Source organism: Nelumbo nucifera, chromosome 1 (genome assembly GCF_055504915.1).
Source record: "Nelumbo nucifera cultivar China Antique chromosome 1, China Antique-T2T, whole genome shotgun sequence".
Lineage (NCBI taxonomy): Eukaryota > Viridiplantae > Streptophyta > Magnoliopsida > Proteales > Nelumbonaceae > Nelumbo > Nelumbo nucifera.
In genome coordinates, this window is record NC_142649.1 from 214,596,983 (window position 1) to 214,741,161 (window position 144,179).

Here is a 144,179-nt window from a genome sequence, read left to right on the forward strand (position 1 = left end):
CCTAGCTCGGTTATAAAAGCTGTTTTTTCTTCGTTGGCAGGGTTCATTCTTATCTGGTTATAGCCCCAGTAGGCATCCAAGAAACTTAGCAACTCATGCCTTGATGTCGCGTCCACCAGGCGGTCAATCTTGGGGAGTGGGAAGCAATCCTTCGGACAAGCTCGATTCAGGTCGGTATAATCGACGTACATGCACCATTTACCATTGGCCTTCTTTACCAGGACTGGGTTGGTTACCCAGCTCGGGTAATGGACTTCTCTGATGAAGTCAGCTGCGAGGAGCTTCCTGATCTCCTCGTCAACTACTCTCCAGCGCTCCGGGGCTAAGTTGCGTTTCTTTTGTCTAACGGGCCTAACTACAGGATCAGTATTTAGCCTGTGAGTGATGATGCTTGGGTTTATGCCGGGCATCTCTGCCGCGGACCATGTAAAAAACATCTAAATTTTGAAGTAAAAAACTTACTAGTTGAGGTTGCAGGGGTTTCTGGACTGAGGCGCCGATCTGGAGTGTCCAAGCTAGGTCCTCCGCCGAAGTGGGCACGAAAACATTCTCTTCGGTAGGTGCAGCTCGCTCTTCGCGTTGCTCCGTAGGTCGCTCTAGCTCGAGGTCATCGGCCACCTTGGTTTTCCCTTTGAGGGCGGCGACGTAGCACTTGCGAGACTCGAGCTGATCGCCTCGCACTACCCCAACTCCGAAGTCCGTGGGGAACTTCATCGCCAAATAATAGGTGAAGACCACTGCACGAAGAGCATGGGTGATGGGCCGACCTATTATGGCATTATACGGGGAGGGAGTTGCGACCACCAAGAAGTCGTGGTTGAGCCGCACTATGCTAGGCCTGGTGCCGACTTCCACAGGTATTGTGATTCTCCCCAGGGGCCTGACTTCCTCTCTGCTGAAGCCTACCAAGGGAGTACTTGTGGGCTTGAGATCGCTCTCTTGGAGCTGAAGCTTGTCAAATGCTGCCTTGAAAAGAATGTCTGTCAAGCTGCCAGAGTCAACGAGAACACGCTTGACTTTGAAGTCATTGATCCTCATCTTTACGATGAGCGCGTCATCGTGGGGGTAGTGGACCCCGCACGCGTAATCCTCAGTGAAGAAGATTGGGTCTTCTGTCTTTGGCCGCTTTGGGGGGTTCTGCTCCTCCCTTCCGACCTCTCGAGCTGATATCCGAGCTGCGACTGAGGTGCAGCCTGCGAGGATCGAGCCTCCGACGATCACATGAATAGTCCCTTGAACTGGTCTCTCTTCAGGGGGCTGCCTCTACGGCTGCTCTGCTTGCCTACTGCTGGATTCGGGAGCATCTCTACCTTGCTCCCACTACCAACCTGCTTTATTATTATTATTATTTTGTACAAAACTTCTTAAGTATCCGCGACGGATGAGCTCTTCTATCTCGTCGTAGAGGTTCTTACAACTTTCAGTACTATGACCGTGATCTTTATGAAAACTAAAATACAAGTTCTTATTTCTTACATTGGGGTCCCCTTTCAGCCGGGGTGGCCACTTCACATACGGGGCGTCATTGATCGCCATAAGGATCTCGGCCCGCTTCGCGTTCAGGGGTGTGTAGTCAGTCCTTTCTACTGGAGGAGCTCGAAAAGGTTGACTCGGCCTTGCCCCCCGAGCTGGGTCTTTCTTCTTCTTACTGTCCCCGTGGGTTGAGGACTCAGCTTCTCTTTTCCTTTTCTCAAGCACACTCTCATTCTTTTGGTTGATCTCTTCCTCCGTCCCTATGAACTAGTATGTGAGCTTGAGGAGCTCGGTTACAGTCTTCGGCCAGTTGACAACCACGTGTCACTTGAATTCTTTGTGCATGATGCCTCTCTTGGCTGCTGTGAGCCGAACTGTGGGGTCCAGGTCGGGTATCTGTAAACAAGCGCCATTGAACCGCTTGATGTAACTCCGAATGAACTCCCATTCCCTTTGGACTATGCCAAGGAGGCTCTCTTGGGTTCTCGGGCAACGCTTGCTGGTGACAAAATGAGAGGTGAAAACTTGCACGAACTGTGCCCAGCTCTTTATTGACCCGGATGCGAGGTTTCTGTACCAAGTGCGGGCCACTCCTTTGAAGGTTCTTGAGAAGGCTACGCACATGCAGGATTCGCTCGCTCTTGCCAGGTGCATCTGCGACTGGAAGGCGTCGACGTGGTCATTTGGGTCGAACGACCCGTCGTACTTGTCCAAGGGAGGGACCTTGAAGTCCTCTGGCATAGGGACGACAAGAAGTTATGGAGATAGGGGGACGAAACTGAGAGGAGCGGAGTGGCTTTTACCTCATCCGAGCTCACCTCTTCCTTACCCTTGAGCTCGGTCAGGTTATGAGTGGCAGTTCGGCGAGCTCAGCGGCGTCTCCGCTGCTTTGTTGGCTCGACATTAGTACTGCTTGCTTCCGTGTTGCTGAGCTCGATGGGTCCAAGAAGGGGCTCAGATTGCTACTGATGGCTATGAACCGAAGGGCCCTGCCTATAACCCGTAGCCAGGACTTCGAACTGGTTCTCAATGAGCGGGATCTCAAACTGTGAGGGCCGAGGTGATGTGGGTCTGACCGGCTGAGAGTCCCCCAACCTGACTATAGGTTGCGAGGTGGGGGGAGTAACTTGCCTTTCTTTCCTGCCGCGGGATGAGACCTGACTCCCAAGAGGGTTCTAACTCCGAGAGGTCTCTCCCCGACGGGGGGGTTGCTCGCTGCGACGACGAGACTTGGCCTACTGCGCAGTGGGGTGTCGAGGAGGGACTTGTTGCTGGTTCTGGGGCAGTGCTGGAAACTGCTGTTGATACTGGTGCTGATAGACTTGGTGCAACACTTACTGCTGATATAGTTGAAACTCTTGAAATTGTTGGATTTGGGCCTGCATAGATCGCATTCTGTGTACCAGGTCTTCAAGCTGGTTTTGGCCGGTCACCGAAGGGATATAAGGTTCGGCGAAGGTTGCTCCTACCGTGGAGGGTAGTGGAGCGTTCACAGGTGCCATTATCTGAGGCACGTTCAGAGTAGGGACTCCGTTTGCAGAGAGGGGGATGGTGAACTATCCAATGCAGACGATGGGGAGCTGAGGTCGTTCCCCGGAGGTGTAGTGTTTGGTGTAGGAAGGCCCTTTGAAGCGGTTCCCACAGACGGCGCCAAATGATGTAGCGCGATCTGGTCACTCCTAGATGGTAGGGGCCTCACTCCTAGCTGGCAACAGACAACACTTGAGAAGGAGAAGATGAAGGATTCCCGTGGAGCTCGCCCAGCGGGAACACTCCGATGCTTAAGTTAGAACTCAGTGGAAAGCTTAGAGAGTAGTAAAGGAAAACGAGCTAAGAGTGGAGATGCGCACTACTCAATTACAAAAATCCAATTACCTTCTTCCTTGGGGGTTGGAGCCCTTATATATTAATGCTCTGTCAAATCGGGTTTAACCACCTCTGATTCTCTACTACAGTCGTTATTCGTCAGGCTGATTTGATTGGTGTAGGTATTCGTCGCAGGGTATGGTCCTGTCAGCTAAGAGACGTTATGCAGAGCTGGCGTGCACGACACCTCCTGACGTTGAGACTTGGGCGCAGTCCTCTGGAGTAGCAGGTGCTATGCCGCCGGACAAGAGACGTAGGAGCAGTTTGACAAGCACGGTCTTGTCGAATAAGAAGTTTCCCAAAGACTCCGGGTTACTCAATAGTGAGCTCCTTTGTAGCGAGCTCCTTTGTAGCGAACTCCTTCGTAGCGAGCTCCAATAGCGAGCTGCCTTGCAACAAGCCGTTCTGCAGCGGGCTGTAGTGAGCTGTCTTGTGGCGAGCTGTTCTGTTGGGGTTTCAGCGAGCTCATTACGCCGAGTTGTGGCCAAGCTGTCACTTGCGTCGAGTCATATCCATGTGTCCCTTAGTTAGGAGGTTGGGTCAAATCACCCTCCATCAGCTTCTCTTTCGTCATTAGCAAAATAGAACAACTGTGAGGACTTGGATCCTGAGAACAAGCCATGGTTAGAAGAATAGCAGAATAACTTCTCTTTCGTCAACTGTCTGCTTACATTGTGGTGCCTTTATGAGGCGCGGGAGACTGAGACCGAGCAATCGAAGTCGTGGATTACTAAGTTGGAAGCTGAGCTATCCGAGCTGAGGCGCGACATAGAGGAGTGGAATGACACTGTCCGCAAGTTGAAGGGTTGTGTCATCAAGCTGAAGGAGGCGTGGAACGCACTGTGGAGAGAGCTTGGGGAGGTTGAGGCGAAGATAGTTCGGGCGGAGGAGGATGGAGTTGCCAAGTATAAGGCCTCGAAGGCCTACTAGAACGACTTGGATGACTTTGCCACTTGTTCCTGGGAGAAGGGGTTTGCCTTCTATTAGTAGAGGACCATTTTCCGCTTCCCTGATGTGTTTGAAGTCATGTAGGGTTTGGGCCTGTTCGATCCACGCCCAGTGAGGACGCTACTGCCGAGGTCAAGGAACGAGCTGAGGAGCCCCCGGTCGAAGATTGAAGCCCTCTACCTTTTGCTATTGGCTTTTCTTCCCTTTTTTTTGTTGTGACCAGTGAGGACGCTACTACCGAGGTCAAGGAACGAGCTGAGGAGCCCCCGGTCGAAGATTGAAGCCCTCTACCTTTTGCTATTGGCTTTTCTTCCCTTTTTTTTGTTGTGATGTACATGGCTCGGTATGCCGAGCCTTTTTACATGTAATTATTTTGATGATTAATGAAAAAACAACTTTTTGGGTCCGAGCTTTGTGTCTCTCTCTTCCCTTTTTTTATTGAACTTAAGTGAGTGAGTTGATCGTGGGCCAAGGTCTTTAGTAGCCAAGATCTTGGGTTCTGAGTCTTCAGCTTCATGCTGGCCGAGGCGCTTCCGAGCTCTTGTCGTCTTGGGGATGCTTGGGGGCGCTTGGTCTTGAGGAGCCTCACGCTCTTTTTGGGCTAGTCGTGTTCCTTGGTTAGTTCTGCTCTGACATTTTGTTAGCTGGGTGCACAGAGTTCGATGGCTTCCCTCTTGCCTTAGAGGCGGGGGTGTCGTTCCTGTTTCGGGCTTTAGCCGTTAGAGACCAGTCATGTCTATTGCACGGAGTTCGATGTGCAGTGACAGGTGCGTGCGGTGTGTTGGCACCTTAGCCGTTAGAGCTCGGCTTGGTGGTGTGTACTGACCAATTGGATGCAAAATAGAACTTTCGTCAAGTCTGTTGGTCGTCCTAGGTCGGCTATGCATTGCCGAAGTGCGAAGGTGTGTGCAGTGATGGGTGCGTGTGGTGTGTTGGCACCTTAGCCGTTAGAGTTCGGCTTGGCGGTGTGTACTGACCAATTGGATGCAAAATAGAACTTTATTGATTTGAGCTATTGATAATACATTCATAAGTTCCTTGTGCTCCTACTCCTTGGAACGGGCTTCCCGTCGAGGTCTTCAAGCATGTAGGTACTCGGTCCTAGGACTTTGGTCACTCTGTATGGGCCTTCCCCGTTTGGCCTGAGCTTTCCTTCTCTTGGTGTGGGTACTATGACTTTGTAGAGGACGAGGTCACATGTCTTGAACTCTCTTCTTTGGAATTTGGAGTTATAGTACTTAGCCATCCGGTGATGCTGTGCTGCCATTTTGAGGTATGCTCGGTCACGGGCTTCTTCCACTAGGTCAAGCTCTGCACGAAGATCTTCATTGTTTTGTTTGTCATCATAGAGCTCGGTCCAGAGAGTTGGGGAGCTGATTTTTACGAGGATCATTGCTTCGACCTCGTATGCTAGACTGAATGGTGTCTCTTTAGTAGCTGTCCACGGTGTGGTCCTATACACCCATAGAATACTCGGAAGCTCTTTGACCCACCTTCCCTTGGCCTTGTCAAGTTTGGTTTTAGGCCGCGGAGTAGGGTTTGATTGGTCACTTTGGTCTACCCATTACTCTGTGGTCGGTGAACGACTGTAGTCTGATGATTTATCTTCAGCTCGGTGTAGAAGGCTTCATACTTTTGATTGGTGAACTGGGAGCCATTGTCGGTGATGAGGACTCGAGAGATGTCATATCGACAAATTATGCTCTGCCAGAAGAAATTCTGGGCATTCTGTGCGGTGATGCATGCCAAGGCATTGGCCTCCATCCATTTGGTAAAGTAATTCACTACAATGAAAAGGAACTTCTTTTGCTCAACCGCGGTAGGGAAAGGTTTGAGGATGTTCATTCCCCACTAGGTGAAGGGCCACGGACTTGTGACGGGCGTTAGAGGAGCTATTGGCTAATGCTGAAGGTTGGAATGCCTCTGACAGCGGTCACACTTTTTGACGAGTTGGGCTGCATCCTGTTTCATGGTCGGCCATAAGTAACCTTGCCGAAGTGCCTTGTGGGCCAAGGTTCGGGCGCCGGGGTGATCTCTACAAATACCTTTGTGTATCTCCCTAACGGCATAATCGGCCTCGGTTGGGGGAGACACCTTAGGTAGGGGAGAGTGTGCAACCAACGGTAAAGTTGTCCTTGGATGAGGCGCATAGTTGATGTCGAACTCGCTTAGCTCCACACTCCATTTGGCTAGGCGAACAGATGGTTCTGGCCTCTACAGAACATGTTTAAGAGGCTAGTTGGTAAGCACTCAGACGTTATGGGCTTGGAAGTACAGCCCGAGCTTTTCTTGCCAAGGTGACTAGGGCCATGGCAACCATCTTCAAGTTTGAGTACCGAGTTTCCACACTGGTGAGGACTTTGCTGGTGTAGTAGATTGGTCTTTGTGTTCGTTTTTCCTTTACTAGGACTGAGCTGACCACCTCGTCTCCAGGGCTTGGCTTTGTGAGCCGAGGTGACGAACTCAAGTACCTTTTCAACTCTTGGAAGGACCATTCACACTCCTCAGTCCATTGGAAGTCCTTTAGCTTTTTCAGCGCCTTGAAGAAGGGTAGGCACCGGTTCGCGGACTTTGACATGAACCTGCTGAGGGTGGCTACTCGTCCGGTGAGATGCTACACTTCTTTGTACTTTCGAGGTGACTGCATGTTGAGAATGGCCTTGATCTTTTTTGGATTGGTTTTGGTCCCCCTTTGCGTGACCATGAATGAAACCTAGGAATTTTCTGGAGCTGACCCTGAAGGCACATTATGTTGGGTTCAGCTTCATTCGTTATTTCCTGAGGGTGCCGAAGACTTCCTCGAGATCGGCTAGGTGCTGCTCGGCCTTCTTGCTTTTCACTAGCATATCGTCCACATATGCTTCTACATTGCAGCTAAGCTGATCCTTGAGTACTTGGTTCACTAGCCACTGATAGGTAGCTCTAGCATTCTTTAGACCGAAGGGCATCACTTTGTAGCAGTGTAATCCTTGGTTGGTGATGAAAGTAGTCTTCTCCCGATCGTTTGGATGCATCTAGATCTGGTTGTAGCCAGAGAACGTGTCCATGAAGCTCAAGAGTTTATGCCCTGCCGTTGCGTCGATGAGCTAGTCGATCCTCGATAGGGGAAAGCTATCCTTTATACAAGCCCTGTTCAGATCGGTGAAGTCGGTGCGGATTTGCCATTTCCCGTTGTTTTTTTTTTGCCATTACAATGTTCGCCGACTAATCCAAATATTCCACTTCTTGGATGAAACCGGTGTCGAGCAGTTTCTACACCTCTTCATTGATCACCTGCAACCGTTTAGAGGTGAAGCTCCTCTTCTTCTACTTGATGGGTCGGTGTTGCGGTGGTGATGACCTTGGGGTCAATCCCCGACATGTCTCCTGCTGACCAAGCAAACACATCAGCGTTGTCCTTCAGCAACCAAATGATATCTTCCCGAAGACAATGTTTTTGGGGTCTTTGTCAGAGAGTGGTAACTGGATGAGGTCTTTGACGACCTGGCCGTGCTGTGTCAACTCGTCCCTTAGATCCATATTCTCCATGCTAAGGGTCTTGGTAGCGTGAGGCCTTCCTCAATAGACCGTTAGGTAACATTGCCATGTAGTTCTCTGGTTTCCGCAGACTACACCTATCTTGTATTGGGTTGGAAATTTGACGACCAGATGGTACGTGAAAACCGAGGCCCACAGAGCATTCAAGGTCAGTTGGCCCAGGATGGCGTTGTATGGAGAGAGGACTCGAACAATGATGAAGTCAACCATCGCTGTTGTGGTGATGTCGCCGTCTCCGGTTAGTAGGGGCAGGGTGATCTTTCTTTGCGGCATAAGAGAGTCTCTAGAAAAGTCGACCAAGGGAGTGTTGACTAGGGTGAGGCGGTCCCTACTGATGCCGAGTTGTTCGAAGGCTTCCTTGAAGAGTATGTCAGCGGAGCTTCTTGTGTCCACCAAGATGCACTGAACTTCGAAGTTAACTATCTTGGCGGTTATCACAAGGGCATCGTCGTGCGGGGTCCGAACCCCCCTATGGTCATCCTCGGTGAAGGTGATCGAATCATCCTACTGCCATCTCTTCTGCTCCCTGTCCTCAACTTGGTGTAGTGCGTATGCCTTGCGGACCAAGCTGCTTTCCCCACCAGATGCCATTCTGCCGGAAATCACTACAATGACTCTAGCTGAGGGAGCTCAAGTTGGAGGTCTGTTAGGCCGACGTGCTTCCTCCTTTGGCTTATGCTCCTTGATGTCCACAAACCCGCCGAGGTACTTGCATCTGATGAGGTCTTGTTACCGTGGTCTCAGTGGAAGTCATAATACTAGTCTCGACTTCTTTTGTTGTTCTGGGATTTCATTTTCTCGGGCCATCTGGCGCAGCTTTGGTCATGGATCTGCATCAATATCTCGTATGAGGTGCATTCAGGGGTGTGAAGTTCTTGTACGTTGGGGGTGGGGTCCTCGGCTTTTAGTTGGATCTCCGGTCCGGTCTCTTGCTTTCTCGTTTTGGCTTGCGCTCGTCGTGGTCTCTTCTCTTTCGATCATGCTACTCCTCATTCTTCTACTGCGTTTGGTCCTCCTCGGCATTCATGTACTTCTGAGCATGCTTCATCAACGCAACCAAATTTGGAGGGGGTTATTCGATAGTGAGAAGCTGAACGTAGAGGAATGCAAGCCTTGCATGATGGCCGTGACTGCTACGAACTAGTTCAGGGCGCAGACTTATAGGGCTTCGACGTTAAACCTCGCCAAGTACTTTCTGAGGGATTCTCCCTTCCTCTGCCGCACTTGCATGAGGCTGGTCGAAGTTTTCTAATGTCGCTGTTTGGCTATGAATTGTGCAAAGAATTGGCTCTCCAGCTACTCCCAATAAGAGATGGAGCACGGGGGAAGGGAAGCATAATAGGTCCGGGCAACTCCTTTGAGGGTGGCGACGGAGGCTTTGCACATCAACCACTTGGACGATCCGTGTAGCATCATAAGGGCTTTGAAAACTTTTCACGTGGTCGTTGGGGTTTGTAGCTCCGTCGTATTTCTTGAACTGCAGAGGTCGCCAACTGGTCAGAGGGAATTTGTCTTATTCTTTGGCTAACTGGTTATGAGGTTCCGAGGGCTGGGCCGTTGGAGAAGCCATGCTTCTATCAGCTTGCCTGTGTTCCAATTCGGCCAAGCGTTCTTTGAGTTCCTTGATCTTCGCATCTTTGTCGACCGGGGCTATGCTCGTAGGCTTCTCTCCTTTCGGTATCGCAGGATAGTCCCTAACCGAACTGGATTTAGCAATTGAGATCGGTTGCTGTTGTGGGCGGTGGCTGAGCCTTTCTTTCGCTAGAACTCGAGCAGAGTGGTGTGATTTGCTGCAGTAATCGCGTGCACGAGATCGGATTGGGGAGTCTGACCTTTTCGATGATTGTTGATTTTCTTGATCTGACTGACCCCTGTACCTGTTAGCGTGGTGCTTTTTGGGGTCCTTGGGGCGAGAATCAACCATTGTACGATAGGGGGAACGGTTTGGGGTGCCTGTGCTAGTTGTCCTAGTGTTTGCATCATGGCAAGAATCTGATCGACCTTTTGCTGCATCGCCTGGAACTGCGCAAGGTCGACAGTGGCTTGCTATTGTGGCTCCCGAGGTGGAGAGTTGCGATGGGAATGAGATCCCCGAGATGGGTATCGGGCTGCGGAGTGATTGGATGTGTTTCTTGGCATGGTTCTTGATTGCTCGGAGAGAGTTTTGGGAATGACCTTTCATACGCTTCCCATAGACGGTGCCAATCTAATGTTGTCCCATCCGAGGTGTCACGAACCAAGATTGCAGTCAGATAGTCTTGCCAACTAGCGAAGCCAAGGTAAAGGACAAAGTCACACAACAAGATTTGAAACCAAGAAAGAGATTAGAGGCCAGAGGAGTTGTTCCCCAGGTAGGTACACCGACGCTCAAGTCAGTAATGGAAGAGATGGGTGGTCGGGCCAAGTAGAAGCAGAATAATAGTACGGGGTCTGAAGAGTCAAAAGTCCCTTACCTTGAGCAGGGTTACCTATTTATAACCAAAGATCCATTTCCGATTCTGATGAGGCTCCCGGGGTTGTTGGGATGAGGTTGTCCACTGAGGTCTTCGGGATAAATCATAATTCCTAGCGGAGCTGTCCTCCTTATTCGTATGAGGCTCCTCTTCTTGATTGCACTTATCCGTCCTATGTGGTGCTGACATAGCCGAAGAGATAAGATGGCCAAGAAGGCACCACGTGGCACTCGGGGCTAGCTTGACCATAACCCAAATAGTTATTAAACTCTTTACGACAATGAAATTGTTTAAAACTCTCGAGTGTAATACATTTGAATATACAACTGCCTAATACATGGAATGTGCAAAGCAAGAATGCTTGAAATTGCCGAAACAGTTGGTTAATGCCAGATTGAAGAGAAAGGGGAATAGGGTAAAAAGAAAGGAAAAAGGTAAAATGGTCTGAATATTATCATAAGGGTTAGTTTTGGCATTATAAAATTATTTAAACAGCTCCTGATCTCACATGATGGCCCTAACTGACGGTGATTTAATGCTAGGTACCACAAATTGAAAGTTCGGATATTGGATTGTTGCATTTTAAAGTTTGGGGACCATTGTCATTCGAGCCAAAGTACATGGTACTGATTGAGAAATTTCTCTATTTTTTATCACATGTTAAATTAATTCAAATTACTGATTTGCATTTTGCTTAAAAACACCAAAAAAATATTGTTCTTGATCGACGACATAGATTACCTCACATTGTGTATATGAGATACACGTAATCAAAAAATAGGGTGTGGCCCGAACCACACAACACCTTTATGTAGTAGGTGTGGTGTGGTTCAGGCTACCAAATTTTAATCATAGTGCATAACACCTATTCTGCAACACACCAAGTTAGGTTCTTCTGCCAACAAAACACGTTCCAACCCTCTACCAATATGATCTCACACTTCACATCTTACCATGAGATGGGGACCCACCATATATAAGATGTATGGTTTGAGATGATGCTGGTAGAGAGTTGGAACGTGTTTTATTGTTAGGTGATCTGGACACATCATCCAATTTCTCAACCACATTATAGAAAACCCAGTAAAAGGAAGGGAATAAGGAAACAAAACAGGTTGCGAGTATGGTGAGATTCTAGTGACTGGAATCGACCAGCGACAACCAACTTCTGCACAAGCTAAAAGATCATACCATTTTTGGGTTCTGACTCCCATGTCGCTCTGCCATCGGTGTCCCACAAAGTTCCCATAACACATCCCAACCATTTAGTGAGATCATCATCTCCCATGATAAGTACGGGAAATGTTTTCAATGCATATTAAAATATGCATGTGGGGCATACACTGGGGGTGCCAATCTGAACTCATTTGGGGCGGCAAATAAGTTGAATTAGACCTTATTCGAATCCAATTCGATCATTTAGAATTAAATTTGGATTCCTCCCTTTATCTTAACAAATCGGATTGAATTGGAAAAGTTATTAACAAATCGAATATAAATTTTATATATTATCATTTATATAATTATATATAATATATTATGTAAATAATATAATATATTATTTATATTAACATCGTAAATTTTTTTACTGCAATCCAATTCCAAACATTATGTTATTATACCTCTAATATGAACCCAATCCAAACATTTAAATCTGCCCATTTTCTACCCGGTGGATTCGGGTGTGGATGGGTTGGGTGAGAAACTAAGGCCACAACTAAACCATGTGTGTAGGTACAACTAATAAAAACACTTGGCTGTATTGTGTCCTCAGTCATTTCTCGCACCACGGAATGGAAATATGGAATTTCTCTTATGTTTCTCTCGTGGGTTGTATACTTGTATCTTTTCAGTGACCGCCAAAGTGATATACATCAAGCCAATATGTAGGGACGGGGACGGGGCTGGTCACGACTCACGACTCGGTCCAGGGAAGCCGAAAGAAAACCAAGTCCAGATTATCCCACAGCTTTAGATGATGAGATCTCTCTCCGCCTATCAAAGAAAAACCTACACCTCTCTCTTATCTTTTATTTCCTCGCCATCTCTTCTTCCAGTCCCACCTTCCTCACCTATTCTACGCTGTCAAGGCGACACAACAGGGGATCATGGCGACTACGCTCTGTCTTCTCAATTTCCCCGCTCTCTCCCATAGATCTCTCCAAAACCTCCAAAATCACTCCAAACCAACTAAGATCCTTCTCTCCAAACACTCTGACCACCTCCCACAACTTCTCAAACCGCTTCAACATACTATCCACCAATTGAAATCATCTTCTCTCTCACTTACAGCTTTAGCATTGCCATTCTTCCTACATCCAGAGGTAAGTCAACTCAACCTTTCCATTCTTTGGCTCTCTCTCTCTCTCTCTCTCTCTAATGGGCATTTTTCAGGAGTATAGCTTCGAATTTCTTTAATTACTTTAAGCAATTAAACTAATCTGCTTTCATAAACCTGCGTTATTTGGACGATCAAACAGGATGCACTGGCTGCTGGTGGGGAGTTCGGGTTGTTGGAAGGTCGAACATTTGCGCTCATCCATCCCATCGTGATGGGTGGATTGTTCTTCTACACCCTGTGGGCTGGGTATCTGGGTTGGCAATGGCGACGCGTACGGACGATCCAGAATGAGATCAACGAACTTAAGAAGCAGGTTAAGCCTGCCCCCGCCGCGGCAGCAGAAGGGACCCCATCAGCGGAGGCGACGGCGTCGATGTCGCCAGTAGAGGTTAAGATTAAACAGCTCACTGAGGTACGAAACGGGCAATTCTTGGGAAGATCTGACAATGTCAATTGTTTGTAGAAATGGAGTACTGGGACATTGATTAATTCCTCATCCTCCTTGATACATACCACGCAAGGAGTCTGATCCGTCCGGATCTGGTACCAACAGCCATAGCAGCTGTACATCGGAAACACCTGGCCATGAAGGACAGGGGAGATGTTTATGGCTGCAAATGGCTATTGTTGGGGGCAAGATTTTGGGACTAGAGAACATTGCCTGAAATCTGAATCATTTTCATCGGAAGGGTCTTCACATTTGGACAAACAACAATACAGCATGTTTTATTTTTCTTACTGTTACAAACAAGATACTAGTTTGTCCTTACAACAATGCTTGCTGAAGTGTTGGGAGGACCAATTTTATAAATATTGACGTCCCAGAGGGTCAATGCAGGAAAGGAAGGAGTTGCTGAAAGGGTCGTTTAGGGATCGGCACTTCAATGCAGGTTCAATACTGTTAGGATTTGGAGTGTTGGAATCCGTTGGTGGAGGATTAAACACCTGGTTCCGAACGGGAAAGCTATTTCCAGGGCCTCATTTATTTGCTGGAGCAGGTAAAAACGGAACGAAACGGAATTGCACTACTTTTTCTTTTTAATCATTCTTGGTCTTGCCCTGCCCAACCTCTATTTTTTTTTTGGCTACGACACCGATCAAAAGATATGAGGCCATAATAACCAATCAAAAACTTTGATTTAGTTGTTTCAGCCCCGGGTAACGCAAAACTAATGAGCTTATTGGAAGTACTGAACAACTCTTTCTTGCATTTTCTATTTATATATTCAATTGCTCGTTTTCTCACTGTATTCGGCTTTTTTTTTTGGTTGGTACTGTGATGTTGGAACAGGAATTACTGTGTTATGGGCAGTAGCAGCTGCGCTTGTTCCTGCAATGCAAAAAGGGAATGAAACAGCAAGGAATCTCCATATTGCCCTGAATGCTCTGAATGTTTTGCTCTTCATTTGGCAGATTCCAACTGGGATCGATATCGTCTTTAAGGTATTTGAGTTCACAAAATGGCCTTGAGCCATGTAAAGCTACAACCTGAACTCGTTCCCATTGTAACATATCATATACTTCCTTCCCCCCTTCCCCCCATGGAAAAAAAGGGAAAAAATATGGCAAAGACTTGCCACAAAGAACATTTTTGAAAATGTTGTTTGAATTTCAAAAGTTGGAGCTTTGCACCAAAGAGAAAATGTTGCGGAAAATAAACATATGTATAGTTCTAACCATTTCAAGCAAACGTAAACGTAATTTTCCTCCTCTTATCTGTTGTTCTGTTTCTAGATACAACTATGAGAAAATCTCACTGTAAAATTCAGCGCAAGTGGTTAATTCTTTGGCAACAACAAATTGTCTTTGTATTTTCTCCTTTTGTATCCACCTTGCTAAAAGACTAGGGTTTGTGAGTTTGTACCCTGTTGCCCAATTCTTCTTGCTACCTTCCAGGCTTTCCATACAGGTTAAATTCTGAAAAAAATCCATGCATCAATTGCTGTCCTTTCAGTATATCAGTTTTAGAAAACGTACTCTAATGTTCGACCAAATATCAACATGCAATGAAACCAAAGATAGAATACCCCTCATCCCACCCAAATAAGAACAGGAAAGAAAAACAAAGGATAGATAAAGTAAATAACCATATCAAGAACATATTCAGTGTTAATCCTTGAGCTTAGCTTACAATGGCATGGTCTTAGAGAGAACCTACTTTTAGGTCTGTGTATACATTCCAATGAAAAATCCAATAGAATACCCATGGTGTCCTGGGTTCAGAAAATCTGTGTCATGCAATTAAATTCGAGTTTAGTTTCCTTTTTTCTTTATGCAATTTATATTCATTACCCAATTTTGTCTCTGGGTTACCAATATGAACTTTCAAAGACAAATAATTGGCTTGATTTCTTCTACAAACAAGGTGTTGGCTGGGAATTTAATGCGGAAAATGGTAAATTCCTAGAAAGCCATCAAGTTGAAAATGCATTGTGTATCGGAAAGAAGGTTCCAGGAACATAATTTTGGAACTCAAAAAGTATACATATGGTCCTATATGTCAGAGAATGAAAATTAGGAGTTTGTCCATGTTTTCGATCACATACTTACAATATATATATTTGCTTCATACTTACAATCTGTCTGACTCTGATGAAAATCAACGTGTGGGAATAAAGACATGAGGTAGGGCAGGACATGTAAGCGGAAGATACTTGGCTCCAAATTAAATGGTTAACATTTTGAACCCTAACCAAGGTGAGATAAAACTCAAAGACGTCAATGGAGACTCCCTAACTGCTTTTCCTGTTTTCCCATGAAAGCATGTGGTCAGAGTCATCTGAAACCTTGGAATTGTTCATTACATTGTTTTCAACTTGAAAACATGAAACCATTCTCAATGTTCAAACATGTAAGCTAGAAAGTGGAGAGGGTTGGCAACTGATGGGTATAAAGAAGAATGGGTCCAACTCCAACCTCTTGTCTAGTGTAACTAACAAAGGAAATGCCAGGTCAAATGAACTTGAATCTACTTCATGCTAGACAGAAGAAAGGATTAGAAAGAAGACTGGTGACGAAATATCTTACCTTGATGCAAGTATATTGAGCACCCTGCATCTAAGCTTGGGATCTCATTCTTCAGCTTATACATCTTACTCTAGCTATGGTAGCCATGTTTTTATGGTCTAGAATAGATAGACTGTACCAACTAGAACTAGAAGAAAGAGCAGGACTTGAAGTTAATGAGTATATTGAACTGCACAGGAATATCAAATATGCGAACTGCAAAGACATATAGTATAGTCAAAATAAAAGGGCAACTGCATATTTTAAACTGCTCATCATGTGCTTCCCATTAAAATTTAAAAGATGAATTTCAAAAGGATCTCTGGGGGAAGTACTATTGAAAATGTTGCTTTGCTTTTCCTAGCCTAACAATTCCATCATAAATATCAGATATACAAAAAAAAAAAAAAAATGAAACTACAACACCATCAGCAAGAGACCATATTGATTCGCTTCTTGTTTTGTTCGGAAGGAGTTAAACCAATTTATCTTCAAATTTCTGGTTCAATAATACAAGCTAAGATCAAATAAAAATCATGGTTTATGGTTGTCTAGTAGCCATAACTGAGCTGATTAGCTGATATAGTCAAGGCAAATGACGACAAAGACTGCAAGCTATGAAATAAAAGAAAGAGAGAAAGACAGACAAACAGAGAGAGTAGAATATTACAGTTTCATGTTGGCGAGGACTGAGGAGAGTACAATTATGGCAGGAAATATGAATAAAACAAATAAACAAATAAAAGGAGTAGAAAACGAGTTACTGAGATTTCAGTCTAGAAAACCTGTCCTCTGCCAAACGTCATTTCGGACACGGCGCAGATCCCTCCCCTTAAGCGTCCGTCCGGCACCCTCAAACACCGAGAAGGTCGTGCGATGCGACCTGGCAACGATCTCATGTGGCGGGAGCATCTCGTCCTCCTTGTCTTCGTCGTCCTCCTCGAAATACCCCAATTTAGCAGATCCATGGGAGCCACTTCCCTTGGGCCAGACCGGCACATTGACTGGGGCCGACTGATGGAATTTCCCAGAAGACGACCCGGCCAACACCTCGGAGCTGGAACCTGACCTGGGAATCGACACGGGTGGGATTGTACGTGCCGCACTGGCCGCGGATAGCGAAGGGTCCAACGCTGGTTTTCGCTGAATGAGAGGGCGGTGATCATCGGATAATGCGGCGGAGAGACCGAATCTCCGTGGACGGAAAGGGTTACGCTGATTGTTGGGAGAATTCGATACCGTCGACGGAACCGGAGAAGTGGAACCAAGGGATTCGTCCTTGGGAGAGGGAGAATCAGAGAGTTGGGAGGACCAAACCACGTCACTCTCGTCCAACTCGAAGGGGTTAGAATTGGAATCTGGTTGTTTTAGCAAGCCGAGGAATCGGATCGTGGAGGAAGATGAGATGTTCTTGCGAAGTGAAGAAGACATGTAAGACAGTATCTCTTCTTCCATGGCGGGAGGGGGTTATCTTCTGTGGGCTACTTTCTCAACTTGGCAGAGCACGTTTCTCTGAGAGAGAAGGTATAGTAGAGAGGAATGGATGTCGCCAGAGTCCGGAGCGAGAGGATCCCCTTCTCTCTGCTTCTCGTGTGCTCTGCCTGTTTGTATGTATGCGTAGGAGAGAGAGGGAGAGAGAGAGATGACGGTGTGCTAAAACTTGGCGATAATCCGAGCCGTGCACCCACGTCACTTTTCCTTGGCGTTGATTGAATCCTCTGAAAATGCAATATATGACGACACGTAGCAAATTGATGATGTGGAGATTCCTTGTGTGAAGTGACATCGGGATTGGTTTCATTGGTTTGATTAGAGGGAGATGGATAATGGGACAGTTTCAGAAACATATGGTGGTGGTGGAGTCTATTCTATTGGCTGGCTGGCTGGCTGGCTGGCTTGGGAGTAATGAGAATGGAATTGTGATTAGAATAAAAGCTCTTCGAAATTAGACTAATGTAATATAATTAACACTTGACACAGATTTCACTCCAGTCCAGTTATTGTATATATTTATTTATTAATAACACCAGGACGGACTGTCTGGGCGTGGGTCTGCCGTCTGCGTCAATTGCCACCTATTTTTTCTAATTCTTGGTGAATTTTTCACTTCTTAGATAACCATCAACCATGGTCCATGCAGGACAAATTAATGAATTGTAGATAGACATCAAAGGCTTATAACGCCTTTTCTTAGAGAGACCCACGAGCTGTCTTCGGCATGGATGATGGATCCCCCACCTTCCTTGTAAATCTGGCTTGATGTGTGGTCCAAAAGAGGTCGGCCCAATTTTTATCCAACAAAAACTAATCAACCGTACGTCCGTCCACACTCCACACTCCACACTAGTGAGAAGTAAAAGGTAAAAGCTCAATGGTTAGGGAGTTGCAATCGACGCAATGGATGATAAGTCGATAATAAAGAGAATGGTAAAGATAGGTTGGAATATGTGTGGGATGAATAATTTAGTAGTGAGTAATGACTTCTTTGGTTGGTTACTTGGTTCATAGAAATGCTTTTAAGTAAAAAAAAAAAAAGAAAAACGTTACATCCCACTAGTCAAGTGGCAGTTAACAAATGGCAACATAAATAAATCAACTTTGAGCTGAGCGCTATCTTTCAACAAATTAATGGTTCGCAAAACGCAACGCATTATTTTCTTATGTTGCATGCGTAATAATTAATTTTTTATTGATATTATTATAATTTATAAGCAATAATCATTATTAGTAGGTTTTCATTTCTGTACAAGTCGATTCATGAATTATATTATTTTATTCAGGTAGATGGAAGTTAATTAAGGGTTCAGGGCTTGTCCATCCTTTATGACGCAACCCAACCACATTTACACAATTACACATTATATCAATTCTAATACCCACGTAACCTTTTGTCCATATTGAATCATGACTCGGAGCCCATGCCCATATAAGTTGTTAGCAAACTACTTGATGTTTTGGAGACCCACATCAAAGCTTTCTCATGCATGATTGCATGGTAGGCCTTAGGATCAAAAGCTTTCTCATTCACTTCTCTGTCACCGCCGGACCCACAACATCGACTTCATCTCATTCCAATGAAAACTTCTCATAGTGGGTTTTCCATGTGGTCTCAAAACTACAAAGGGAAACCAAACATACACTAAAAGGATTAAATGGACTCACATTACTAAATTAAAAAAAAAAAAAACTCGATAATTTGCAGAAGTTGTTACAAAAATGACATCATCTATGAGCGGATTTCGCAGAGTCAAGGAGTCTACAACTACAAAGTAGATAATATGAGAACTTGTGGAGGTGAGGCGTTCACATGGCAATACATGGACAAACATGCAGATGTAACAAAGTAGTTGGTACCTTTGTAGACTAGCGTAGTGGAGCATTTAAGTAACTTCATTGATTGGCAGCAAGCCCCAAGTGTGGAACCCACCTCGTACCTCGTGACAATATTACTTTTATGGGAAGTTGTTTAAAATTCATTATCATGACTTAATTGTTTCTCTTAAATTTACCATAACTTTTCCAAACGCTTAAAACTAACAGTTGTTAATATCTTACCATTTTATCTTTCATACAAAATTATAAAATATATGATAAAAACAGAAATTACACCTAAAACTTTGAATACCTAGAGAATTTAGATTGCTCAAGCAGCAATTGCTGCTTATCCAAATCAGAGAACTTTCCTTGCTCAAGCGGCAATTGCGCAGGTTAAGCAGCGGCCTCTCAAGGTCTGGGTGCAATGCAGATGCAGATGCTGACACCATTGCTTATCCATCACCTTCCCCACAACCCACCACCACCACCACTACTATTGTTCCGTTGCTTTTTTGCTTGCTCAAATTTGAATTCTAGGGCTTCTGGTTTCATGGGGGGTGTTATTGATCTCATCTCCGTCACCGACGACGAGGACGCCGCTTCGACGGTGGTGGTCGAGAGCGGACTTGCTTCACTCTCGTCGCCTTCTTCTTCATCGTTGGTGTTTTCCACATCAGCGGCAGGTGTCTGTTTGGAGCTCCGGCATGCTTGTGCGGGGCTGGTTATATCGTTGCGAAAGAAAGGAAGTGCTGTTGTTTACTTTCCGCAGGGGCACTTGGAGCATATTTCGGAATTTCCAGCGACGGTTTATAATCTTCTGCCTCGTGTTCTTCCGCGTCATCGACGTCAAGCTTCATGCGGAAGTTGCCATGGATGAAGTTTACGTACAGGTCTCCCTGCTTCCTGAAACTGAGATTGAGCAGAAATTGCTGAGAGGAGATATGAAAGCTGATGGTGAACACGAGGAAATTGAAGCTTCAGCCAAGCTGACAACACCTTACATGTTCTGAAAAACCCTCACTGCTTCTGATACGAGCACTCATGGAGGGTTCTCCGTTCCTCGACGAGCCGCCGAAGACTGCTTCGCCCCTCTGGATTATAAGCAACAAAGATCATACCAAGAGCTTGTAGCAAAAGATTTACATGGTGTAGAGTGGAAGTTTCGGCACATTTACAGGGGTCAGCCACGGAGACATTTGCTTGCAACTGGATGGAGTGCATTTGTCAATAACAAGAAGCTAGTCTCTGGGGATGTTGTCCCCTTTCTTAGAGGTTTGAAATGAAGTTCAAAATGAGGTCTGGTAACTGGGATGCAACAGAGCGAAGATATAACATTTGTTAATCAACCATTTTCTATTGGAATGAAGTTCAAAATGAGGTTTGAAACTGAAGATGCAGCAGAGCGAAGATACACTTGTCTGGTAACTGGGATTAATGATATGGATCCTGTTAGATGGCTTGGCTCAAAATGGAGATGCCTATTGGTGAGGTGGAATGATGATCTTGAGACAAAACGGCATAATAAGGTTTCTCCATGGGAGATTGAGCCAACCAGATTTGCCAGTTCCTAATGGAACGGGATTTTCAGACTTTGGGGAATCTTTAAGGTTCCAGATGGTCTTGCAAGGTCTAGAAATTTTGGGTTTCAGTACTCCTGAGCCATTCGAACGCTTCTTGTTCTTTGAAGAAAAAACACTGAAATCCTTTGCCGAGATATATTACCAGAGCTACTGATCGGCCAGTTCCCGCGATTATTACAGTCGATGCCTGCTGGAGAGAGAAACCCTAAATAAACCTTTTTTTCTCTAATTCGCTAGTTAAGGGTAATTTGATCATGATAATTGTATTTATGCTGACGTAAACAACTTTTGTTAGTAAATATCAACAGTAATTTAATGAAAGATGAACTTTGGAAAATAAAAACTCATTGATATGATTTTGAAAAGTTATGATGAATTTAAGAAAAATAGTGAAAAGTTATGATCAATTTTAGATAAGCGTCTGCCGTCTAGCTGACTTGAAAGAAGCAGAATCTCATGCTGTAAATACTTAAATACCGAAAGCCAATTAGCATTTGGCATGTCCATGAAAACTGAAAACCATCAGTAGTGCTGTTTATTAATATTTTTAACGGACAAATAGGATATACGATGCAGAATTCTGAATTCCAGCACCCCCCCTACTAGTACCCTCTCCCCCCTATAAACCACATCCTGATCGTGAATTCGTTCCCCCTGTACTTTGGGGCTATAAAATTCTCATCTGGGCTGATTGGTCATTCTCCCTATTTTTAGTCAGTTCTATAGTATTCGGAATCGGACCTGGAAGTCTGTGACACCAGGAAAGAATTCTTCACCAAATGTCGAATTAGTTTGTGTCACACGCTTGCTACATCGTCATTTGAGCCAATCAAGGATAAAAATAGTACAAAGCAAAGATCAACACCTAGTAGTAGACGTGAGGTTCGATTTCCTATGCATGACGGTGTAGAAACTGAACAATATACACTTGTCCATGGACCTCAGCCAACAGCATGTACACATTATGATTGCATCCATGTGTGCACATGTTCAAATATACAAGGTCAAACAAAACCACTGTTCTGCTTGATGGTTAGCTCATTTTATCCATACCAATACCATATCAAAAACTCTGCAAGAAAATCTAGCTTAAATACCATTCTGCTTCCCCGGTATAGTGGTTATATTTTCATTTTCTTCTGGCTTTGGAGTTCAGTAACTTCTGTTTCATACAAAAATTTTATTTGCACAAACCACTGCCGTTGGCATCTAATTAAATGGATAGATAATCAGCCAGTTATGATGCCTGCTAACACATCGCTCTTCCCTCGCGCATAGATTGTGTAAACAAGACGAATAGCATCAAGCCACCCATCCAGTGACTCCCATGTGTCGGAGACCTGAGGAAATAAAGTAGAGATTACTAAAAAGAGGAACAAAAATGGATAGATGTGTGTGTGTGCAAGAAAATTTCCACATTGTGCACCAAATGAGATAGGTCTAGCTGTTCAGCGTGCTGTGGAACCAACAATAACGCTCCACACCAGTCATAAAATACATGGGGCTCACACCATTCGACCTTTCACTATGGGCCCATGTAATTGATCACTGCTCACTGGCATGGGGCATTATCCTTGGTTCCACAGCCCGCTACACAGGAGATCTGTGCCCCACAAGGGGGCGCCTCACAAGGGGGCGCCTCACAAGGGGGCGCCCCACATCTCCCAATGATGATATCATCGAGACTGGTACTATCATTGGGAGATGTTCCCAATGCACGGCGGGGATGTGCTGTGGGACGTTGTGGGGCACCCCCTTGTGGGGCGCAGATGTGAACTCGCTACACAGTTAATGCGTCCAGCTAATCCGAATTCGCAATGAATAAACCTCAGAATTAATAGAACTAATGCACCATTCATTCTATTTTACTGAAGTCTCATGAATAACTTTATTGGAAAAGATTATTTTACTTCCCAACTACAAACCCAACACTAATTACCTCATTGGCAAAACCTGTCAATACCAAGTATTTAGGCTTTTACTAACTAATAGTGGTGGACAAACAAATAAAGCGCGGAAATATACTACTATAAATCACACATGGATTGATTAGGTTCAAGTATATCCTCGTTTCACCAAAGTAGCATCCTCAAAACTACACAATAAGTTTTGACATCGCCATTCAACTTCCATAATAGTATGCTGCATCTTAATTCTCAGTGACAGAAAAATCAGATGCTTTTTCCTTTGATTTTTAATCTGAAGAAAAACAATGTGTGCATTTCTCCTCTATGATTATCCTGTAATTAGCTAACAAGCCGAACCAGTACTGAGTTAAGCATAATGAGATATTTATACAGTATCTACATGGCTAAGAACAATTTCTACATACCCATACATATAAAGGGAGTTCCCCAATGGTTTGGCAGGAGATGCTTACCAAATATACCGGTCCATGAATTGTATCAATACAGAGTCCAGCACCAGGTGGTAATGTAAGATCTGCACATGCTGATACAGAGATGATATCTGCAACATCAACTTTGGTAGTTGATTTATTGTTCACTGCACCTCCAGACCTGTCAGAGAGGTTTGGTGGTGATTGTTTTTGATCAAGTTTGTCAAGCTGCATAAACAGAAATAAAGTTTCATTAATAGAACATAAATTTTGCAACTACAATGCAGTCATACAAGGGCCTAATTAAATCTTGCAATTACTTTTTTTTTTTTTTGATCAATAAAATCTTGCAATTACTTATGAGGTCTAATTGTTTGCAAAAGGTAAAACGGGTGGAACAGTATCATAAAGTATACTATTGTTGTGCAATCACTCAGATACCAAGGCAATTCAAAAGGCTTTGTATAGTCCAGGTATCTAAATGACACCAAAACAATATAGTCTGTCACTGCAAGATACTGCTTGTAAAAAACGTCGACATAAGCAAATTTTTCCTGAGTTATTGTGCACGTAACGGTACTCGTAACTCGTAAGATAACCTACAAACATCAGTATCTAGATGTTTTGACAATACCAATTTGATTCTTTATAAGCCTAATACATAAAATATACAACATTTCTAAATTTCATATCTCCCTCAACTCACCCACCCTCCGCTACTTCCTTATAGTCTCCTACTTCCAGGTAAACTCAACTCAATAGCATGTTCTCTGTCAAGAGCATGTCCTCAATCAAATCGCACATCTTTAGGTCATTGATAAAACTTTGGGATGACAAACATATGAATGCGGGTTGAAGACTGAGGGTGGTCACTTCATGCTAAAAATGCTACAAATACCAATGATAACCAGGACAAACATTGGGTCAGTTTCCTAGTCCAAGTTGGAGTTTATATAGGGATGTCGGAGTTCATAAGATGAGTCTATTAATAGATCCCTTGCCAGTGAATTTTCTTTTTTCTTTTTGATCAATAACAGTGAATTTTATTAAAGATTGAGAAAGTACATAAATAAGGAGCTAAAAAAACTACACTCCCTAATACATCAATGTACACCCAACCGTAAACAATTACAAAACAGCCCAAAAAATAGAGTTTCTGTTCACCCCTTGCCTAGCTAAGCCATCTGCCAATGAGTTTGCACTTCTCTTTACCCATGTACAACTAACTTCCATGTCCTTACTCAGCCACTTAAATTTCCTCTTTTCATTGTTGTAGTTCCAGAGCTTGGATTTGTCCTCTTTTAACCAGTTCACTACAATTTCAGAATCACCTTCTATGATCAATTTCTTAACATGCATGTCTTTGACCCTTTGTACGCCTTCAAGAGCTCCTAATATCTCAGCCCTCAAGGAGTCTCCCACCCCAATTGGGCCAGAATACATAGCTAACAGATTCCCTTTTTCATCTCTTATCGCTCCCCCTATTCCAGAGGGCCCTGGATTGCCCAAACTACTGCCATCAAAGTTCAGTTTGATAAACCCGCTTGGTGGAGGGGTCCAATAAGAACTTGAAGCTTTCTTAACTGAAGTTGATTCTGCAATTTCCTTCCAATTCCTTAGCATCTCATCAACTGAGAACTCAGCAAACAATTCCAAAGTTTTTAACCAATGTATCACCCTAATGTGAATAATCTCCAATATTACTTCCAAGATTCTCTCTTTGTCTAGAAAAATCCGCGAATTTCTCTCCTCCCAAACAGTCCAACAAACTGCAGCCCTTACACATCTCCACATAACCTTTGCCCTTTTTGTTGAGCTGGGCATGGAAGTGAATAAGCTTTGCACTTTCAAAGGGGGAGTCCACCCTGCACCCAAACAAATAAGTAAACCATTCCCAAATAGCTTTAGCAAACTGACAAGAAATTAGTAAATGGTATCTAGACTCACCATCAAATTTACAGAGAACACATCAATGAGGAGACAAACAGCTATTGGGTCTTTTTCTTTGAAGTAAATCTCCTTTATTAACTCTTTCCAGAAAGGCTTCCCAACAAAAACTCCCAACCTTCGAAGGTATAGGTTGACACCACATTTCTTTAACAGGGAATGACAGTCCAACAGAAGAAGGCTGTATCAGGGCTTTGAAGAAAGAGGCACAGGTGTAGGAGCCCAAGGGAGTGAGTGTCCAAATTCTATTGTCTTCCTTTGTTGGCTCTAGGAAGATCCCTTCAAGGATGGATAATAAAGCTGAAATACAACCTAATTCTGTGACCCTCATATCTCTTCTCAACCCCAGGTTCCAACCGAATCCAGAAGGTGATTTAGAAGGTACAAGGAAGGAGGAAACTAGTTCATTTTTAAGGGTAGAGATAGCAAAAATAGTTGGAAATTGATCTTTCAAAGGGAAATCCCCAACCCAAACATGTTCCCGGAATTTAATTAGGTTGCCTGAGTGCAAGTCATACCTGATCCAGGGAGAGAACACAGGCAAAGTAGCTTGAATAGCTTTCCAAGGAGATGCTCTTGTAGTCCTTGCTAGAATCCCAAAGTCCCATCCATTGTCTGCCACTCCATGAATACTTCGCACTATCTTTACCCAAAGCTTTTCTTTCTCCAATGAAAATCTCCATAGCCATTTCCCTAATAATGCTAAGTTCCTATTCCTTATGTTCCCAATTCCCAAACCACCCTCCTTCTTACTCCTACACACCATCTCCCACCTAACCCTATGGCCCTTCTTCTCCTCCCCTGGCTCCCATAGAAAATCTCTCATAAGTTTTTTCAACCTACTAGCCACCCTTATCGGAATCTTAAAGACTGACAAAAAATAGACAGGAAGGTTAGCTAATGTAGACCTAATTAAGATGATTCTCCCTCCAAGAGACAAATAATTTTTCTTCCACTTCGTAAGTCTCTTTTCAAACCTTTCCATAACCAGAACCTAAAATTCATCTCTCTGAGGATTATCTCCCAATGGCAAACCAAGGTAGTTTAAGGGCCAGTTACATACTACACACCCCAAAATGTCTGCACAGTCACCAACTTCCCCTTCCCCCATATTTGATGAAATAAAGTTCGGTTTAGTAAATTCTTATTCTTGCTAGGAATTTTTCTTCATTTTTTCCACATCTCCCACCTAGTAAGTGAACAAGTGATAATATCTCTTTGTTGTTTACCATAACAGCAAGAGTTCCATGGTTTTCACGGTGCCGAGGTGATGCTAAGCAATGGAGGGGGGGGGGGGGGGCACCTTGTTGCCTAGTCACCTAGGCATGGGATTTATTTTGAATGCGAACCATATATCCTAGGGTAATTCCCTAGGTTTAGCAAGCAGCAACCATCTTTCACTATTAGATGTCTATGATCTTCATAAAAAATGCATAAACTTCATTTAAAGCATAAAAATCAACATATTCATTAAAAAACGGAAGAAAGAGAAGATTTCAGAAAATTGAGGGCTGAGCATCTATTTTTGTCCTAAGAAAAGAAGAGAAGAAAGAAAGGATGAAAAAACTCACAATTTTGAGTTTTTCCATGCATATTAGCTCAGGTTTTGAAGTCTTCAAGGGTTCAAGACAATATCTATCTTGATTGAACCCTAACAAATAAGAAAAATAACAAAAGTAAACTAATATTTTAACTCAGTGAATAATTTAGTTTAATAATGTCTGTTTTATTATTATAACCTCAGAAAGTACTGTGAGAAAAAAATATCTTAGTGATTGAGGTGATCCTCCATGAGTGCCTTATCGCCTAGGCATGTCATCACTCTACACCTGGGGCATATGCCAGAGACGTTAATACCTCTGAGGCATATGCCTCAGGTGCAAGGCCCCCCTTTCTTGATTGTCATAATAAGGTAGTAGGCCTAGACCTTAGAGATGGTCTTTATTTTTTCGTACGTCAGTGGGTAATTTTTGTATCATTTGGGGTAGGAAAAAGGCACACTCATTGGCTGATTTGATTTTTCATTTGATTATTAACATGTCTGTGTTTTATTGTAGGGTTGCAAGAAAGTGTTGTGACCATGCAAACTCATCGAAACCAAGTCACTTGGGCATGAATTCACTTGGGTGATTTAGTTAATAGCATGTTTGTGTTTTATTGGAGGGTTGCATGAAAGTGTCAAGGTTGTTCAAACTAATCACTCAACATGTTAGGCAGTTAGGCTACCTTGATATTTCTAAATTCTCATGGTAAGGTAGTAGACCCTAAAAGCAATCTCTATTTTTTCATATGCTAGCAGATTGTTAGTGTGTCATTTCGAGTAGCAACAGCAGGATCCACTCAATATATAAAAGTATAGTGAAATGAAAAATATTAGTGAAAAGGGCACTCTTGGAGCTCCGGTATGCTCACACAAGGGGCTTGGTCAAGGGTTTGGGGGAGGAGCCCCCAGCCCAACCGCCATGCTTAAAAAACTATAAGAAGTGCAAAGTTTTACAAAGGTGCCCACCTAGGCTGAGGCACAAGAAGCATGCCAGGCATACACCTTTCTAAAGGGACTACACCTGGGCCTAGGTGAGATGCAAGCCTTGAAATACACCTCACCTATACGCCTAGGCACACCTTTTCAATTACAGGTGGAAATACATCCCTGTAAAGCATAAAAGGATAAAAGAGTAGTCGTCCAAATTTCTACACATTAGTATATACACCTTGTTTTTAGTATTCTGAGGTTTTGTGCTTTATGGGATTGCGTCTGTCACTACTGATTGTTTCACTAGCATGGCACAATTTTGGATAAGGAAATGGATGTTTTCGTAAGGGATAGGGAAAATACTTCATTTACAGATAAATGCAATGTCCAAGAAGTCTCAATAATGATGAGGCTTCCAATTTTTTTCCTTCTCACAAATACAACGTCATTTCTAGTCTTCTTCCTTTTTTTTTACAAGGGTGCTTTATATTTAGACTTGAATTAGTTTAATCAAGACGGTTATAAAACCTACCAAAAATACTTGAATGTGAGGTGGGAGCCCTAAGTTAGAAAATGGTGCCACATTAGGATAAGATTTGTGTTTTTAAGAGTTTAATTTGTCTAGGAATGTCCTTAAGTAGGTATTTGGTCTACAAAATGAAGATGGGGTGGTGTAATGAAGTTACTCTGAATAAAGGATTTTCTTCATTATTTGTGTGTGTATGCATGTACACCTATGATACCAATATATCTGTACAAGAGTGTCATATCATGTAGGATACTTCATTTTAAGTGTAAATTTCATGTCTGACACCTTCTCCAGCCATGTCCTTGGTATATCTGAGTAACATAGGTGTTAAAACCACTCATACAGTCCACGGCCATCACACCAACCAGAACTTGGGGTTCAAGAATTTCCTACTCTTATTTTCCAATGTTTTCCCAAATTTCCTTGTTTTTAATCAATTATGACATCAGCTGATTCCACAACCAATCAATTTGAATGGGACAGTCAAACCAATGAACTATGTACTGCCGAGAAAATGGTTCAATATCTTGTGCAGTTTTAAATACATTTTGTAATTAAAAAAGATGAATCCTACCTGCAGGAGTCCTTCATGGTTCAGTACAAACTGTGATTCCTTCCAATCACTATGAGGTGCAAGTGGGTTCCCTGCAGGTGGTGCTGTCAGATATCCGACCTTAAGATAGGGCAGAGGTAGCTGTCAAGAAAGAAATTGTCATAATAAAATATATAAAGAAAAATAACTGCATCAACCAACCAACAACCAACTAAATGGCATCATAATTCTTGAAAGAAAAAAGAACACAATCATTTTTCATGTGGGTTGCCAAATTATCTATGCTCTCATCAGGTCAGATTTTCACTTCAAAAACTAGTCAACAACTGACTAAATCAATAAGTTGCAAAACAAATTTTTCTTGCAACACCTCAACTCGTTGTAGAGTATTACCCAAGAACATCCATACTCTAACATCATCCATCTTAACTGGCTATTCTGGTAATAGATTCAGTTTAAAGCAGCTTTATGAGCTGTAAAACCTATAACTTTTAATGCAAAGGAAAAAACTATCAGGCAAGCTCAAACAGAAAACAAATTTTTCTTGCAACACCTCCACTCGTTGTAGAGTATTACCCAAGAACATCCATACTCTACATCATCCATCTTAACTGGCTATTCTGGTAATAGATTCAGTTTAAAGCAGCTTTATGAGCTGTAAAACCTGTAACTTAATGCAAAGGAAAAAACTATCAGGCAAGCTGAAATAGAAAACATTATAAACCCAATGAACCTAAAAAAGACATCCTGGACCATATGTTTAGGAATTAGGACACATAAGGACCATTGCTTGGTGCAATACACGTGTGAAAACATAGGCTCAACTCTGAGAGTGGCTACTTTGTGCAAAAAATGACAAAGGTTAGGTTTATATCCAGTGTTCCCCTCCCAAGACCCCATAAAGGATAAATCTACTAAGATGCCAATGGTTTGATTTTCCAAGTTTTTCTTGAAGCCTCAATGTTTTCCTTTTTTTTCTTTCTTTTTATAATTCTTATGCTATGCAATGTTTTATATGGCCATGTTTACAAGCCAGCCTTCCAGAGGTTTACACGCTGGACATCCATAAATACATGAAAAGTTAGTAACTGTGAAGCTGTGATGAATGGAAAAGTGACATTGTTTAAATGTCTGTTGTACATATAATCACATGCTAAGCATTCTACTCTCTTCATATAACATTTCACCATATGGAATATATTTGGACTTCGATGACAAATGAAAAATACATGCAAGTCTATGATGTAATATGAAAGATCAATACTAACCATAGACCTCACAAGTCTCAATGCACTGCGGTATACCTGCATATCAGAAACAATAAAATCAATAATTTGTCATTATCATTAAATGGAAATTGAGAATAGACACCATATTTCTAAACCTAGCTTCTACTTCTTGAATGAGAATACAAGTGACAAAGGGCATATCAATAATCAAACCATTGTATCTAAGAAACAACATGATATCACCAGCTCACAGATGTCTGTCTCACTCTAATCTGAGTGAGCTCTTTGGTTATTCCCCCATCACTAAAGATGACAACTATACTCTATGACAAAGACAAACCCATAGAGGATGAAATCAAAGGAGTTAATCTTCTCCATGGGGGCACTAAAGCGCCTGGACCTGATGGCCTATCTCTTTTACCAATAATTATGGGATTTCATCAGATCCAAATTCATATTGTTCATGCTAGAGTACACAAAACAGGGGTATTTTGGTCATTTGGGTTTATCTATTTGAGAGTGAAAGGTCTATTTTGTTTAAGTTTAAGTTATGTGCCCCATCACTTATGAGGGACAATATGGTCTTTCTTGTAACTATGTTATTGGAGATAAATACAAGTGGGTCGACTAGAGAGGACTGATTTTCCTCTACTGGCCGAACCCTTCTTCTTCTTCTTCTTCTCCTTCTTCTCTACTATAACCTAGGACTAAATAAGGTTTTCACATGGTATCAGAGCGCATGTAACAAGTTCAGATCTTCTCGTCTTGCTCTTTTATTCTGGTTTACCCAGTTTTTTTTTTTTTTTTTTATTGCCCTCCTCTCTAGGGTTTTGCAGATTTCTCAAGAACCACTGGGAGATTAAGGGAAAGGTTGAAAAGGAGTTGTCGTTTTTCTCTGAGGAGGCCTTCATGCCTCCGGTTTGTGTTGCAGTGGCTGTTTGTGGTGATTGGTAGGAAGCTCTCAATTCGATGGTATGAAGAGAGCAGGTTCGGGTGAACAGTGTTCAGCTGTGTATTTGAAGAAGTTGGTGGTGCTGAAAGTGAGATAAATTTTGTGGAAGTGCATGAGGTTATGCTGAATATTTGAAGGTGAATACTCTACATATAGCAGTGATTTCTTTGTGAGGTAAGGTGAATTAGTTAAGATGGCATCGATTGGAGATGGGAATGACAATAAAACAGGCGTTATGATTTCTCCAGATTACTAAATGTTCAAATGACATCTATTAAGTTGAATGGTGAGAATTATGTGCCGTGGGAAAAATCTGTGGAGGTGTTTTTAAAAGCCAAGAAAAAAGTAAAACATGTGAGAGAGGAGAAACCCTCATCTGATTCTCTAGGGTTTAGTGACTGGGAACAGGAAGATGCACAAATAATGACATGGCTGTGGAATAGCATGGAACCAAAAATTAGCATGAACTTTATGTTCCTAGACACAACTAAAGAAATTTGGGATCATGCTAAGAAACTGTATTCCGGGAAAGACAATACAAATAGGGTGTATCAGTTGTACCAAGAGTACTTTAATCTGAAGCAAGGCAGTCAAAGCTTGGAGGAATACTATGCAAGTATGAGGAATATCCAAAATGAGCTCAATGTGTATAATCCTCTGACACAGGATGTTCAGATTCAGCAATAACAGCGTGAGCAACTTGATGTGACAAGGTTTCTGGTGGGTTTGAAAGCTGAATATGAGCCTGTCCGAGCACAAATACTAGGGGGTCTGCTCTTCCCTCACTTGAAGAAGTTTTTGCCCGTCTTAGGAGGACATCTATTGAGTCTATAGAGCATTCTTCTCTCTCAGACAGATCTGGTTTTGTGGTGACTAGAGGGGGAGGCCGTGGAAATAGAGGTGGCAGTGGTGGTCGTGGACTTCCAGGTAACTGTGGTGGTCCCATGTTTAACCGTGCTGGTGGCCGATGTGGAGGTCAGGACTCAAGGGGAGGTCGTGGTAAAGGAAGAAGTAATGCCCCTAGGAATTGTACATACTATGGAATAGAGGGGCACACGGTTAATTTCTGCTATGATTTACATGGTCCACCCAACACTTGCGCTAACCATGCTGTGACTAAGGGTAGTGGTACAGCTACTGAAAGTCAGCAAACTGACCCGATCCCCTCCACATCTACTGGTGTTTCTAGGAAGGAGATGGTGAGTGTACCCCGTGCAGTATATGAGCATTTTCTTCAGACAACTTCTCAGCAGAACAGAGCTACCCTTGCCCATTCAGGTATGGCTTGCTTGGCTTCCAAGCCTTCACACTGGATCATTGACTCCGGAGCCTCGGACCATATGTCTGAGACTCCTAATGTATTTTCTTCTCTTTCTCAGTCCTCCACATCTCAAATAGTTACTCTTGCTAATGGTTCTACATCTCTCATCTGTGGTGTTGGTGATGTTGATCTCTTCTCGTCTTTATCATCTGTTTTATATGTCCCCAAGTTCCCCTTTAACCTTATGTCTATTAGTAGATTAACCAAGTCACTTAATTGTTCCATAACCTTTTATCCCTCTTCTTGTGTGTTTCAGGATCTCAAGACGGGGATGAAGATTGGTGGAGGGCATGAGGCAGGTGGATTGTATTACCTTGGTGGTGGTGGCCCTCCAGTAGCTTTTCAGTCATCTCTTACTCCTCTTCAATGGCACTACAGACTTGGTCATCCTTCTCTCAAGGCTCTGAAGTTGCTGGTTCCTTCCTTGAGTCATCTTTCATCTTTGGATTGTGAGTCATGTCAGCTTGGGAAACATCATAGAGTCTCTTTTAGTCCAAGAGTTGATAGTCGTGTCTTGAGTCCTTTTTCTTTAGTTCATTCTGATGTCTGGGGTCCGATCAAAGTGATGTCATACAATGGCTATAAGTATTTTGTAATTTTTGTTGATGACTTTTCAAGGATGTCATGGATTTATCTTATGAAAGATCGCAGTGAATTGTTCTCTATTTTTCAAAAATTTTATGCTGAAATACATACCCAATTTGGTGTTCATATTAAAATTCTCCGCTCCAATAATGCCAAAGAGTACACCTCAATACCATTTCAGCAATACTTAGTGCACCATGGAATAATTCATCAAACTTCTTGTGCCTACACCCCACAACAGAACGGTGTAGCTGAACGGAAAAATCAACATCTCCTTGAAACTGCTCGGTCTTTGATGCTTAATATCAATGTCCCAAAGCATTTTTGGAGTGATGTTGTCCTCACATCCTGTTTTCTCATCAATCGGATGCCCATGTCCATCCTTGGAAGTCAATCCTCCTTCTCGGTGTTGTTTCCCACCTTGTCTCCGTTTCCTCTCACCCCAAGAGTCTTTGGATGTGTTTGTTTTGTTCAAAACTTGGGGCATGGTTTAGACAAGTTAGATGCACGAGCTACTAAGTGTATCTTCCTTGGCTACTCAAGGACTCAAAAAGGGTATAAGTGCTATAACCCTAACTTACATAAGTCATTTGTGTGCTCCGATGTCACCTTCTTTGAATCGGTTCATTTTTTCTCGGATACTGTGGTTTCTTCTCCTTCCCCCATAGTTCCTCTTCCCGTCGCTGTTGCAGATCCCCTTCCCGTGGTTCCCATTCCAGTTGCAGATTCACCTCCCGTGCCAATTACTACTAAGAGGCCACCAATCAGACAAGTGTATACTCACAGAAGAGCACCGACCCCTCCTCCAATTCAGCCCTCGTCGACAGATCCTGTCATTGCTTCTTCTCCCTTGGACCTTGATCTTCCTATTGCCTTGCGGAAAGGTAAACGCACTTGTACTTCTCATCCTATTTCACACTATGTTTCAGCTGCTCACCTTTCTGCTTCTCATTGCAACTTTATATCATTGCTATCATTTGTTTCCATTCCCAAGACTGTCCAGAAAGCCCTTACCTCCCCAGGGCGGCGGCAAGCCATGGAAGAGGAACTCTCTGCTCTACAACACAATTACACGTGGAAACTCACTGCTCTTCCTCCTGGTAAGCATGCTGTTGGGTGTAAGTGGGTCTACACAGTGAAGTATCTTCCAGATGGCAGTGTGGAGCGACGGAAGGCCAGGTTAGTGGCCAAGCGCTATTCTCAACTGTATGGTGTGGACTATATGGAGACATTTTCTCTTGTGGCTAAAATTGGTTCAGTTCGGGTGTTGATTTCATTAGCTGCTATGTATGATTGGTATGGTGTGGACTATATGGAGACATTTTCTCCTGTGGCTAAAATTGGTTCAGTTCGGGTGTTGATTTCATTAGCTGCTATGTATGATTGGCCTCTTGTGCAACTTGACATAAAAAATGCTTTCCTACATGGTGATCTCATTGAGGAAGTGTATATGGAGCAACCACCAGGGTTTGTTGCTCAGGGGGAGGATGGTAAGGTTTGTAGAGTCAAAAAGGCAATTTATGGACTGAAACAATCTCCACGCGCATGGTTTGGCAGGTTCAATGAAGTAGTGAAAGACTTTGGGATGAAACAATGTCAAGTAGACCGTTCTGTGTTCAGCCATGACTCAAAAGATGGGAAAATCTTGCTAGTGGTGTATGTGGATGATATTGTCGTAACTAGGAGTGACAGTAATGGGATTGATAGGTTGAAGAAATTCCTACAGGACCACTTCAATATGAAAGATTTGGGTAAGCTGAAGTACTTCCTGGGAATAGAAGTTGCAAGGTCAAGGCATGGAATTAACTTATGTCAAAGAAAATATATTCTTGACCTACTTGAAGAAACAAGACTGTTAGGTGCTAAACCAACAGACTCCTATGGAACTTAATGTCAAGTTGAGTGTTGATGCAGGTGAAGAGTTTGATGATCCTTGACGATACAGGAGGTTGGTGGGAAAGTTGAATTATCTGACTATTACCCGACTAGATATATCATTTGTTGTGAGTATGGTGAGTCAATTTATGCAACATCCTCGGATTCCTCATTGGGAAGCAGTTCTAAGGATTGTTAGGTACCTGAAGGGTGCTCCAGGTCGTGGTTTGCTATACCAAAGTGGAGGGACTCTTGAAATAGTAGGGTATACAGATGCTGATTGGGTTGGTTCTATATCAGACAGGAGATCAGCTACAGGGTATTGTACCTTCCTTGGTGGCAATCTTGTAACTTGGAAGAGCAAGAAACAAACAATGGTGGCAAGGAGTAGTGCAGAAGCTGAGTACAGAGCTATGGCTCATACCACATGTGAACTAGTATGGTTGAAGAACTTGCTGCAAGAGATGGGGTTCTCGGTTGACAAATCCATGAGACTATACTGTGATAACCAAGTTGTTGTTCACATCTCTTCCAACCCAGTCTTCCATGAGAGAACCAAGCATATTGAGGTCGATTGTCACTTTGTGAGAAAGTGACAAGTGGAGTGATAACCACATCTCATGTGAGCTCAAGAAATCAGTGGGCATATCTCTTTACAAAGTGATTGTCTTGGGGCAGAGTAGATTATATTTGTGACAAGCTGGGACTATATGACATATACTCTCCAACTTGAGGGGGAGTGTTAGAGTACACAAAACAGGGGTATTTTGGTCATTTGGGTTTATCTATTTGAGAGTGAAAGGTCTGTTTTGTTTAAGTTTAAGTTATGTGTCCCATCACTTATGAGGGACAATATGGTCTTTCTTGTAACTATGTTATTGGAGATAAATACAAGTGGGTCGACTAGAGAGAGGATTGATTTTCCTCTACTGGCTGAACCCTTCTTCTTCTCCTTCTTCTCTACTATAACCTAGGACTAAATAAGGTTTTCACTGTTTATATAAACAATCTTCAGAAATTGGTACTTTCATCCTCCCTGAACACAAGCAATTTAGCCCTTTCCACCAAGAAATACCAGAAAACACAGGCAATTTTTGACTCATTGACTTGTGCATGTTAGCTATAAGATCATAACTAAGTCCTACCTAATGATTTTTTTTTTGATCAATAACAATTTCATTAATTCACCAAAGAGGATACATAAGGAAGACAAGCACACTTATCTTCCAAGTACAATCAAGAAAACAAAAGAATAGGTAGAGACAAAAATTACAACTTAGCCCAAAACATTGAATCTCGTTCTGCCCCTTGTTTGGCTAAACCATCAGCTAGAGAATTGGCTGATCTTTTGACCCAGCACATTTTAACTTCCATCTCCCGCACCAGCCACTTAAATTTCCTCTGATTATTCTACCTCCATAAACCATTGTTGTCTGCATTCAGCCACCCTATCACCACCTCCGAATCCCCTTCAATTAAGAGTTTTCTGATGTTCATCTACTTGGCTTTCTGGACTCCTTCCATAACTACAAAGATCTCAGCTTGAAGGGAGTCACCCACTCCAATTGGGCCTGAGAACAAGGCAAAAATGACCCCATTCTCATCCCTAAAGACACCCCCAATCCCTGATTGTCCAGGGTTCCCCTACTACTCCCATCAAAATTTAATTTCATGAACCCAGCAGGTGGAGGTGTCCAAGACACACTCATTACTGACTTGGTCTGTGTGCACTTTGCTAATTCACCCCACTTCCTCAACATGTCATCCACTGTGTAACCTGTGAATAGTTCCAAAGATTTCAGCCACTGTACAACCCTAAAATGAATGATAGCCTTTAGTTCTTCCACCTCTCTCTCAGCCACTGAGAATATCTTGAAGTTTCTTTCTTCCCATATTGTCCAACATACTGCAGCCCTCAAACCATTCCACATAGTCCTTCCCCTTTTCCTACGCCACCTGAAGACAAAAGGGGACAAGCAAGTATTGGGTTGCTTCTTTTGGAGTAGATCACTAGTGTTGAATCTTTCCAAATAGGCTTACCAACAAAAACTACCAACCCTAGGAGGGATTGCCTTGCACCAAACCTCATCAACAGGGAAAGGGGGGATTACAGGACTGGTAGACTGGCTTAGGACTTTGAAAAAGGAAGCACAAGAAAACAAGCCAGTGGGGGTAGGGGTCCAAATTCTAGAGTCCGCCCTTGTGGGGTCTAAGACAACATTATCAAGAAGTTCAAGAAGGCTCGAAATATTAGCAAAGTCTAAATCCCTCAAGGCCCTTCTGAGACCCAAATTCCTCCCAAGCCCAGAATTTGAAGAGGACGGGGTAATGAAGGATGAAACTGGCTCATTTTTAAGATCAGATAGAGAATACAAAGAAGGAAACTGATCCTTTAGAGGGGCATTCCCCACCCAAGTTTGTTCCCAGAATTTTATGGAGTTAGCGGAATTCAGATCATACCTGATATTGGGGGAGAATACTGGAAGCAGATCGTGAATGGCCTTCCAAGGAGAAAAGCTTGTGGTCCTAGCTTTGATTCCAGCATCCCAACCATTGTGCTCCAGCCCATGTATACTTGCCACAATTCTAGCCCATAGCTTCTCCTTCTCCAAGGGGAACCTCCACAACCACTTCCCTAGAAGAGCCATATTCCTTCTCCTAACATTCCCGAGCCCCAAACCACCACAAATTTTACTCCTGGACACTACCTCCCAGCTGACTCTATGATCCCTCTTCTCCTCTCCCAGCTCCCACAAGAAGTCTCTAATCAACTTCTCCAACCTGTTAGATACCTTCACTAGGATTTTGAACACAGACAGAAAGTAGATGGGTAAATTACCAAGCGTGACCTTAATCAGTGTAACTCTTCCACCAAGAGACCAATCTTTTTTCAAACCTTTCCACCACTGGGTTCCAAAAGCTCTCCCTCGTACAGTTGTCACCTAATGGTAACCCTAAGTAATTCAATGGCCACCTTGACACTTCACACCCCAACACTTCTGTACTCTCCCTGATCTCTCCCTCCTCCATATTCACCCCTGCTACACAACTTTTCCCAAAGTTCACCTTCAAGTTAGACATTCAAATAGTTGTATCACCAACTTCAAGTTCCTGATAAAGCTCACATTGACACCTTCACAGAATAGAATCGTGTCATCAGCAAATTGTAAGTGAGTGAGGGGGGTTTCCGTCCTCCTGACTCTCCAACCTCTAATGAGACCCCTCGAGTCTGCATTGCCACCTTCACAGAATAGAATCATGTCATCAGCAAACTGTAAGTGAGTGAGGGGGGTTTCCGTCCCCCCGTCTCTCCTACCTAATGATGAACTTGGGACTTTCTTCCAAAAATAATAACTCTCTTTCAAAGTACCTTCATTCCTGAGAAACAATTGTTGTAATATTGTTATTACCCAAAAGATCATAAACTTGAAGACAAAAATGAAGATAAGGAATGGACTCTTTTTATTTGGGCATACCCAAAGAATAACATAGGGTCAAATGGGCCTTCCTCCTAATGGTGTTAGAGCAACTTTCTTTATTTTTCTTCCACAATTCAGAGAATTTATCCAGCTGTGCATATCCACCATGAGCATCTCTATGCTAATTAATAACAAGCCTATTACTTCTATAACTCGAAACCAGGTAGAGGCCTCCAACAAGGATGCCCTTTCTCCCTCCACTAATTTATCATTTATGTTGATGATTTCTCCAGGTTGATGACCAGAATACAAATACAACATATCAGAAGGCTAAAACTTGGCAAGACAGCTCCTCAATTGATCCACCTCATGTTTGTGGATGATCTCCATGTATTTGGCCAAGTATATGAAATCTAAAAGATGATCCTCCTAATTAGAGATTGATCCACATAGGGGTGTAATCTGGGCTGGGTTGGGCATTTGTTAAATTTCGAGCTGGCTTGAGCCCATTGTAGTTGAAATTCTTCAACTTAGGTAACCCAATTTGTACCTCAAGGCCTAGACAAGTGATGAACTTCAATAAATCCTTAATTGTGTTAAATGGAAATGTTCACAGAAGGTATGTAAGAGTCATTTGTAGCATGCTTGGTTTTAAACCATTAGCTGGCAAAGAACATTACTTAGGGGGTCTTTGGTTCATAGGAAGATCAAAAAGAGTTACTTTCTTTTATACCATTAAAGGGTCAAGCAAATTGGGTGAATAGAAAGTGGTATTCTCTCTCATACAGGGAGAACAATCCTCACTAAATCAACCCTAACCTCCATCCCTATTTACCACTGTCCTCCATGAAAATACTCATATCTATCTTTGAGGAATTAAATAAAGTTTCTTGAAATTTCTGGTGGCGTTTCATGGCAACCTGGATTAATTTTCATAAGCAAAAATGACTTTGGGTGTCTGAGTACTTGAGAGGCACTTGCTTGAAGTATACGTTCTCCAAATATCTAACCTTAAAATAGATCCAGGAAGTAAAAGTGGTGGCCAAATCTTCCAACAGATGGCATAGAATTATCTCCTGCCATGGTAAACTAGCTATGGAAGTTAATATTAGGACATGGAAGGACTAATGGATTCCTAGACAGCTAGACTACAGATCTTAAGACCCAGCACCATGCAATCCCTAACCCACATGTTTGATTTGGATTACAATAACAGTCCAACATGTTTGATTTGGATCTTACCTGTATCTTTGTACAAGGGCCACTAACCCACCTCTCTAACAACCACTCGAGAATGATTCAAGTTAAAACATGTCCTTAGCAGTTTATACATTAAATCACTCATCAAATCTTAATCTCAAACCCATGAGTTCTAAATATTCTTTTGTATGGAGGTTTAGGGACCCTCTCCCTCCCAAATAATACAGTTTCTTTTCACTTGTCAAAAAAAAAAAACCTTATAACCAACATTCTCCTAACAAGTCAGACAGAAACCACTGGTCCAACCAAGGCCAAGATTTCTGATAAGTTGAGGTCAATGGGTAGCACTCTAATCAGGTTGGATTCGGATTTTGGACCAGATCTAGACACATCTGGATCTGATTCAATTATTGAAACTTAAGATTCAACTCTAATCTGAAATCCAAAATATCAGATTCACAGCTTTTCTATCATTAAAATAAAGCACATTTAAATTTTGTTAAAAATTAATTACTTTTATTTTATATATATAATAAATTAATATAACAGACTCAAATGGGGTCAAATTTGCATCCAAGCCAAATATTAAATGGATGCAGGTTTTAGCATCCAAATCCGAAACTGTTGTTAGGACTGTCAATGGGCTATTAGTGGGCCTATTTTTAAACTGTGTTTCTATTAAGTTGGGGTATTCTTCTAATATCCAATTTGTTTTGAGCACCCTAATATATACGCCGCCCCTAATACTTTTTTGGCAATCCTTTCTCTTTTCTGCTCTCTTCTTCTTCCTTTTCATTCCAGATGGTATCAGAGCAGCTCGGTTTTCTCTGGAAAAGATTGTGGCCTTTCAAATCTGGGTACCTGATTGGGTAAGGTTTTTTCTGTGCTAATTTTCCCTTTTTGGTCATGAGACCGAAAGGGTGATTGTTTGGGTGTTTCACACGTATCATATGATGGATTTTTTGAGTGTTTGGAGAGGTATCTCTCAGTGTTCTTTATGGTTGTGGCCTGAGATCTAGTCGGTTGTGGTGTAAGCCTTATTTTTGGATCTCTAGTATCCAGGCCTGTTTGTTTCTTATTGTGCTGGTTTGTTTGTACTGGAAGTTCCTTACTCTTCTTGCAAGATTCAAGACTGTTGCAGTGTTTATCCTGTGAAGTCCAGCTGCAGGGTTCTTCCTCACTGTTTTGTTTTGACTTGGTAGTGCTTGGAGGTATCTTATACTGCTATTTACTACTTGTGGAAGGTGTTCTGTGTAGTGTGTTTGGTTGCTTGCAGTGGACTGTTAATTTTAGAAGAAAAAAAAAAGACGGTCACTCTCTTGTTAGTGCTGTTATTTGCTTGTTTGGTTCAAGGTATTTGTGGAATTATTATACTTACTGCACTTAGACAATGTCAACTGATGATTCAGCCATATCTGAAGTCTGAAGTCACTGGAGGTCAGAATATGGTCAGTCCAGGGGCTGAAAGCTGGGGTTTCCCTGTTGCTATTACACTCCTTGATGGGGTGAACTATTTGGAGTGGTCCAAAAGTGTTAAACTGTATGTTGGGTCTAGAGGAAAGCTTGGATACTTGTCCAGTGACATTCCTCAACCAAAAGAGGCTGGTGCACAGCCCATGATAAGTGAGTTCAAGAGAATTATTTGATTATGTCTTGGCTTGTTACTTCTATTCATCCAAGTCTGAGAAAGAACTTTATGTGGGCTGAATCCATGAAGGAGATATGGGATCAGGCTAAAGCTACTTTCTCTGAGTAGAGGCACTATGCTTGTATTTATCAACTACAAGTTGAGTACTCCAATTGTAAACAGGGGGAGATAAGTCTGTCAGGTTACTAATCATCTCTCACCTCCATGTGGAAGGAACTTGATCATTATCAAAGAATTGATTGGAAGATTGAATCAGATGCAAGAGAGTACAAAAGGCTTGTAAATCAGCAACGAGTATTTGCCTTCTTAGCAGGATCAAACTCTATACAGATCTCTACAGTATCCAATTGTATGTCCTTCCAACCCACAGTGAGTACAAAAACCTAGTATTGCCATTTCTGCCTTGTCCATGACCACCCCTAAAAAAAACAGATGACCATGACCACCACTACCATGTCCTCCATAAGTCCACGATCCTGTTCATGATTTCTAGATACAACCAGTGCTGCTTGATCAGATGTCTAGGTGGACTCAGATAATTTGGCCCTCTGTAGTCGGGAAAATACATCCTCTATGTCAGGTACCTCTACACTGCCCAAAATTTGAGCTCTCCCTAATTCGTACTCAGGTTTCATTCCTAAAGGAAATGTGGCTACACACAATTCCTTTCTCTGCTTTTCCAATAACAGTTATATCACTGGTAATAGGATGATATATATTAAGCTCCTCACAAATGCTCACAATATCCTAGTAATAATCTTCAAGAGACTTATCTCCCTGTTGTAAGTTAAAAAGGACTGAAATAACTGATATAAACTAGTAATATTATTACTCCACGAGTACATCCTCTTCACATGCTCCCAGATCTGCTTTGATTTGAAGTATCAAGAAATATCAGAGTACTGCTAATTTTTGTCTCCATAGAATTCCACAGCCATGTTTTAATCTGTGCATCTTCTTGTAACCACTTTTGAGTACTTGGAATTATCAATCCTGAGCTTCTTATCAGTGAGATACTTTAACTTCCCAAAAGCTGTGAGTGAAACCTCTACTAATTTTGCCCAAACAGCATAGTTTGCACTACCATTCAACTTAATGGTGATCAACATAAAGGTTGTGGGGGCCATAACACTTAATGGTGGTCAGCATAGTATCTCACTGTTCTCACACAAAATGAAATCACAACCAAATTTCACCAACCTGATCACATTCACAGTTCACAAACACACCTACCACGTCACTGAAAATCTTTCCACAGCCTTAGTTCCACCACAGAATCAGTCCCATCACAAAATCACAAGAAATATTTTTCACTTCACAGTACTAATCAGAACCAACCATCACTTTCCCTCTTGGTTTTGATCCAGACTTCCAGTAGAGGATCACAAATATCACTGAAAACCTATCACGGCACCTGAGATGGTTAGAACCATCACTAATCACCCAAAAACAGTTCAGACACTATGGAGAAGAGAATATGGTATTACAGAAGCACAGAACAGTTCAGACTGAAATAGAAAGGAAGAAAGAAAGAAAAGAGAAGAGAATAGAGGAGAGCAGAAGAGAGAAGAGAATGGAGAGAAACTGCCGAACTGATTAGAGAGAGATTAGAATGTCTTAATCCTCTCTAAGCAGTTGGCCCAGCTTTATATTAAACTATAAATAAAAAACAGAATTTCAGATCACAGTTTTTAAGGCGCCAAGGCAAGGCTCGACAGAGGGGCGCCTAGGCGATGGATTATTTTTTTTTTTAAGTAAAACCATATATACTAGGGTAGTTCCCTAGGTTCCATAACCATCTTTCCTTAATAATTATCCATAATTTTCATAAGAGAAGTATAAATTTCATGTTTTAAGTTTAGAAAATCAACATTTTATGAGAAGAAAAGGAACAAAGGAAAGAAAATTCAAAAAATATAGGGGCTGAACTCCTACTTTTGTTATGGGAAAAGAAGAAAAGGTGGAAGAAGAAGAAGATCTATAAGAAGAAAATGTGTTGATTAGACAAAATTTTTAAGTTCTTCCCTTGCTTATTGGTTCAGGTTCTGAGATCTTTGAGGATTCAATCAATGATCAAAACTTCAACATGATACACCCCGTATTGGGTGTATTTTATTGTATCTTTGGCGCCCCAATACACATGTTTACAGGTGTTTTCGGGAACCCATTTTTTAAAATAATATATATATATATATTAAATGAAATAGAAAACCAAAGAAATAAAAAAATAGGGGGAGTATCATTATAAGTACTGATACACCTCTGCCGATACACAGAGGTGTATCGATACTTTGAACTATGGGTTCAATACAGCAGTTAGCAATGTTTGTGTTGATTAAATCCCAACAACTAAGAAAATAAATAATAAAAAGAAATTAGTACATAAACACATAAAATGAGTATTCTAGTTTAATAATGCCTATTTTATAATTATAATGTCAAAAAATGAAAATATAAAAGTATTTTATAACATAGTGCACAAAACTACTTGGCGATTGGGCAAGGCGAGCCTCCAAGGGCGCCTTGTCACCTAGGCATCGCCTTGACAACTATGTTTCAGATATACCCTTATTTATGAAAAACAGTTGATTGGAGTGTCCTTAATTCAAGATATAATTACTAAACTACCCTGCCACCCAAATAAACCCAAAATAATGTTCTTTAATACTCTCTTTTAACAGTACTTTGAAACATAATTACCATCATAGTTTACCTAAAATTTACTACACAAGGTAAGTGGCATAAACCAATTATGCCAGTTGCTGGACAAGAAAAAGAATATTGATATCTTGAAACCCTAGCTAATCATAATCTAATTCAACAATCTGCTCAGTACCATGCACTATTGTCCTTGATTTCATGAACTATGTAAGTACTCCATTGGATTCTAAAAAAAAAAAAAAAAATCTTGCTGATTCAGTTGTTAAAAGTGGCAGATGGTGGTTAGCACTCTTTACATTGATAAAGGTCAAGCAGGGGTGGCACAAGGGGAGATCATGGGCCAGCCCAGTCTGAGATATGGAACTATGTCACTTAATACACTATATTTAATATAAATACTAATTTATATAAATATAAATTATATATAATATATTATGTGTCATCTCATAATCATAAATAGTATACCAAGGGGCTTGGGACAAAAGTGGCTCCTAGAACTAGGAATGCAAAATGTTTAACATCACAGTATCTATTTGAAGTAATGCAACTGGGAAAAAAATAAAGAGATTGAGAATTTACATGCTTGAATATGTTTCATATGTCATGTATACATATTTTAACCTGAGATAATAGTTTTTTTGATAAATGAATAATGATTTTATTAATAAGAAAGGATGTGTATATTCACCCTACGAGGAGGCATGAGATGTTACCTCCCCTTAGAGGTGAGAGCATAACCAAACTCTTTACAGAATACAGTCATAAAGTAGCGCAAAATAAATTCAACCCTTGAGACCCCCCTTGCTTGGCCAAAAAATCAGCTGTCATTTGCCAATCTGCTAACCCACTGAAAACTGACTGACATATTTCTTTTGAGCCAATTAACTTTCTTAAGAAGATCCCAGTAGCCCTAGAAAACTGTTTCTGGATTCGATAGCCAACCCACTACCACCTTAGAGTCTCCCTCAACTATCAGATTTTCCACTTCTAGTTGGTTGGCAACCAGTATTCCTTGTACTGCAGCCAGTATCTCAGCCCTTGTCAAATCACCAACCCCATTGGTCCTGAAAATAGGGATAGAATGTTGCTATCCTCATCTCTTAAGACCCCTCCTATACCCAAAGGTCCTGGATTACCTTGACTGCTCCCATCAAAGATCAGCTTTATCACGCCCTCTTTAGGAGGTCTCCAAACTACCTGTAGTCTATTTTTTTTAGCAGCTATGGAGGCCACCTCTGCCCAAGCCCAACTTTTCCAAAGATCACCAAAGGAGTAACCTCTAAACAAATCTAAAGTTTTCATCCAATGAATTGTTCTTGTCAAAATACACTTCTCTACTTCATTGATGCTTCTTTCCTTTTCTTGGACTATTCTAGCATTCCTCTCCTCCCAAATAGTCCACAAAATGGTTGCTCTGATGCACTTCCACATTAATTTCACTCTCTTAATAGGCCAACCAAAAGTAGACGGGTCAAAAAGCAAGTTTACTTCAAAGGGCAAGTTCCACCTGCACCCAAACAACATAAAGACCCAATTCCAAATATTAGCAACAAAGGCATAAAATAACAAATGGTGGCAGTCCTCATTATGCACTTTACACAAAATACACCAGTTTGGGGATAAAGAAAGAAAAGGTCTCTTCTTTTGCAGGCTATCCATAGTATTGATCTTACCATAAAAGGCTTCCAACAGAAAACAACTACTTTGGGGAATGGGCCTTGACCAAATTTCTTTGACAGGGAACTCCAAAGAGAGAGGGGTAGAACAGAGGGACTTGAAAAAAGAAACACAAGTAAAGTAACCATTAAGAATTAGAGTCCAAATTCTTCTATCGGATTTAGAGAGGTCCAAACAAGCAAAGTCCAAAAGAATCAAAAGCTAAGAGACACAAGAAGATTCATCATCCCTTAAACCTTTATGAAACCCAAAATTCCAATTTAGAGTGAAGGGGAGAACTGGGGGAGACAGAAATTTTGAAACAGGCTCCTTTTTAAAAAGGGAGATAGAGTAGGAGGGGAAACGATCTTTTAGAGGTTGAGAACCACCTAAATATCTTCCCAAAAAAGAACAGAACTACCAAAGCAGACATCATACCTTACATACCTGAGGAATTTAGGGACGGTGCCAGAAATAGCCTTCCAAGGTGTTGTGAGCAAAGCCCGTCGAGATACCCCCTGCATCCCAACTAGTCTCAGAGCAACCATGAATACTAGCCACCACCTCATGCCATAATCTCTCTCTTTCCAATGACCACCTCCAAAGCCACTTACCTAGAAGAGCTTCATTCTTACTATCTTTCCTAGCCCTACCCCCCTTCTTTTTTAATACTGCTCACTACTTCCCAACTAATCAAATGATATTTTTTTTCTTCCCTTAGCTCCCATAGGAAATCCCTCATCAATTTTTTAATCCTCTTAGCTTCCCTATAAGGTATCCTAAAGACTGACAGAAAGTAGATAATAGTTTTTTTCAAAATTTATTTTAAAATTTAAGTTTATGTTTTTAATTATATTATGTTCAGCATTTTTCATTTTTTTACTTTTTTTTTTTTTATTTTTGGCCTTTTGTTTTGCATTTTTGCACCTTGCTTCAAAAAGGCACATGCCTTACCTTCCACCATGTGCCTTGGGCACAAAATGCCCCTTGCTTGTGCGTGCGTGTGTGTGTGTGTGTGTGTTGCACTTTTAAAACAATGCATTGCAGACAGAGCCAGGAAATAAATTATCACCCCTAAGCAATATCCTCCAGCTATGTTGTGGTGAAAGTCAACTTTGGCACGTTTCATAGGAAATGGAGAACAAGGTACGTCAAATTTTGTAGATTGTGATGGTTTAATCATGATGATCTATACCACACCTATAGGAAAAGGGAATTACATCAAAGTGGAATGTTTTATCCCATCTCCATGGCCTTTATATTGAGTTCCACCATATGAATTGGAAGACTAGAGATAGAGGGGGATTATTCACAGGTCATTACTGATCAGATGCCAAGCCTTGTAGAGAACCTGATAAAGAGAGGTCACACCAAGGAAGATTAGAGATTTCACATTCGGTATGAACTTGAATAGATTGGAGAGAGATGATTTGGGGGACTAGCCCCAAGCTCAGCATGTTCTCTTTTTTGGATATGCTTATGCATGCTATCCTTCAAAAGTGGCATCACATTTCTTTTCATTTGTTATTTTAGTTACTTGCTTTGAAATATTGCACGTATGTCATATGTGATCTTCTACCTTATTCTGATGATTAATGAAACTCTCATTGCTTGTCAAAAGAAATGGGAAATCTTCTAGGCACTAAAAAAAATCCTAAAAAAATACTTTGAGAATTGGATACTAAATTAAACCAACCACTTAAGAAAGTTGTCTCAGAAGCCTATAAATGATAAATGCCAATGAACATATATGCATCATGAGATCAAGGGAAAAATAAAATGTGGAAGAGGTCAATTATCATGGACCTTTTATTATTAGATTATCTTGAGGTTGGCTGTTGTTAACCTGGGTTAATCCAACTCCATTCTGCAGAACCCACATAACAGATTTGACCTGATGTGGGTAGGGATGCAAGCGGATTGGATCGGATTCGAATCAGGGTATATCTGAATCCGATTCGATACTATGAACAGCAGATCCGATCCGACGATTCAGTCGGATCTCACAAACATTGATTTGAATTCAAATCTGAAGAGAAGTCAGATATTTGAATATGATCCGATCCGATTTAATATTTTAAAAAATTAATAAGTTATTAAAAGAAAAATAAAATATAACAATTTAAATAAAGAAAGACAAAAATACAATATAAATAACATATTTATAAATAAATAAATAGCATATATATGTGTTACAGATATTTATATAAATAAATAAATAATAGATATATCGGATTGAATAGGGGGTGATCCAAATTCGATCCAATTTCTAATTGGATCCTATTATCTGATCTGACCAGAAGATCCGAAATGGGATATCTAAATCCGACAAAATAGGATTGAACTTCAGATCAGATCAGATCAGATCATGATCCGATCCATTTGCACCCCTAGATGTGGGGCTTTCAAATGCTGCTGGGAGCAATTATTGCCAGTAAATAAATGAATATGAAGCAAAATAAGCTTCTTGGCTTAGCTGTTACCAATGCCCTTAAGAGCCCACATGAGAAATGTTTTACCGAACCAAAGGTTTTTTACATAACCTTAATGACTGAGCTGCATACACACACACATAGTTCTTCACATGCAGTGTTCAAGGAATGGTGACATCTGCAATGAGCAGCTTACTGAACCACTAGTATCCATTATACATACAAAAAAAAAGTTTCCACTTCAAGAATACAGAGAAAAATATAGCTAAAGCCTGTAGTTTCAGCTTTAAACAAGTGAAGAACAAATTGGCAAGCTATCAAGATGATTTACTCACTGAGTAATTTGGTTTCAAGGCATGAGCAGCTGCAATATAGATAGCTGATTGGCTATAAAGTTCATTAGGGTCTTTTGCATTGACTGGTCTCCCAGTTCTTAATGTGTCTTCTGCTAATCCATACTGCAAAATAACAAGATTAAAGAAAATTTAGGTTATTTTCTACTCAAATGGAATAATATAACTGCATGTGGTATTTCATGTTACCCAATAAGTTATATACCCCCAAAAGGTCCTGCAATCCTAAAATTAAAATCCTAAACTTGGAGGCAAAGGAGTAGCAATAGACTAACCAGAACAGTACCAAGATTATAGATTGCTCGATGGAAATCAAATTGCAATCGTATGGCTGCACGAAACTGCATAAAAATGAAATTAAACAACACAGAAATAACACATTTCTAAAACACATTGGATGCATAAATGCTACACATATTTCTACAGTCACATGTCTCCAAACTATTTTGTACCTTACTGATTGCAGTTCTTACAATTGTTTGCTTTTCCCGAACAGGAACAATTGCACTAAGTTCCTAAATTGAAAACATTTTTGCACAACATCAAGAGAAAGAACTAAAGAAGGCCAAAATGTAAGCCATATGCAAAAGAAACATTCAACATAGTAAGTTCACTATAAACAAAAATAAGTAGTTTGTTTGGAGATCTCAAGACTGTAATGAAGGTACCTGTAGAGCAAGTCCCCAGTTATTAAGTGCCTGTGATCAACAATAAGAAGTCTGGTTAGGAAAAGTGCAACTGTAAGCTTCTTGGCCTACAAATATGACAAATAATAACAATCTACAGAATGCAAACACCATTCATAATCTTTTAGCAAAGTAATAGAGTGATAAAATAAAGTGACCAGAAATGCAAGGAAGAATGGCACAGGAATCCTATGCATAAAATACCAGTACTAAGAATAAACACGAGGAAAACAATAAGTTATTACAAAAAACCTGAGGACTATTCCAGTTCAGATGGACCGCTCTTTCATAGTTTCTTGTTGCCTGCAAAGATGGAGAAAACAATTTAATGTTAAATATTAGAATATGATTTTTAACTGTATAATTTATAAACCAAGTAGACTAAGACCAAAATCATTGAATTTACATCTGCATGCACAAAGTGTAAATAGAAGCATCATCATCATCACCAAAGCCTTATCCTAACAATTATGAGGTTGGCTACATGAATCCTGTTTCACCATTCCATTCAAACCATCTTAGTCTACTTTCTCTCATTTTATCACCTATTGGAGCTACTCCTAGTTTCCTTTGAATAACTTCATTTCTGACCCTATCCTTTCTAGTTCTTTCACTCATCCATCTTAGCATAAGCATTTCTGCCATCCCCATTTTTTGGACATGTTTCTTCACTAGCCTTACAACTGCTTTATAAAATTCATGGTGTCAAAGTTCATTATCGAAGCCTTATCCCAACGCTATGGGTTGGCTACATGAATCCTGTTTCTCCATTCCATTCTGTTTAGTGTCATACTCATTGTTAAATTATGAGCTCTTAAATCATTTCTTACTACTTCAGCCCATGTCCATTTTGGCCTACCTCTAACCCTACTAGCCCCTTCAACTTGCAACAAATCATTTCTTCCTATGGGTGCTGTTGATGATCTTTTATGCACATGACCAAACCATCTTTTTTTTTTACTTTCTCTCATTTTATCACCTATTGTAGCTACTCCTAGGTTCTTTCGTATGACTTCATTTCTGATCCTATCCTTCCGATTTTTTCCACTCATCTATCTCAGCATATGCATCTCTGCCACACTCTTTTTTTGGACATATTTCTTGACTGCCCAACACTTTGTTCCATACAGCATAGCTGGCCTTACAACTGTTCCATATAATTCCCTTTTAATCTAAGTGGCATTCACCTATCGTATAAAACTCCAGATGCATACCTCCATTTTGCCCATATTGCTCTAATTCTATGCCATGGGTGGTGTTAAAACTACTAATTGTTGTATACTAGTGCCACAAGGACACTTAAGTCTTTTTATGTTTTATTATTTTAAGTCGCCGTAATATAAATATATTGGCTGGCACCGCCAGCCTACTTTTGCCCCTCTAATTATTTTTCTCTCTCTTCTCTTCTGACCTTTTCTTTTCTATCCTATCTTCCTTTTATCAAGAAACATGGTATCAGAGCAGTTTTATGGGCCTCAAGACAGATCGAACATGTTTTTTCTTCATCATCCTGCTGTTTTCAGATCGACCTCAGGAGTGGGTGTCCACAGTTCAGTTAACCGAACCAGTCCTACCAGTTTTTCCATTTCTCTGAACCAAAACCAAACTGGTACCACCGGTTAACCGGTTGATCAGTTTCGGTTTTTTATATTTATAATATATCATATAAATATATAATATATACAATATATTTATAAATAGATAATTATAAATATAATATATGTATGTTTATATATATAATGCATATATATTTATATATAATATGTGACATATATTAAAAATATATATAATATATACATATAAATATATATACTGGTCGGTTCGGTTAACCGCCGGTTTTTTCTAGGTTAACCGAAAACTGAACGAGTACTTCGGTTTTTCAGAAATGCCAAACCAAAACCAAACCCCGATCAGTTCGGTTAACTGGATTTTCCGGTTCAGTTTTTTGGTTTTTTATGGACTCCTCTACTCGGGAGAAGTTTTACCATATCGGACTGAGAACAGTTTCGCACCTTTTTTCTCCTTTATTTCTTGGTCGTGTGCCAGATAAGCCATGTGTTTGTGGTGGCTGATGCTGTGAAGTTGTTTAGATCAGTAACGATTGTGTGATCCTTCCTTTGTACCCAGGTATGTGTGGGTCTGTAGATCAAGTATGATCTGTTGTTGCTGGGGTTAAGCTTTTCTCTAGTAACCTTAATGCTTGTGTGGTCCTCTAAGTGGATATACAGTAATCATAGGATTTTCCTGACTTTTAGCAATGTTCACCTATTCTGACATGTGTATGGACTGAGCAAATTAATTCGTACAGTGTTTTCTGGTCTAGAAGTGGTTTTTTTTTGTGGCTGTGAGCTCTGTTTTTCCTGGTTGAATAGTAAATTTTTGGTTGGTACATTATTACCTCTGAGGATACAGCTACTTCGGGTGTGTCTTCTTATCAAAATAGACTGATGGGGTGTGGATATGAGTTCTCGTGGTTGTCATTCCCCTAGATGGCCTTAATTACCTGGAGTGGTTGAAGGGAATCAAACTATATATTACTGCAAGGGGAAAAATAAGATACATCAATGGAAATGTAAAAGAACTGAAGTTTTAGAAGTGCTGAACATGAAAAATGGGACCAAGAAAACAATATGGTGATCTCATGGCTTCTTGTATCTATGTTACACAAGTGAGAAAAATTTTATGTGGGCTGGTACAGCTGTTGAGATCTGGGAGCAAGCAAAGTCTACCTACTCAGAACAGAGGTACTATGCAAAAATTTATCGGTTGCAGGCTGCCTGTTAGATGTAAACAGGGGAGAGGAGCCTCTCAGTCTACTATTTAGATTTGACTTCAATTTGGAAGGAGTTAAATCACTATCAGAATATGAATTGGAAATGTGATGATGATGCAAAAATTTATAAATCTTTGGTTTCCCAGCAGCGGGTATTTGCTTTTCGTTTGGGGCTGAATCCTACATATGAATCTCTTAGGGTCAAGGTTTAAAGTATCGGAAAGACAATTTTAAGAGATGTATCGAGATACGCTTTGGATACACATAGATATGGACGGAAAACCAAGATACACATGGATACGCTATGAAACTCAAATAAATCATAAAAAATATATTAATAATAATAAGCACAAGGCATATATGACCATAAATAAGTTATTTAAACATAAAAAACTTTAATGGTTTACATGAAGTGTAAAAGATCGGGACACAATCGTAACTGTTGAAAAATGACGGAAAAGCTAAAATGTGTACATATATACCTTACCTTGATTTTTAGAAGATCAAAATAATGTCTTAATATTTGTTGATATATACATTTTAATAATCAATTTTAGCATGGGTGATCATTTCAGCCTAGCCCAACTAGGAAATTCAATGTTTGGGCTTGGGTTTTGTGTTCAGGCTTAGCCATAATATATAACATATATATTATAAATGTATCAAAAAAATTATATGCATATTTATATTATTTAATATAAAATATTATATATGCAATATTTTATGTAGAAAAGACTTAGGCCTGACCCAACCCATAATTTTTTGATCAGTAATCAAAGTAGATTTCATTACTTAGAGAAAAAAGATAATACAGAAGCATGGGCAGCCTCGGCTACCAACAATAGAATACATAGACAATTGATGATCAGTCTCACAATTGAGCCCAGAAGCACTCTGCTCTATTTACACCTTGCTTTGCTAGATGGTCAGCTAAGCCATTTGCCGACCTAGGAGCCCATTGAAATATCAGCTGCATATCCCTTGAGAACCTCTTGAAATGTTTGAAATTGTTTCTGAAAAACCAAGGAGTCTTCTCGTTCTGCTTAAACCAACTTATTACTATTTTGGAGTCACCTTCAACTATTAGCTTCCAGAACCCCATTTCCAAAGATTTCTGCATCCCATAAAGTACTGCCTTCAATTCTTCTGTTACAGAGTCACACACCCCAATGGGACCTGAGAACATTCCCAAAATCACTCCGCTTTCATTGCTTAGAACCCCTCCAATTCCAGAGGGCCCTGGGTTCCCAAAACTACTTCCATCGAAATTTAATTTCAGAAAACCTACCTCTGGGGGTTCCCAGTCCTTTAGTGTCCTCCGCTTAGCTGAAGTTGAGGCTGCAATTGTTCTCCAGTTCCTTAATATATCATCAATAGAGACATCTGAGAACAACTCCAAAGTCTTTATCCAGAAGGCCACTTTTGCCATGATCCCTTCAATTAATGCTTCCTTGCTTCTTTTCTTTTCCTCAAATATACGCTTATTTCTTTCCTCCCATAGGGTCCATATTATTGCTGCTCTTGTGCACCTCCACATCAGTCTTCCCCTCCTTTTTGGCCAGCTGAAAGTGGATCTATCGAACAACCTATCCAATCTGTCCAGAGTATTCCACCTGCACCCAAAAAGAGAAGAACCGATCCCAAATACCACAAGCAAAAGGACAGGAAATGAACAAGTGAAGAGCAGATTCACCATTGGATTCACACAGGCAGCACCAATTAGGGGAGAGGCACCATCCAGGTCTCTTCCTCTGTAAAGATAAAAATGGATAAAATTTGAACAAAATGGATTTGGGTGTAGTGGTGGACTCATGGTCATTGTACATGTGTGACCAAGGTTTAAAACTCCTTATACACTACTTTATTTTTTACGCACAAAATTATGCACATTAGGCCTTCGATTGGCGTGCCAAATTTGACATTCAAATTCAAGCTTGCCTTAAAGATTAGAGAGAGAGAGAGAGAGAAAGTAATTAATGAAAAGGATAATGAACAATTCTAAGGGGGAGTTAATTACTTTGGCAGCAAAAGGGCGAGTAAGCATAGCGGGTGGGAATTCTTTTAAGAAAGGTGATTTCCAGAAGAGGGTGGATGACAAGGAAACATTGGTGCACACATTGCTAGAGATCTAGGCACACTCAGGATATATGTTAGCATCTTCATTGGAAGCCGAAGTGGGCTCCGGAGTTGAGTAAGAAGTCAACATCAGATCAAAATAAGAAATCAGACCAATAGGATCAAAAGAAGTACAATTCAGTAAATATGGTTGCTCAAGAGACTTAGACTTCTACCACTACTATGAATCAAGAACGTTCTTTTGGTTCTAATCCTAGGGAGGATATCATTAATTCCTTCCGTGACCATTGGGGTTTGTATGGCAAGGCACTCCGTCAGATGGACTATGCCCCTCCTCCCCCAACTTCTTTTGCATCTAGTCGTCTACATCAAGTAACTACAACTTTCCATGTGTCTTCCCATACCTGAGATTCCCCTTGGATAATTGATTTTGGAGCCTCAAACCGCAAGCGAGTCCAATTAGTTCATTCTCCACCATAGCTGGTCAAGGCACCATCTCTCTACCTATTGGCCTCACTCATTCTAATGTTTTGCATGTTCCTAAGCTACCTACAAACTTGTTTTCTGTTGGTAGTAATGTAGCATTACCAATTCATTAAACTGCTCAATAACCTTTTCCCTTCTTGTGTGCTGCAGGATTTGACCTCGAGGAAGATGATTGGAAGAGGTAGTATGGTAGATGGGCTTTACGTGCTGGAGAATATGGCTGGTCTTTCAGTCACAAAGTCCTAGAGTCGGTCTAGTAAGAGTCAAGTCTATTTGTGACATAGTCGTCTCGGTCATTTATCTATTGAGTCGTTGAAAATTTTATTTCAAGAGTTGTTGAAGTCAGCGTCCATGTTGGAATTCACATGTCAAACTTGTTAGTTAAGCAAACATTGTAGAAATCATTTTCCTTCAAGAAATAATAAATCTAATTTTCCTTTTCACATTGTTTACTCTGATGTTTGGGGCCCTGTTACTTTACCTACCGAGATTGGATACAAATATTTTTATCACACTTACTGATGATTACACCAGAAATACATGGGGACCCCAATGTGATCTCGAGACGAAATACCCAAAAATGTAAAAGATTTTCAATGGATGATATTTACCCAATTTCATACTGAAATCCAAATTTTCCAATCTGACAATGCCAAAGAATACTTCCATAATGATCTTACGGAGTTCTTCACTTCATGTAGCTCCCTTCATCGCAGCTCTTGTGCCAAAACACCCCAGCAGAATGGCATTGTAGAACAAAAAAACATAATCTTATTGAAGTTGCTCATGGATTATTGTTACATATGGATGTTCCCAAACGTTTCTGGATAGATGTTGTATTTTGTGTTGCATATCTCATTAACCACATACACTCTCGGTTGTCAAAGTACAAAGCCCCGCATCAACTTCAATTTTCGAAGGCTCCTTTGTTCTCTATACCCATATGTGTATTTAGTTGTATATGTTTTATTCATGACCTATCTCCCTCTCGGGATAAACTTGACCCTCGTGTTCTTCCTTGTGTCTTCCTAGGGTACCCTTCTTCTTAAAAGGGTTACCAATGTTTTGATCCTATTTCCAAGAAGTGCTTTGTTTCTGTGGATGTGTCTTTCTGTAAGAGTGAGCCTTTCTTCCCTATTTCTCCTCAGGGGATAGTTAGGTTGAGGAGAAACCAGTTCAGGTCCAACTCCCTCCTCCATTCCATGTTTTCTTTTGTCATCATAAGGGCCAACCAAGTTCAAGAGCCGTAGAACAGCTTGAAGTTGTACTACCAATATCACCAGATTCTCTAGGGGCAGATCCTATATAGCCAGGTACCCTTGTTCCCACTGATGTGTCTAATCCCATTGCTATAGGTACCTTTATTGTTAATGACATGGACATCCCCATCGCACAAAGAAAGGGGGTCCGATCCTATACTACTAAACATTCCATTTCCCAGGTGTATGGATTAATGCAAAGGCCTTTGCTCCAATAGCCAAGATGAACTCTATTAGAATCCTCCTATCTTGAGTTCTGCCAACCTTGATTGGGAACTTCACTAGTTGGATATAAAAAATGCATTCTTGAATGGTGATCTCAAAGAAGAGATGTATATGATACAACCCCCCGGTTTCCATGCCCAAGGTAGCGAGTAGAAAGTGTTTAAACTGAAGAAGTCATTGAATGGCCTAAAATAATCTCCAAGAGCTTGGTTTAGTACGTTTCACTTAGTTGTGCAGCAGATAGGCTTCAAGTAGTGCCAATCATACATTGTGAAGAAAGGAGAAGGTAAAATTGCAGCCCTAATAGTATATGTTGATGACATAGTCATAAGTAATTGGAAAGCTGAAATTCAAAAGTTGAAGGAGTTCTTAGCCACTCAATTTGAGGTGAAGGATCTAGGTTCTTTATGGTATTTACTTGAAATTGAAATTGCCCACTCACAAAAGGGGATCTTCATTTCTTAGAGGAAGTATATCCTAGATCTATTGCAAGATTCAAGGAAACTAAGAGTGAAGCAGGCTAACTCTCCCATTGATCCCAATCACAGGTTGGGTGATTGCCATGGTGAAGATGTAATAGATGTGAAGCAATTCCAAAGACTTGTGGGGAGATTTTTATATTAGTCTATTGCCAATTTGACATTGCTTAACTCACTTAGAGGCAACCAAGAGGATCCTTAGGTATCTCAAGAAGTTTCCAGGGGTCGTCTTACTGTTCCAAAAACACAGACATTTGAATGTAAAAGTGTATACAAAGATGCTAACAGGGTTGGATCTGTTGATGACAGAAAATCCACTAGTGGTTACTGTACTTTTGGGGAGGGGGGTATTTAGTGACATGGAGAAGCAAGAAACAAAATCCGGTTGGCTAAGTTCAGTGCTGAACCTGAATGTAGAGCAATGTCCCATGGGGTGGCTGGATAAAGAATTTGTGGGGTGAACTGGAATTTACATTTGATGGTCCTATGTCTCTTTATCGTGACAATAAGGCAGCTACCAACATTGCCACCCAATTCTGCCTTGCATGATAGGACAAAACACACCGAGGTGGACAAACACTTTATTAGGGAGAAACTAATTAGTAGGGAAGTGTGTACTCCCTATGTAAGTTCTAAAGAACAGGCTGTAGATATCTTCACAAAGGGACTACTGACTACACCACTTGCGGCACAATGACTTATGTGACAAATTGGGCATGATTGACATCTATGTCCCAACTTGAGGGAGAGTGTTAAAGATAGTAATCGTTATATACTAGTCTCACAACGGCACTTAAGTCTTTTTATGTTTTGATATTTTAAGTCGCCCTAATATAAATACATTGGCTGGTGCTGCCAGCCTACTTTTTGCCTCTCTAATTAACTTTTTCTCTCTTCTCCTCTTCCTACCTTTTCTTTTCTATTCTTTCTTCCTTTTATCAAGAGAAAGTTGGTTACATCCTTCTCAATATCTCCCTTGTTAAGAATTATTAATCCAAGGTACTAAAAAAGGTCACATTCAATTATCTCTTGGTCTCCAATAAATTTATACATGAAATATCAAGGGTAATTTTTAGGTTTTTATGTATCAAGATTTCAATCCATATATTTTGGAGGGGGGAGAGTTTCATGCACAGATCACAGATATTATAGGTGAACAAATAATTGCATAGATGCCCGACTAGGTGACAAGCTGCTATCTTGTTGCTTTCTCAAACAGTCACACCTGGGTCCCTTAATAACTATGACTAGCAATATCAAAAAACATCCATGGCAATAATGTTTGCCATAGACCATAACACTTGTAACAAGAAGTGACCTATTACAAGTTGAAGGCCTAGTTTAAGCACTCATAATTAAATGATGGATATAGAAGAAAAACAGTTCTGAAATAAACGGACTAATTAAAAAGGTGTGAAAAGGTGTTAGAAATCAGCAGAAAAGAGAAAGTAAGAGGAGTGAAGAAGAAGATGGCGGTAAATAGGGTTTAGTGAGTAATCCTTCAAATGAATCCTCTCTTCCCTAATCCCTTTTCATTAAACATTAAACATAATTTACAGTATTTACAGAGAGGCCCTTAATTGGGCGATTAACTTAAGTAGACATAACATAAGAAAGGCCTATTAGCTGGAGGCCAATTAACAGCATAGAAACATAAACAAATAAATAAATAAATAAAAGCCTATGTAAAAGGATCATATGGGCCATTCGGCCCATTCTCTCTACAGATATGGCTCTAAACAATTGAATGATGAAACACCTGACCCCATATAGTTGGGACAAGGCTTAGATGATAATGATGATCCATGGCAATATGTTTTCCACAATTCTGGCTCCTTCACCTAAGATGCTCCAACATGTACTATTCTTCTAATATTGCTTGTTTAGGGACTTCATATGTCTTGTCCTTAATTTTGTTGATGTGGGCTTTATCCTGTGTATACGTTTCCACACTCGCCTTAGGTCTGATTCATGCCAGGCTACTATCTTAGGCAACATCACTTTATATCCACCCCTCCATTTTGTCTACCCTAGGCAACATCCTTTTCAATCCCATCCAAGCTAGAGAATTATAGATTATCAAAACAATGTAGTGGAAGTGATCACGATAAGTTATCTCTTGGCCCTTCCAATCCTAATTGCACCCTTTATTTTCCATAATTTAACTAAACTGATTGTATCAATGTTGGGCCAGTGTTTTCAATTACAAACTTAAGTACTTTGCATAATAGACTTGTTCTCTATTTGTTAGAGTTTGAGAAACAATATAGACAACCTTTTGCACTTTTCTGGGTTGGTATTCCATAAGTACCACACTTCATAAGTTGGCAGCTTTCTACAGTTTCAGGTACAGATTATCAAGTGTCTCACTTTTCAAAATTTTTTGAAGGATCTTTCAACTATTTATCAATGCAATTTTGCAATTATACATTAAAGAAAATAGATATGATTTATAGAAACCAAAGAGGAAAGTATACAGAAAAAAAAAAACAAAAGCAAACAAACAAACAGGAAAGTTATCAAAAAACAGACTTGAAAGAAAAAGTAGTAACTGTAGAAATCACTGATGTGGTCCCCACCTCTTTCTATTGTACTCGTATACAACTATTAGTTATTTAAGTCAGTCCACAATTAGTTGTTAGTCTTTTATGAGGATTTTATTTTTGCCATGTAAGCAGTCTTATCCTTACTTCAGAATTAATATAAATAGAAAGAAGGGGGCGGCAGATTAAGCATCCTCTTCTTTTCTGAAACCCTTCCTTCGAATTCTTCTCTTCTTCTCTCTTTCTCCTCTCATCTTCTTAATTTCCTGTTGATTATACACCACAGCTTGGGCTGTTAGTAGTCTCATACGACTACATGGTATCAGAGCCAACCTAGGAAATCTTATGATAGTCTAACATGGCCGGCTGCATAAGAATTTCCTAGGGTTGGAAAATTTCCAGCAAAAGGGATCATCGGCTGAGTCTTGGAGATTGTTGGTGAAGCATCAGAAGATGACCAGCAAAGGAAGAGTCAGAAGGAAGAACCCTCAAGATTAGGGTTCAGACTTGATTTTGAAGGTTGTGGCCAGAAAGTCAGAAGGAAGAACCCTCAAGATTAGGGTTCAGACTTATTTTTGAAGGTTGTGGCCAGAGTTTTGCTGAAGTAAGTTAATCTTTGATATTGATCTATTAAAAGATTACCTTTTCTGGTTATTTCAAAGGTTCGACTGAAAGTTTTCTCCTCCTGAACTGTTCTTGATACATTAAAAGAATAGTTTTTTGTTACTTTAAGAGGTGCGGCTGAGAGATCCCCCCCTTTTCTAGCCATTGATTGTGTTCTTGGATTGTTTCTTGACCTTTGACTGGTTCTAGGTTCAAGATTCTAGTTTCTTGACTGTCACCAATTCTAGGGCTGCAGTTAGTTTCAGAACTGCACTCGAAGTTGTTCTTGGAAGGTTACCTTTTTGGGTGAATTGCCGACCTAGAAGGATAAAGTAGGTCCGGCTGTTAACAAATTCTGGGTGAGATTACCCAGTCTTAGTTATAGAAAGGTATTGTTTCTTGACCTTAGGTTTGGCTGATAGCAAGTTCTGGGTGTAATTACCCAGTCTCAGTGATACAAGAGGCATTCTTTAATCTTTTCTTGACAAATAAGGGAGTTTAAGAGCCAAGGGGAAAACCTTTTAGGGGCTGGTGGTGCTGGTAGCATACCTGATAATAGTTTTCAGATTACCACTGTAAAATTTGATGGGTCAAACTACCTAGAGTGGGCCCAATCAGCCATGATGGCTATTGGGGGTAGACGAAAGCTAAGTTATTTACTGGGAGATGTCAAGGAACCAGACAAGGAGGACCAAATATATACCAAATGGGTTCAGGAGAACTATTTGGTTATGACATGGCTGTGTAACTCCATGCAACCACATATCAGCCGAAATTATTTATGAGGAAAAACAGCTAAAGAAATTTGGGATATCATGAAAGAAACCTACTCCCAACCACTCAATGTTGCTAGGGCCTATGAGCTAAAATGCAAGGTAAATAACCTTAAGCAAGGAGAGAAGCCAGTCTCGGTTTATTTTAACACCTTGAAATCCTTGTGGCATGAGATTGATCACTTAGAAACAATTGAGTGGGAAAGCCAGAAGGATGCACAAACCTACAGAAAGCAGGTTGAAACTGAAAGCTGAACCACTGTAGTCGAAGTAGCAGAGAAGAGGAGAAGAAGAAGAGATGCTGAAAATGTCGAACTGTACTAGCCAGTCGACCAGTTCTTTATTTATAGATGAATATAGTACAAGGTACAAGAAATTACTGGGATGCCCCTGATTAGTGATGGGACACCCAGATGACTTAAATCATTAAACAGGATTAGGCCCATTAACACAAGCCCAGTTACAAGATAAGTTAAACATAAGAATGGGCTAATAAGAACTCTTATCAGCCGAACATCACTCTAACATTCTAACACTCCCCCTCAAGCTAAGCATAGATATCAATCATGTTTAGCTTGCCAAGTATGTCCCTGAACTTCGTTGATGCCAGCCCTTTAGTTAATACATCTGCAATCTGCATCTCTGATGGAGTATAAGGCACACAGAGTTCTCCTGAAATAATTCTCTCTCTGACAAAGTGTCGATCAATTTCAATATGTTTTGTCCTGTCATGCTGCACAGGATTGTTGGCAATGTTGATAGCAACTTTATTATCACAATACAGCTTGAGAGGACCCTCTGTCTTGATACCAAGCTCATTAAGGAGAGTCCTGAGCCATAAGAGTTCAGCAACCCCGTGTGCCATAGCCCGATATTCTGCTTCTACACTTGATCTAGCCACAACATTCTGCTTCTTACTACGCCATGTGACTAGGTTTCCTCCCAAGAATGTACAGTAACCTGAGGTTGATTTTCTGTCTCCAACAGACCCAGCCCAATCAGCATCAGTGTAGGCTTCAATTTCAAATCTGCTGTTTTTTTTGAATAAAATTCCTTTCCCTGGGCAAGTCTTCAAGTATCTGAGGATTCTTTCCACTGCTCTCATATGAGGGGTCTTTGGTGAGTGCATGAATTGACTGACAACATGCACTGCATAGGCAATGTCTGGCCGAGTAAGGGATAAGTATATCAGTTTTCCTACCAACTTTTGGTACCTTTCCTTATCACAGTATTCCTCACCCATTGATTCTTGTAATCCATGGCTTGGTTCTATTGGAGTGTCTGCTGGCCTACACCCCATCATGCCTGTTTCCTCTAGGAGATCTAGCACATACTTTCTTTGACATATGTAGATTCCTTCTCTTGATCTAGCAACTTCAATTCCAAGAAAGTATCTCAGATTTCCTAGGTCTTTGATCTCAAACTCTGAAGCTAAGAACTCCTTCAACCTCTTCATCTCTCTCACATCATTTCCAATAATCACCATATCATCCACATACACAATGAGTGCTGTAAGTTTGTCATCCTGTCTCCTTGTAAACAATGTATGATCTGCACTGCTCTGAGAGTACCCTACTTTCTTCATGGCCAAACAAAGTCTCTCAAACCATGCCCGGGGAGATTGCTTCTAACCATATAATGCTTTCCTTAGTTTACATACCTTCTTTCCAACATCATATCCAGGTGGGGGTTCCATGAATACCTCTTCATGAAGATCACCATTTAGGAAGGCATTTTTCACATCCAGCTGATGAAGTTCCCAAGAGAATTTTGCTGCTAGTGACAGTAGAACCCTGATTGTGTTGAGCTTTGCTACTGGGGCAAAGGTTTCCTTGTAGTCAATTCCTTCCTTTTGTGTAAACCCCTTTGCCACGAGTCTGGCCTTGTACCTCTCAACTGACCCATCTTCCCTGTGCTTTACTGTGAATACCCACTTGCACCCAACAGTGCCTTTCCCTTCTGGCAGGTCCACCAATTCCCATGTCCTTGCTTTCATTAGGGCTTTCATCTCCTCATTCATGGCTTCTTTCCACCTTGGATCAGATGCCGCCTTTGAATACCTGGAAGGGACACATACAGAGGAAAGAGCAGACACAAAGGAATGATAAGCAGGGGATAAGTGTGAGTAAAAAACATAATCGGCTATGGGATGCCGAGTGGTACAAGAACGAACAGGCTTACGGAGAGCAATAGGAAGATCCAAATCTGAATTGAGTGAATCAGAATTACCTTGGATTGCAGAGACAGATTGATCTGAGTTCAACTGGTTGCAATCATGAGGTTGAGGGGCCTTCTTCCTTCTACTGTATGTAAGTATCTCTTTCTCTTGTTTACTGGAACCTTCAGAAGTATCAGCCGAATCTGGAGAAGCAACTGGCACAGTGGAAGTCTCACTAGGTTGACCCGGAATGTTATAGCTAGTAGTAGTGGAAGGTGCTGAAATGGGAACAAAAAGGAAGGGAGAATGAGAATCCTCTTCCAACCCACTACTCTCCCCCTGAAGAGGATTCTGAGAAGACTCGAAATAGGGTTGAAACTCAAAAAAAACTACATCCCTGGTGACATATTTTTTCTTGGAGACAGGATCATAACACTTATACCCCTTCTGCGTAGGAGAGTACCCCAAAAATATTCCCTTTGTAGCCTTAGGATCCAGCTTGGTCTTCTTTGGATCTTTCACATGTATGAAGCATGTACAACCAAAAACCCGCGGGGGAAGAGGAAATTCTGGAAGAGTGGGACACAAAACAGAGAAAGGGGTCTTCATACCCAGTACCTTAGATGGCATCCGATTTATCAGGTATGATGCAGTGAGAACAGCTTGAGACCAATATTGCTTGGGCACATTGTGCTGGAAAAGAAGGGCCCGAGCTGTCTCCAATAGATGTCTGTTCTTGCGCTCAGCGACCCCATTTTGCTGAGGGGTGTAAGCACACGATGATTGATGTAACATGCCTGCATCTTCCATGAATGAGTTCAGGGATCTTTCAAAGTATTCAGCTGCATTGTCTGAACGGAATTGCTTGATCTTTTTATCAAATTGTGTTTCAACCATCTTGCAAAACATCATAGTTATCCGGGGAACTTCTTCACGTCCTTTCAATAGATAAATCCAAGTGCACCGAGAATAATGGTCAATAAAACTGATGAAGTAACGGAAGCCATCAATGGAAACAATGGGTGAAGGACCCCAAACATCAGAATGAACCAAGTCAAAAGGGGCTTGAATTTCATTACTAGAAATTGGATACATTGATCTACATTGTTTTGACATTTGACACACATCACAAATTAAACTTTGACTCGAAATGCCCTTACATAATTCGGGAAACAACATTGCTAAGGAAGAAAAGGACAAATGACCTAGCCTAGCATGCCACAAGTGCAGCCTAGCTATTGACTCCACACTCTCCGGACTAGTAGTAGAAGCTTGCATGGCTGAGCTGACATCTTCATCAAAGTAGTAGAGGCCCCCATACTCATGACCACTCCCAATCGTTCTCCTCGTCAATCTGTTCTGGAAGACACAATGAGAAGGAAAGAAAGTTATACTGCAGTTCAAGTTTTTTGTAAGCTTTGAAACAGACAACAGATTTGAGGTAAGACTAGGAACATGTAAGACTGATTTAAGAGAGAGATCCTTGCTTAGGTCAACCACCCCCTTTCCAGAGATGGTGGAGAGGGACCCATCAGCTACTCTCATCTTATCCTGGTCAGACAACAAATGATATGTGGAGAATAAGGAGGACATATGTGTCATATGGTCAGTGGCTCCGGAATCAATCACCCAAGAGGTAGAATTAATGGAACTAGATGCACTAAATGCAGAGGCTGTACTTGATTTGGCAAGAGAGGTGGAAGCTAAAGAATTGTTCTTCAGACGGGCTAATGCCCGACTGAGAATCTCTACCTCACTAGCTGTGAAGCCCAAAGTACTTGGTTCAGAGGAGTCGGTAGCCTGCCTTGCGGTGGAAGATGACACTGTCTGAATACTCTGTGAGTTGACACTACTGTTGTTGGTGGCAAGATTCCCACTTGCTGTGTGGCCCTTCTGATGCCTTTTGTCCTTTCTCAGAGCAGCTGGCTTCAAATGAGGGTACAGGACCCAACATTTCTCCTTTGTGTGTTTCTCACCACCACAATGTGTACACTTGAGGGACTTCTTGTCTGAAAATCTATTCCCCTTAGTGGAGACTAAGGCTGAATGCTCTCCAGGTTGTTCTGTTGACTATGTCTGGGAGTCAACTTGCATCTCCTTTCTCCTTACTTCTTCATTCCTCACCAGGTAGTAGACATGGTGAAGCTCAGGTAATTCATCTCTCCCTAGAATCTGTGACCTTATACCTTCATATACAGGGTCAAGACCCGCCAGAAACTTGAAGGCTCTGCCCTCCTCAATCTGCTTATCATGCCTCCCCTTATCATTAGCATTTTCCCAATCCAAAATCAAATGGTGGTCAAGCTCTTCCCAGAGGCCTTCCAGTGTTGCAAAGTAGGTTGCCACGGACATGTCTCCTTGCCTTAGGGCTGCAATGTCTTGGTTCAGCCTGTAGATTCTAGCATTGTTCTTTTTCTGGCCATATGTCTTAGATACTTTCTCCCAAATTTTAGCAGCTGTGGGGAAGTGATGAACAGTTCTGGCCACCCTAGGAGTCATAGAGGCCAGCAACCAAGACATGACTGTGGCATTTTCCTTACGCCACACGGTGTATTAAGGACTGCCAATTTCTGGTTGTTTCTTGTCTCCATCCAAATAGCCAGTGAGGTCACGAGAAGTAATAAACAGTCTTGCTGAGACAGACCACTCTCTAAAGTTATACTCATCCAATAGCACACTTGTAATCTGCAAGCTATGCAGATTAGGGTTCTCTAGGTTTGAAGACCTTATAAGAGGTCTGTTATCTTTAGAAGAAACTTCACTGGATAGTGATGACATCCTAACTTCGGTCAAGGAGTTGTTTACAGTACTGTTGGTGGTTCTGGTTAGGGCTGGCCGAAGTAGTCACAGAGTTCACAGTGCTGATAGCACACAGATAGGCTTCACCTCAGAGTTCACAGTGCTGGTAGCACACCGGATAGGCTTCACTTGGACTAAACCAGTTCGGGTACAGCAGCAAGAAAATATTCTGTAACTGAACCAGTTCACAGAGCTGGAGTAGGGCTGGTAACCGACCTGGAAATGATCAGTAACTGAAGTCGCCACAGTCTTGTAAAGGTTTTTCTGAACCAGTTCTGATGCAGGTTCTGATTAGCTGAAGTAATCTCAACAGGTCCTGACAGCTCGCAACACAGTTTCAGACTTGCCGAGACTCTCACAGTTCTAAAGCAGCTCTATTACATCAGCAAAAAGTGTTCTGGGCTGGTAACCGACCTGTGCTATGTAGACTCCACTTTGCACTTCGAGTACTGCTACTGTAAAGGGAGTTTCCCTCCTTACAGACAACACTAGGACTGCTGAAATCAGTCCTCAACTAGGCCTGTCCTATACAGACCTCTTCTTAGCAGCTGAATAGCTGCTAACTACTAGAAACTAGTAGGACTCCAGCTTCAGGGTCTTACCTCCCTTGCGCCCTACAACCAAGGGAAACCCTAGGTCGAACCTTGTGTTGTTCTCCTGCAACCCTAGGGTTTCACAGCAGCAACCCAGATAAAAAAAAAAGGTGAACTACAGCAAGAAAGATGAGATGGCGTCGGCAGTAACCAGGAAAGTGCTCAATGCTCTGATACCATGAAAGCTGAAGCACTGTAGTCGAAGTAGCAGAGAAGAGGAGAAGAAGAAGAGATGCTGAAAATGTCAAACTGTACTAGCCAGTCGACCAGTTCTTTATTTATAGATGAATATAGTACAAGGTACAAGAAATTACTGGGATGCCCCTAATTAGTGATGGGACACCCAGATGACTTAAATCATTAAACAGGATTAGGCCCATTAACACAAGCCCAGTTACAAGATAAGTTAAACATAAGAATGGGCTAATAAGAACTCTTATCAGCCGAACATCACTCTAACATTCTAACAGAAACCAATAGGGTATTTGAGTTTCTAGCTGGTCTGAATTCTGAGTATGACATTCTGAGACAACAGCTTCTAACAAGAGACAGTGTGACCCTATCACAAGCTTACTCTCTAGTGCACAGTGAAGAAAGTAGAAGGAAAGTTATGTTACAGCATTCGCCACTTGAATCAGCCTTTGCAGCAACTAAACCCAAGTTTGGGGGGATAAGGAGAGAGATATGAAGAAGGAAGACAAGAAGGACCTAATATGTGAACATTGCAAGAAACCTAATCATACCAAGGGGCAGCTCACATTGCTCAAGCTCCATGATATGCACAAGTCTATGCCAGAAGAGCCAAGCATGTTCACCTGGTGCATGACATGCGTGTGAAGTTAGACATGATTTCCTTAGATTTCCCAATTGTAAGCCTATATAGCAGCTATACCTAGAATAAGACAGGAAATCACTTGACTTTTCTTATCCTCTACTCATCTTCTCTTCTCTCAGGAGGGTGGACTCCTCAAAACATTCCCTGTGTTAGGCAGAACCCTAACACTCTCATTTCAGATTCCCCAAGTCCTCTTCTTAGACTCAAATCCCAAGAGTCCCCATTACCATGAATTGATGACATGGATTTTTGTTTATGCAAAGAAAGAGAATATAGAGAAGGAAATCTAACCATGAGGGAGGTATCCCCAATCCAAGTATCTTCCTAAAAAAGGCACTTTATTGTCAAAACATGCATCACACCATAAGAAGGGAAGGAAAGTGGGTAGCACTTTATTGTCAACTCCAGGTCTCCAGCAACCCAACCGTTTGCCACCAATCCATGGATGCTAATTATCACCTTGTGCCACAACCTGTCCTGCTTAAGGGGCAATCTCCAAAGCCACTTACGTAAAAGTGCTAATTTCTTTTCCTAATGTTTCCAATCCCTAATCCTCTTTGCTCCTTAACCTCCTCTTTATTCGTTCTAACCTTGATCTTGATTTGAAGAGTCTCCTCCAACCTCCTCTTTCCTCTCTGTTCATTCTAACCTTGGTTTTCATCCTCTTTCTATTGTACATCCTCTTGAATTTGCTACTTGGACATGCTCCAATTAGACCATCTTTCAATCTAGAAAAGACCTTAGACCAGTAAACTCTATAGAAGATGGTGAAAGAAGGTGTTCTGAGGAAGAAGTTCTCTTAGGTATTTCATTACCAAATTTTAAATTCTGTTTACAGGGATACGGATTCAATGGGTAGAGAATAACCCTGTCTTTTGTTTACATTGAAGTTTGAACCTTCTGGATTTGTATTTCCATTTAGTATAGTTTACTTAATAAATTACATTTATAATTATTGGTCAAGGAAATAAGCACTCATTTACACTTATTATTACCGTTTATATGTACTTATGTCAGTTTAAGAGTACATGTTAGATAGAATTCATAATATACATTATTCATATTTGCAAAAACTAACTGTATGACAATAATTAACAATGATAAGGAGATTCTAAATGGGATCCCGTGCAACTGGAGCCACATATTTTGGTGTCATTGAATCCACCAAAAAGTGGGTTGAGGAATTGCATCCTAACCTTAATGATATGATGAAGGAGTTCTCACCGGCAAGAAGGTGGAGGAAAATGTTGAAAGTTGAAGCAAAAACCTTTGTGATAGAGGAGGTGTGGACTAGGGGAGCCCAAGCACTGAAGATAGTTGAACTAAGAAGAGCTTCCCTTGTCCTTCCAGAAAAAGCTGTTTTTTGGTTCAGGGGTGTGCTAGAAGGTGCAATGAACTCATCACAGGCGAAAGCACAAAAAGACTACCATACTGAAGCAGGAAGAAGATATGTTGCAGAAAGGAGAGAAAACAAAAAGGGAAGGTATGTTGGGATATACGAGTACTTTGGTGAAGGTTTGAAATAATATACCTGTTTCCTGGAAGGAAGAAAGGCCTCGGGTTGGGATAAGGTTATTCAAGCAATTCAGGAGTTCTCCAACACAGCTTTGAAAGGCAGAAAAGGGAAGGAAAAAAATATCAAAAGAAGAAGAGAAACAAAAAACATTGAAGGAAAAGGAGATTTGGAGCGAAGATGAAATGCTGTGCGAGGAAGTAGAATATGTATGTCTAGCTGCACATGTGGGAAAGCTTAAAATGTGGGTAAACAACTCCAAAGAAGATTGGGAACGCAGGGTGGTTATTTCAGCAAAAGGAATTGTAGGAGATTGAACTGGCCTAGGGGAAGAAGTGAAACAGTTACTAAAGGTCTCAGGCAAGGTAGTAATAAAACCTTTCGATGGGAAGAAAGCAGTGTTATTATTACCGGAAGAAGTGCAGGTGGGATCTACCCTTGTCGGCTATAACTAAGCAAGGCATGGTGATAGTAGAGAGGTGGTCTCCCTGTTCTAATGAAAAGATTGTCAAGCCAATAAAGTATATTGAACTGAGAATCCTAGGGTTTCCATTTCACCTCTGGAAGTCTGGAACTTGGAAGTGTTTACAAAAATTGCAAAACTTTGTGGAGGAGAACTGCTGGACTTCGTTGCTGATGACTTGAGAGCAGCCATAGTCCGACTAGGAGGAGCAAAACCAGAGTTAATCCCTCGTCTACTGGAAGTATACACAGATGCGGTGGAATACAAAGCATGGATTACTACGTCCATTGAAGCTCAGTGGTGGAAGGAAGGACACCCTGAGGAAGACGACGCTGACGTGGCAAGTCTACCTACTCAGCGCATTCAAAGGCAGCGACAGAATGAAAAGAAAAGTTTCACAAGTAAGGAAACTTTGGCTCTGGAGAAGACGAAGACAAAGGAACTTTTTCCTCTATTTATCAACAAATCAGGCTCAACAGTTCAAACCCCAACGGCTAAATTCAGATTGTTTGCCCAGGTGGTTGCGTCAAAATCTGAAGAAAGACAGGTGGACATTGGGCTTTGTGTTTCAAAGGGGGCAGCTGGTGAAACAGGGTTGCAAACTGATGGGCTGAAAGAGCCACGTGGGCCCTTAAGTGGGAACGTGGGGTCTGGTAAAGAAAGCCCTGTTTTAAGGCCGAAAGTAACTGGGCCTAATCCAGTTGGGCCAGCAAACAGAGTTGGACCAAACTTGAGGTCATGTGACTTCCTAAAAAGTCATGTGATAGGAGGCAGGAATCGAGCAACACCAGACGTTTCTCCCGGTCTATCGTCATCCCAACCCAAGCCCAACCAATCGGAAAAATAGAGAGACCAAAACATTGCAGGAGCAGTATGGACATGGAAACCCAGGCTGGTTTCCTACTCTATTAGCCCAGAGAAACCAAACCCAAGGTATGATCAGCAAAGGGACAAGGACGATGTGTTCGATACAGATTGGGTCAGCTTCGATGAAGAGAATACAGATGATGAAGCCTTTACAGTTTCCCCTAGCCCAAGAAGTGTGGAAAGCAAATCAAAAGCTTTGATTGATTCAGTGGAGGCGAACAGTCTAGCCTTACTATTTGAAGAGCGTTTTAATGGATTGGAAGCAGGGGAAACGATGGTGGAAAAGGCAAGTCCTTCAGTTGAGAGGGAAACTCAGCCAGAAAGGGACGGAGAACCAGAAAATGTACAAGATCAAGGACAAGAAGGAACTGATTGTAGTAGAACACTCCCACTGGCTCTTGGCAAGGCAATGACAGACCCCATACCCCCGAACTTTTCTCCAAGTATTGATCCAAAGAGTGTCACCCCTGGCAAAAGGCTAAGTCTCAGAAACCAGAACTTTCCAAATCCTAGTGTGTCTCCCTCAGTCACAAGGTATGATGTCTCCTTTGGTTTTTGTGGGTAATAATCTTTCTTCTAGTCCTTTGCTCATAGGAGAGACCAGCCCGACATCCAAGTCTACCACTGCCAGTGCTTCGACAGAAGTAGTGGGTAGTGATAAGATGCCAACAGTTGACGGGGAGGAAGGTGACAGAATCTGGAAGATGATTTTGGAGATCTTTAGGATCATGGTGAAGGATGAACTAGAAAGTGAGAGGAGAAAGGGTGGGGAGGGTGACAGTCCTCATTCTAGGTCAGAAGAGGTGAGGAAGGAGCTAGAAGCTTTGATTACAAGGAAAAAAGGGTCACAAAAAAATAATAGGAGAGGTAGGGTTAGAAAGGAAAAGTTGAGTGAGCAAAAGGGTCAAAGCAAGATGACAGGAGGCTCAAACAAGAAAAGGAAGAAGAAGCTAACTGAGGTGGAGAGGCTGCGATGTGATGTAGTGTATGACAAAGGGAGCGTTGGGAGAAAAGATAGGAAAAGGTAAAGCAGAGGGTGTGAATAAAAAAGGGGGACAGAGTTTATTTTGTTTCTACATGAAGATTTTAAGCTGGAATGTAAGAGGTTTGGGAAGAGCAAATAAAAGAAGAGCAATAAGTGAGTTGTTAAGAAAGGAGAAGCCAGACTTTGTGCTGATTCAAGAGTCCAAATTGATGGATGTGGATAGGAGGTGGATAAGACTGATTTGGACTGCTAGGGAAATTAGTTGGGCCTTCTCACAATCTTGGGGATCTTCTGGAGGAATCATCACTATATGGAAGAATGATAACTTTGAGTGCATGGAAGAACTGATAGGAAACTTTTCAGTCTCAATCAAGATAAAAAGAAAAACAGATGGCTTTGTTTGGATTCTAACCAATGTCTATGGGCCGAATTCTTATAGGGAGAGAGAAGATTTTTGGGAAGAATTGGCAGCAATCAGGGGTCTGTGGGAGGGCCCATGGTGTTTAGGGGGTGATTTCAATGTGATTAGGTTCCTTCAGGAATCAAATAACCCTAGCCATAGGATTACCTCCAGTATGAGAAAATTCAATCTTTTCGTAGATACAAATGAACTGAGAGAGCTGCCCCTTCTTCAAGCAAAGTTCACCTGGTCCAATTTTCAAGAGATACATATTTGCTGCAAGATAGACAGATTTCTCTTTTCTTCAGACTGGGAGGAAGGGTGGCGAAGTCTAATGGTTAGGGCCTTGCCTAGAACTACTTCGGATCACTGTCCTATCAGCATCTCTGAAGAAAGAGTGGGAGGAGGGCCCTGCCCTTTTAGGTTTGAGAACATGTGAATGCTACATCCAGACTTCAAATTAAAAGTGAAAGAATGGTGGGAAGAAGACCAAGTGGAGTTTAGATGGAAGGGTTTTAGATTGTACAAAAAACTGCAAAGGTTGAAGGGCAAGATTAAAGAGTGGAATAAGAAAGTTTTTGGGTCTTTGGAGGAAAGAAAGACACACATCTCACATAGAATAGAGGAATTAGATGAGCTAGAAGGGGAAAGGACAATAAGAGAGGAAGAAAAATTTAAGAGGTGGAGACTAAAGCATGAGCTGGAAGAGATTTTGAGAAAAGAAGAGATATGTTGGAGACAGAAATCTAGATGTAGGTGGCTAAAGGAAGGTGATGGCAATACAAGTTTTTTCCACTTAGTAGCAAATGGGAGAAAAAGAAGAAATTCTATTGTTCAACTAGTGTGGAATGGGCAAACCCTAACTAGGGAGGAGGATATAGCACAAGCTTTTTTGGATCACTTCAAAGGTATTTTTAATAGTCAGGGAGGTTCCAGAGAGCCTCTAGAAAATTTTGATTAGAGAAGAGGTCCTAGGGTATTGATGGAACCCCCAGTGATGAAACCCCTAGAGAAGGTTTTTGAAGTCCAAGAAATAAAAGAAGCTATATTCTCTATGGAAAGATCCAAAGCCCCGGGCCCAGATGGTTTTACGATGGCTTTTTTTCAAGATTGCTGGGAAATTGTGGGTGCTGATTTAGTGGAAGTTTTTGCTGAATTCTTTGAGAGGTGAAATTCAACTCAGGGGCAAATGCCACCTTTATCACTTTGATCCCTAAGACCCTAGATGCCTCCCACCCAAAAGATTTTAGACCCATAAGCCTTGTGGGTAACATGTATAAAATTATCTCCAAGGTGTTAGTTAAGAGGATTAAAAAAGTTCTTCCATCTTTAATCTCTCCAAATCAAGGGGCTTTTGTGTTTGGGAGACAAATAATAGACCAAATCCTTATTGCAAATGAGTGTGTGGAGTTTAAAAAATGGAGAAAGGAAAAAGGGCTATTTTGCAAATTGGACCTGGAGAAAGCCTATGATTTGGTGGATTGGGATTTCCTTCTAGAAGTGTTAAGGTTGAGAGGTTTTGGACCGAGATGGTGCAAATGGATAAGGGGCTGTATTTCCTCCTGTCATTATTCCATTTTGGTTAATGGAGTTGCCAGAGACTTCTTTCCAGTTAAAAGGGAACTTCAACAAGGTGACCCCCTTTCCCCCTTTCCTCTTCACTCTAATAGCATATGTGTTTAGTGATTTGATCTCAAGGGCTGATGCCAACAATTTGATACGAGGTTGGAGAATTGGAGGGAATAATGTGGTGGTTACCCATTTACAATTTGCAGATGATATTCTAGTTTTTTGTGACGGAGAAAGAGAGGAATTGATAAGTTTACAAAGGGTGGTATCCCTTTTTGAAAATATCTCCAACCTCAAAGTAAACTGGAGCAAAAGTTGTGTAGCAGGGTTACGTAAGGATAGAGGAGAGGTTGAAAGCCTGGCTAGGTTGTTGCGATGTGAAGTAAGTGAGTGGCCTCTACAGTACATTGGTCTACCCTTGGGGGGAACCCGCCTTCTGTCAGCTTCTGGGATCTGATAGTGGAAAGATTCACAAAAAGGCTTGCTGGATGGAAGAGAAACTACATTTCTCTAGGGGGTAGAATAACCCTAATAAAGTCAACATTGACTAATTTGCCAATCTATTACCTCTCAACCTTTAGGATCCCCTTAAAAGTGGCCAATAAACTGGAGAAACTGATGAGAGACTTCTTGTAGGAGCCAGGGGATGCTAAAAAGGATCATTTGGTAAAGTGGGAGGTGGTTTCAAGGAGTAGGGATAGTGGAGGCCTAGGGTTAGGAAACATTAAACTTAGGAACTTGGCACTGCTGGGTAAATGGCTATGGAGGCTTCCTTTGGAACAAGAGAACTTATGGCCATAGTTGTCAAGGCGACGCCTAGGTGGGCACCTAGGCGACAAGGCGCCCTTTGAGGCTTGTCTCGCCAAATTGCCTAATAGTTTTCTACTTCCTACCATAAAATACTTTTTAATTCATTCTTTTTTGAGATTATAATTATAAAATGGGCATTATTAAACTAAAATAATCATTTTGTGTGTTTATATACTAATTTCTTTTTATTATTTTCTTATTTATTAGGGTTTATACAACACAAACATTGCTAAATGCTATATTGAACCCTCAAAGACTTAAAAACCTGAACCAATAAGTAAGGAAGAACTAAAAATTTCATCTAATCAGCACATTTTCCTCTTCCATATATTCTTCTTCTACTTCTTCTTCTTCTACTACTACTACCAATACTTTTTATTTTCTTCTTTTCCTATAACAAAAATTAAGGGTTCAACCCCTATTTTTTTGAATTTTATTTTTCTCATGAATATGTTGATTTTCTATACTTTAATATGAAATTTATACTTTTCTTATGAAAAGCATGAATAATTATTAAAGAAATATGGTTATGGTACCTAGGGAACTACCCTGAACTACCCTAGGATCTATTTTTTGACATAAAAAAGTCCATCACCTAGGCGACTAGACGCCCCCCAGTCGTCTAGCCTCGCCTTGGCGCCTTGAAAACTATGCTTATGGCATAAGGTAATTGTAAGCATCCATGGCATGGCAGACAACGGATGGAATGCTGGCCTTGATCCTAGGGAAACAAGGGCTTCTCCTTGGAAAGGAATTCACAATTTGCTACCATCTTTCTTTCAGCTGGTCAGGTATGATGCTTGTATGGGTAACAAAGTTTGTTTCTGGGAAGATATCTGGCTTGGGGACATTCGTCTCAAAGACAAATTTCCACCTATTTTTTCTTTGTCCCTCAACAAAGGGAAAGTGATTTCTCCAATGCTTGTTAATGAAAACTCTTGGGATCTAAGATTAAGGAGAGGGTTAAGGGAACATGAAATGGGCTTAGTAGATGAACTAACTTCCTTTCTTAATACTGCATTCCTGGACCTCTCTTGCCAGGACAGCAGGATCTGGTTAGAGTCCCCCTCTAGCTCCTATACCTGTGCCTCTTTTTTCTCTGCCCTCCTTCATTCCTCGCACCCAGGAGGCTCCTTTCCTACAAAGGAAATCTGGTGTAGTCCTGTACCCCCAAAAATAAGAGCCTTTTGTTGGGAGGTGGTGCTCCAGAAAATTAATACTCGGGATAATTTACAAAAAGAAGGCCGAATCATTGCCTCTCCCCTCATGTTTGTTGCCTTTGTTTGGAAAATGGTGAGATAGTTACACATCTTTTACTTTCTTGTCCCTTTGCTTCTTGTGTGTGGAATTGGTTTTCTTCCTTATTTGGTTGCAGGTGGACTTCTCCCCCAGATGTGACAAGTCTTTTCAACCCAAGCTTCTTCATATACTATCAAAGAAAAGGGGAGAGTGATGTGGAGGGCAACAAGAGCAGCCATTCTTTGGTCCTTATAGGAAGAAAGGAATAACAGAATATTCCAAGGGGCACAAAGATCAACAAAACAAATTATTGACTGCATAGCCATTAAAGTCATACAATGGCTGAAAGTAAGTAACTTATTTAAAGACTTTTCAATGGATGATCTACAAAGGGGATGGTCAGCAGTGGCAAACTCTTCTAGCAAACAGCATGTCCTTCAGCTTTCTTGGACAACTGCAGCACAACAAAGGGTAAAATTAAATTTTGATGGAAGCTCCATAGGTAACCCAGGACCCTCGGGAGCCGGGGGAGTCTTTAGGGATGGGGAGGGCAGAATTGTGGCACTATACTCTGGTCCCATAGGAGTGGGAGACTCTATGAGAACTGAAATTTTGGCTCTACTACAAGGCCTGAGATTTGCGGAGCAATGGGAATTTCAGAACTTGGAGGTGGAAGGGGACTCTAGATTGTTAATAGGGTGGCTGCAAACAAAGAAGTTGGGTGTATGGAAGTTTAGACAGAAAATAAGGGAAATAATCTGCTTGGCAAGGGAAGTTGGAGTAACATTCAAATGGGTAAGGAGATCAGCAAACTCTGTGGCAGATAGCTTGGCAAAACTGTAGAGACTGATCTATGTCTCTTACATCTTCTTTCTTTTTTTGGCCCTTGGGACCACCCTTTTATGTTGTAACTTATGTATACTATCTTTTGTTTTATTATTTCTTGTAAGACAAGGACATAACTGTCCTTTCCATAACTTGTATTATCTCATATATAAGTTAAATATTTCTGGGCGTGATGTTCAAGACAGAACACACCCTTTTCACTCTCAACTCTTTCTCCTCTGTTTGGATCTCGTATGTTGCTGTACTGATCTGCACACATCTCCACTGCTATTTCTCTGGAAGCTCGCCATCAGAAATAGGGTTTCTTCATTTTCTCTCAATCGGCTACTCCAATCACTGTGAAACTTCAGATCTGAAGTCGTCCAGGTCAGATCTACATAGATCTATAATTTTTTTTGGTTCAGATTCCTTTTGAAGAGTGTTCTGCCCCTCTTCTTGTTCGACAGTCCAGAAAACTTACCTTTTTTGGACTGTCATCAATTCGAGATCTCTGTGTGACTGGTTTCTTTATTGGTTTTTGATTCCTCTCTGTGGTGTGTGGTTGGGCACACTTATTCCACCGAGTTTTGGACTTTCTTGAACCTTTGGATGCTCTATTTTCTCAGTCTTTCTTTGCTTACTTTGAAATGGCCATGGAGAAAAGAGATATTCTACCAGTAAATTTCAATAGAACAAACTATGCCTTCTGGAAATTCCATTTCCAGTTCTATGTTGAAGGAAATGGACTATGGGGGTTCGTGGATGGTTCCACAAAACAACCAGATGGGTCTGATTCTAAGGGGCTGAAACAGTGGAAGATCGACAATGCCAAAGTAGTATCTTGGCTTCTCAGATCTGTTGGAACCGAGATTGCTATCCCAATGAGAAGTTATCGAACTGCTAGTGAGATGTTCACCTACATGGGAAAGGTGTATCAACAGTCCAACATCTCACGTCAGTATCAGATAGAGACAAAGATATTTTCTTACAGTCAGGGTAAGAAGAAAATACAAGAGTACTATGCTGGTTTCATGAACCTGTGGACGGAGTATGAATTAGTTCACATGGGTGAAAACACCTCTACTTGCTACATCAAAAATCTGAAAGAATACTTTGATGGGAGGAAAATCATGCATTTTCTGATGCATCTGAGACCTGAATATGAAATTGTAAGGTCCAACATTCTCAGTAGGGGCACTCCTCCCACACTTGACACAGTTTTGGGGGAGCTTCTCAAGGAGGAAACTAGACTCATTACTCAGTCGACCTTGAGGTCAAAATCTGATTCAGGAACAGAGACAGCCTTTCTGATGAATAAATCCAAGCCCAAGAAGGACTTGTCTCGTGTACAATGCTATGAATGCAAGGAACACGGTGTTGTTTCACACTGCCGAAAGAAAATTTTCAGCACCTACTGCAAACAGCATGGACATATTATTCCTGAATGTCCTACCAAACCAGCTAAGGTGAATGGTTCTAGCACTAAGAAGAATCAACACAAGGCCTTCCAGACAACCATTGAAAGTACAGACACAGGGAGTACAGCTTCAGCTGGAATGGATGAAAATTCTGGGACTCTTACAGAAGAAAGAATGCGGCAGCTAGAATCCTCAGCCATTTCCTTTGCATTTTCAACCATCAGTCTTTCGGGTGAGTCATCCTATTATTGTTCCTCCCCTAGCCACTTATAGATCATTGATTCCGGGGCCTCTAACCATATGACAGGGGCTCACACTGGTTAGTTCATTAAACCCAAATCCTTGAATAAGCATATTGTTACTGCTAATGGAGAGAAACTAGATATTGTTGGTTGCAATGATTTGTCCTTAACTACATCTGTTAATTCTTGCTTTCATCTACCTAAAACTTTCTTTGTTCCTAAACTTACAACTAATTTGACCTCAGTCGATCAGCTAGTTGAGGATGTAACATTGTTTCCTTTTCCCATGATGGTTGGTTGATACAGGACCAACGCACTGGGACAGTGAAAGGGAAGGGGCGTAGACTGGGTTGGCTATTTGCCTTGGAATTTGAAAAGACACAGGGGCACTCATCCACATCCTATTTACTTACTACCACTCCTAGTACTAAAGTTACTTGTAGAAATAATGTATGGCACTTGTGGCATAGACGTCTTGGGCTCCCCTATGCAAATAAACTTGAGTCTTTGTTTCGTGATGGTTATTTGTCTTCTAAAGCTACTTCTTTTAATAATGTTGATAAATCTTGCATTTCTTGTTGCTTGAGTAAGAGCCATGTTTTACCCTTTCCTTCAGTTGTTGAACATGCGTCTGTTCCTTTTAAAATAATACATAGTGATGTTTGGTCGTCTCCAATTGTTTCCATATTGGAGTTTTCCATTCAGACTCGGGGGGTGAATACCTTGATGGAGATTTTCAAACTTTCTTGAGAGACAATGGAATACAATCCCAGAGATCTTGTCCTAGCACTCCACAACAAAACGGAGTGGTAGAACGCAAGAACAAACATATCCTGAGCATAGTTCGAACTCTTCTTCATGATTCCCATGCTCTTACTTCATTTTGGGTGGAGGCGGCCAGCACTGTTGTATACCTTATTAACATTCTTCCATCATTTGTCTTGCAATCATACATCTCCTTTTCAAAGTTTGTTTCACCGTTCACCTGATTTTTCTATTCTTCATGTCTTTGGTTGTGTATGTTTTGTTCACCTTCCCCCACATGAACGCACAAAGTTGACTCCCCAATCAGCAATGTGTGCTTTTGTAGGATATAGCCCTGATCATAAGGGCTTCCTTTGCTATGATTCGAAGTCTCGTCGAGTTCGCATATCCCGCAATGTCATCTTCCTTGAGAACATGTCCCTTTTTCCTCACATTGTTAAGTTGCCTGCTACTTCCATTTCGATACTACATTCTTTTGACTCTACATGTTCTTCAGATTCACTTTCTATTCCAGAGTTGCTTCATGTCTATTTCAGAAAGATGCTAGCTGCTCAAGCTCCTATCGCTCTGCCCCCTTCATCACCAGAAGCTGATCCATCATCTCTAGCCACGAGTTCTCATCCTTCTCTTGATCCTGTAAGTACACCTGCACCTATCCATGATCCTCAACCATCCTCTAATCCTCCTTTACGTCGCTCTTCTCGAATTTCTCATCCTCCTAACCGTTATGGGTTTCCTTCAAACCATAGCTCCTTCTCTGTTGTTCTATCTGCCACAAATATTCCCACATCATACCGGAAGGCTATGGCTGTCCCGCATTGGAAAGAAGCATGGATACTGAGCTCCAAGCCCTTATGGATAATGATACTTGGGATATGGTTCCAGCCCCTCCAGATGCCTCTCTTATTGGAAGCAAGTGGGTATATTCAATGAAACTCAAATCTGATGGGAGTCTTGATAGATACAAGGCACGTTTGGTGGCACAAGGGTACAAGCAGGAGTATGGGATAGATTATGATGAGACATTTGCCCCTATAGATAAGATGACCACTGCCCGTCTATTGTTGGCTATATCTGCAATTAAACACTGCAACATTCATCAGATGGATGCCAAAAACACTTTAAGGAAACTGCTTATATGAAGCCTCCACTGGGATACTATGACAGTTCTTCCCTAGTATATCGACTCAAAAAGTCCTTGTATGGCCTTAAACAAGCCCCTAGGGCTTGGTTTGAGAAATTTCGTTCAGTGATCACAAATGCAGGATTCACACAGAGCTCTTTAGATTATTCATTGTTCATACCGAGGAGTCCCCAAGGAATTACATTACTACTTTATGTGGATGACATTCTTATTACCGGTGATGACAGTCAAAGTATTCCCTCTCTGAAACAGCTACTCAGTCAGTCTTTCAAGATGAAGGACCTCAGTCATCTCACTTACTTTTTGGGTCTAGAAGTTACTCACTCTCCCCATGGGTATTTTGTTAATCAACACAAGTATGCGATGGACCTTGTGAGATCTGCAAACCTGAGTGATGACAAACAGGTTGACACACCTCTTGAGATGAATATGAAACTTTCGAAAGATGATGGGGACCTCCTAGAAGATGCCACTCTTCATCGAGAGCTTGTCGGTAGTCTGATATACCTCACCATGACGCGTCCAGATATCTCTTATGCGGTTCAAGTGGTCAGCCAGTTTGTTTCTTCTCCTCGACAACCGCACATGACGGCAATTCTTCACATTATCAGATACATCCGTGGAACACTTTCACATGGCATTTGCTTCCCTACATCTCCTTCGCTTAGCTTATCCGCATATGCAGATGCTGATTGGGCAAGATGCCCAGACACTAGACGCTCCACTACTGGCTGGTATGTCTTTCTTGGTGACTCTCTTATATCCTGGAAGTGTAAGAAGCAACCGACCGTTTCCAAATCATCTACCGAGGCTGAGTATAGGGCTATGTCATCCGTCTGCGGTGAGATTATATGGCTGAGAGCCCTCCTTAATGATCTTGGCATCTCCTTGTCATCCCCAATTCCTATTTATGCTGAAAATGTGAGTGCTATCAAGATTGCATCCAACACAGTCTTCCATGAGTGCACCAAACATATAGAGGTTGACTGCCACTTGATTAAAGACTAGTTTTCTGCTGGACACATATCTCTACCGCATGTGTCTTCTCCCTATAGCTTGCTGACATATTCACGAAGGCTATGACCCATGCTCGCCACCAGTTTCTAGTTGACAAATTGATGCTCGTACCTCAGCATCAGTTTGAGGGGGGTGTAGAGATTGATCTATGTCTCTTACATCTTCTTTCCTTTTTTGGCCCTTGGGACCACCCTTTTATATTGTAACTTATGTACACTATCTTCTATTTTATTATTTATTGTAAGACAAGGACATAACTGTCCTTTCCATAACTTGTATTATCTCATATATTAGTTAAACATTTTTGGGCGTGATGTTCAAGACAAAACACACCCTTTTCACTCTCAACTCTTTCTCCTCTGTTTTGATCCGAGTTGACGAAAACAGGGGACCTTCAGGGAAAACTTCTTTTGGGTTGTATTGTAATTCTTGATGTCATTTTGGGGTCAACACTCTTTGTCTGAGTGGTTGACATTGCAAGATGTAATTTGATATCCTTAATGAAAGTCACCGTTTCCAATCAAAAATAATAATAATAATAATAATAAAGAGATTCTAAATTCCAACACCTAGCACATCTCCACCTATAGCCATAATCCTTTCCAGGAGAATCAGCCAATAACAACATAGACTTATTATAGATCACTCAAAAAATAGAAATTAGAATGTCAATACATGAGAACCAAGATTGTATAGCCAATTTCAAAGTCAAACCTGTTTCCATAGTTCTTCAGCCTCCTTAGTACGACCACGCAGCTTTGCCCGATCAGAGATGGCAATAGCCCAATTATAGAAGGCCTAGCATATAATGACAAAAATATTACTAATATATAAAGTGGGAATTTAACTCAAACATAATTTTTGTGTGGCAACCCTATGTTACAGATATATAGAACAGCCATAGAAACAGAATCATTGTCATCATCATTTAAGCCTTGTCCCAATCAGTGTTCCAACAGAGGTATATATATATATGTTGAAGTTTGACCTGCCATAGAATTCTGTCTTGTTCGTTGACTGTAGAGTAAAGTAGACAGCAAGAAGTAGGAGAGGAAAGAAGAAAAGAGAGAAGAGAGAAAAGAGAGAAAGGCTGGTTCGAATTAGGGAAAAAAGTTAATCCCTTGATTCGGCCAGACCTATTATTATATTATTGACTTATTGAAAAAGACTTGAGTGCCCTTCTTTAAGTAAGAGGCACTCGAACTAACATAACAGTACACATCAGCATTCTCAACAAGTACAAAGACTGAAATACCCCTTCACTAACACCACTAACACTCCCCCTCAAGCTGGTGAGTATATATCATATAATCCCAGCTTGTTACATATGTAGTCCACTCTCCCCCGACTCAAGCCTTTTGTAAACAAGTCTGCCCACTGGTTTCCCGTACTAACATATGCAGTTTCTATCACCCCATTCAGCACCTTCTCTCTCACAAAATGACAGTCAACTTCGATGTGCTTGGTTCTTTCATGAAACACTGGATTGGAAGAGATATGAACCGCTGCCTGATTGTCACAGTAGAGCTTCATTGGAGTACTGATGTCATATCCTATCTCCTGTAGAAGGTTCCTCAGCCACACTAGTTCACAAGCAGTATGTGCCATGGCCCTATATTCCGCTTCTGCACTGCTTCTTGCCACAACTGTTTGCTTCTTACTTTTCCATGTTACCAGGTTACCCCCCAAAAAGGTGCAATAGCCTGTGGTAGATCGTCTATCAGACATAGAACCTGCCCAATCAGCATCGGTGTATCCTTCTACTACCAGTTTTCCACCACTTCTGTACAGCAAACCACGACCAGGAGCTCCTTTCAGATACCTCACAATCCTTAGCACTGCATTCCAATGTGGGACCAAAGGTTTCTGCATGAACTGACTCACCACACTAACCGCAAATGAAATATCTGGCCGAGTAATGGTTAGATAGTTTAGTTTGCCTACAAGTCGTCGGTATCTGCCAGGCTCTTCAAACACTTCACCTATATCACTGCTCAGCCTCGTATTTGTTTCCATAGGTGTCTCAGCCGGTTTAGTACCCAACAATCCTGTTTCTTCCAGTAAATCAAGCACATATTTCCTCTGGCACAAATTAATGCCATGCTTAGATCTTGCTACCTCTATGCCCAAAAAGTATTTCAACTTGCCAAGGTCCTTTGTCTGAAAGTGTTCCTGTAGGAATGCCTTCAATCTGTCAATGCCCATTTTATCATTCCCAGTCACAACGATATCATCCACATACACCACCAATATTATTTTACCTGCCGAAGAATCAAGACTGAAGACAGAGTGATCAACTTGGCACTGTTTCAGACCAAACTTCTTGACCACCTCACTGAACCTACCAAACCATGCTCGAGGGGACTGTTTAAGTCCATAAATAGCCTTCTTAAGTCTACATACCTTACCATCCTCCCCCTGAGCAACAAACCCAGGTGGTTGCTCCATGTAGACCTCCTCGAGCAAATCCCCATGCAAAAAGGCATTTTTGATATCGAGCTGATGGAGAGGCCAACCAGACATAGCTGCAAGGGAGATGACGACACGAACTGATCCTATCTTAGCAACCGGGGAGAACGTCTCCGTGTAGTCAATGCCATAGGTTTGGGAGTACCCTTTGGCAACCAGCCGCGCCTTCAGGCGCTCAACACGACCATCTGGCAAGTACTTAACACTATACACCCACTTACAACCGACAGCCTGCTTCCCAGGAGGAAGAGCGGTGAGATCCCAAGTGTGATTATGATGCAAAGCAGAGAGCTCTTCTTCCATAGCACGGCACCACTCTGGAGAGGTAAGGGCTTCCTGGACATCCTTAGGAACAACCACGGAGGATAACAAAGATATGAACTGGCGATGGGAAGCGGAGAGGTGGGTAAGTGAAACAAAATTGGAAATAGGGTGAAGGGTGCAAGTACGCTTACCTTTCCGTAAGGCAATAGGAAGATCTAGGTCGGAGGCTGGTGTCGAAGCTGGAGCTGGATCTGTCGACGGTGATGAAGCTGGAGGAGCTGCAGCCGGTACACGTGGGCGATGTGTATACACGTGACGGATGGGTGGACGGTCAACCAATGGTGGCACCGGAGGCAAGGACGTAGGCATGACTGGAACCAAAGGAGGTGGATCAGCCACAGGAAGAGGAAGAGGAGGTGGTGATGTGGGGGAAGCAACAGCACCGGACCCCACGAAGAACGGAGTAGACTCAAAGAATGTAACATCAGCACATACCAAGGAACGACGAGAACTAGGATGATAACACTTGTACCCTTTCTGAGTTCGGGAATAACCAAGGAAGATACACTTCAGGGAACGTGCATCTAACTTGTCAGTCCCGGGACTCAGATTATGAACGAAGCAGACACACCCAAATACCCGAGGAGAAAGCGGAAACGGAGACATGTTGGGGAATAAGACACTAAAAGGAGAACGACCATCAAGGATAGACGTGGGCATCCGATTAATTAAGAAACAAGAGGTGAGCATTGCATCGCTCCAAAAAGTTTTGGGAACATTCATGTGGTGCATGAGGGAGCGTGCCGTTTCTACAAGGTGGCGGTTCTTTCTCTCAGCAACCCCATTTTGTTGCGGAGTATAGGTACATGAAGTTTGGTGTATAATCCCATGGTGGTCCAAGTATTCTCGAAAAGATGAGGACAAGTATTCACGACCATTATCAGAACGGAAAATTTTGATGTGAACACCAAATTGATTGCGGATCTCAGCATAAAATTTCTGGAAGATGGAAAATAATTCACTTCTTTCTTTCATTAAATAAAGCCACGTCATTCTTGAACAGTCATCAACAAAAATAACAAAATATCGGTATCCATTATATGACATCACTTTATAAGGACCCCAAACATCTGAATGAATTAAAGAAAAAAGACTCGACACACGGTTATCGACCCTAGAACGAAAGGGAACACGATGGTGTTTCCCAAATTGACAAGACTCACAATCTAAAACAGAAAGTTGACTCAATGAAGGGACTAAGGACTGCAACACTTTCAGCGAAGGATGACCAAATCTACAGTGCCACTGGAGAGGAGAAATGGATGACTGAAGAGCCGTTGACGTTCGTCCACCACCATCAAGATAATACAGTCCACCGGCTTCATGCCCTCCACCAATCTTCATCCCCGTCTTGAGATCCTGAAAAACACACATAGAAGGGTAAAAAGTGATGGAGCACTTAAGTGACTTGGTCAGCTTACTAACAGACATAAGATTAAATGGAAGCTTAGGTACATATAAAACAGAGGATAGGGATACAGGGTCTAGGTCAACATTACCAACACCACAGATAGATGACGTGGAGCCATTAGCAAGGGTAACAGATTGTGATGTTGAGCAATGAGTGAGAGATGAAAACACACCTGGAGTTCCCGTCATGTGATCGGAGGCTCCAGAGTCAATAATCCAGGGGTTGGGTGTGGATGCCAAACAAGCCATACCTGAGTGTGCAAAGGAAGCTGTGTTCTGTTTGCTTCTTACTTTTCCATGTTACCAGGTTACCCCCCAGAAAGGTGCAATAGCCTGTGGTAGATCGTCTATCAGACATAGAACCTGCCCAATCAGCATCGGTGTATCCTTCTACTACCAGTTTTCCACCACTTCTGTACAGCAAACCACGACCAGGAGCTCCTTTCAGATACCTCACAATCCTTAGCACTGCATTCCAATGTGGGACCAAAGGTTTCTGCATGAACTGACTCACCACACTAACCGCAAATGAAATATCTGGCCGAGTAATGGTTAGATAGTTTAGTTTGCCTACAAGTCGTCGGTATCTGCCAGGCTCTTCAAACACTTCACCTATATCACTGCTCAGCCTCGTATTTGTTTCCATAGGTGTCTCAGCCGGTTTAGTACCCAACAATCCTGTTTCTTCCAGTAAATCAAGCACATATTTCCTCTGGCACAAATTAATGCCATGCTTAGATCTTGCTACCTCTATGCCCAAAAAGTATTTCAACTTGCCAAGGTCCTTTGTCTGAAAGTGTTCCTGTAGGAATGCCTTCAATCTGTCAATGCCCATTTTATCATTCCCAGTCACAACGATATCATCCACATACACCACCAATATTATTTTACCTGCCGAAGAGTCAAGACTGAAGACAGAGTGATCAACTTGGCACTGTTTCAGACCAAACTTCTTGACCACCTCACTGAACCTACCAAACCATGCTCGAGGGGACTGTTTAAGTCCATAAATAGCCTTCTTAAGTCTACATACCTTACCATCCTCCCCCTGAGCAACAAACCCAGGTGGTTGCTCCATAGAAGGCATCGGGTCAGCTGACCGTTTCTCCTGTGTAGGGCTGAAACTGGTGTCACTAGTCATGGCATGGTTGGCCCACGTCGAGGGAGGACCATGTAAGTCATAGCAGTAGTTAATGGTATGTCCATCCAAACCACAGTGAGTACACTTCCGTGGACCCGAGCCACGTCCTCTACCACGAGCTCCCCCTGAATCTCTGCCTCCAGTACGACCACCACCACGGATGTGTGTAGATCCACCACTACCACTCCTGCCAGGCTGGGTTCCTCGAGTCCCACTTCTGCCACCTCGGCCTCTTGACACTGCAAATGCTGATTTATCGGAGACATTAGAGTCCATAGATCCAATGGAAGCCCTCCGAAGACGAGCAAACACCTCCTCTAAAGATGGAAGAGCAGATCCCCCTAGTATCTGGGCTCGTACTGGTTCATACTCAGACTTCAGCCCCACCAGAAACCGTGTTACATCAAGCTGCTCTCGCTGTTGCTGTTGAACTTTGACATCTGAAGTGAGAGGATGATAGACATTTAACTCATTACGGATATTCCTCACATTGGCATAGTACTCCTCAAGGCTCTGATTTCCCTGTTGCAGATTGAAGTAATCCTGATACAGTTGATATACCCTAGTGGTATTATCCTGACCTGAATACAGTTTCTTGGCATGATCCCACACCTCTTTGGCTGTGTCAAGAAACATGAAGTTCACACTGATTTTGGGTTCCATACTGTTCCACAACCATGTAATGATCTGTGCATCTTCCTGTTCCCAGTCTTCATACTCCTGAGAATTAGCGGGGGGTTTCTCCTCTCTTATATGCTTCACTTTCTTCTTCGCCTTCAGAAAAACCTCTACAGACTTGGCCCAAGGGACATAATTCTCTCCATTCAGTTTAATGGAGGTCATTTGGACATTCAGGTAGTCAGTAGATATCATGACACTAGGTTTACTATCACTGTTATCTGCCATTGCCGAACTCCCTTAATTCTGAGCACTGAATTAGGAGCACTACACACTGCACACTACACACAGACACTTCATCGAAATCTGCACACTGATTTCAACAGCTGAGAACTGCAACACCACAAACCCTACTCACCGAAGTCTGTACACTGATTTCAGCAGTATTAAATGTTGAAAACTACAACACCACAACCCCTACTCACCGAGGTCTACACACTGATTTCAGCGATATCAAAAGCTGAAAACCACACTTGTAACACCACCAACATTAATCCACAACTATAGGAAGCTTCACCATTAAGTAGACACTATTGCCATTCGAATCACACACAAACCAGAATAAACCCTAGCATAAACCCTAGCATACTGCAATCTGAGAACCCATCATGCGAACTGTACTACACCTCTCATGTATTCCATAACAAAAAAATATATAAAAAAAACTTTACCTCGTCGCCTGAAGGCCAACCATACGAAGGGCTGAGACACCACTGCACCACACGTACCAGCCCTAACTAGGGCTTAGAAACCACAGCAACCAATCACCAACGACACAATCGGAGGCATAGAGACCTCCTAGGGAAGAGGGCGATCACTCCTTTTCAGCCCTTTTCCCAGTCTCCAACTCACAACTGAGAACCCCAAGTGAAACCCTAATTCGAATGCGCAGAAGGCAGAATTCTAGCAAGTCTGATTTGGTGAACCTAGCTCTGATACCATGTTGAAGTTTGACCTGCCATAGAATTCTGTCTTGTTCGTTGACTGTAGAGTAAAGTAGACAACAAGAAGTAGGAGAGGAAAGAAGAAAAGAGAGAAGAGAGAAAAGAGAGAAAGGCTGGTTCGAATTAGGGAAAAAAGTTAATCCCTTGATTCGGCCAGACCTATTATTATATTATTGACTTATTGAAAAAGACTTGAGTGCCCTTCTTTAAGTAAGAGGCACTCGAACTAACATAACAGTACACATCAGCATTCTCAACAAGTACAAAGACTGAAATACCCCTTCACTAACACCACTAACAATATATATATATATATATATATATATGTATATATATATATATATATGTATATGTATGTATGTATGTTTATTTTATATATATTATTTTATGTTTAATTTATCTTTTTTATTTCAGTTTTTATTTATAAAAATGATAAAAATTGAGATTTAAGGACAAAAAGGGTTTTTTGGCAAAAAATAGCAGGGCAAGATATTAAAGATCACCCCAATCAGACAACCAAGCACAAAGTTATGGCCTTGGGAAGTTTGCAAATACATGTAGTGTGTAACCTGTGACCCAATGGCCAGGTCAAATGGGTTTTGACCAAGTCAACAATTTTGGTCAAATCCTGGGTTTTAGGAAAACTGGACACAGAATTGTGGCTGGGTGACGTTAAAACGGTTCGACTATCCGGGTCAACAATGGGTTGAAAACATTGGTCCCAACCATATCGTGTTGGCTACAACACAACCATTGAATGAACAAGATGTTATCTAACATATAAATCACTATCATCATCATCTCTAACCTTAGGGCATCAATCCTCGATCTTTATTCTTTCAGAAATTCATGCTTTCTGGAAGGGATTTTGATTTAGGAAACAAAAACAAATGGTATCTACTAGTTATCTCCCAAGGATAAAGATATTAGGGATGTGGTCCCTAATACAAGGGCTTTCAATCCACTCCCTTCCTACCAAGGGTATCAGTTAGGGGCCATCTGATAACAACTTAAGTGGCAGAACTAAATGACTTATTGTCTTTTAGTGGATAAAATAGTTTTATAATAATTTTTAGCTATATAGTAACTAATCCAACAAGTCATCCAAATCATCTACTTCAGCCATTATCAAATGGCATTTTGGTGTATTTTCTTATCCGAGTACCTAACGAAAGAAACAATTAGTTTTAAATTCCTCTTTTTCTTTTAACTTTCACATTTTAATCATCAGTGCTCTCCTTGTATATCAAGAGTAACTTTGTATATAATTTGATCACTAAGTCTTAATATTCACCTTCATCTCACAATCCAAATCCCAAACATTAATACAATTTTATTAAGAAAAAGTAATATTGACACTTACATCATGAAGGGTAGGGCATAGTTGGGTGGCTTCATCATACTTTCTACAAGCCTCCTCAAGCAAAGCATCTTTTGAAGGTGCACTAGAATCTGGATCAACATTATCTGCACTTTCCTGCATCCAGAATTAATATAGATGGAAAGAGTGATTGAAATTTGGTACCCAATGGGTTTGAAACAGATTAGATTAACAAACAAATATAAGACCACCATGCTAAATAGTAATACAAAATTATAATATTAAGAAAGCAACTTTTTTTCTGATAGACACACATCTCCCCCTCAGGTATGATCCCTACATGCATCAGTGAATGTCATGGAAGAGCCAATAATGATAATCAAATGATAAAAATCAGACCTGAAGAACCAATGCCCAATTGTAAAGTGCATCATAGTCTTCTGGGTTCTTCTCTAATGCACTAGCATACCTGCCAGAAACAGCCACATGATTGTTTTGGAGATTAAGAAACAAACCCTACCTATCAAGCAGAGATTTAAGAAACAGTCCAAATTTAATAAATATAAAAGTTTTTTTAGCAAATTCTACAACATACCTAGACAAGGATGTGTACTTGTATGGACTTGATAGGAGCAAAAACTAAAATAAAACAGGAAGAACAAGTAACAAACTCACCAGTGGTATCTTAATGGTTCAAGCTTCTAAAAAGGATTTCTGCTGGGGTGGGGGGTGGGGAGACCACAAAGATGAAGCATTGCTCGATGGTAGCTACGGAAATAAGAATGAATTGATTTCTAATATAACTACATGCTGTAATCTACCATCACTTTCAGGACTTCTTTGGTTAAGCGACATGAAAACCACGTTCTACATAAGATGACCAATGTCATTGAGTATGCAACTAAAAGCAGATTTTTCCTAAGGTGTAAGTGAAGCTTATCCTTCTTACTTTTAATAAACTGTCAAAATTTTATTATGATGATAATGAATGAATTTTTGTGGGAATCAGGAGAATCCAAAAGAGAGAACATAATCAAATAGGAGACAGTATATGAAAGCATAAAAAGGCAGGTGGACTAAGTCTGGGAAGAATAACACTTGGGAACTCGTCATTGTTGGGGAAATGGTTGTAGAGCTTTCTCTTGGATTCCAATAGACTATGGCATAAGTTATCAGAAGCATCCACAGACTAATGCCTAATAGGTGGGACTATAGCTTGAATGCCAGATTGAAAAGCTATATTCAGACTACTTCCTCTCTTTCTGCAGCACATTAAGCATGATGTCCAATTTGAATCTGGACTGAATTGGGATTTGTGGTTTAGAAGGGTTTTGAGGGATGATGAATTATGATGATGAAGGGTTTTGAGGGATAAAGAAGTTCCAGAGACACTATCTTTCGGAATCCTTGGAGGGTGTTTGTCTTGACCCTTCCTCCTTGGATTCCAAGGTTCCTCATCAAGCTTGTTTTCACGTACTTCATTCTTTAAGAGCTTCACTCAGTATCGTAATCAGATCATTTTTCCTGTAAAAGCACTTGAGTTTGCAGGGTGGGTGGGGGAAGGGACTGGTATGCCCAAAGGCAAGGCCTTTCTATTGGGAGAGAAGGCCTTTAAGAATATACTCTTTTCCATCTCCAAAAATACTTGCAAACTCTCCCCCCCCCCCCCAAGGGAAAAGAGGCATAATTGTTTTGCCTACTCAAATTTCCATTTCTATTATATTTTCCAAATCAAGATGTCCTTTCCGCTGGGCTCCACACTGATAATATCCTTTTCCAGGAGCCAGTGTTTAATGCATTAGTTGATCCCCGAAGAGTGAACAACAATAACAAAATCTGTTTCTTAGTTGGAAAAAAGAGTGAACATGGTATCTGATAAGGCACAAAAAATGCACACAGAATCTATATGCACCATGATCAAGTCATTCAACTTACAAATACTCTCCCGTTTACTTTTGTAATTCATTATGACATCCAAAAGAACCTCACTTAAGTGTTCAAACTAACACCTCTCTCTCTTCTCTTTTCCTCTAATATAATCTACCACAACCAAATCTACTTGTCTTGCATAAATCCATTGTTTAATGCTGTTTTGCCATTCCATTCCATTTAATGCTAGATCAATTGTTGAATTTTGGGCACTAAAATCATTTCTTACTACTTTGGCCCATGTCCTTTTTGGTTTACCCCTAGCCCTTCTACCCCCTTCGACTTGCAACGGATCACTTCTTCTTACAGGTGCTGTTGATGGTCTTCTATGCATGTGACAAAACCATCTTAGTCTACTTTCTCTCATTCCACTGTTGGCAAAACCTTATGGATTTCATATTCCATTATTTCACTCCAACCACTCCCAAAAGTTAATGAAAAGTCAACCTTTTTTATAGCTTTGACAAAATTTAAACCTTGGTTGGAAAGATCCAAAACTACAAACTACCAGCATCACAAAAACTGTACTGCCTGGTGTTGAAACTGCTTGAACTAGAAGAGGCGTTGTGGAATTTTATTTGAGAAATGCATGGAAAAACTTCAGGAGTTAGAGAAAAGGAAGGAATGCTAAAGTATCATAATAAAATTCAGTAAGCAACACTAAAGAGAATTTGCCTCAGGTTATAAACCCATACAATAGAACCTATGATTGAACTTAAGGAAACCTCTAAACCAACAAGGGAAATAGATGAACAAGGATCTAAAACTAGGAAGAAGAAAAGCTACACTGGGGGAAGACAAAAGATGAGATTCATACTGATATCTTCCCATACCAGCTCTAGGACTTGAGAACTTGAAGTTATCCTACGAGATCCATTGCCTCACAATTCTATTGTTGGCAGGTGGGGCAAGAAGCCACAAATTCCCAAAACTACTTCATCCCCTTCCAGCAATTAGGGATGCAAACGGATTGGATCAGATTCAAATCAAGGTACATTCGAATCCGATCCGAAACACTGTAGATCCGATCGGATCTCATAAATACCGATTTTGAATTCGAAGCTGATCAAGATGTTGGATATCCGAATCTGATCCGATCCGAATTAATTTAAAAAATAATAAATTATTAAAAGGAAAAGAAAATATAATTGTGTAAAGAAAGAAAAACAAAAAATACAAGTATCTTTTTCAACTATTTTCATCAATATATATATGATTTTATAAAAATAAATAATATAAAAAATTTACAAAAATGGAATATAAATAACATATTTATGAATAAATAAATAACATATAAACATATATATTATATATAAATAAATAAATACATAACATATATATTGGATCGGATCCTTTCGGATAGGATAAGGGGTGATCCAAATCCAATCCGATTTTTAATCGGACCCGATTATCCGATCTGATCAAAAATCCGAAATAGGGATATCTGAATCTGACAATATAGGATCGGACTTCGGATCGGATCGGGTCATGATCCAATCCATTTGCACCCCTACCAGCAATTGTGGGCTGCCAGTCTTTAGTGACTACTTGGGATTCTGGAGTGTCATTGAGAGAGAGAGAGAGAGAGAGAGAGATCTCAAGTATGTGTTTAGACTTTAGAGGCTGCTTATATAACCATTCAGCCATCTCGAAAGAGTGTTAGGACTAATGTATACCCCAATCTGATATGTGGATCCTCAGCCCAAGCCTTGCATATCTTCATGAATTTTGGGTTAGCTTGGGCTTCTTCCTTAAGTCATTCTCAAAGAGGGTAAGTGGGTTAGGTCACAATGAGTCAGGGCATATCAACCTCCATTTACAGAGCGTTCCAGCCTTATTAGTGCATGCAGGTTGTACTCCTTTAGGAAAGGTGTTGGTTTTATAAGACTGAGCTATTTTTTTACAACTCATGGGTTGGGCATTTTTAAATATTGGGCCAGGGCCTTAGCTATGTTCAAAATCGCGATGGGATTACCCAATAGACTGACCCCTCCAGGAACAGTCTTGGTCTTATAAGGTAGATTCATTTGTCTTCTAACTCTCCTCAGTAATGAATGCCACTGTCATCTAAAATCAAAACTGCATCACAGCTCAAATAAGTTTTTTACTAAGAATCATGGTTTGGGCAGTATTAGAGATCAGGTCAAGTTTGAGCTTGTTAGTGTAGGGGTATTTCTGTCTTTATACTTATGTTGAGGTTGCTGATCTGTAATATTATATTGGAACTAGTGTCCCTCACTTAAATAAGGGCACATGTGTCTTTTCCATTATATTAGTAATATAAAACATGTCTGGCCGAATGGGAGAAGTAATTTTTCCCTAATTCGAACCAGACTTTTCTTCTCTCCTTTTCTCTTCCTTTCTCTCTCTCTTTCATTCTTCTTTCTTCTTCTCTCTTCTTGGCTGTTATCAGACTAACAGAACTCAAAGGCAGGCCGAATTATAATATGGTATCAGAGTTCAACTAAGCAACTCGGATCTGCCCAGATTTCTGTTTTCTACGCACTCAATCTAGGGTTTTCTCTTGATTTCTCTGCCATCGATTGGAGATAAGGGAAAGGGTTGAAAAGGAGTGGTCACCCTCTTCCCTTGGAGGTTTCTATGCCTCCAGTTGTGCTGTTCGTGGTCGGTTGTTGTGGTCTCTAAGAAACCCTCCCCTAATCGATGAAGAGAAGAGGGCTGATTCGTGTGGTGCAGTGGGTGTCTTGTGTGGACTGATTTTCTTCTTGTGTGGTTTGTTTTTCGGGTGATGAGGTAAGAGTTTTCTATGCAAATTTTTTGTTATGAATCAAATAGGAAGAATGTTTCGGATCATATGATGGGATTTCAGACTGTGTGTACTAGGGTTTATGCTGTTTTTTTTGTGTGATTCGAAGGGGGAGTGGTTCTCATATAGTGGTGAGATTTCAGGTAGTCGTAGGGTAGGGTTTGTGGTGTAAGGAGTGCAACCTTCAGCAATAACAAGTGTTGAAACCAGTGTGATTAGTGTGATCAAGTAGTGTGCAGTGTGCCGAATTTAGTAATAACAGAATTCAGCAATGAGAGATTACAGTGATAGCAAATCTAATGTGATGATACCTGCTGACTACCTGAATATTCAAATGACCTCCATTAAACTGAATGAAGAGAATTATGTACCTTGGGCTAAATCTGTAGAAGTTTTTCTTAAGGCAAAGAAGAAGGTGAAACACATAAGGGAGGAGAAACCCTCCAATGATTCTCATGAGTATGAAGACTGGGAACAAGAGGATGCACAGATTATCACGTGGTTATGGAACAGTATGGAACCCAAGATTAGTGTAAATTTCATGTTTCTTGACACTGCCAAAGATGTGTGGGACCATGCTAAGAAGTTGTATTCTGGTCAAGACAATACAACCAGAGTATATCAGTTGTATCAGGAATACTTTAATCTGCAATAGGGCAATCAAAGTCTTGACGAGTACTATGCTAGTATGAGAAACATTCATAATGAGTTGAATGTTTATCACACCCTCACTTCTGATGTCAAAATTCAGCAACAACAGAGAGAACAGCTTGATGTGAGTCGATTTTTTGTGGGGCTGAAATCTGAGTATGAACCAGTGCGGGCTCAAATACTAGGAGGGTCAGCTCTCCCTTCCTTAGAAGAGGTGTTTGCTCGACTTCGGAGGACTTCCACTGGATCTACTGAGAACTCTAATGTCTCAAATAGATCAGCCTTTGCAGTGTCAAGGGGTCATGGTGTTAAAGGTGGAGCTCGAGGAGCTCAATCTGGCCGTGGTGGTAGCAGTGGTCCGGTATATGGCCGGAGTGGTGGTGGTGGTGGTGGACCTACATATAACCGTGGTGGTGGTCGTACTGGAGGTAGAGATTCAGGGGGAGCCCGTGGCAGAGGACGTGGCTCGGGCCCAAGGAGATGTACTCATTGTGGTATGGATGAACATACCATTAATTATTGCTATGACTTGCATGGTCCACCCTCAACCTGGGCCAATCATGCCATGACTAGTGACACCAATTTCAGACAGGAGAATCGTTCAGCTGATCAGATGCCTCCTACATCCACAAATGTTCCCGGGAAGGAGATGGTGAGTGTTCCCTGTGATGAGTATGAGAGGTTTGTCCAGTCCACATCTCAACAGAACACGACTACTTTCGCACATTCAGGTATGGCTTGTTTGGCATCCACACCCAATCCCTGGATTATTGACTCTGGAGCCTCCGATCACATGACTGGAACTCCAAGTGTGTTTTCTTCCCTCTCTCATTGCTCAACATCACAATCTGTTACTCTTGCTAATGGTTCCACATCCTCGATTTGGGGTGTTGGCAATGTTCATTTGACCCCCTTATCTTTATCCTCAGTTTTGTATGTCCCTAAATTTCCGTTTAACCTTATGTCTGTTAGTAAGCTGACCAAGTCACTTAATTGCTCTATTACTTTTTACCCTTCTATGTGTGTTTTTCAGGATCTCAAGACGGGGATGAAGATTGGTGGAGGGCATGAAGCTGGTGGATTGTATTATCTTGACGGTGGTGGAAGAACATCAACAGCTCTCCAGTCATCTCTCTCTCCTCTCCAGTGGCACTGTCGATTTGGTCATCCTTCGCTGAAAGTTTTGAAATCTTTGGTTCCTTCGTTGACTCAACTTTCTGTTTTAGATTGTGAGTCGTGTCAGTTGAGGAAACATCATCGTGTTCCCTTTAGTTCTAGGGTTGATAACCGTGTGTCGAGTCCTTTTTCTTTGGTTCATTCAGATGTTTGGGGTCCTTATAAAGTGATGTCATACAATGGATATAGATATTTTGTCATTTTTGTTGATGATTTTTCAAGGATGACGTGGCTCTATTTAATGAAAGAAAGAAGTGAATTGTTTACCATCTTCCAAAAATTTTATGTTGAGATTCGCAATCAATTTGGTGTTCACATTAAAATTTTTCGTTCTGATAATGGTCGTGAATATTTATCTTCATCATTTCAAGAATACTTGGACCAACATGGCATTATACATCAGACCTCATGTACCTACACCCCACAACAAAATGGGGTGGCTGAGAGAAAGAATCGTCATCTTTTGGAAACAGCACGATCCCTCATGCATCACATGAATGTTCCCAAACCCTTTTGGAGTGATGCAGTGCTTACTTCTTGCTTCTTGATTAATCGGATGCCCACGTTTATCCTTGATGGTCATTCCCCATTCACTACCGTGTTTCCCACCTTGTCTTTGTTTCCTCTTTCTCCTCAGGCTTTTGGGTGTGTCTGCTTCGTCCATAATCTGGGCCCCGGGAAGGACAAGTTAGATGCACAATCCATTAAGTGCATCTTCCTTGGCTATTCTCGGACCCAGAAAGGGTATAAGTGTTACCATCCTAGTTCTCGACGTTCCTTTGTGTGTGCTGATGTTACCTTTTTTGAGTCTACTCCATTTTTCTTGGGGTCTGGTGATGCTTCTTCCTCCTCATCACCTCCCCCTCTTCCACTTCCAGTTGCCGATTCTGTTCCCCTTGTTCCAGCCGTGACCAAGTCCTTGCCTCCAGTGCCACCACCTGTTGAACGCCCACCTATCTGTCAAGTGTATACACATCGCCCACATGTACCGGTTGCTACTCCTCCGGCTCCATCACCGTCGATAGATCCGGCAGTTGTCTCCACACCAGCCCCAGACCCAGTATTTGATCTTGATCTTCCCATTGCCTTGCGGAAAGGTAAACGCACTTGTACCCTTCATCCTATTTCTAATTATGTTTCACTCACTCACCTTTCTGCTTCCCATCACCAGTTTATCTCTTTGTTATCCTCAGTTGTTGTCCCTAAGGATGTCCAGGAAGCCCTTGCCTCTCCAGGGTGGTGCCGTGCAATGGAAGAAGAACTCTTAACTCTACTTCATAATCATACTTGGGACCTCACCGCTCTTCCTCCTGGAAAGCAGGTTGTCGGTCGTAAGTGGGTTTATACTGATAAGTATTTGCCTGATGGTAGTGTTGAGCGCCTGAAAGCTCGATTGGTTGTAAAAGGGTACTCCCAAACCGATGGTATTGACTACACAGAGACTTTCTTCCCAGTTTCTAAGATAGGTTCGGTCCGTGTTGTGATCTCTCTTGCAGCTATGTATGATTGGCCCCTCTATCAGCTTGATATCAAGAATGCTTTTTTGCATGGTGATTTGCTCGAGGAGGTCTACATGGAGCAACCACCGGGGTTTGTTGCTCAGGGGGAGGATGGTAAGGTATGCAGACTAAAGAAGGCTATCTATGGGCTTAAACAGTCTCCTCGAGCATGGTTTGGTAGGTTCAGTGAGGTGGTAAAGAAGTTTGATATGAAACAGTGCCAAGTTGATCATTCCGTCTTCAGTCATGACTCAGGCAGGAAAAATCCTATTGGTGGTGTATGTAGATGATATTGTTATTACCGGGAATGATAAAATGGGCATTGACAGGTTGAAGACTTTTCTACAAGAACATTTTCAAACAAAGGACCTTGGTAAATTGAAATATTTCTTGGGGATAGAAGTAGCAAGATCTAAGCATGGTTTTAATTTGTGTCAGAGGAAATATGTGCTTGATTTGCTAGAAGAAACAAGTTTGTTAGGTGCTAAACCAACTGAAACACCTATGGAAACAAATACTAGGTTGAGCAGTGATAAGGGTGAAGTGTTTGAAGACCCTGGCAGATACCGGCGACTTGTAGGTAAACTGAACTACCTAACCATTACTCGACCAGATATTTCATTTGCGGTTAGTGTGGTAAGTCGGTTCATGCAGAAACCTCTGGTTCCTCATTGGGATGCGGTTCTAAGAATTGTGAGGTATTTAAAAGGGGCCCTTGGTCGTGGTTTGATATACAAAAGTGGTGGAAAACTTGAAATAGAAGGGTATACTGATGTTGACTGGGCCGGTTCTATGTCTGATAGGAGGTCTACCACAGGCTATTGCACTTTTCTTGGGGGTAATCTGGTGACATGGAAAAGTAAGAAGCAGACAGTCGTAGCGAGAAGCAGCAGTGCAGAGGCAGAATATAGAGCTATAGCACATACTGCTTGTGAATTAGTGTGGCTAAGGAACCTTCTGCAGGAGATAGGATACAATATTAACACTCCAATGAAGCTCTATTGTGACAATCAGGCTGCAGTTCATATTTCTTCTAATCCGGTGTTTCATGAAAGAACCAAGCACATAGAGGTTGACTGTCACTTTGTGAGAGATAAGGTGCTGAATGGAGTGATAGACACTGCATATGTTAACAAAGGGAACCAGTGGGCAGACTTTTTTACAAAAGGGTTGAGTCGGAGAAGAGTGGACTACATATGTAACAAGCTGGGATTATATGATATATACTCACCAACTTGAGGGGGGGTGTTAGTGTAGGGGTATTTCTGTCTTTATACTTATGTTGAGGTTGATGATCTGTAATATTATATTAGAACTAGTGTCCTTCACTTAAAAATAAGGGCACATGTGTCTTTTCCATTATATTAGTAATATAAAACATGTCTGGCCGAATGGGAGAAGTAATTTTTCCCTAATTCGAACCAGACTTTTCTTCTCTCCTTTTCTCTTCCTTTCTCTCTCTCTTTCATTCTTCTTTCTTCTTCTCTCTTCTTGGTTGTTATCAGACTAACAGAACTCAAAGGCAGGCCGAATTATAATAGAGCTATCATTTAAAATCGAGATGAGATTACCTAATATATTGACTCCTTTAGGAACGGAATTGGTCTTATAAGATTGACCCATTTTACTACTACTTCGCCTCAACTATGAATGTCACAGTTGTTTAACATCGGGAATACATCTCGGCTCAAATAATTGTTTTAAATTGACTCGTGGGCTGCGAGAAGTATTAGAGATTGGGATAGGGCCTCACTTATCATTAAAAATCAAGATTGGATTTTCCAATATACTCCTTTAGCAAAGGTTAGGCTAACATATTTTCTACTAACTCGTAGGTTGGGCATTATTAAAGATGGGGCAAAGGCCTGAGTTATCATTTAATATTGGGATGGGTTACCCAATATACAAACTCCTTTAGGAACAGCGTTGGTCCTATAAGGATGTGGAAAGTCTCAGAATTTAGCATATTTTGTCCCATGTTCCACAGTTCCACTTTGACCAGTATAACCTGTTTGAAGTGGGGAGACAAAAGATGAAATCCATACTGATTTATTCCCATACCAGCTCTAGGACTTGAGAACTTGAAGTTACCCTAGGGGATCCATTGCCTCATAACTCTACTGTTGGCAAGTGGGCCAGGAAGCCACAAATTCCCAAAACTACTTCATCCCCTCCCAGAAATTGTGGGTTGCCAGTCTTCGGTAGCTACTTGGGATTCCAAAGTGTCAATGAGAGGGAGAGGCCTCAAACTGGTGTAATATCTCAAGTATCTGTTTAGAGGCTGCTTATATAACTATTTAACCCTCTCGAAAGAGTGTAATGACTAATGTATATCCCGGTGTGATATGTGGATCCTCAGCCCAAGCCTTGCATATCTTCATGAATTCTGGGTCAACTTAGGCTTCTTCCTCAAGTCGTTCTGAAAGAGGGTAAGTGGGTTAGGTCACAATGGTTCGGGCTATATCTACCTCCCTTTATAGAGTGTTACAGCCTTATTAGTGGGTCTGGGTTGTACTCCTTTAGGAACGGTGTTGGTCTTATAAGTCTAAGCTATTTCTCTACTAACTCATGGGTTGGCATTTTTAGAGATCGGGTTAGTTATGTTCAAAATCGTGATGGGATTACCCAACATACCGACTCCTTGAGGCAGGCTTGGTCTTACATGGTCGATCTGTTTGTCTTCTAACTCTCCTCAGTAATGAATGCCACAGTTGTCTAAAATCAAGACTACAATACATCTCAGCTCAAATAAATTTTTTACTAAGAATTGTGGTTTGGGCAGAATTAGAGATCAAGTCAAGGCTTGAGTTATTGTTTAAAATCAGAATGGGATTACCCAGTACATTGACTCCTTTAGGAACAGAGTTGGTCTTATAAGACTGACCCATTTTACTACTACTTTGCCTCAACTATGAATGTCATAGTTGTTTAAAATCGGGACTACATCTTGGCTCAAATAATTATTTTAAATCGACTCATGGGCTAAGAATTATTAATGATTGGGTTAGGGCCTGAGTTATCATTTAAAATCGGGATTAGATTTTCCAATATACTGACTCCTTTAGCAATGGTGTTGGCCTATAAGACTAAATTATTTTCTACTAACTCGTGGATTGGGCATTATTAAAGATCGGGCCAGGGCCTGAGTTATCATTTAAAATCTGGATGGAATTTACCCAATATACAAATTCCTTTAGGAACAGTAATGGTCCTATAAGGATGTGGAAAGGCTCAGAAGGGGGCATATTTTGTCCCATGTTCCATAGTGACCAGTATAACCGATTTTCCGTTTGAAGTGGGAAGACAAAAGATGAAATGCGTACTGGTTTCTTCCCATACCAGCTCTAGGACTTGAGAGCTTGAAGTTACCCTAAGGGATCCATTGCCTCACAATTCTACTATTGGCAGGTGGGGCAAGAGGCCATAAATTCCCAAAACTACTTCTTCATCCCCTTCCAGCAATTGTGGGCTGCCAATCTTCGGTAGCTACTTGGGATTCCGGAGTGTCATCGAGGATGGGTGGGGGAGGAGGGGGCAAGAAATTTCATTTGGTGAGCTGGGACAAGGTGTGTAGACCGAAGGAGAGGGGAAGGATGGGGATAAGGAGAGAGAATTTTTAAATAGGGCCTTACAGGGGAAATGGCTTTGGAGGTTTAGCTTAGGGAGAGAGGAGAACTCATTGTGGAGGAGGGCTGTGGTTGGGAAGTATGGAGTGGTGAAATTTGGTTGGGAATCAAAGGAGGTGAGGGCTTCCTATGGGGTGAGTGTGTGGAAGGGGATCACGACCTTTAACAAGGAATTCAGAGACCTAACTAAGTTTGCAGTAGGGGATGGATCTAAAATCATGTTTTGGGAGGATGATTGGTATGGGGTGGGTAAGCTTTGCAAGCTATGTCCAAGGCTGTATAGATTAACAGAGGCTGAAATTGCTATCAGTGACTGTTATAAGAGAAGGGAAGACCAGTTGATTTGGAGTCCGAAATTCAGGAGGCCTTTGTTGAATAGGGAAGTTGAAGAGTACATCTCTCTCTTAGAAAACTAGAGGATGTAAAACCTGCAACTTAGTTGAGAGAAAAGCTCTGGTGGAAAGAGTGCAAAAATGGTAAATTCACAGTCAAGTCATGTTATTTGGCTCTCAGCAGGTCTAACTCAGACTCAAGTCATATTAAGGGCATCTGGGGAAACCCAGTTCCTCCATGAGTTGAGGCTCTGGCTTGGTTGGTAGCAATGGACAGCATCTTGACAGCTGATCGCTTGAAATCCAGAGGTTTTAATATGGCTAGCAGATGTTGTCTTTGTGAGGGGCAAGAGGAGAATGCTATTCATTTATTCATTTCATGCAAGTTTCAAGTTTCCTGTGGAAAGTGTTTACAACCATGTTCGGGGTCTCTGGCTTTCGCCCAACTTCAACAACAAAGATTTTCTCTACCTGGCCTAGGCTGAGTGGGAGTAAGAAAGTGAAGATATTAAGGAGCTGTATCCCATTTTCAATTTGTTGGAACATCTGGAAGGAGAGGAACAGGACTTTTGAAAACAAAGCTTGCAGCATGGAGAAGATGGTTGCGGTTGTGGGCAGATCAATGATAGAATGGGTGTTGATTCTTCCAAAATTCAGTCAGCTAGAAAAGGAGGATTTTGGAAATAGGTAAGGAGAGGTCCTGGGTTATCAGATATGTAATGTGGAGCTTGTTATTTAGTCTGAAAGCTGGTCTTGTACTCAGGAGATGACTTATCACCTTCATTTGTAACTTATTTCTATTTAATAAAATTTTTTATTTACTTAACAAAAAAAAGTGTTATGACTAATGTATACGCCAGTGTGATATGTGGATCCTCAGCCCAAGCCATGCATATCTTTATAAATTCTGGGTCAACTTGGGCTTCTTCCTCAACTCATTCTGAAAAAGAGGGTAACTGGGCTAGGTCACAAATGACTTATCAACCTCCCTTTATAGAGCGTTCGAGCCTTACTAGTGGGCGTGGGTTGTACACCTTTAGGAACGGTGTTGGTCTTATAAGGCTAAGCTATTTCTCTACTAATTCGTGGTTGGCATTTTCAGAGATCGGGTCAGGGCCTTAGTTATGTTCAAAATCGCAATGGGATTACCCAATATACTGACTCTTTCAGGAACAATCTCGGTCTTATAAGGTAGATCCATTTGTCTTCTAACTCTCCTCAGTAACGAAAGCAATAGTCGTCTAAAATTAGGACTGCATTCAGCTCAAATAAGTTTTTTACTAAGAATTGTGGGTTGGGCAGTTTAAAATCGGGACTACATCTCGACTCAAAAAATTGATTTAAATCGACTCGTGGGCTGAGAATTATTAGAGATTGGGCTAGGGCCTGAGTTATCATTTAAAATCAGGATTGGATTTTCCAATATACTGACTCCTTTAGCAATGGTGTTGGCCTATAAGACTAATGTATTTTCTACTAAATCCTGTGTTGGACATTATTAAAGATCGGGCCAGGGCCTGAGTTGTCATCTAAAATCGGGATGGGATAGACCAATATACGGACTCCTTTAGACTTATCAAACAAAAAAATATATATAGACTCCTTTAGGAACAGTGATGGTCCTATAAGGTTGTGAAAAGGCTCAGAAGTTGGCATATTTTGTCCCATGTTCCACTGTGACCAGTATAACCGATTTTCCGTTTGAAGTAGGAAGACAAAAAATGAAATCCATACTGGTTTCTTCCCATACCAGCTCTAGGACTTGAGAGCTTGAAGCTACCCTAGGGAATCCATTGTCTCACAATTCTACTATTGGTAGGTGGGGTAAGAGGTCACAAATTCCCAAAACTACTTCTTCGTCCCCTTCCAGCAATTGCAGATTGCCAGTCTTCGGTAGCTACTTGGGATTCCGGAGTGTCAGCAAAAGGGAGATGCCTCAAATTGATGTAATATCTCAAGTATGTGTTTAGAGGCTGCTTATATAACCATTCAGCCCTCTCGGAAGAGTGTTATGACTGATGTATACCCCGGTGTGATATGTGGATTGTTAGCCCAACCCTTGCATATCTTCATGAATTTTGGGTCAACTTGGGCTTCTTCCTCAAGTCGTTCTAAAAGAGGGTAAGTGGGCTAGGTCACAATGAGTCGTGCTATATCAACCTCCCTTTATGAGCGTTCCAGCCTAATTAGTGGGTGTGGGTTGTACTCAATCTGTAATCGGACCCCGAGAGTTTGGCCACCCATCACTACAAGTCTGGGATGAGGATTAGTTGGTCCAACAAGTATTTGAAGCCCTGCTGGCCAGTTCTTATAGTGAATCGCCAGCGCAGGAAATAGGGACTCCACCTTTGAATTGCTAAAACAACTAAAATAAGTTCCTTTGAATATGCAGATTTAGGCTGGACCAAGGCCAAAAGAGCCATACTAGAAAAGGCAATTGCATGCTTCTTTTGCAAAATAAGGGCCACTATACCCACCCCTAATGCACTACAATTCACGACAAATTTTTCTGGTGAAAAAGAGGGCCAAATCTAGGGGAGAGGCAACGACTTGTTTTAAGTCATCAAATGCATGATGAGCCTAAGAGTTCTAGGTGAAGGAATCTTTCTTTAACAGCTATGTCAATCGGGGCACAATGGAGCCAAATCCTCATAGGAACAAGCGGTAATAGCCGTCTAGGTCAGCTTGGGCTTCTTCCTCTCAAGTCATTTTGAAAGAGGGTAAGTGGGCTAGGTCACAATGAGTCAGGCTATATCAACCTCCCTTTATAGAGTATTCCAGCCTTATTAGTGGGTGAGTTGTACTCAATCTTGTAATCAGACCTGAAGAGTTTGGCCACCCACCCCTACTAGTCTAGGATGAGGGTTAGTTGGTCCAACAAGTGTTTCCCGTCAGCCATTTCTTATAGTGAATTGCCAGCGTCAGAGATAGGGACTCCCACCTTTGAATTGCTAAAACAACTAAAATAAGTTCCTTTTCATATGTGGATTTAGGCTGGACCAGGGCCAAAAGAGCCATACTGAAAAAAAAGGCAAATTGGATAATCCTTTTGCATAAGTGGGGCCTCTATACCCACCCCTAATGCACTACAATCCATGACCAACTTTTTTGGTGAAATAAGGGAGGGCCAAATCTGGGGGTGAGGCAACAATGGCTTGTTTTAAGTCATCAAATGCATGATGAGCCTAAGAGTTCTAGGTGAAGGAATCTTTCTTTAACAGCAATGTCAACAGCGCCACAATCAAGCCAAACCCTCATACAAACAAGTGGTAATTCTCAAAGAACCATTCAACCTAAAGGCTTAAGCTGTTAGATGAGGTCCTTTAATAGGTTGATATTCTCTAACACGCCCTCTCACACAAAAACCAATTGGGCTTGAAGTGTGAACAAGCACAGGCCCACCCATACCTTGTGCTGAAACTTAATTAATTATAATGGGGGTAATGAGGATCGAACACTAGACCACTTGGTCAAAATGGCTCTGATACCATCTCAAAGAACCATTCAACCTAAAGGCTTAAGCTGTTAGATGAGGTCCTTGAATAGGTTGATATTCTCTAACAGTAATACCCCATAAGGCAAAGGACACCTCCTAGGCTATTCACAATAGGGGATAAGGGCCAGTTGACCATATGCTCAATCTTTTAAGGCACAGTTCAGATGAGGCCAAATTCCACAATATCTCCCAATTATTGGACCTAGATACATACTGGACTTGGCATAAATGTGGTCTTGTCTAAAATCATCCAATATAATGACAATGTTGCCCAGGTCTTCAGTCCAACTAGAGTTGTACACGAAGATGTTATCAGAGAAAACCAGGTAAGGAACTCAAAGAACCACTTACCATTGTAGACCCAAGGTATATAGGATCTTTTCTGGCATACATGGGAAAATTCTGGCTCTTAGGTCCACAACTTTACAATGGTGTATGTGATAGGAAATGAAGGGAAATTAGGGATGAGATAGAAATAAAATAAAGAAAAGAAGAAGATCACCCCCCTTACCTACAGCTACAAGTAGCTTAAAAAATTATTCAATTAATTCCTCTTAAATTTCAATTAAAATTACTTTGTTTGTTCTTTTGATGAATAAAATTACTTTACTTTAATATCCATTAAAAAATGTAATGACCTTATTTATTGATTCAACATAAGGACCATGTCAGCTTCAAGCCAACTAAAAATAGTTATCAGATATAGTCTGAGTTTGTTAGTAGTATCAGATGTGAATCTAGAAAATTCAATCTAAAATAATGAAGTCTTACTATGTTTTTCCATGGAAAACATGAATCCTTGGAAATGACAACTGAAGAAATACTATCTTTCCTTTTTAATCAATAACAGAAAAGAATTAAACTGGAAAGTAGCAACAAAAGCTATTATATCGCAAAATTATAGTTAAAAACAATGCCAGTATAGCCCAATAACCTGATTTATAAGATCTCTAACCCTCCTCCAACATGGAAAGAACACATAGCAAATAATACAGCCATACCTTTTAGCAGCGTAAGAAAGAATTCGTTGGCGAGCACGACCTTCCTCATCAACACCAGTGACATTATTGATCAACTCCATGGCAACATTGCTCTGGCCCAAATATTTCTGTTGCATTTCTTCTTGACTGAAATGTTTTAAAAATCAAATGAGAAAAAGAATGTACCTCTTTACCAAAACTAAGAGAGCCTATGAAATGGGATTTGATGGAAAATGTTAAAGTCTAAACATTATGCTTGGTTTATCTTTTTTTTTTTTCATTTTTGCAGTTTGAATGATTTTAAAATTGAGTAAAGCACTGATCACAAGTCTGCATCAAACCAATCAATTACGGCTACAGATTATTGCAGCAATAGAAAGATGGATAGAAAAGAAAAAGGCCAACAGCACAATGAAAAACTAACAATTATGATCCTGCTCAATGAATTAAAGGAATATGCAGGACTGAATGCGTAATAGCAAAGGTACCACAATCTTATATTATCTGTTTAGAACAAACCATCCTCCACTGCATTAAGAACTGAAAAACGTGAATAAAGCCGGTGAAGGATTAAGCAATCCAAAGATAACAGAAACCCCAGGTCTTCCTATAAGAATATCTACTAAACAAACGGATCTGCAGAACTAACCTGTGAGGAGAGCTTGCATCCTGTCTGTCTGCATCGTAACTAGTGGTACCTCTCTTAACTTCTCCGTCTGAAATTTCGTTTCTATCTTCCTTCAATTCATTCAATATTTCTCTCATCGTAAAAGTTCGGCTTTTCTCTTCATCTTTCTGAAGCCCGGAAGGCACGGTTTCTTCAACCGCAGGAGATTTTTCTACCTCTTCTGATCTAATCTCTCCATCTTTAGTTTGATCAAGCTCGGGATCTGAATCTTTGACTCTTCCAAGTTCGCTTCCATTCTCCAATTCCGATTTCTCGTTGTTCCGCAACTCCAATTCTTCGACGTTAGCAGACATTTTAGAAACGATAGTCCGCAAAGCATCAACGAGGAGGAAAGAAATTCAGACTTCGAAAAGAAGTGAGGTTTCTTCTCTCTACTCAATCTTGTTAGCAACAGTGCATTTTGTAGGCCCGATGGTCACTCCGGATCGCCTGTATTAGGAATCGAAAGGAATTTCCTGAAAAAAAAAAATGGGGAAATTTCACGTTAGTACCTAAACTTTCGGGGTAGTGTAAAGTTAGTACCTAAATTTTTAAATATGTTTTAAAAAGTGTCAAATTGACTCCTACCGTTAATGGACAGTTGGTTATTAAATCACAATTTTTAAAAATATCAAAATTATTCTTTAAAAGAAGACACTGTCCATTATCATCTACCTTTGTCCATTATCATCTACCTTCATACTACACCTGTTGAACTACTTGAAATTTTGGACTAATAAAGATATTGTTCATTGTTTTCTACCTTTAGATGGTAGGCTCACCTCTAATCAAAACGAAAAAGAGGGAGGGGAAATGACGATACCTCTAAACAGAACAGGAAGGAGATAAGGTAAAACAACGGCAACCCAGTACCCATTTAGGATCAACAACGGATGTACCACCGTTCCAAAAGAAGTTAAACTGCAATGGGGTGGTGGGCGTGTTCTTTCTAACCCCTTTCTTGTTCTAGAAGCCAATGACATGTGTTAGCGAGGAACAACAGCCCATGGATACGCATCGGTGGGCGGCGATGATGCTGCAAGATCAAGGCTACCATCAACAACGACTTTGCTTTACAGGAGGCATTTGCCGATGGGCAATTCTATCATATAACTCAGAAGAGGAAAAATTAGATGAAGCATAGCTTCATTTTAAGGATTGAAAATTCAAAACTTAGGGTTTATTTGGTTTACAGGAATAGGGGTCTGGAATCGGAATTAGAATGGGCTATTCCAATTCTTACTGTTTGATTGGGTGGAATGGCATTCCCCCATTTGAGGGAATGGCCATTCACTGCCCCTCCCTTTGGGAATGAAATCTCATTCCTGCTGATTTTAATTCTCATTTCCATTATTGTTTGAATCAAACAAATTATGAAAATTGACCATTCTGATTCCAATTTCAAAGAATTTTGATTCTGATTCCGATTCTAATTCCACTTCCGACTACAAACCAAACAGACCCTTATTATCCTAATCAAGAATATGTCAAAAAGTTCAGGTCATTATTATCCAATAAAATCCAAGGTAAGAAACAATTATTTGTTGCCTCTTAACTTAAACCAGGCCTCTGCATAGTGGCGATGTGCAACGTCAAGTTTGTCTTTGCAATCGCAACCAAGCGTGATAAGATCCAAAACCGGCCGGGTGATCAGAGCCTGAACTTAAGTGACAAATCCTACAAACTTTCTCTCCCTCCCAATTTCTACTCACCTCTCCATCCTCGCATTTAATATCGACAACACACGCATGCTTCTCCAGCTCAGTAGCTTTTGTTCTCTGTTCTTCTAGAGACACCTTACTTGTCTCTCGCAGTGACCAGATGACCTGAATCCATATGTAGTAAACACAGGAGCTTATGTTCAATGAATGAAATTTTCTTCATGGTTGTCAATAAAAAATTATTTGTTCATTTTTTGTATTTCCATCGTTGATGTGAATACCTAAATCCATAACCAGTTTGATATCAATCATAAGAAAATTAGATGATAGGTAAAAGACATTTTTGTTCTTTTACATGATACTCAACGTTCGTTAATAGTTTTGGACCAACTTGACACTTTTTTGAAAGTTTGGGTATTGTAGTGATACGTTTGAAAGTTCGGGTACAAACTTAACACTACCCCCAAAGTTCAATGTACTAAAATGAAATTTTCCAAAAAAGGCAATTTTTTTTTTAAAATACCACTATAATTTAGGAAATTGAGTAACTATAACCCTACTTTTTATATATTGTCTTAAAATACCCTCAAGGTTTCTAAAAATTATTATTGTTGTTAAATCCTAACAAAAATGATAAAATGGCACTTCCACTCTTTCAATAAAATCGACAACAATCGCACGAAAGGGGAAATTAATCAGCTGAGCTCATAGGCAAATTAATCGAAATTCGAAGTCCAAACTCAAAAATGCTATGATGAATTAGTAAGAGAAGTAGTGGATTGGTGATTTGGAGTTTGATTTATTATAGAGACGATATAGAATTCTCAATTTCAAGTTTTCTTTCAACCCTATATGAGTTGGGTTGCATGTATTGATGAAATTCCCACCGGAATTAGGTCTAAATTTTCTCTTGGCCCTATATGAGTTGGGTTGCAAGAGCTACAAAAATTCCTGGAGAGGCCATAGCCATTGACACCAATGGAATGTGTTGCTGCCAAGGATGGGGTCGAGGGCAACAAAGTAACTTTGCTTTTGTTCGAGGCCGATGAGTGTAACCTGAGAGTGAGAGAAAAGCACACAACAGAGGCCTCGGGTGTTATCCCATGGGTGGAGACTCCGATGATCAAGTTAGTCAAGCGCTTAGGTGGGGTTGGACTAAGCTTGAGACGAGGTCACTCGAGAACAAGAATGCAAGAGAGCAAGAGTAAGCAAGATGGAATTACCTTGAGTTGGGCACCCCCTTTTATACTTGACCTTGCCATGGAGTGGTTGGAGGCAGTTAAAGGTGGACGATCAGAATCTCATCTGGCCGATGCCACATGGCATGATCTTGGGCCTTGCCATGTGCGCCTACATCAAAATGAATGCTAAAAGTAATTATTGGACTGCTATTTTCTCACAGTTTAGTGGCAGTAGTAGGCCATCTCTTCCTTATCGGCTTGATGGGCTGAGCTTAGAGATGCCCTTCAACACCAAACCTTCCAATCTAACCATGTCTTATAACTCCAAACCCTCCTTAACTCCCAAACCTCCTTGCACGTTGTCGACCCATAGCAAAGCTTCTGTTCTCCATTCTCTCCTCTCCCCATATACCTCTCCCTCATGAATCCCATCCACTTATTTTTTTTTCTTTTTTTTTTTTGATATTCTCACCATTATCAAGTGTTTTCTTCTACAATCTTGTTTTTAGCTCTCTACCTTCTCTTTCCCAATCCCCTATTTCTCTTTATCCCTCCATCGAATGGTTGTTTGCTGTCTGCCACTTTGCTTCCTTCTTTTCCATCTATTCAAACTTTAATTTACTTGTTCATATTTGTTTTCCCTTGATAATCCTCGCTCTACTCTAATAAAATTATGGGAGGTGCCCCTATTTCAACATTTTCACCTGTGTCTTAATCTGAATATGAGAATGTCTCCTCTTCGCCATTGGTGACGACTTTCGCTTGGAAGCTTAGAGTGCAATAGGAAGATACCTCCTTGGATCTAAAGCTCAAGTTCATCTTCCGATGCAGTCGATCATCTATGAAGTTGTTCTACTTATGGGTGTTGTGTCTTTGGTGTTATATTGTCTAGAAGCTCTAAAGGAGTAGACTTGTTTGGAGCTTTTATGTAAGCTCTTGAAAGAAGAATACAGAGCTATTGAGTTGAGAGAGGAACTTGTGTTAGAGATTCTTGCTGGTGTACCATCTTCTATTGATTCTGATCATTTTGGTAAAATATTGGATTCTTTGTTTGCCATTTGGAATAAGAATGGTGGTCCTTGTAATCACGACATCATCTTCGATGTCAGTGACTATCTATATTATATATTATTTTTATTTTTTGGCAATACCAAAATAAAAATAATTAATTTCAGTTAGGGTTGTTCATAAAACCGATGATACCAACCAACCCAACCTAACTCGACCCAATTTGGTCACTTTCTAGTATTTGCGTTCGGCTTCAGTTCAGCAATTTTCCCAACTTGACTAGGTAGGTGGGTAAGTTTTGGTTTGGCCATTTGTAAAGTGACCAAAATCGAATCGACCCAACCATAGATATCTATATTAAAATTTTATATTTTAAATATAATTTTTTAATATAGGAAAGTGGGAAAATTACCATGTTTCTTAATCTAAAATATTTTATATTATAAATTTAAGTTTTTAAACTTATTTTTTAATAATATTTTGTAATTTTTTAAATTTAAATTTAATTTTTAAAGTTTAAATCTTTTGAACCATTCAAACTGTCACCCAACCATGATTCCAGGTCTAGTTCTATTGAAGCCCGCCCTTCGGTCAAAACTGCCCAAGTCGGATGGTTCAATTGTTGACCTATTACACTTGGTCATCAGGTTGTAGGTTGCACATTAATTTATGTGCAAACTTTCGAAGGCCATAACTTTACACTTGGTCACCGAGATGCAAAAGCGGGTCAATTTTTAAAACATTAACCGATACAACTCAAGTTGGTCAGTTTTCACTAATCGTTAGTTAGTTTCAAGTGACCAACTCCCCAACCCGACCAAATTAGTTTGGTTGGTTATCTACAACTGAAACAAACTGAATAGACTAGTGAATACTTCTAATTTCAGCTAAGTTAATAATCTAATCTCTAACAAATAACAATAGTTTAATATCCAATAATTATTGAAAGGGCAATTTCCTTACTATTCAACTATTGTCTTGCACCACCCCTATTGTTTCTGACAATTGACTAGGGGTGGCAATTTTTCACCCAACCCACTGAACCCACCCAATCCATCCAGTATCTAACCTATCCAACCTGCCCATTTACTTGGCAGGTTGTGTGATCAACCCATTACCCAACCCACTCATTTAAATGGGCTGGGCTGGGTTGGGTTGGGTTGTGGATAACCCTTGGGTTAACCATTACAGACATAAGTATTAATTCCTTAGCAATTTTTTAATTTTCTTCATTTGAATTAAATAATTTATAATTAATATATTAATTTTCTACTAATTATTGACTAAATTTAGTTTTGTCTTGAATAAAAACACTTCACCCAACATAAATCCAAATCCATTTGACCCGAGTTCAGACTAGTTCAACATGGTTTGACTCGACTCAGCATATACCGATTTGGGTCGACCCAAATTCGAAACAAACCATGTGGGATGGTTCTGCTTGCTCTGCCCGGTTTAGGTCGCCCGGACCAACCAGTATTCACACGACCCGAATCTGAAACAACTTCGGGCGGGATGGTTCGGTGTCCGCGTGCTTTGCCTGGTTTGGACCATCCGGCCAGCCAATAGCCACAAAACCTGACCCAAATCCGGGCCAACCTGATTTACTTATGTTGACCTACTTCGGGTCAGTCGGTTCGCTCCCAAACCCGTGCACAAACCTGATATGGTCCGGTCCAAGTCAATCCACCATTAAGTGAATTGGTCCGGTTCGACCGGACTGATCCAGATCTAAATGGTTCAACCACCCTTGATATGATTAGCTTGAAAATAATCCAATTAGATAGTTCAAGGTGGTCTGACCAATGGCTTTGCCGCTTGTGTAAAAATAACATACATGTGATTTAAACCTTCACCACTTGTGTAAATAGTAACTACAATTACCACCAAGCTATGACCAACTTATTTGTTAAGAGAGAGTTAGTTTGTTTTTTAAGTCCATAAATATAATATCAATGGGTTTGGGCGGGTTGGATTGGGTTAAAGCAGGTTTGGGTTGAACCTAACCCACGTAATTTTATATAACTGGGTCATTAATGGATTGGCGGGTTAGATGGATTAAGTTGAAGCTCAACCCAAACCAAACCCGCCCAATTGCCATCGCTACAATTGACTAACTCTACCCCTATCGTTAGCATCCGTTAATGTTTCAACAAAATCCGTACACACGTGACGTATAATTTTTTTTAAAAACCCAATATTAACCTTCTTCCTCTTTTGTAAGTCAGGTAAAAATCGTTGCCCATGAACTAGACTGTTATGCTAGATTTTCCAATATTTGAGGATCTGTCGCTGCAAGTTGTAGCTGTGGTGGAGGAACATGGGAAGTGAGAGAGATAGAGAGAGAATGGGAAAGAGAGAATGAGGGATAAGGATATCCACTCGGCGGTGGCGAGATTATTGAAGCTAGATGACTTGACAACGACCATCTCCAATGTGGCTCACATGTCAACCTAGTTGCACTACTTCGAGCAATGCTTGGCTCAGATGCAGAGTACCGTTGGGAGGGAGGCTGCCAGTCGCATAGTGGAAGACACTTTGTTTGCTATTGGTGTTGAAACTAATGACATGATATTTAACTTCTATGATCTACCAACGAGGATGGGTTAGTTCTCGCTTGCAGCATACCATGATTTTCTACTCCAAAACTTGGAGTCCTTCGTTATGGTAAGTGACAAGATACATTCGATCTCTATTCCTCTATCTCAACATTTTCATAATATTGATCCTTCAACGACGTATGACATGAACTACTTAAGTTGTGTTAATGCAGAGACTTTACAACATGGAAGCATGAAGGTTCTCAATATTAGGGCTACCGCCGATTAGGTGTTTGTTGATGCAACTTATGGCGGAAAGCATACTACCAATGCTGGGGGGCCATATACTACAAAGGGCTTGTAATGCTAAAGAAAATCAGAACTCCCAGGTGTATAATGCCAAGCTCCAGGCTCTTGTGTTGAGGTTGCATGCTACGCACCCTGGTTCCTGATTCGCGTACGTCGACATCTACAATCCATTGCTGGACATGATCACCAAAAGTCTACATTAGAATTTTCTTCATCCTGGGAAACCCATCTTTGTTCCGATGAATCTGTTGAAACTAATCCCCCATGCTCCCTCTCTAAACCTTCTTCTACCTAGGGGTGAGCATTCAGTTTATTTATTTAAAAACCGAACAGAATAAATTGAAAATTTAAAAATGAAATAAAAAGATGAAAACCGAACCGAAACCGAATTACAAGAAAACTGAAATAACCCAAACCGAAATTTTTGGTTCGTTATTAATTTTGTGAAATATTAAATTATTATTAATATGAATATTATAAATCTATTATAATTATTTTTCTAAAACTTTGAAGCTCCAAATAATCAATTTTTTCTAATATTTTTAGTAATATTAAAAATATTAATTACTGAAAGTTATAGTTACTACGTTATTGAAAATATTAAAGTAACTAAAACTTAAAGAAATATTAAAACAACAAAAACAACAACAATAGTAATAATAAAAAAATAATAATAATAATAATAATGATGATGATGATGATGATGATGATGATGATGATAATAATTATTGAAAACATTAAATCAAATAAATATAAAATATAAAATGCAAATAAAAATATTATAATTATTTAATTAGTGCAAATTAATTTTATCAAATAACTAAAAAATAACATTTGATATTCAATAATTATTTGAAATTGTTAGAAATCATTTTTGGACAGTATTTATGATTTTCATAATTTGCTGTTAGTCAATAATTATAAATGATTCTTAATGATTAATTTATATAAAAATGAATGAAACCGATGTGTCAAGTAATTTACTAATAAATTAAATATCATTATATATCTTAAGGAATTAATAGTAGTGATTGGTTATTAATAACTTGAATTAATAAGTAATGATTATTTATTAATTAACGCAATTATTATAATTTATTAATGTGGCTGGTTTGGACTAGTTTTAAATATCGTTAATTATTTTGAGAAATTAACAATAATAATTGGTTATTAATAGTTATTAGTTAAAAGACAAAACCGAATTGATTATTAATAGTTATGTTGGTTTGGACCAATTGAAAAGGATGAAACTGGACTGGTTTGTTATTAAAATGGATTATTTATATGGTTATGGATCAGATTTGAGTCAGACTATCTAGAATCCGACACAAAATAATTGTCTTCATAACCCGAATGAAGCCAATAGTGTTGGCATAACCCCTTGTTTTGGCATGTTCAAGTACGAGTATGGTTAGCAAATTAGGGAGCACTGACAAAAGTAAACGAATGCCAGAGAACTAATAGCATACCTTTAAAAAGTTTGTTCGACCTAGTGCTCGCAGTGCCATAAACAAAGTAAAACTACCATTGGAATATAATGAACAACAAAAACAACCATAGCAGTCTCACCCCTATTTTGGTGTAGTCAAGTATGAATCTATGGTTAGGAAAATAAAGGATGGAGCATTGATAGAAGGAAAGTGATGTCAAAGAATTGATAATACCTGCTTTATCTAGCTCTCGAATCGTTCCAAAAACTTCTACTAGAATGGAAGAAAACATAGCAAAACCACTGGGGTGGGATTCTCAAGCTATTGCATCGTCTTTGTTTATGTGGAATTCTCAAACTTCGAGCTTCTCTAAAGGTGAAGAATAAGGGTTGGTAGGAAGGAAATAGTTCATCAGGTTGCAGAAAAAAATATAACCCAGAAGGTATTCTAGTATAACATGACCTAGAATCGTGCTTCATTCAAAGTTGAGTGGAGAGAGTTCATTAGGCTAGGAAAATCTCCCAAAACGTGAGCTACATGCTTACTTAGATGGAATTACGTATAATTAAAAATAAAAAGAAACAAAAAAAATTAGCAAAGGAGATTTTGGAAATTGAGGGATGGGCCACTTGGCTAGCAAAGGGGATAGATAGATAAGAATTACAGATAATTTAGGAGAAAGTGGGGGATAGTGGTGCCACTTGGCTAGGTTAGATTAGATTTTGGTAGAGAGTCATTTTAGGAATAGTTTTAGGAAGGGATATCCAAAGGGATAAATATAAAGGAAAGATGGATGGGCCAGGCATGCCGAGATGTCAAAATGAGAGAGGGAGAAGGGAGTGATGAGGTGGCTTCATGAGGAAGCAAGGAAGGTGAAAATGAAGAGGGGTTGAGAGTTCTTGGTTGGGGTAAGGGAGAAAGCTTAGGCCATGACATGGCATGTTTCTACTTTAGATGGATAATGAAACTGAATCTAAAACTTTAGGATAACTTAAGGATAGGTCGTTGTATCTAAAAACAATTCATCCATTACGCCCCCCTTCCTCCCCAAAATAAAAAGGCAAGATGGTCATAGGGTATGGAGGTGTGGGATTAAATCTGCATTAACTGCAGTATCTCCATAGTAAGTTTCCACTAGGAATGGCAATGGGGTGGGTTCGGGGAGGGTTTTATAAATTATAGACCCTTCCTAGCTTCCTAAACCTCCCAAACCATACCCACCCCAAAACCCGTAGCAGGTTGGATTTTGAGAATCCAAACCCTTTCTGCACATGAAAATGCATAGCCTTCCCTGCATTCAAGGGTAGGATGGGTTGGGTTTAGAACCAATTTCCTATTATTTCTTGTTATATATAAGCAATAAACAAGTAAAATAACATAAACTTTGACCACATCCGGACAGGCCCATTCATAGCCTTAATTGTATGTTTAGTTGTTAAATATAATAAAAATATTACATATAAGACAAGAGGAAGGATTCAATCCTCACAAAGTATGTGTTTGGTTCCATGGGTGTTTTATAAATAGAGTGTTTATTACTTTAAACATTTATTTGAAAAACTCCACTTTAAATGTTTCTTGCTTTTATTGTTTGGTTGGGCATTTCTTAAATGTTTCTTACTTTCTACCTCATATTAACACCCCATAAAGTATGCCATATAAGTGTTCCATTTCAAGAAACGTTGGGATGTTGGGAGAAACAAGAATTTGACGTTTCCCCAAATGCCTCATGCTAAAATCGAACCAAATAGGGAACCGTTCTGGGGTCTGGTTCCCGAGTCAAATGGTCCAATCATTCGAACTGAATGGACGACTTGTTTTGACAAAAAAAAGTAAAAAATGACAAAAAACTGTTGTCCATGTCAACGGTTCGATCACCCAGGTCAGTGCTGACCAAATCAATGGTTTTTGGCCAAAAAGCGGTTCTAGGCAGAAACGAAACCGGTTAGGTTCCCAGTTTTTCCGGTTCAGTTTTGAAAACATTGGCCAAAATTATGCTCACACCATTCTCACAACCATTTTCAGCCATGCATTGGAAACATCTCTAACACCAAATCCTATTTCATAGGACAAAAGGCTAACCTTGATAGGATTGACATTGGCTAGGGTCCACCCTATCTTTTGCCAATCTTACAATGGGTTTGGGTCATCCAAACATTCCACCACGCTCCATAGTCCCGATGCCCATGCAGGCTGACTTTGTACTAGTCCACCTAGTCACAGCTGAGCACTGTAATACGAACGTCACCACTTGTACCACACAATTGCAATTGGAAGGCATAGTGTAGGCTTTGATATTATTTGTTATGTGCCTTTGGAGAAACCCCTAAAAGCTAGTTGTTAGAGGGAGGGAACCCAAGCACATATATATATCCCACAACAATATCCCATATACTTTCTCTGCATGAGAGTACAGATGTGTTAGAATGCAAATTTTAGTTTACTTTTGCTTTAAATATGATTATTGAGAAGTAAAATTACTAGTAAATGGAAGTAAGAAGAGGGTTATTCTTTTGAGAGTGAGGTAGGAAGCAAGATGGTGTAGTCTCTACTTTATATAAGAGAGAATTAAGGTAGGAACGAGGTGGTGCAAATTTTGCACAAGTTTTTGGTATATAAAATTCACACTTTATTTGCATTAATACAAATACATGGGAGTGCAAATGAAAAAAATCTAAATTCTCATTTAATTTTGTTTTGGGTTTTACTTTATTCTGCTTCATGTCTTAATTTATTTCATTTGTACTGCAATCAAATTAAATAAACAAAATTTTGAAATAAAGATAAATTAAAATTTACACAAATCATTTGCAGTACCATAGTTTTGCATCAGCAAATTTATTTGCATTGCAATCAAACACAACATAAAATACAAATTTTATATCAGGTAGGAGTGTAAATAGGTTGCGTTTGGAAACGATGCAAATGGAGTGTAAATCCTGGTTCAGAATAAATTTGCACTGGTTCACTTTTGCGTGTGTTTGGCAACATTACATTTATGCATTGACAAATGATAGACCAATGCATATTTACATTAATAATAAGATGTAAAAGTACATCAACAAAAAAGAAGTAGATTTACATTCAAGTGAGCTTTTGATAAAAAAAAGCATATGCTTTATTGGAATTCATGTTTGCATCCATTACAGCTAAAAGTCTGTTTGGTAAGAAGGTAAAACTGTCAATGCACAACTAACCCAACTTTGCAATTTATATGAATTGTTTTACACTCTACATAATTGCATTCACACTTATTTTCATCGTTTCCAAACACAGCCTAAGTTTTTAAATGCAAAAAGGAGATAAGTCCTTAAAATAAGGAATGCCAAATGCAGCCTAAGCACTTATTGGTATTTGGGAAATAAGCCTGAAATAAGTGCTTATTTTTGAAGCCCAAATTTCTAGCTTTTTTTAAGCACTTATACAATAAGCAATTATTTAGTTTTTTCTTCCAAAATTATCCCTAGTTGAATTTTAAAATACCACTTATACCTAGTTGAATTCTATAAAAGTACTTTCATAAAAGTTCTTTTATAAAAGTACTTTTATAAAATGTTTTCATAAAAGTGCTTTTGTTAAAGTACTTTTATAAAAACACTTTTAATTACGTAAGCACTTTTATGAAAGCACTTTTACGAAAGCACTTTTATAAAAGTACTTTTATGAAAGCACTTTTAAGAAATCACTTTTAAGAAAGTACTTTTATGAAAGCACATTTATAGAAGCATTTTTGTAAAAGTACTTTCATGAAAGAACTTTTATGAAAGCACTTTTACTAAGCTCCCCCGAAAGTATCGGGCTCCCTTCCCCGCAAAGTAGAAGCTCCTTCACCGGAGACCTCCCTGGCCCCTGGAACCTACTCCCAAGCTCCCCCCGAGCTCGAGGAAGCATCATCGTTCTAGTCACCGCCCTGGTGACGGACATGGTACGGGTATCCCGACATGACTGACAATAAGTAAGACTCACCGAGAGGGGACGGGATGAAATAAGTTGTGGAATTCGAGTAGACCTGACAGGTGCGCGACCTCAAAATCCGAAGATAGCAAGATGGCGTGAAGGGGAAACGAGGCCCAGAGGGCCCTCCTATTTATAGCCCCCACATCTCCAAATCAATGGCCCAGATCAAAGCAAATCCAACGGCTCACAGGCGCACTGACCGCACGCCTTTTGAAAACTGAAGGTGATTGGTGGCACGTCTTCCACGATTAAGGCAATGACGGCTGCATGACGCTCGAAATTAAGAGCCACTTCAACACGTTTTGGGAATCCGAAAAGTTAGAAAAGTCAGGAAATCTCCTGATTCCCGCGGATGCATTTAATGTGAGTAGTCAATCAAGTTTGAATTTCGGTCAAATCAGTCCATCACGCTTCATGGACTCCTCGCGCTAAGGCAATGCTCTCAACTCAAGGAGTGGGGGCCAATACTCTCGCGCTATTTGCACTCTTAGCCTTCATCTTCTCCTTGCTTCTCCTATAGAATACTAACTTAAGCATTGGAGTGTTCCCGCCGGGCAAGCCCCCAGGGATTCTTCTTCTTCTCCATCTCAGGACCTTCCAGGAGCCACGTAAGTGCCAGCTAAGAGTGACCGGATTGCGCACCATCATTTGGCACCGTCTGTGGGAACCGCTTCTAAAAGCCTTCCTCTTAACCTTCATAGTTCTTTCTTCTTTGAAAACTTGACACTCATGGCTTCCTCAAGCAATATCGAACGAAGAGTGGAGATGGATAACTCTAGGGAACAACCCCAGGTTCCCATGGTCTGCATTGAAAAGTTCACCATTCCCCTCTCGGTGGACGGAGTCCCCAGCCTGAACATGCTGCGAGCAACGGCGCCTATGGGTGTTCCCCTGCCTTCCTCGGTCGAAATGACCTTTGCTGAACCGACTGTCGTTCCTCTGGCGACCAGCCAGAGCCAGCTCGATGATTTGATGCAGTACATGCAGGCCATGCAAGCCCAAGTGCAGTAGCTCCAGCAACACCAGATTTACTAGCAGCAAGTGTTGCACCACGTCTCCCAGTACCACTACCAGTAGCAATTCCCCTAGCTGCCTCAATCTCAGCTTCAGTAGTCGCGGCTCCCTCCTCAGCACCCAACCTCACAACGAGCTAGGTCTCGCCGCCAGGACGAACGCCCCTCTCATCAAAGAGAAGCCTCCCAAAACCCTCCTAAGAGCTAGGCCTCCTCCCACGGCAGACAAGAGAGACTAGCTACCCCAGTCTCACCGCGGGCGGTCAGGTCGGGAGGACCCCAGCTCGCCAGGTCTACATCACCTCGGCAATTAAAGTTTGAAACCCCGCTCCTGGAGAACCGGTTCGAGATCCTGGCTACAGGCTCCAAGCAGGATCCCTCTGTCTGCAGCCATCACCAGCGGCCCGAACTACTTCCTGCACAAACCATTCCTGATAGCACGGAGGTGAGCAGCACGAATCTGGAGCCCGCCAAGAAGCAGAGACGCTGCCACCGAGCTCGCCGATCTGCCACCCACAACCTGCCCGAGCTCGGAGGCAGAGAAGAGGTAAGCTCGAGCGAAGCTAAGGCTCCCCTCCTTTCAGTTCCGTCCCCCCTGTCTTCCGAACTCCTGGCAGTCCTAATGCCTAAAGACTTCAAGCTCCCCCCTCTTGACAAGTATGACGGGTCGTTTGACCCAAATGACCACGTAGATGCCTTCCAGTCGCAGATGCACCTGACGAGAGCCAGTGAGTCGCGCATGTGTGTGGCCTTCTCCACCACTTTCAAAGGAGTAGCCCGTACATGGTACCGGAACCTGACACCTGGATCGATAAGAAGTTGGGCGCAGTTCGCGCAAGCCTTCACGTCCCACTTCGTCACCAGCAAGCGGTGCCCGTGAACTGAAGAAAGCCTCCTCAACATAGTGTAGAGAGAGGGAGAGTCCATCCGGAGCTATATCAAGTGGTTCAACGATGCGTACATGCAGATACCACGCCTGGACCCCGCCGTGTGCCTCGCAGCAGCCAAGAAAGGCGTGACACATAAAGAGTTCAAATGGCACATGGTCGTCAACCAACCGGCGACCATAATCGAGTTTCTTAAGCTCGCGGACAGGTTTATAGCCACGGAGGAAGAGATCAACAAGAAGGGCGAGGGCGTGCCCGAGAAGAAGAAAAGGGAAGGAGAGCCTTCCAATCAAGGGGACAGCCGAAAGAAAAAAGATGCAGCTCGGGGGGCAAAGCCGGGTCAGTCGTTCCGAGCTCCTGTAGCGAACCGAACTGATTATACCCCACTGAACGCGAAGCGGGCCGAAATTCTGATGGCGATCAAGGACACCCCGTATGTGAAGTGGCCACCCCGTCTGAGGGGGAATCCCAACGAGAGAAATAAGAACTTGTAATGTAGTTTTCATAGAGATCACGATCACAGTACCGAAAATTGTAAGAACCTCCGCGACGAGATAAAGGAGCTCATCCGTCGCGGATATTTAAGGAACTTTGTACAAAATAATAATAATGATAATAATAAAACGGGTCGGCGAAGGGAGCATGGTAAGGACGCTCCCGAGTCCAGCAGCAGGTCGGCCAAACAGTCGCAGAAGCAGCCTCTGGAAGAGAGGCCGGTTCGGGGCACCATCCACGTGATAGTGGGAGGCTCGATTGTCGCAGGTTGTACTTCAGCGGCAGCTCGGACGTCAATTCGTGAAGTTGCTCGGGAAGAACAGAACCCTCCGAAGCGGCCGAAGACAGAAGAGCCAATTTTCTTCATAGAAGACGATGCACTTGTGATAAAGCTGAGGATCAACAACTTCAAGGTCAGGCGCGTACTCGTTGACTCGGGCAGCTCGACAGATATTCTCTTCAAAGCTGCGTTCGACCAACTTCAGTTGCAGGGAAGTGACTTGAAGCCCGCGAACACTCCTTTGGTGGGCTTCAGCGGAGAAGAAGTTCGGCCCCTTGGGAAAGTAACAGTACCTGTGGAAGACGGCACATGGCCCTACGTAGTCAGGCTCAACCACGACTTCCTGGTGGTTGCGACCCCCTTTTCATACAATGCCATAATAGGTCGGCCGATCACCCATGTCCTACGGGCGGTGATCTCCACTTATCATTTGGCGATGAAGTTCCCTACAGACTTCGATGTGGGGGTAGCGCGGGGCGACCAGCTCGAGTCCCACAAGTTCTATGTCGCCACCCTAAAGGGAAAGACCAAGGTGGCCAATGACTTCAAACTGGAGCGGCCTACAGAGCAAGGCAAAGAACGAGCTGCACCCATGGAAGAAACAGTCGCCGTTCCGACCTCAGCCGCAGACCCGGCTCGGAAGCTTCAGATCGGTGCTTCCGTCCAGGAACCTCTACGATCCGAACTGGTAAGTTTCAGATCGGTGCTAGCCAACCCCGTTCTGGTGAAGAAGGCTAACGGCAAGTGGCGCATGTGTGCCAACTACACCAACCTAAACCAAGGCTGCCCAAAAGATTGTTTCCCGCTCTGCAGAATCGACCGCTTGGTGGATGCGACCTCAGGGCACGAGTTGCTAAGTTTCTTAGATGCCTATTCGGGCTATAACCAAATCAAGATGGACCCTACGGACGAAGAAAAGACTGCCTTCATCACAGAATTCGATCTATACTGTTACAAGGTTATGCCCTTCGGGTTGAAAAACGCAGGGGCAACCTTTCAAAGGCTTGTAAATAAATTGTTTGAGCCATTAATTGGCAGAAAAGTAGAATGTTATGTAGACGACATGGTCATCAAAACCCAATTTTTGCATGAATTAATACAAGACTTGCATTCTTTTTTTGAAATTTTGCGTAAGTTTAATATGAAGTTAAATCCAAACAAGTGCGTCTTCGGTGTTACTTCGGGTAAATTCATAGGGTACATCATTAACCGGTGCGGCATTGAGGCCAACCCGGATAAGATTAAGGCCATCTTATATATGGGACCACCCCGGAAGTTAAAGGAGGTTCAGAGTTTGAATGGTCGCATAGCCGTCCTGAGCCGCTTCATGTCCAAGTCGGCGGACCGCTGTCTGCCATTCTTTAAGGCAATAAAGAGCAAAGGGTTCGAATGGACCCAAGACTGCCAGCTCGCGTTTGACGAGCTCAAGAAATACCTCGCTAGCGTGCTGATCTTAACCTGGCCCGAGGAGGGTGATGTTTTAGAACTGTACCTCTCGACGAGTGACGAAGTGGTCAGTTCGGTACTAATAAAGGAAGTAGATCGGGTCCAACGACCCATCTATTATGTTAGTAAAGTATTGCAGGGAGCAGAGACGAGATATCCAGAGATAAAGAAGCTTGCATACGCACTAGTAATTGCAGCTCGGAAGCTCCGCCCGTATTTCCAGGCTCACACTGTTATCGTCCTCACTGACAAACCTCTGAGGCAAGTCTTACTTAATCTCGAGGTCTCTGGTCGGTTGACGAAGTGGGCCGTTGAGCTCAGCGAGTATAACCTCTAGTACAAGCCTCAAACTGCACATTCAGTTCCGAAATTCCCAGGTTGGTTGAGCACAAGGTGCCCAGTTCGGGTGAGTCCGAAGCTCCCAGGCCAGTTGAGTCCGAGCCCCATGAGGTAGCAGCCAGTGTGACATCTCTCCTAGTTCGAACAAACGTGAGCTGGGATGAGGAGCCCTGGATCCTTTACGTAGATGGTTCCTCGAACCAACAGGGCAGCGGAGCCGGAATAGTCCAGCAAGGCCCAAGTGGCACGAAACTGGAGTATGCGCTATGCTTCGAGTTCTCGACATCTAACAATGAAGCGGAGTACGAGGCATTGATAGCTGGACTAGCCTTAACTAGAGAAGTAAAAGCTAAGCACATCGTTATCTGCAGCGACTCCCAGCTTGTGGTCAACCAGGTCACTGGCGAGTATGAAGCTCGCGAGCCAACCATGGTCGCCTAGGACCTGCCTCGACCTAACATTCTCGGGGGGGGGGGGGGGGGGGGTAGAGGAGGTTGCTCCCGTCGTTCAAGCAGAGCCGAGCTAGATTGACCCGCTCGTGAGCTTCTTGCTACACGGGACCCTCTCTGTAGATCGCAATGCAGCCAGAAGGGTGCAGCTCCAGGCAGCCAAATACGTCATGATAGACGAACGGCTATACCGAAGATCCTACACGCTCCCCTACCTGTGTTGCTTGCGACCTACCGAAGCCGAGCTCGTACTCCGCGACACTCATGAGGGTCTGTGCGGCGGACACTTGGGGGGGCAAGGCCCTCGCCCAAAAGGCACTTCGACAGGGGTATTATTGGCCAACAATGAAGGCATACGCCATTGAACTCGTTAAAAAATGTGAAAAATGCCAGAAGCATGCCAATATCCACCACCAATCTGCTACCGACCACAAGTATTTCACCAGCCCGTGGCCCTTCGCACAATGGGGCATCGATCTACTCGGGCCAATCCCGCTAGCAACGGGTGGGAGGAAGTTCTTAGTAGTAGCAGTGGATTACTTCACCAAGTGGGTAGAGGCTGAACCCCTTGTAACGATCACAGCCCGGAACGTCCAAAACTTCTTTTCGAAGAACATCGTGTGCCACTTCGGGTTACCTCAGGTACTGATTTTTGGCAACGACAAGCAGTTCGAGGACATCAAATTCCAAGACTGGTGCCAAGACATGGGGATCCGACAGAACTTTACTTCAATCACACACCCTCAAGCAAATGGTCAGACAGAAGTCACAAACAGAGCCATCATCCGCGGACTGAAGGCACGGTTAGACCGAGCTGAAGGGTTGTGGGCAGATGAGCTACCCAGTGTTCTATGGGCCTACCGGACCACGGAGAAGACCGCCACGGGAGAAACCCCCTTCAACCTCACCTACGGCACCAAAGCAGTTATCCCTGCAGAGATCGAAGTACCTACACTACGACTAGAAGCATACAGTGATCAGACGAACGAAGATGAGCTGCGTACCAACCTCGATCTGCTCGACGAAGTAAGGGACCTCGCGTACATCAGGACCGCAGCCTACCAGCAGAGAGTAGCTCGGTACTATAACGCCAGGGTCAAGAAGCAGAACCTCCGTGTTGGCGACCTGGTCCTTCGTAAAGTTATGGTACCTGAGCCCGGCGCTGTCAAACTCGGGTCCAACTGGGAAGGACCTTACCGAGTGAAACAAGTGCTCGGGGAAGGAACGTACGAGCTCGAGACCCTCGAAGGGAAATAAGTACCTCGGGAATGGAATATTGTCAACTTAAGACAATACTATCTGTAACAACCGAGTAGGCCTTGAGCCACTCCTAGAGCCTAAGGGCCAAAATACCGAGCTAACATGACCTCGGCGCAACAAGACCCAGTCGTCTCCATGACGTGGGCGAACTTCAAGGGTAGACCACAAGTCGCCCCCCGGCTTACAGCCTAAGGCACCGAGCTAACCAACACCTTGACATCAAGAAGGACTTAGCCAGTTCGACGATGGGGGTAAAGTATGAAAAGCGTGAGCAGCTCGGGTTTTATACACCGACAAGCATAGCTCGTTCCGGTACGTTGATCAAACTAAAGAATAACCGGTGAGTATATGGTTCGGGCACGCATGGTAATCACTTCGCCGTGTACCATAGAGATGCCTTGAATGATTTAAGGGACAGTTCGAAATAACGGTTATCGAGAAGTCCTACTTCGGGTATGTAGCTCTAATAGCTCGGGTGTTGAGATCGCCTTAGCAAAGATAAAGAGTGCACACCATACTTAGAAGAAAAAGAAGAACTTTCATTACCATTTAAAAAAAAAAGAGAAAAATGACAAGGCAATAACCGAGCTAAGCAGCTCGGGAAAATTTAACAGTCACAGGACACAACCGCCCAATAAAAGATCTTTGAAAGGCCGGGTTTATGGCACCCGGGAGCCACCAGAAGTCCAGGAAAAACACCACCTTAGGGATCCGCCTCCTCATCCTCGTCCTCCGAGGAGTCAAGCTCCTCTTCCTCCGCTTGATCCGTTGTCTCGGGAGACAAGCCCTTCATAGTGATGCCGTTGATGTTGAGCCCGAAGAACTTCTTCCAAACCAACCACCTACAGAGCTTAAACCCAGAGCGGTACGAACTCGAGTCATATTCCACCTGGAGGTCGTGGTATTCTTGGGAGTCTTTGAAATCCCAGGCCGCCTTCTCTCGTTTGGCCTCCACCATCTGGTCAAAATTTTGAGTCCGATCTAGATGAGTGGACTCCAGGTCCCGTACCTGCTCCCGAAGGAGCTCCCTCTCCACCACCACCCTCGACGACTCCTCTCGGGCGTGCTCTCTTCCGAAAGCCGGGCAATTTGGGCCTCCTAGTCGCGGACGAACAACTCCTGAGATTCACTCCCCTTCCGAGTGTGATGGAGCTCACCCCGAATCCGGTCGAGCTCGCCCTGGAGCTTCTTATTAGTAGCCCGCTGGTCGAGGGCATCGACATGGTGGATGCACGTCTGGAGAGCCATAGCATGAATGGCGGTATTCACTAGCCAATAGAGAGAAGATCAGAGGACAGCAAAAGGAAGCAAAATGAGAGAAGAAAGGGAAGAATCACTTACCACCATGTAGTGGGAGGAGGCGAACGCGGCGAGGTCCCCGGGCTCCATATTCCCCCATTGGGCGACCTCGTCGTTGTTAATCGCCTTCTGGCTCCTCTGGCGAGCCACGGTGTAGTGGTTCACCCCTTCCCAATTCCCCACTGGGAACGGAGGGTAAGGGAATGGCTGGAGAGGGTTACGGGGAGTCACCCCCTGTTATGGGAGCTCGCCCTCTTCGAGGCCAGCCCCACTAGTTCCCTCGGATGAAGGTGGCGGGATTTCAGGCGGCGGGATCTCAGGCGGAGGGGAGGAAAAACTCGGCTCGGCAGATCCGAACTCAGTACCCCCCGAGGTGGGAGTTCGGTCGGGGTGTGACCTCTTCACCTTGCGCCCCTGGTTGCTTGAAAGAAGGCAGCGCGAGTCGATACCAGACATGATGGCTGTCAAGGAGAAATCACAGTATTAGTTCGATAAGAACGAGATATATATGCATATGAACATAATGTCGTGACAAAAACCGCGCGACATAAAAGGACAACCTACCCGGGCTTAGGCCGACCTGCGCGAGCTTCTCCTCGGCCAAGTAGTCCGAATAGAGGAAGCCTACTGATGCCCAGGACAACATCATTTTCTGAGTTTTGGGGTCCAGCTCGACCCCAAAGTCCTGGATGGCGCCCCTCCAAGAAGTAGGGAAGGGCCACCCTTCGGGGTTATGGACCAAAAAATAGTCCCGCTTCCAGGCGGGGATTTTCTTCGGGAGCTCATGCAAGAGCTTGTAGCCACGGTGGGGAGAGAAGTAGTAGAGACGCCTCTCCAGCGGGGCCCTGGGAGTGACATTCTTTATACAGAGGATAGCGGAGAAGATGTCCAGACTCAAGGGAAGACAATATTCCCAACATAAGGATATCGTCCCAACCAAGTTCTCGATGGCATTGGGATGGAGCTGGTCAATAGTGACATTGAAGTGGTTTAGCACCTCCACTATCAAGGGGTGCAGGGGGCGACGCAGGCCAGCCTCGAGCTGCTCCTAGTAAATGACAATATCGTTGGGGCCATGCTCCCACGGAAAGTTACCAGTGGGGATGCAGTAGAGAAGGTCCCTAGGGAGGTGGAAATAGCTAATCAGAGACCTAAGTCTCCCCTCTGTCATGGAGAAAGGGCCGAAAGTATCGGACTCCCTTCCCCATGAAGTAGAAGCTCCTTCGCCGGAGACCTCCCTGGCCCCTGGAACCTGCTCCCAAGCTCCCCCCGAGCTCGAGGAAGCATCATCGTTCTGGTCACCACCCTGGTGACGGACATGGTACGGGTATCCCGACATGACTGACAATAAGTAAGACTCACCGAGAGGGGACGGGATGAAATAAGTTGTGGAATTCGAGTAGACCTGACAGGTGCGCGACCTCAAAATCCGAAGACAGCAAGATGGCGTGAAGGGAAACGAGGCACAGAGGGCCCTCCTATTTATAGCCCCCACGTCTCCGAATCGACGGCCCAGATCAAAGCAAATCCAACGGCTCGCAGGCGCACTGACCGTACGCCTTCTGAAAACTGAAGGTGATTGGCGGAACGTCTTCCACGATTAAGGCAATGACGGATGCATGACACTCAAAATTAAGAGCCACTTCAGCACGTTTTGGGAATCCGAAAAGTCAGAAAAGTCAAAAAATCTCTTGATTCACGCGGATGCATTCAATGTGAGTAGTCAATCAAGTTTGAATTTCGGCCAAATCAGTCCATCACGCTTCTTGGACTCCTTGCGCTAAGGCAATGCTCTCAGCTCAAGGAGTGGGGGGCAATTGATGGAGGACGATTTGACCCGACCTATGAAACGGTGACACGTGGACACTGACTCAGCACGAGCAACAACTCAGCATTGTAGCCTAGTGCGACCAAGTGACGGGCCCATGAAGCAGCTCGCTACATCGTAGCTCACAAAAGGAGAAGCTCACCACAACGCGAGCTCCGGGTTCCCCGAGTTACCTTTGAAGGGATACTTCGAGGCAACTTTAGCTCGCGAGCTAGGGGAACTAGCTCACCCGAGCTCCCAAGCAGACAAGTTATCCCAAGGACCAATTCTGTTAAAGGTAATCCTCAAGTATTCCGAGCTCGCTACAAAGTAGCTCGGGAATGAACCGCATGGGCACTCCTCAGGAAGCTTCTACCAGACAAGAACACACTGATCCACCTATAGACACCCCGAGGTGAAGACACCTCGGGCCAGACAGCTCGACTTAGCTTACCACAGGCAGCTCGCCGCTTACGAGATAGCCCGGTACAGGGTAACTCACAGAAGGGTAGTTCGGCATATCGCAGGAAGACCTCCTGCCCGATCACCATACTCGACAAATCTGGGGACAACAGCCATATCCCTCGTCAGACAGCGTCGTGCCTGCCACCTTTAGAGGGTGCCTCACACCTGATAGGCCCCGCGCGTCGTACCCTGCGATGACGGCCCCGCGCGTGCCACCTCAGCCCCTGCCAGTAACGGCTGCGACAGGCTGACAGTGGCGGTTATACTTGCCCTGTCAGAGGCCAGTGGGCCGGAGGCAACGAATTTCTATTATAAGGAGCTTATTATCCAGGAAGAGAGGTATGATCTTCTACTTTCGCGCTATCTGCACTCTTAACCTTCATCTTCTCCTTGCTTCTCCTATAGAATACTAACTTAAGCATTAGAGTGTTCTCGCCGGGCAAGCCCTCGGGGATTCTTCTTCTTCTCCATCTCAGGTACCTTCCAGGAGCCATGTAAGTGCCAAATTGGAGTGACCGGATTGCGCACCATCAGGTATATTTTGAACATTTGAAAGAAAATGTAGGACAAAATAGTCACAAATGCTTATTAGAGAAAAAACTACCAAACTCCCAATATAAAATAGGGAGAAGTACAAATCAGCCCAGCTCAGAATTTACTAGGCCCAAAGTACAGGGGGAATGCATCCTGACCGTGAATTGATGCCAAATTCATGGGTAGGATGTGGTTTATAGGGGGGGACAAGGCTAGTTGTAGGGGGGGGGGGGGGCTGGAATTCAGAATTCTGCATCGTGTGTCTCCGTACTTTTCCCTATAAAATAAGTGCTTATTTTAAAAAATAATCACTTGAAAAAGTTGGGTGCCAAATGCAAATAAATGCTTATTTAATAAGCACTTATTTTTAACATAAGCACTCCCCAACATGGCCTAAGTTTTGTATATAAATAATTATCCACAATAATAGTTTAGTTAATAACTAATTGCTTAAACTTTTCTTGAAAGAAAATAACTAATTAAACTTTAGGGGTTGATAAAATTTTAAATAACTAAGTAACTCAGAAAATTTTGTTTAGGAGTGGATAAAGTGATTAATTCAACCATAAAACTTAACCAAATTGAAAGTTAGGTAACTATAACATTTTATTATTGTAAACCACTAAACTCTATAGGGGAGGTTTAAGTAATTTGTCCATTATTTAAAAGTTTTTTAAAGCCTAACTTATATTTAAAGTTAATTAAGTCTAATATAAATTAAGTATAAAAAAATAAAAATAATTGCCTATAAATAATGTTTTAATTAGTAATTCATTAAACTTTAGGGGGTGATAATTAAGTAACTCAGTAAATAAGTAATTTATTTCCTTTATCCAGTAAAATTCTAAATATGTTATTTTATAAATTAAGTGAGTTGATTAAAATAGTAAAATTATTAATTTTCTTAACTGAACCACTTTAATTTTCTTTTCAAGTCTTTAAATGCAGTTTTTTGAATTTAAATAATATATATATATATATATTCTTTTTTTTTCATTTAACTAAGAATGAATTAAATTAGGGTAAAAGACTTAAACCTCCCCTAATATTTCACCTAAATATTAAAACATCTCCTCACTTTTTAAATTGGATAGACCTCCTCTCTTAGATGACATCAGTAGACAAAAACCTCTCATTCCTCAACTCTCCATCCATATCTATTAGCACTTGACATCATATGTGGTTTAAATTTTTTAAAAATCCCAAATTTACCCATCAATTATCTCTTTGCTTAGTTTTTCAAAAATCCTCATATAGAAAAAGCAACCTTGAACAGATTCATTCTTGTTTTTAGGTTTTTTTTTCTCTTTTCTCTTTTTATTTACTCGACTTTTGTGTTAATTCAATCGTGGATACAGTGTAGTACGTATGGTTAAAACAAAAAATTCTTTTCGTAAAATTGCAATATCTTTCTACAAAATAATAAAAAAAAAGATAAAAATGATTTATGGAAGATAGTTTGAAGTGAAGATTTAACAAAATAAGTTCAGAAAAATACCCGTTTACCCTTTTGTGAGGAAATTAAGATCACCAATTGTTAATTGCCATTAAAGAAACCCAATTTGTAGTTAATAAAAAAGTGCAAGGATCCATCACCCAACTCTCCACCTCCCTCAAAAATGTCAAAAAAGGAATCTTCAACAACTTTTTCAAAAATGTCAAAAATGTCAAAAAAGAATCTTCAACAACTTTTTCATAAGAGGTAAACACATTAATTGAGTATTTTCATTGATTCAATCATTGTCTTGTCTGTTACACTAATGAAATAGGTCGTTGTACATCTTACTCCACCACCGCAGTCAAGTTTTTACTACTTCAAAGGTTGAAGACGATAGGTTTTTCACTTTAAATTAATTATAAAAAATTAACCAATCAAATCCCAAGTTTAATTTGGGGTATCTTATTCCTTTTCCTAGATATATTTTTTTTCTCTTTCTTATCTTTTTGTAACGATTTAAATGAATTTAGATCCTCAGGATACCTGCCACATGGCAACTTATGAGGTCCTCCATCATAACAACTTTTCTCATAGCCCCATTGCTGAAGTTGTGGGTATTTGTTTGGTTCGTGTTAGAAGTTAGAACTTAAATTAATATGATGTTTGCTTTGAATTCTTCCTAAATTTCTACAATAGAACTCATAGAAGCTATTTCATATCAAAGTATGCCAATTTCTACAACTACAACGTCGTTTGTTTTTTTTTTTTTTGTGATTGTGGACCGACGATATCTTCATGATGCAGATAAATGTCTATAGGTAGAAGAGGGAGGCAATTCTTCCATTTGACCACGTTCTTCTATTTGCAACCACAGCTTGTAAGATTAGAAGCAATGGTGCTAGGTGTGTTATTTTCTCACAATAATAATAAATAGAAAATAACAAAAACAAAGAAATTAAAAAAAGTTAAAAGAAGAAAACGTGAGGGTTATTTTGATGGGGAGCTGTTTTAGGAAAACTTTTTTAGGTAATTGAGAAGTGGGTAGAGTGTGAAAGTCTTTCATATGGCCTTTATTTTAGGAAAACTGTTTAGGTAAAATCCCATCTTATATGGCTCTATATTGATGATGTAGCTTAATGGAAGGCTTGGGTAGGGGGGGAGGGGGGGGAATGAGAGAGCTAGGAAGGGGTAAGGGAGAAAGGAAAGATATTTAAGGAGAGACAAGAGAAGGGGGAAGGGGAAAAGGAGAGAGAGCTGCTGACATGGACTTTTTTTCCCCCTTCATGAGGCTACACAACAGGGAGTGGCCCATCCCCTTTCTCATCTCTACTGAAATGAACCAGATAACATATCAATTGAGCCACCTCTCAATTGGAGAATTAGATCCATATCCTTGATCCCATGCCAGCACAAGTCCTTCCTAGCCTCCTAAGCGTGCAACTTGTGGGTATCGTTGGATTGAGAATTTGTTACATTTTTAATGGGCTTGAACCCTAACTTAAGCCCAGTTGAAACTCTTCAAATAGAGCAATCGGACTTGTGTCCCTATTCGGCTAATCCTGGTCCGTAATTCTGCCACTTCAATTTATAATGATCAAAAGCGCATGAATTGTGCAGTCTACTTCTTATGACCCTGTAGTCTACTTGAAATGCTGTCACATCAGCATGAGAAGGATCTTTTGAAATCACAAAATCACACGAACGCTATGAGGTCATTATAAGCATGAGAGATATTCTTAAGGTGAGAATGAATGCTTGTGCTCTTATAAGGAGGTGTTTGCATGGTTTTTGCTTTTAATAAATCTGATCTCCTTGCCACTATCTAGACTGTTGTGAGTTAAAATAGTTATAAAGTTTTTTTACAAGAAACATACAAGAGGAGGTGTTGGGGCCTTGGGGGAATGTCAAATTGATTCCTCCATCGGCTGACCATTTGAAACATTTCAATAACCTGACTCTTAGTTGGCATCCAATATGGCAGTGTCACATACTATAAAAGATGGATATACATTAAATATGGAATACCCATAAACTCTCCAAAACGAAGATTCTTTTTTTTTTTCTCATTCTATTCTTCTAGAACCATTGGATCTGCATCTAAACGTTAATCTGTGTAATATTGAGTAATCGGCCATTAAAAAAAATTTACTTTTAATTTGACAATTGGATGAGAAATCGATCGGCATGGTAGGGTAGTGTCACATTGAATATAAATATTTCACTCATACGTTTTAAACAGTAATGTAAATGCCAAATACAATATTACTCAAAACACTTTATTCAACGACTAGTTAGCATAAGTACCAATCGAATAAATTTCATTGCCTCTCTAAACGTTTAAGCATAAAATGGCAAAGGTACCAACAAAACCTAAGTTTAATTAATCCAATCGAGTGGTGGAGGATGTCATGCATCCAATGTTACATCACTTACCTGGCAATTGGGTTGGGTGTGTTGGGTTTGGGTTGGGTTAAGATACTTCGGGTTGATTTTGGGTGGGGTTGAATTTCGGGTTGGGTTATCAAATGCTAGATCCTAACTCTAAATGTTCAGGTTAGGGTTGACCCATGGATCATCTAAAAAATAACTGAAATTTAAAAAAATAAAGAATAACTACATGAAAAATGATAAAATTAAAGGAATTAACCTTAAAATTCCAAATATAAAATAAAAAAACTTAAACGTTTAACAATTTAAAGAGTAAACAATAAAGAGTAAAGATTAAATAGAAAAAATTAAAGAGTGAAAACTTCTAAAAATGCATAAATAGTCCCAATTAGACTTGACAATCGGGTCAGCGGGTTTGACCCATGACCCAACCCAACCCAGTTTTTTCGGGTTGGATTGGGTCAGGTTTGTGGGTTGGGTCAACTTTTTGCTAGGTCTATTTACCTGATAGGACTAGAGGGGGGGGGGGGGGGGGGGGGGGGGGAGGGGAGGGAGTTTGATGGTTTTAATAGGACAGTCGACTTTATTCTATGCAGTTTGGAATTAATTCGCTGAAAATTAGCTAATTCCCCATATAGCTATTCGATTTCGGTTCGTGAAAAACTTGATTTGGCTCCGTTTAAATCAAGGTTCGAGCCGAGTTCAAGTCTAATATATATATATATATATATATAGGTTCGCTTGCTAATTGAAACAAACCTGAGCTCAATAAAATTCGGCTCGTGAAACTAACGAGCCTTATCGAGCCTAATACATACTATATATGTATGTATGTATAATAATATCTTTATATACACAATATTTTTATCTTTTATATATATGATAATAAATAATTTTTATAATTCTTAATATTTTATATGTAAAATGAAAACATAATGTTTTATACGTATTAGTTTTATTTTTTAAGTAGCTTGACTCACAATTGAACTTTAGAACCGAACCGAATTCGAACTTAAATTTTTAACTCAAATCGAACTCAAGCTTAATAGTTTTTTTGATGAGGCAAGCTTGAACAGATGAATAATCAGTTTCAGCTCGACTCGAATCCATCTCTGCTTTCTAGAATAACCAAACCAAACTTGTACTGTTACCTGTTGTTTGAAACCTCTTGTAATATTTGCTGAATTGCTGCAGTGTCCAATTTTTCAGTTTTCACCAGTAAGAAAATAAATTATGGCTTACTTACTGAAAAGCAGAATGAAGAATATGTAGATCATTCCACATTTAGGTTTAGTAATTATAAAACGCCACCTGATGCCAGGTACTAGACGCCATTGAGATGATGAAAAATTACGTGGCGCGCACGGCAATCACGCATCTGATGACTAATGTGCAGTACAGATCTTGAAATCTGTTACGTGGTGAGAACTGTTTGATTGTGGGTGTTGGTCCTTTAAAACAAGACATGTGTCACACAAAAGTTGAGATTGTGGGTTCTTTAATTTGCTCTCTCTCTCTCTCTCGTCCCACCACCAGATTCTCAAGGTCGCAAGAGCCAATAGGATAATCTATTTTCTTCAATGCACTAACACCATATACTTGTGTAGTAGCAGAGTTTAGTAGGTCCCCATGTTGGGTAAAGCCTTGCATGCGCAATGGCTACCACTAAACAAATACATTGACTGAAGAAGACCCCCTGCTCGCTAGCTTTGAAGACCCCCCAAGACCATGAATGGTTGTGATTTTTTTTTTTTTTTGTTTTTTATTTTTCACCAAATGGCTATGACATTGTATATCATAAAAATAACAATAAGAAAAATGGAAAGAAATCTGGTGGAGCATGTCTAGTGTTGAGTGGTGACAGCCTTTGACATGTGCTTGGGGACGGCAGACCTCCCTCGCCTAGGCTTCGACATAAAAAATGCTAAAATCAAGAATTCAAGATTCATATATTTCTGGTGGTCAAGCGTTATTCAAATCAGGATTGATAAATCATCTTTCAATTGATATCGATTAATCTAATAACCATTTCGTTTCTATCGAAGCAGATGAATGGGTACATGTCCAAATGTTGATTAATAGACGAGACACGGCTCCAAGTATTAGACCTGATTTTTTATTTTCTCGCTTTTACTTCTTGGTAGTAGTAGGTAAGATCTTATCCGTAAAAAACATGGGGCGTGCCAGTCTGCGCATGGCTTAATTATCTGCTGTCCATCCGAGAGTCAGTTGTTGAGTTGAGGTCAACACTGTGCGGATAAGAAATAAATCGAATGAATCGAATTGAAGAACAATTAACAAACACCCTTTTATCTGGGCATACCCATATCAGTGCAACAACCAAAAAGTTCCTACGTGGATTATAATCCAAGAATTCAAGAATTCTTCCCCATATCTGACCACAGCAAATACGTATCTTAGCTGTTTTAATTAATTAATTAATTAATTATTATATTATATGGAGTTCATGATCCAAACATCCAGACCAATAAAAAGCACAAGCTACAAGTCAAACATGAACCGTCTGACGGCTGGCCCACCTCAAGCCCATTCACACTCACTGTCGACTGTCGTTGGCAGTTCGCACCATAGCCCCGAAAGATGGGTCAAAGATGAAATAATAGTGAATGAAAAGGCGTCCACATGGTTCCTAGGGTCGGTCTCTGCTTTGCTTAAGCCGTAATCAATAAAAAAGTATCCATGAAAATGTTGTTGTTTCAGCGGGCCAATCAAATCACTCTCTTTGTAACCTGAAATGTAGGGAGAATTGCAGAGCCATTTGCCTTTTAAAATGGCATTTTCTTGTTTTCTTTTTCTTTTTCTGGCTTTTGTAAAAAGGACTGGCTGTAAACAGAGAAGCACCAAAAGCGACCAACCCAACCCAACCAAACTACAGGGACAGGGACATGGGCAATTGGGCATCCCCCTTCCCCTTCCCCTTCCAATATATGTTATACGTGACGCCCATCTGTCAATCTGCTTTTAGAAGAAGAATCCGAAGCGCACAGCCCAGAGAGGACGACGTGATATTACTAACTTTAAGACAACAGACCAGAACAGAGCCCAACACTCCATGCGCCCCTACTTTATTGGTTTTACCTTATTCTACAACAAGACGATGCGCTAATTGTCAAATTATGTATTTCTTCTTGCATGGCTCCGCGATCCTCACATCCAATCACAGGAGGAAGCAGCTGATTGGATGTATTCCTGCCTTCTTTTGTGCCACTGCCACATATATAATTACTCTAATCGAAGTTAAAATTAGTTAAAACCAGCTCATTTAATTTATTAACTCATCATATATACATACCAACCCACAAAGTCTAGCTTTTTTCTTTTTTATTATATTTGGAGATAGGAAAGTGCATGGTTACTATTCTCTAGTCTGTACTCTGTAGTGTATATATAAGTTTTCTCTTATATTATTAACGAATCCTTGAAGATTCTTTTCCCCACTTCACATGTTATGACGGACGGCCGACACAGCAAATTCTCTCTCGCCCTTTGAGGTTTGAGCTGGGACAGGCTATTGGGTCATCACGATTCCTGCCATTCAGAGGGATGAATACCACACTTGGCCAACTTAACATATTATTGGAGGTAGAAATTTACGATTCGTCCCAATCAGTTTCTATGGGCTGGTGAGTCATCATGAGTAGTTCATTCATCCTAGGGCATTTGTTGAAACTTGAAATAAGTGTTGAGAGCTGATGGTGCAACGACCGCAATGCTCTCATGGTTTTGATCTAGCTAGATATATTATAGACTTCTGTTAACTTTAGTGGACCATATCTCACTAAAATTTCCCTACACTACACTGTTTTCACTTAATTTCTCTCTACTTCTCTTAATCCTCCGTTGTTTCGTGGCCTTTCTGCGACTTACAATGTCATGGCTTATACCTACTGATTTTTTTGGTTAATGCTTAAGAGTGCAACTCTAGGCCTACAGGCTACAGCCCTCTCTCTCTCTCTCTCTCTCTCTAAACATCATGTGTCGCAATAGCCATCAGCATCGACCTCGACGTTGTTTGTTATAGTTATTAAAGCAAACTGTGCAGTGACTTGACTATTTCATTGTTTCACCGATCGGAGTACATTGGGCCTAAGGCAGTAGGACTACAGGACCAGCAATTTGAGCTTGGGGGACCCCATAATAGCAACTTGTTGCATATAGTTAGAGGAAGATGGGTCTATGCCACAGAAACTCACGATTGGTAGCGTTTTGAAGCAGATTTTCTTAGATCCAAATAACACTGGGACCATTAAATATTGGATACCAATCCTCTCACTATTGAGACATGTCACAGAAGCTAAAGCCCACAGGCCAATTTTGGTCCTATAGTTCCGTGGACACAACCTTCTGCACCCCACTGAAAACGAACAGAGTGGATGTTAGCTCCCTGGAACAGCTTTTGCAAAGGATGCCAATGAGAATAAATAAAGATCTTTCGAGAATATGTATTTCTTTCTGTCTATTTTTGTTTCTTTTCTGCCTTTTGCCCATTTTATAGATTTTGGGAAAATATTGGCATTACGTCTCTGTTTGTTTCAATGTAAAATGGACAGAAAAAATGAAGAAAGAAAGGGAAACGTACAACCTATAGTGTATGTTTTCATCAAATCACTAGATGAAAGCTTCTTCTTTAAACTAGAATTTGTTTCAGTTTTAGAAACAAAAAAGCACATATATGACCAAGAACTTACTTTTGTGTTTTTTGTCTTAAGAATCACTTTGCTTTCAAACCAAATGATTTTGATTTGTTTTTGAAACTCAAAGAAAAAACATTCACATTGGAGAGCACTCCTTTAGTGGTGGTAACATTAATTTCAAGAAAAATATGTCTTGAGTCTCTCAATATACTCGTAGAGTTTACCCATCTAATGCTCAGAAGGGGGAAAGCCTTACCAATAAGTGGGGGAAGGGCCGGGGTACTGATATTATTGCAAAAACATGGGCTAGAAATACAAATCTTATATATTATTTTTCTAAGGTCTGACTCATGTTTGAATTTTGATGTTTCACATTTACAACTTAAAAGAGAAAAATAAGCTAGAGTTATAACAAACTAAGAAGGTAAACTTTTCCCTTTTTAACCCCTTTTATTTATTTCCTAAAAAGTTAGTGGAAGCAGATGAAAAGAGTGTAGAAAAGTAAAATTGGCCCCAACCCCTTTTCTCTCTTTTTTTTTTCATCCTTTTATTGTTTTCTTTGCAGACAAACATAATTTAAAAAGAAGTTTAACAGAAAGATGTTTCTTCCACATGGCAACATGCATGATTGGAGGGACGGGCCAGGAAGGGTCCTATATGAAAAATTTCATCCCCAAAAGGGCCAAAACACTTGCTGTATAAAACCACCTTCATTGAAACTTTGCAAGGTTTAAGCATCAATTAATACAAGGCGTTGTATAGAGCTGAATGGACATTTGGCTAAATTTAGAGCTCCTTTATATGATGGACACCAATATTACAGATATCATATAGCTTGTTAGTGACAAAATAGATGAGGTCACATTCTAAAAGAAGCATAACTAACCAAAATAGCTCCTTTTTCTTTTCTATAACAAAAGGGATAATAGAACAGCTTAATTAGGTTAAAAGTAATACAAATGAACTGGTTTAAGCTATATACATAGCACCTTTTTGTCATTAATCATAAGACACTTACAAATCAAACACGGCACCCTACAGTTAAGTTAATTTATACTTCTTTTATCCACAAGAGTACGATTAGTTTGTTCTCTAAGTAATAGTTTACAAAAACATATTATTTGTTGATTGGGATTCTATTTTGTGGTCTACCCCATCACCTTCAGTGATAAGACGGAAAGTGTTGGCGATTAGGTCAATTGGATAAGCAGCGTAAATGATTTAGCTAGGAATATAATCTTCCATGTGGCAGCATCATTAGCGGGCCAATACATGCATGTCATGTTCCACCTGCCAATTACTATTTGTAGAACAAATTTAAGGTTAGCTGTGTACGCATCATTCATTATCTCCACGGCTTTCTTACATTTTTTTAGGCTCTGTTCGCTTTTTCTTAAGTTATTTATCTGGGTAAATATAGTTACTTGGGTAAATTTTTTTTGAAAAACATTTTATCTAGGTAAGTGCATTTATCCATATTTTTTAATTCTCATTTAAATAAGGCAATGACCATTTTAGCCATAAAAATCCATTATTAAAAGTTGCATTTTTGTCACATTCAATTGTTGGCAACTTCCCCCCTAGGTGGGAAAGTTATTTACCCACCTAGCTAGGTGATACCTAGAAAAATAAACTTTCCTTGGTCCCCACATAAATCTGCAAAAGAACATGGGATTCTTGGTCAATGGAAATTTCCCCCCCTCTCAAAATCCAAAAAACAAATGCCCCCCCCCTCCTTTAAATTCACCATAACTTTTCAAAACATCCACAGAGCTCCCAAGTGATTGAGTTTTATTGTCCAAAACTCACCTTCCGTTAAGATTTTCCTTACATCACTATTGGTGACCATTAATGTAAACATTTAAGTATTTTACATGACCAAACTACCCCTGAATGGCCAAGATTATTAAATATTGTTATGACAAAACTACTTTGACTTAGGCCCTATCCCACAATAGGCTTACAAATTTCAATTTTGATGTATTTAATAAGGTTTACTACCATTTTAGGGGTAAATAAAGGTTCACTAACCATTTTAAGGGTAGTTTGGTCACATAAAATACTTAAATGCCTACGTTGACAACTTTTATTAATGGTCACCAATGGTAATATAAAGGAAATCTTAACAGAAGGTGAGTTTTGGACAGTGAAACTCAATGACATGACTCTCTGGAGGTTTTGAAAAGTAATGGCGAGTTTAAGAGAAATGCAAAAAATTCATTGTGAGTTTTAGATAACATCCATTTTTATTTCAAGATACTAAATGATAAGAATTTGGATTTGCTCCTCAAAGAGCGCACCACACACTAACCTCACAGTGTATAGAAGGTGAGTTTTGGACAGTGAAACTTGATGACATGATTCTCTGGAGGTTTTGAAAAGTAATGACGAGTTTAAGAGAAATGCAAAAAATTCATTGTGAGTTTTAGATAACATCCATTTTTATTTCAAGATACTAAATGATAAGAATCTGGATTTGCTCCTCAAATAGCGAACCACACACTAACCTCACAGTGTTTTCACCCAAGTATTGAGAACATCTCTCCTACTTGAGTTGTGCTCTCTCTTAGTTTGGAAAAAAGTATAAATATAAATACATACAAAACAATATAAAATACAAGATTTTACACTTTGCATATTTGTATTTATACTCCTTCCAAATTGAGCTTTAATTCTGTGTTAGATCTTTTTTTACTTCATTTGTACTACAATCAAACAAAACATCATTTGCACTACCATGATTTTGCATTAATGCAAATAAATTTACAATGCAAAACCAAACATAGCCTTAGGCTCAGTTTGGAAGGAGTACAAATGTATTGAGGAGCTGGCCAACCCTAGGTCTCCTACCAAAGAAAGCTCTAGCCTTCCTGCTAAAGAGAGCTCCAGCACTCTTACCAAAGAGAGTCTTAGATCTCTTACCAAAAAAGGCTCTAGTCTTTCTGTCAAAGAAGGACCAGCTACTATACAGAGGACTCTTACCAAAGAGAGATCAATCAGAGCAAAAAGGAAATTCTCTTCTTAGCAAGTTTCCTACTGAAGACCTTTCCTTATCTCTCTGTTTCTATTCTTGTAATTGTTTATAATTTATTCTTTATTATATTTGTATAAATATTCAGCCATGTATAGTTATTCATATAGTGAAATTCGACCAATTCTTTTAATCTTTGTCTTTCATGCTTTAATTAAATGCAAATATATACAGTGCAAATACATACAAAATAATACAAAATATAAGGTATTACACTCTACATATTTGCATTTGTACTCCTTCCAAACTGAGCCTTAGGAGTAAATCTGATTTCTAATGATAAATACATTAACACAGTAGGGATGACACATGAGGACACCCTTATCTAGTCAACAATATTTCCCTCCAGTTCTTTTAAGGGGCATGTATTCCCCCTCTACAAAACTTTGCATGCACACTAAAAGCACTTATATTTACCCCATTAAAAATATCTCCCGACATGTGTGTATAAGCACATAGATGATAGATGTTTTGACAAGAATAACTAAATTATCATCAGGTCAATTGTAGGGATTGAAACTTAGGCTTTTTTTGATTGCAGTGCAATTTTGTTTGCATATTTTGTTTCAAGTCTTATTTTACTTCATTTCTACTGCAACCAATAAAAATAAGGTAAATTTTAAAATAAAAATAAATCATAATTTGCATCAAAATCATTTACATTATCATGGTTTTGCATCAATGCAAATAAATTTACACTGTAACCAAATACAACCTTAATGTGCATGAAATTCCAATTAAAAAATAACTATCTATATTGTATTGTTTAGTTCCGAACGTGATCAAGGATTCATGAACCAATCACCACTGTAAGTAAACTGTTCTAAGTTCGAAACGAGATAATCTAGTACTTGTCGTTAACCAGCCATTAAGTGACATGTGAAAAGACACAAAGCCCTTCAAGTGTTATCTAATTTTCTTTATCAACCATCCACTAAAATCCTGACCATGTGTCAAATTTTTTATCCCTGCAACAACACTTTTATCTTTCCTCTCCTCTGAATATACCATGACCAAAACCAAAGCAATTTTTGAGAGAAAAGTTTTCCTTTAACTACTATAATGACAAATCGATTTGGGTAGCCATGTCGTTGGTGCACCAGAGTACTGCCGTGCCAACTTCACCAATTACTTCATCGACAAGTTCTGGTCCGACCCATTTTCTCTCATACATTTCAAGGATCCTTGTTATTTCAATACCGGCATATTGGTTATCGATGTCTGGAAATGGAGGGAAGGAAAATATACAAAGAAGCTAGAGTCGTAGATGAGAATACAGAAGCAACACTGTATATACGAATTGGGCTCGCTACTTCCATTTTTGTTGGTTTTTGTTGAAGACGTGAGAGGGGTCAAGAATAGATGGAAGTATGGAACTAGCACGGGCTTGGTGGAAATAATCTGGAAGGCCCCTACAGGGATCTACATCTTAGACTGGTGAATGTACTGCACTGGAGTGGGAAGAAGAAGCCATGGATGAGATTAGACTCTAAGCGGCCTTGCCCGTTGGATAGCTTGTGGGCACCGTACGATTTGTTTTGGCACAAGCCACTGTTTTCAAACAACTAATCAATCATTTTAAAAAGTGAAGCACTATTGATAACAATTGTTATTCATGATTATTCATGAACTAGTTCAGCAATAGCCCACCATGCTGCAATCTCATCATCCAATCATCCTGGATGAAAACAAAAAAGAAAAAGAACAACCTTACCTTGCATAAAATTGTAACTTCTGCAAACAAGAACCAATAATGCTTTGTCAGAGAGAAAATATCACAGTAACAACAAAGGGTTTTGGTGTTTGTGACAAAGAGTTTGGTCTCTATTGTAAGGGTTTTGGTGTTTGTGACAAAGAGCTTGGGCTCTATTTCATCTTGATAAAATTCAGATAAGGTGTCCGTATGATTTCAGATGAGAAGAAGAAGGACAGTTTATACTTTTATAAAATAAACAAGAATTGCTATTGTGCCCTCACTTAAGTGAGAGCCACATAAGCTAAACAACTAACATATAACTTAACATAAAATGCCTATACTACCCTTTTAGAGCCAACTCTAACACTCCCCCTCAAGTTGGTGAGTATATGTCATATAGTCCCATCTTGTTACATATGTAGTCCATTCTTCCCCGATTCAAACCCTTTGGTAAACAGATTTGCCCATTTTTTTCCTGTGTTCACATATGTTGTACTTATCACTCCACTAAGCACCTTCTCACGTACAAAGTGGCAATCAACTTCTATATGCTTCGTCCTTTCATGAAACACTAGATTAGAGGAGATATGAACTGTAGCTTGATTATTGCAATATTGTTTCATAGGAGTGCCAATCGAGTATCCCATTTCCTCTAGGAGATGCTTCAACCACACTAGTTCACATGTTGTGTGTGCCATGGACCTATATTCAGCCTTTGCACTACTTGCTACCATTGTCTGCTTCTTACTTTTCCATGTCACTAAGTTCCCACCAAGAAAAGTGTAATACCTTGTAGTGGACCTTTTATCAAATATGGAACTGGCCCATCAGCATCCGTGTATCCCTCTATCTCAAGACTTCCTCCACTCTTATATAACAAACCATAACCTGGAGCTCCCTTCAAATACCGCACAATCCTTAGGACTGCCTCCCAATGTGGAATTCGAGGGTTCTGCATAAACTGACTCACTAAACTAACCGCAAATGAGATATCAGGTTGAGTGATGGTTAGGTAATTAAGCTTACCCACCAACCTTCTGTACCTTCCCGGATCCTCAAACTCCTCACCTGCATCACTACTCAGCTTAACATTCGGTTCCATGGGTGTTTTAGTTGGTCTGGCACCCAACAATCCTGTTTCTTCTAGCAGATCAAGAACATATTTCCTCTGTCACAAATTAATACCATTCTTGGACCTCGCTACTTCTATTCCTACGAAGTATCTTAATTTTCCAAGATCCTTTGTCTAGAAGTGATCATGCAAGTAAGTCTTCAACCTGTCAATCCTTGGTTTGTCATTGCCTATGATAACAATATCATCTACATATACCACCATGAAGATCTTCCCAACATTGGATTCATAGTTGAATACGGAATGGTCAACCTGACACTGTTTCATTCCAAATTTATTCACCACTTCACTAAATCTCTCAAACCATGTATGGGCAGATTGTTTAAGTCCATAAATAGCCTTCTGAAGTCTATATACCTTGTCACCCTCCCCTGAGCAACAAATCCTTGTGGTTGCTCCATGTACACTTCCTCAAGGAGATCACCAAATAAAAAAGCATTCTTGATGTCAAACTAAAACAAGGGCCAATCTAACATAGTAGAAAGAGAAATCAGAACATGAACTAACCCAATTTTGGCAACCGGAGAGAAGGTGTCTATGTAATCGATACCATATAGCTGTGAATAACCTTTGGCAACTAACCAAGCTTTCAATTGTTCAACACTCTCATCAAGTAAATATTTAGCTGTGCACACCCACTTACAACCTACAACATGCTTACCAGGTGGAAGAGTGGTGAGGTCCCACGTTTGAGTACGAGTCAGGGCCGAGAATTCTTCTTCTATTGCTTGGCGCCACATTGGAGAAGTGAGGGCTTCTTGAACATCCTTCGGAACAAAGACAGAGGATAACATAGAAACAAACTAGCGACGGGAAGCCAAAAGGTGAGATACATAAACATATTGGAAATGGGGTGAAGAGTTCAACTACGTTTACCTTTCCGCAAAGCAATAGGGAGATCAAGGTCAGAAACTGGGGGTGGGACTGGGGTGGTAACAACTGTTGGATTTGTCGACGGTGACAAAGCTGGAGAAGGAGCTAGTGCCTAACGATGTGTATACACTTGCTGGATAGGTGGTCGTTCTGCAAGTAGCTGCATTGGAGGCAAAGACTAGGTCACAACTGGAACAAGGGGAATGGGGTCCTCAATTGGAATCGGAAGAGGAGGTGATAGCAATGGAAGAGAAGAAACATCCGACCTGGAGAAGAAAGGAACAGACTCAAGGAATGTAATATTAGGACACACAAAAGAACACCGAGAACTAGGATTATAACACTTATACCCTTTTTGAGTCATGGAATAGCCAAGGAAGACACACTTAGTGGATCTAGCATCTAACGTGTCCATTCCAAGCCAAGATTATGAACAAAACACATGGGCATGTGGTTAATAAAGAAGCAAGATGTAAGTACAACATCCCTCCAAAAGAGTTTGGAAACATTCATATGATGTAAGAGGGACCAAGTAGTTTCCAAAAGGTGATAGTTCTTTCTCTTAGCAACCCCATTTTGTTGACGAGTGTAGGTACACGAGGTTTGATAGATATGTCATGTTATTCCAAATATTTTTGAAATAGTGTGTAAAAATTCTCATGGCTATTATCAGAACAAAGAATTTTAATATGTACACCAAATTGATTGTGAATCCATGTCATCCTTGAATTTTTGGAAAATAGAAAACAATTCACTCCTTTCTTTCATAAGGTAAAGCCATGTCATCCTTGAATAATCATCAACAAAAATTACAAAGTACTTGTAACCATTATAAGACACTACTCTGTTTGGACTTCAGATGTCCGGATGGACTAAAGAAAAAGGACTTGATGTACAACTATCAACTTTAGGACTAAAGGAAACACGGTGATGTTTCCCAAACTGATACGACTCACAATTCAAAGTAGAAAGACGATTCAACGACGGAACAAGTAACTAAAGAGATCTAAGAGACAGATGACCAAGTCTGTAGTGCCACTGATATGGGGGGGGGGGGGAAGAGATGTTTGAAGGGATGTTGTCGAACCACCTCTATCAAGATAATACAGTCCACCAGCTTCATGCCCTCCACTAATCTTCATCCCCGTCTTGAGATCCTGAAACACACAAGAGGAAGGGTAAAAAGTTATCGAGCAATTAAGAGACTTAGTCAATTTACTAATAGACATCAGGTTAAAGGGAAACTTGGGAACATATAAAACTGATGATAGGGATAATGACTCTGTGTCAACATTACCAATACTACATATGACTGATGTTGAGTCATTGGCAAGAGTAACAGATTGGGATGTGGAGGACGGAGAAATGGATGAAAACACACCTAGAATCCTAGTCATATGATTGGAAGCTCCATAATCTATAATCCAATGGGAAGGTGTGGATGCCTGACAAGCCGTACCTAAGTGTATAAGGGTAGCCGTGTTATGTTGAGATGTACCCTGAATGAACCGCTCATACTCATCTCATGAAACACTCACCATCTCCTTTCTGGAAGCATCTGTAGATGTAGAGGGGATCTAATCAGTAGCCTAAAAATCTTGTCTCGACCCACCACTAGTGGTGGCAATTGGGCGGGTTGGGTTGGGTTTGGTTTGGGTTGAGTTTCAATCCAACCCATTTAACACTCCAACCTGTTAATGACCCAGTTATATAAAATTAAATGGGTTGGGTTCAACCCAAACCTACTTTAACCCAACCCAACCCGCCCAAACCCATTAATCTTATATTTTTGTACTTAAAATAAAAACTAACTACTTTTTAACAAATAAGTTAGTCATAGCTTAGTTGTAATAGTAGTTGCTATTTACACAAGTGGTGAAGGTTCAAATCACATTGGATGCATGTTATTTTTATACAAGTAGCAAAGCCATTTAACTATGTTCGGGTTTCGGATTTGACGA

At 41.1% G+C, this 144,179-nt stretch overlaps 3 protein-coding genes and 1 pseudogene across 3 annotated transcripts; 2 read left to right on the forward strand and 2 right to left on the reverse strand.

Moving 5' to 3' along the window:
• The first annotated feature begins 12,265 nt into the window (after window positions 1-12,265).
• On the forward strand, window positions 12,266-14,333 carry LOC104604693 (plant/protein). The gene is made up of 4 exons (XM_010269158.3): window positions 12,266-12,601; window positions 12,758-13,030; window positions 13,457-13,616; window positions 13,910-14,333. Exons 1-4 carry the CDS (start codon window positions 12,386-12,388, stop codon window positions 14,086-14,088), a joined length of 828 nt encoding a protein of 275 aa, XP_010267460.1. The 5' UTR covers window positions 12,266-12,385; the 3' UTR covers window positions 14,089-14,333.
• On the reverse strand, window positions 14,207-17,251 carry LOC104604694 (uncharacterized). The gene is made up of 2 exons (XM_010269159.3): window positions 16,410-17,251; window positions 14,207-14,535 (listed from the first exon to the last, which is right to left on the reverse strand). Exons 1-2 carry the CDS (start codon window positions 17,077-17,079, stop codon window positions 14,504-14,506), a joined length of 702 nt encoding a protein of 233 aa, XP_010267461.1. The 5' UTR covers window positions 17,080-17,251; the 3' UTR covers window positions 14,207-14,503.
• A 4,203-nt stretch (window positions 17,252-21,454) lies between these two features.
• LOC104604691 (Tetratricopeptide repeat (TPR)-like superfamily protein) lies at window positions 21,455-105,095 on the reverse strand. The gene is made up of 14 exons (XM_010269157.3): window positions 104,628-105,095; window positions 104,000-104,125; window positions 87,922-87,991; window positions 87,565-87,678; window positions 79,950-80,033; window positions 48,629-48,679; window positions 48,359-48,388; window positions 48,143-48,205; window positions 47,966-48,031; window positions 47,673-47,795; window positions 29,628-29,663; window positions 28,381-28,500; window positions 22,900-23,085; window positions 21,455-21,859 (listed from the first exon to the last, which is right to left on the reverse strand). The coding sequence occupies exons 1-14, from the start codon at window positions 104,957-104,959 to the stop codon at window positions 21,749-21,751; spliced, it is 1,512 nt and encodes a 503-aa protein (XP_010267459.1). The 5' UTR covers window positions 104,960-105,095; the 3' UTR covers window positions 21,455-21,748.
• Window positions 105,096-139,586: 34,491 nt separating this feature from the next.
• LOC148804494 (putative galacturonosyltransferase-like 3 pseudogene) lies at window positions 139,587-140,086 on the forward strand (annotated as a pseudogene).
• The last annotated feature ends 4,093 nt before the right edge of the window (window positions 140,087-144,179 follow it).

Excerpts from the sequence above, each read along its gene's own strand:
- LOC104604693 (XM_010269158.3), top strand. The coding sequence starts at position 12,386 with ATGGCGACTACGCTCTGTCTTCTCAATTTCCCCGCTCTCTCCCATAGA. Across the intron at positions 13,031-13,456 it reads AGATTAAACAGCTCACTGAG|GAAAGGAAGGAGTTGCTGAA; the intron begins GTACGAAACGGG and ends GGGTCAATGCAG. Across the intron at positions 13,617-13,909 it reads TCATTTATTTGCTGGAGCAG|GAATTACTGTGTTATGGGCA; the intron begins GTAAAAACGGAA and ends ATGTTGGAACAG.
- LOC104604694 (XM_010269159.3), bottom strand. The coding sequence starts at position 17,079 with ATGGAAGAAGAGATACTGTCTTACATGTCTTCTTCACTTCGCAAGAAC. Across the intron at positions 14,536-16,409 it reads TGACGTTTGGCAGAGGACAG|AATTTAACCTGTATGGAAAG; the intron begins GTTTTCTAGACT and ends GATTTTTTTCAG.
- LOC104604691 (XM_010269157.3), bottom strand. The coding sequence starts at position 104,959 with ATGTCTGCTAACGTCGAAGAATTGGAGTTGCGGAACAACGAGAAATCG. Across the intron at positions 87,992-103,999 it reads CTTTCTTACGCTGCTAAAAG|GTATGCTAGTGCATTAGAGA; the intron begins GTATGGCTGTAT and ends TGTTTCTGGCAG. Across the intron at positions 48,389-48,628 it reads TGAACTGGAATAGTCCTCAG|GCACTTAATAACTGGGGACT; the intron begins GTTTTTTGTAAT and ends TGTTGATCACAG.